This window comes from Salmo trutta, chromosome 21 (genome assembly GCF_901001165.1).
Source record: "Salmo trutta chromosome 21, fSalTru1.1, whole genome shotgun sequence".
Taxonomy (NCBI): Eukaryota; Metazoa; Chordata; class Actinopteri; order Salmoniformes; family Salmonidae; genus Salmo; species Salmo trutta.
This window is the reverse complement of record NC_042977.1, coordinates 24,944,643-25,088,315: the sequence shown is the minus strand read 5'-3', so window position 1 is coordinate 25,088,315 and position 143,673 is coordinate 24,944,643. Positions and strand designations below refer to the sequence as shown.

The 143,673-nt window shown below is 43.2% G+C and overlaps 7 protein-coding genes and 1 long non-coding RNA gene across 13 annotated transcripts; 4 read left to right on the top strand and 4 right to left on the bottom strand.

Annotated features, from left to right (window-relative positions):
- The first annotated feature begins 1,066 nt into the window (after window positions 1–1,066).
- On the top strand, window positions 1,067–1,784 carry LOC115157780 (poly [ADP-ribose] polymerase tankyrase-2-like). The gene is made up of 2 exons (XM_029706210.1): window positions 1,067–1,193; window positions 1,673–1,784. Exons 1-2 carry the CDS (start codon window positions 1,079–1,081, stop codon window positions 1,780–1,782), a joined length of 225 nt encoding a protein of 74 aa, XP_029562070.1. The 5' UTR covers window positions 1,067–1,078; the 3' UTR covers window positions 1,783–1,784.
- Window positions 1,785–24,340: 22,556 nt separating this feature from the next.
- LOC115157779 (uncharacterized) lies at window positions 24,341–24,745 on the top strand. Its single transcript, XR_003868547.1, has 2 exons — window positions 24,341–24,452; window positions 24,623–24,745. It is a non-coding gene; the product is annotated as an uncharacterized LOC115157779 (long non-coding RNA).
- Window positions 24,746–57,028: 32,283 nt separating this feature from the next.
- On the bottom strand, window positions 57,029–62,750 carry LOC115157022 (elongation of very long chain fatty acids protein 4). Of its 3 annotated transcripts, XM_029704879.1 has the most exons (9): window positions 62,393–62,472; window positions 61,626–61,692; window positions 61,307–61,494; window positions 61,041–61,121; window positions 60,870–60,926; window positions 60,556–60,670; window positions 59,716–59,843; window positions 58,956–58,979; window positions 57,278–57,332 (listed from the first exon to the last, which is right to left on the bottom strand). In XM_029704879.1, the coding sequence occupies exons 1-8, from the start codon at window positions 62,459–62,461 to the stop codon at window positions 58,971–58,973; spliced, it is 714 nt and encodes a 237-aa protein (XP_029560739.1). In that variant the 5' UTR covers window positions 62,462–62,472; the 3' UTR covers window positions 57,278–57,332; window positions 58,956–58,970. The 3 variants fall into 3 exon arrangements, with proteins under 3 accessions (XP_029560737.1, XP_029560738.1, XP_029560739.1); XM_029704877.1 differs by lacking the exon at window positions 58,956–58,979 and having other exon boundaries at window positions 57,029–57,332; XM_029704878.1 differs by lacking the exons at window positions 58,956–58,979; window positions 61,626–61,692 and having other exon boundaries at window positions 57,029–57,332; window positions 62,393–62,750.
- Window positions 62,751–63,907: 1,157 nt separating this feature from the next.
- On the bottom strand, window positions 63,908–67,168 carry selenop2 (selenoprotein P2). 2 transcript variants are annotated; one of them, XM_029704876.1, is made up of 5 exons: window positions 67,068–67,168; window positions 66,677–66,919; window positions 66,138–66,350; window positions 65,158–65,269; window positions 63,908–64,866 (listed from the first exon to the last, which is right to left on the bottom strand). In XM_029704876.1, the coding sequence occupies exons 2-5, from the start codon at window positions 66,901–66,903 to the stop codon at window positions 64,570–64,572; spliced, it is 849 nt and encodes a 282-aa protein (XP_029560736.1). In that variant the 5' UTR covers window positions 66,904–66,919; window positions 67,068–67,168; the 3' UTR covers window positions 63,908–64,569. The 2 variants fall into 2 exon arrangements, with proteins under 2 accessions (XP_029560736.1, XP_029560735.1); XM_029704875.1 differs by having other exon boundaries at window positions 67,058–67,156.
- Window positions 67,169–70,997: 3,829 nt separating this feature from the next.
- Window positions 70,998–73,157, bottom strand: LOC115157020 (THAP domain-containing protein 1-like). 2 transcript variants are annotated; one of them, XM_029704874.1, is made up of 4 exons: window positions 72,682–73,157; window positions 72,305–72,458; window positions 71,912–72,084; window positions 70,998–71,684 (listed from the first exon to the last, which is right to left on the bottom strand). In XM_029704874.1, exons 1-4 carry the CDS (start codon window positions 72,829–72,831, stop codon window positions 71,307–71,309), a joined length of 855 nt encoding a protein of 284 aa, XP_029560734.1. In that variant the 5' UTR covers window positions 72,832–73,157; the 3' UTR covers window positions 70,998–71,306. The 2 variants fall into 2 exon arrangements, with proteins under 2 accessions (XP_029560734.1, XP_029560733.1); XM_029704873.1 differs by having other exon boundaries at window positions 71,912–72,087; window positions 72,682–73,156.
- Window positions 73,158–73,387: 230 nt separating this feature from the next.
- On the top strand, window positions 73,388–78,076 carry LOC115157019 (target of EGR1 protein 1-like). Its single transcript, XM_029704872.1, has 7 exons — window positions 73,388–73,818; window positions 73,933–73,973; window positions 75,409–75,505; window positions 75,591–75,749; window positions 75,855–76,114; window positions 76,211–76,373; window positions 77,189–78,076. Exons 1-7 carry the CDS (start codon window positions 73,705–73,707, stop codon window positions 77,939–77,941), a joined length of 1,587 nt encoding a protein of 528 aa, XP_029560732.1. The 5' UTR covers window positions 73,388–73,704; the 3' UTR covers window positions 77,942–78,076.
- A 1,328-nt stretch (window positions 78,077–79,404) lies between these two features.
- On the bottom strand, window positions 79,405–116,239 carry LOC115157018 (dual specificity testis-specific protein kinase 2). 2 transcript variants are annotated; one of them, XM_029704871.1, is made up of 11 exons: window positions 115,693–116,239; window positions 106,563–106,867; window positions 99,756–99,877; window positions 95,375–95,423; window positions 88,063–88,209; window positions 87,555–87,637; window positions 86,830–86,914; window positions 82,692–82,775; window positions 82,432–82,488; window positions 82,108–82,246; window positions 79,405–80,981 (listed from the first exon to the last, which is right to left on the bottom strand). In XM_029704871.1, exons 2-11 carry the CDS (start codon window positions 106,782–106,784, stop codon window positions 80,017–80,019), a joined length of 1,953 nt encoding a protein of 650 aa, XP_029560731.1. In that variant the 5' UTR covers window positions 106,785–106,867; window positions 115,693–116,239; the 3' UTR covers window positions 79,405–80,016. The 2 variants fall into 2 exon arrangements, with proteins under 2 accessions (XP_029560731.1, XP_029560730.1); XM_029704870.1 differs by having other exon boundaries at window positions 82,432–82,518; window positions 115,693–116,236.
- A 720-nt stretch (window positions 116,240–116,959) lies between these two features.
- LOC115157017 (transmembrane protein 53) lies at window positions 116,960–118,640 on the top strand. The gene is made up of 3 exons (XM_029704868.1): window positions 116,960–117,165; window positions 117,410–117,513; window positions 117,624–118,640. The coding sequence occupies exons 1-3, from the start codon at window positions 117,111–117,113 to the stop codon at window positions 118,317–118,319; spliced, it is 855 nt and encodes a 284-aa protein (XP_029560728.1). The 5' UTR covers window positions 116,960–117,110; the 3' UTR covers window positions 118,320–118,640.
- The last annotated feature ends 25,033 nt before the right edge of the window (window positions 118,641–143,673 follow it).

Sequence of the window (143,673 nt, the reverse complement as noted above, 5' to 3'; positions counted from 1 at the left end):
TTGACTATTTTCTACATTGTACAATAATAGTGAATACATCAAAACAATGAAATAATACATATGGAATCATGTAGTAACCCAAAAAAGCATCAAATAAATCAACATTTTATATTTTAGATTCAATTCAATATTAGGAAGGTGTTCCTAATGTTTGGTATACTTAGTGTAAACAGGAATGGACTTTTCAAATTCCTTGATTAGTGTGACAGCTAACGTTGTTAACCACATGCCATTTATCCTACTCCATTTATCCTACTCGCCAGAGCTCCAGAGACTTTGCCTAGCTGACTACAGTGGAGCTGCAGGATGCTGATGTCACCAGACAAAGTTCCCACATCTTTGCTGAGCAGAGAGGATACGTGACGGAAAAACTGTGCAGAAAATCCATGGTAGTACAGCGTAGAATATGTTTCTAAACACTTCTACATTAATGTGGATGCAAACATGAATACGGATAGTCCTGAATTAATCGTGTATAATGATGAGTGAGAAAGTTACAGTTGCACAAATATCATACCCCAAGGACATTCAGTCAGGATTATCCGTAATAATGGTAGCATCCACATTAATGTAGTGTTTAGAAACATATTCTATTCTTATTTACAAAATTATACGATACATACAGTCATTTACAAAATGACTCCAAAATGATACAATACATTATTTACCATTCATTTCTATTGGGAACAAAATAATCTGAAACACAAGCAAAACAAACAGCAAATGCATCCAAAAAGGTTGTGGAGTCACTGGCTTGATATAATCATTGCGTGCTCGGAATATGGGACCACATACTAAACTTTTTACTACTTTAATACACAAGTGAATTTGTCCCAATACTTTGTCACCTAATGTACAAAAACTCCTGTAATTTCTAAGTGGTTCACCTTATATGGATGAGAACCCCCTGAAATGAATACTGTCAGTCTGCACTTTAACCTCATAGTCATTACATCATTTAAAATCCAAAGTGCTGGAGTACAGTGCCAAAACAACAAATGTATCACTGTTCCAATACTTTTGGAGCTCACTGCATCTGTCTGTTTGTATCCCCACCAAGAAAAACTGTGATGGTAACATGTCTTTGGACACGGACATCCAGGACCTGTTGAAAGGAGATGCTGCCCTCCTCGAGCACAGGGCTGATGAAAACATTCAGGTCAAAGGAGGCCTCATCTCCCTGCACATACAGGGTGAGTCACTACAAAGATTACATCAGCCTTTTTACATAGACAATTGTGGCCTATGTAACAGCTTGGATCAGGCTTTAGAAGACATTGTACGTTTATTACATTTAATATATATATATATATTTTAAGTTTTACTCATTTAGCAGATGCTCTTATCCAGAGCAACTTCATACATTTTCATACTGGTCCCCCATGGGAATCAAACCCACAACCCTGGCGTTGCAAGCACCATTCTCTACCAACTGAGCCAATTGAGATGCATTTTTTTGTTTACAAAACCTTACAGAAAACCATACATCACATGGAATAACATCACCCACACTGTGATGAGAGACCTAGTGGCAAATCTAAACAGGTATTAGCGTGGATGTCATTGGTCTTTGGGCAAGTCATAAGGATGTTAAATCATGTCCTCTCTCTCACGCCTCTCCTCTTTTGTCACTCCTCTCCTGTCTCTTCTCTCCTCTATCTCTCCTCTACAGCACATGCCCATTACGCCGTCCTGATCAAGATCAATGGCTGTGGGAACACCACAGACAAGTGGTGGCAAGATGGCGCCGACAGAGATGGTCTCCTCGCTTCGAGTCCTTAGGAAACTATGCAGTATTTATTTTTTTATGTATTATTTCTTACATTGTTACCCCAGAAAATCTTAAGTCTTATTACATACAGCCGGGAAGAACTATTGGATATAAGAGTGACGTCAACTTACCAATATTATGACCAGGAAACAACTTTCCCTAAGCGGATCCTCTGTTTGGACCACCACCCAGGACAATGGAGCTAATCCCAGAAGCCGACCCAAAACAACGGCGCCGCATAAGGGACAGAAGGAGCGGCCTCCTGGTCAGGCTCCGTAGACATGCACATCGCCCACCGCTACCGAGTATACTACTCGCCAACGTCCAGTCTCTTGCCAACAAGGTAGATGAAATTCAAGCAAGAGTTGCCTTCCAAAGACACATCAGAGGTTGTAACATTCTCTGTTTCATGGAAACATGGCTCTCTCTGGATATGTTATCAGAATCGGTTCAGCCACCAGGAGATAAACACCTCTCTGGGAAGAGGAAAGGCGGGGGTGTACTGTATGTTTCATGATTAACGACTCATGGTGTAATCATAACAACATACAGGAACTCAAGTCCTTCTGCTCACCCAACCGAGAATTCCTTACAACCAAATGCCGGCCATATTACCTCCCAAGAGAATTCTCGTCAGTTATCGTCACAGCTGTGTACATTCCCCCTCAAGCAGACACCAAGACGGCCCTCAAGGAACTTCACTGGACTCTATGTAAACTGGAAACCAAATATCCTGAGGCTGCGTTTATTGTAGCTGGGGATTTTAACTAAGCAAATTTGAGAACAAGGCTACCTAAATTCTATATTGATTGCACTACGCGCAGGGGTAATACACTCGATCACTGCTACTCTAACTTCCGCGATGCATACAAAGCCCTCCCCCACCCTCCCTTCGGCAAATCCGACCACGACGCCATCTTGCTCCTACCATCTTATAGGCAGAAACTCAAACAGGACGTACCAGTGACTAGTTCCAGTCAGCCTCAGAGAACAACATTGATCTATATGCTGACTTATAAAGAAGTGCATTGGAGATCTTGTACCCCCTGTGACTATTAAAACCTACCCTAACAAGAAACCATGGATGGATGGTAGCATTCGCGCAAAACTGAAACTGCGAACCACCACATTTAACCATGGAAAGAGGTCTGGGAATATAGCTGAATATTAACAATGTCGTTATTCCCTCCACAAGGCAATAAAACAAGCAAAATGCCGGTACAGGGACAAAGTGCAGTCGCAATTCAACGGCTCAGACACGAGACGTATGTGACAGGGTCTACAGGAAATCACGGACTACAAAAAGAAAATCAGCCACGTCACGGACACCGATGTCACGCTTCCAGACAAACTAAATATCTTCTTTGCCCGCTTTGAGGATAATACAGTGCCACCGTGCACGGCCCGCTAACAAGGACTGCGCCCCCCCCCTCCTTCTCCGTGGCCGATGTGAGTAAAACATTTAAACGTGTTAACCTTCGCAAGGCTGCTGGCCCAGATGGCATCCCTAGCCGCGTCCTCAGAGCATTCGCAGACCAGCTGGCTAGTGTGTTTACGGACATATTCAATCACTCCCTATCCCAGTCTGCTGTCCCCACATGCTTCAAGATGGCCACCATTGCTCCTGTACCAAAGAAGGCAAAGATAACTTAACTAAATGACAACCGCCCCGTAGCACTCACTTCTGTCATCATGAAGTGCTTTGAGAGACTAGTCACGGATCATACCACCTTACCGGCCACCCTAGACCCACTTCAGTTTGCATACTGGCCCAACAGGTCCACAGACGATGCAAACGCCATCACACTGCACACTGCCCTATTCCATCTGGACAAAAATAGTACCTAAGTAAGAATGCTGTTCATTGACTACAGCTCAGCATTCAACACCATAGTACCCTCCAAGCTCATCATCAAGCTGGAGGCCCTGGGTCTCAACCCCGCTCTGTGCAATTGGGTCCTGGACTTTCTGATGGGCCGCCCCCAGGTGGTGAAGGTAGGAAACAACATCTCCACTTCGCTGACCCTCAACACTGGGGCCCCACAAGGGTGCATGCTCAGCCCCCTCCTGTACTCCCTGTTCACCCACGACTGCGTGGCCATGCACACCTCCAACTCAAACATCAAATTTGCAGAAGACACAACCGTAGTGGGCTTGATTACTAACAATGACGAGACAGCCTACAGGAAGGAGGTGAGGGCCCTCAGAGTGTGGTGTCAGGAAAACAACCTCTCACTCAACGTCAACAAAACAAAGGAGATGATCATGGACTTCAGGAAACAGCTGAGGGAGCACCCCCTATCCACATCGAAGGGACAGCAGTGGAGAAGGTGGAAAGTTTTAAGTTCCTCTTTAAGTTCCTCATCACAGACAAACTGAAATGGTCCACCCACACAGATAGTGTGGTGAAGAAGGCGCAACAGCGCCTCTTCAACCTCAGGAGGCTGAAGAAATTTTCACCCAAAACCCTGACAAACTTTACAGACGCAAAATCGAGAGCATCCTGTCGGGCTGTATCACAGCCTGGTACAGCAACTGCACCGCCCTCAACCGCAAGGCTCTCCAGAGGGTGGTGCGGTCTGCACAACGCATTACCGGGGGAAAACTACCTGCCCTCTATAACACCTACAGCACCCGATGTCACAGGAAGGCCAAAAAGATCATCAAGGACAACAACCACCCGAGCCACTGCCTATTCACACCGCTACCATCCAGAAGGCGAGGTCAGTACAGGTGCGTCAAAGCTGGGAGCGAGAGACTGAAAAACAGCTTCTATCTCAATGCAATCAGACTGCTAAACAGCAACCACTAACTCAGAGAGGCTGCTGCTTACATTGAGACCCAATCACTGGCCACTTTAATAAATGCATCACTAGTCACTTTAAACAATTCCACTTTAAATAATGCCACTTTAATAATGTTTACATATCTTACATTACTCATATGATATGTATTTACTGTATTTTAAACCATCTATTGCACCTTGCCTATGCCACTCGGCCATCGCTCATCCATATATTTATATGTACATATTCTTAGTCCCGTATTGATGCTTTGCCTGTTTGATGGTTCATCTGAGGGTGTAGCAGGATTTCTTCTAAGCGTCCAGATTAGTGTATGCGTCTCTGTGTGTGGAGGTAAGGTATTTTTTTCCTCTGGTTGCACATGTGACATGCTGGTAGAAATTAGGTAAAAATGGATTTAAGTTTGCCTGCATTAAAGTCCCTGGCCACTAGGAGAACCGCTTCTGGATGAGCATTTTCTTGTTTGCTTATGGCCTTATACAGCTGGTTAAGTGTGGTCTTAGTGCCAGCATCGGTTTGTGGTGGGAAATAGATGGCTACGAATAATATAGATGAGAACGGTCTTGATAGATAGTGTGGTCTACAGCTTATCATGAGGTAATCTACCTCAGGCGAGCAATACCTCGAGACTTCTTTAATGTTAAACATCGCGCACCAGCTGTTATCGACAAATAGACACACACTCCCGCCCCTTGTCTTACCAGACGTAGCTGCTCTGTCCTGCCGATGCATGGAAAACCCAGCCAGCTCTATATTATCCTTGTCGTCGTTCAGTCACGACTCTGTAAAACATAAGATATGTGACCCGATTCAGGAAACTAGCCATATGTTGCAAGTCACGACTTCACAGGAGAGCCGTTTGAACGTAATTGCATTTTTAAAATCAAAATGCCTTAATAACATGTGCCTTAATAACAAACTTGTATGCCACAGAAAAAGGGAGCAACCTTCCCACTAGCCATGATTGGCTGGGATAATGAGCGGGCTGGACTTGCAGAAAGAGGAGTTTGGATTGGTCTGCCATATTGAATGCTTCTGTCTATTTGAGCTCATCATTCTGTGTTGGTAATCCTGTTGAACACGGCTTTAAAAGGTAAGATAGTCTAGTGTTAGCTAGCAACATTTTCAGATATTACACATTTCTAATTTTGACAGAAGGGGTTTCATTTCAAGCTAAAGTGTACTGTTAGCTAGCTAGCTAGTGTTAGCTGGCTGGCTCCCTATCTGAAGTTATTACTCGTTTCCCAGAGCCATTGCTTTTTTAGTTAGAGCCTAATGTTAGCTAGCTAACATTGCACCTAGTTGGTTAGCTCCCAGCACTGTGGCATTGTTGGCACTTTGTTCATTGTTGTTTAACTAGCTAACATTAGCTGGCTGGTTGTTCGCTAACGTTACATGACGTGTGTGATCTTAACGTTGTTTACCTATCTAGGTTCCTTGTTTACCTAGCTAGCTAGCTATATGTCTTAAGCTAAAGTGTAGTGTTAGCTACCTAGCTAACGTTAGCTGGCTGGCTCCCTAGCGGACATGATTATTAAAGCATAATGAAATTGTTGCCAGCAGAGTTGTTTAGGCTGTTTTCATGTTATCCAGAGGTAAGTGTGCATCAAGTGTGCGCTGCGAGAGCGAAACGAGACGGATGGGGCTAAAGCTTAAGAGGGTGTGAATGATGCTGAATGGGTGTAGACAAAGAAGAGCTCTTCACCAGATACCAAAACATTCAAAGGCGATTTTCTCAAAAGTGAGTTTACAAGTTGATCAACTTACAAAGCAGAATTACTTTCCCATTGTTCCTCAAATGCAGTGTATGATATATTTTTTTGTAGCTCTGTGTCTCTACTTTTATCTAATGTAAGAAACACCATTTCACATTTTGGTACATAAGAGCGAATCCAGGTGGTGAGTCCCATATTACAGTTTTAAATGTCCCATTGGTAGGAACGTCTGAATCATAGATCATCCAGGTAATTTTCCAATGATTGCACGTTGGCCAATAGTACGGATGGTAGTGGAGGTTTACTTACTCTCCTCCAATTTCTCACAAGGCACCCCGAACTCTGCACCCTTTTTCTCCATCTTCTCTTCACACTAATGACAGGGATTTGGGCCTGATCTCGAGAAAGCAGTAAATCCTTCGCGTCGGACTCGTTAAAAGAAATTCTTTGTCCAGTTCGAGGTGAGTAATCACTGTTCTGATGTCCAGAAGCTCTTTTTGGTCATAAGAGACGGTAACAGCAACATAATGTACAAAATAAGTTACAAACAGTGCCGAAAAAAACTAACAAAATAGCACAGTTGGTTAGGAGCCTGTAATTTTATCCTTCGTTAGTTTTAGGTATCAGTCGAATAAATCTCTGGACAATGATGGTCTAGTTTTAGTCAGTCATTTTAGTCACATAATAGTCGCTGCATTTTTTTCTATTAAATAATTCATATTTACCTCCATCTTCCATCATGGGCACATTCAGATAGCCTTGTCCAACTCAGCGTACTATCGCCAAGTATACCTTAACTGTTAGCATTGCTATTGTGGCAGATTGCAACCAATGCCAACCATAATTACCATATAGGCTTTGATTTTCTACTCATAACCGTCAGAAGGGGGTAAATAACACTGACTTCCTTCAAAAGGGAGATAACCTGAGCTTTCCAAATATGCCAGAAGTATTACTGTACTCTTAATATTCAGCAAATATAATTAGTTTTTCCAATTGGAAAAAAGCAACCACAACTTACTTTTGCAGACCGTGAGAGCGGCAAGACAGATAGATAACAGCGCACATAGCTTCTGATGTGATCAAGCAAAAATGGCCTGCCTATATGAAAGCAAATATGATCAAATGCATGGTTGTTTCTAATTGAGGTAAATTAAAATTGAAGTGTCCTGGCTGCGTATCAGTTCAAAAAAGAGACGAGTGACCTCCTGGGAGCTGTGTGTGTTTGCCTGCCAGCTTTGCTTAAGCAGCAGACGCAACTGAAAGACGTTATAGGCCAATGAGAGGATTGCATGAAATATTATGCTAAGCCATGCATGCTTATGATTGGACAAAACAGATGAAAAGGAGATTTCATGTCAAGTTGAATGTCCATTAGTCCCACATGGAATTCTCATCTCGTTACACTTGTCAACTAAAACGAAAAGTAATTTGTAATAGTAATTCTTTTTTTCATCTTGTTATTGTCATTATTTTTCGTCAGGAAAACAAATATGATGCCGCCAGGTGATGTCATCAGTGTCTCCGGATGATGTCATCGGAAACAGTTCTCTCTGATTCAGAGGGGTTGGGTTAAATGCGGAAGACACATTTCAGATGAAGGCATTCAGTTGTACAACTGACTAGGCATCCCCCTTTCCCCTTCCTTTCTTTTACCTTTTTGACTACAAAACATAGAAACCAACCATTTTCACATATGTTGATCTTGGCACGTTGATGAAGATGATACATTTGATGGGTGTGGCAGGTAGCCTAGTGGTTAGAGCATTGGACTAGTAAACAAAAGGTTGCAAGATCAAATCTCTGATCTGACAAGGTACAAATCTGTCGTTCTGCCCCTGAACAAGGCAGTTAACCCACTGTTCTTAGGCCGTCATTGAAAATAAGTATTTGTTCTTAACTGACTTGCCTAGTTAAATGAAAAATGGCAATGTGCACCTTTTAATAATAGCTTTCCAATATAAGTTCTGCATAAACATTCAGAACATTTACATATTTAGTGCAGGCGAGACTTTCGTCACATTCTGTTGGCCACATCTCAATTGTAGCCTAGGAATCCAAAGGGTATCTATACATGAAACACAGGGTTAGGGTCAGACCTGAATAAAAAAAGACATGTCGTTCTAGTGCAACATTATATTTTCAGTAGACTAGTTTTATATATTTTTTGTAATCGAAAAGAATGATCTACGCACATACAAAATTCTGCCAACTCGTATCTGCATGCTGTCCTCACTCGTCTTTATGTCCACAGAACTGCAAGTGACCTTTGACAAATTTTTCCCCTGTGTTGATATTACACATTGTCCAACCCTGTCATTTACAAAACAGGAATACAGTTGAAAGTATCATACAATTGTAAACTTTTTTCTTGACGTTACTTTCAAAAGTTATTGTAAAAAAGGATATAGACATTCCTCTTTTGAAGGGATCCTCCATGTTTGCCACATACTGTAAGTAATAAAATCACCTTCCACAATGGATTAGATTTTTACCTTGGAGGCTGAGAGAAAAGACAAACAATAGCCTGAAATGGATCTTCCTGAGTTCCTCTATTCAGTCTGTATCTCTGAAGCATTACAGATTGAGTGATAGAAATGTGAAGGTCATTTCCAATTGACTCGTCATATTCAGCGTGTACCGTGAATGCAGTCTCACGGTAACACGGGAACATTGCGTTTAAATTTAAATCACGTTGTAACACTGAATTTCCACATTATGGATTGAATGAAGCCCTTAGACTCTTTCAAGCCCCCGTCGACTACAGAGGTTTGCATTGTTTACATTTTTATGTAATTGACACAGTCTACTGGCCAAAATACACTGAACAAAAATATAAAATGGAACAATTTAAAAGTTTTTACTGAGTTACTGTTCAATTGAAATAAATTCATTAGGCCCTAATCTATGGATGTCACATAACTGGGAATACAGATATGCATCTGTTGACTACAGATACCTTAAAAAAAAGTAGGGCCGTCAATCAGAAAACCAGTCAGTATCTGGTGTGAACACCATTTGCCTCATGCAGCACGACACATCTCTTTCACATAGAGTGGATCAGGCTGTTGATTGCGGCCTGTGGAATGTTGTCCCAGTCCTCTTCAATGGCTGTGCGAAGTTGCTGGATATTGGCGGGAACTGGAACGCTCTGTCATACACGTCGATCCAGAGCATCCCTAACATGCTCAATGGGTGATGTGTCTGGTGAGTATGTAGGCCATGGAAGAACTGTGACATTTTAAGCATTATCATGCTGAAACATGAGGTGGTGGCTGCTTGTGAATTGCACGACAATGGACCTCAGAATCTCGTCACGGTATCTCGGTGCTTTCAAATTGCAATTGATAAAATTAAATAGTTTCATTGTCAATAGCTGATGCCTGGCCATACCATAACCCCACCGCCACCATGGGGTACTCTGTTCACAACGTTGACATCATCAAACCGCTCGCCCACACGACGCCATACATGCTGTCTACCATCTGCCCGGTACAGTTGAAACTAGGATTTATCCATGAAGAGCACACTTCTCCAGCGTGCCAGTGGCTATTGTAAGTGAGCATTTTCCCACTGAAGTCGGTTACGATGCCGAACTGCAGTCAGGTCAAGACCCTGGTGAGGACGACGAGCACCCAGATGAGCTTCCCTGAGACATTTTCTGACAGTTTGTGCAGAGATTCTTCAGTTTGCAAACCCACAGTTTCATCAGCTGTCCAGGTGGCCGGTCTCACACCATCCCACTGGTTAAGAACCCGGATGTAAAGGTCCGGGGCTGGCGTGGTTACACGTGGTCTGCGGTTGTGAGGCTGGTTGGACGTACCAAATTCTCTAAAATGAGAAATTAACATGAAATTCTCTGGCAACAGCTCTAGTGGACATTCCTGCAGTCAGCATGCCAATTGCATGCTCCCTCAAAACTTGAAACATCTGTGGCATTGTGTCGTGTGACTGCACATTTTAGAGTGGCCTTTTATTGTCCCCAGCACAAGGTGCACCTGTGTAGTGATCATTCTGTTTAACTCTTGTGTGGTGTTCATGTTTTTGTTATTCACCCAATGTTTGCGGGTCTGATGGACCCACAACATTATTGGGTTTTTAAAACATTACAGCCAACAATTTACGTAAAAATACAAGCATACTTGGACAGCATACTTGGTTAATATTTGCCATTTACCTCTGCTAGATCACATTTATGAATAAAAGTTGTTTTTGATCATTTGTTTTTTTTGATAATGTGAATTTTGTAAACAAAAATCAATTATAATCAAGACATGGGTGGAATAAATCATGTTTATCTTGAACAAATTATAAATGAAACAAGGTTTTCATCACTATTGATGTTTATTGCTTTGAACTGAACAAATTGAAAGGACAAATACAGTACAGTATTTTATGGAAATGATAAATGAGCCCCATTGAACACAAATTAAGGCCGGTCTACACACCACATGAGGGACAGAGTTTTACTGTGTGTGTGTTGCAAATGTATTGTATTTATTGCACTTTATGCATGTGTACTGTGTCACGCCCTGACCAGGTGAACTCGGGGATATTGGGTCAGGGTGTGTCATGTTAGGTATTTTTCCTTGGTTTGTGTTTTGTTTACGTTTTAGCCTTGTGTAGGCTCTAGGTGGGAAATTCTAGGTTGGGTTCTGTCGATTCCCAATCAGAGACAGCTGTCGCTAATTGTCTCTGATTGGGATCACATTTAAGTGCTGTTTTCCCCACGCTGTTTGTGGGGTGTTGTCTCGTTATTTGAGCACGTAACGTATTGGCAGTTTTTCCTTGATTTTTGTGTACATGTTTAATTCTAGTGTGTTGAATAAACATGTATTCGCTCCCAGCTGCGTTTTGGTCCGCTTCCTCGTCACCAGACGCCGAACGTTACAGAACACCCCACCAACAACGGACCAAGCAGCGGAGGAGGGCTGGCAAGGACACGGGAGGCAGCCCCACAATTTTTTTTTTTGGGGGGCACACGGGGAGATTGGCGGAGTCAGGTGGTAGACCTAAGCTAACTCCCCGTGCTTACCGGAAGCAGCGTGGCTCTGGTAAGACACCATGTTATGCTGTGGAGCGCACGGTGTCCCCAGTGCGCGTTCAAAGCCCGCTGCGCTACATACCAGCCCCCCGCAAGTGCTATGCGAGTGCAGGCATCGAGCCAGGGCGGATGGTGCCAGCTCAGCGCGTCTGATCTCCGGTGCGCCTCCTCGGTCCAGGTTATCCTGCGCCGGCGTTGCGCACTGTGTCTCCAGAGCGCTGGGAGGGTCCAGTTCGCCCAATGCCTGCTCTCCGCCCGTGCCGGGCCAAAGTGGGCATTCAGCCTGGAGTGTGGGTAAGGAGTGTCCGTACCAGAACTCCAGTGCTCCCCCACAGCCCGGTTTATCCTGTGCCTCCTCCTCGGACCAGGCCTCCAGTGGGTCTTCCCATCCTGGTCCGTCCTGTGCCACCTCCCAGGACTAGGCCTCCGGTAGGTCTCGCCAGTCAACAGTCGTCGGAGCTGCCCGCCAGTCAACAGTCGTCGGAGCTGCCCGCCAGTCAACAGTCGTCGGAGCTGCCCGCCAGTCAACAGTCGTCGGAGCTGCCCGTCAGTCAACAGTCGTCGGAGCTGCCCGTCAGTCAACAGTCGTCGGAGCTGCCCGCCAGTCAACAGTCGTCGGAGCTGCCCGCCAGTCAACAGTCGCCGGAGTGGCCAGACTGCCCTGAACTGCCGGAGTGGCCAGACTGCCCTGAACTGCCGGAGTGGCCAGACTGCCCTGAACTGCCGGAGTGGCCAGACTGCCCTGAACTGCCGGAGTGGCCAGACTGCCCTGAACTGCCGGAGTGGTCAGACTGCGCTGAACTGCCAGACTGCCCAGACTGTCCCGAGCTGCCAGACTGCCCTCCGGCCCAGCCCGTTCCTGCTCCCCGCACCAGGTTAGTGGTGCGTGTCCACAGTCCTGTCCGGCCCATCCCTGCTCCCCGCACCAAGCCAGTGGTGCGTGTCCCCAGTCCAGTCCGGCCCGTCCCTGCTCCCCGCACCAGGTTAGTGGTGCGTGTCCCCAGTCCTGTCCGGCCCATTCCTGCTCCCCGCACCAAGCCAGTGGTGCGTGTCCACAGTCCTGTCCGGCCCGTCCCTGCTCCCCGCACCAAGTCAGTGGTGCGTGTCCCCAGTCCTGTCCGGCCCATACCTGTTCCCCGCACCAAGCCCACGGTGCATGTCCACAGTCCTGTCCGGCCCGTCCCTGTTCCCCGCACCAAGCCCACGGTGCGTGTCCACAGTCCTGTCCGGCCCGTTCCTGTTCCCCGCACCAAGCCCACGGTGCGTGTCCACAGTCCGGCACGGCCCGTGTCCGGTCCACCGGTGCCCAATCCTGTTCCGGTCGACGGCTCCGCTCCGGAGCCTGAGCATGCCGCTCCACAGTGGTCCAGTCCGGGCCAGAGGGGTAGGGTTAAGGTGAAGGCGGGGGAGAGAACACGCCCGGGGCCAGAGCCTCCACCGAGGGTGAGGCGCCCACCCGGGTCCCCCCCTAATAGACTTAAGTTTGGTGCGCCGGGAGTACGCACCGTTGGGGGGGGGGTTCTGTCACACCCTGACCAGGTGAACTCGGGGATATTGGGTCAGGGTGTGTCATGTTAGGTATTTTTCCTTGGTTTGTGTTTTGTTTACGTTTTAGCCTTGTGTAGGCTCTAGGTGGGAAATTCTAGGTTGGGTTCTGTCGATTCCCAATCAGAGACAGCTGTCGCTAATTGTCTCTGATTGGGATCACATTTAAGTGCTGTTTTCCCCACGCTGTTTGTGGGGTGTTGTCTTGTTATTTGAGCACGTAACGTATTGGCAGTTTTTCCTTGATTTTTGTGTACATGTTTAATTCTAGTGTGTTGAATAAACATGTATTCGCTCCCAGCTGCGTTTTGGTCCGCTTCCTCGTCACCAGACGCCGAACGTTACATACTGTGTCTTCCTGTCCTTCTTGGATCCACACACATCGTAGCGCTTCTTCTTGTTACTATCGGCTGCAATCTAGAATGATAAAAACATTTAGTTCAGGAATTTTACTAAACCTCACTCACTCACATATATACTGTAGCTACAGCAGGCCAAGGTAGGATAGTCAGACACACACACACGCAACAACATCACTCACACTTACTTCCGGTATTGGAGTTGTGGGTTCTGTGGGTCGGGAGGATGGGGCACCAGCATCCTCCTCCTGAATACTCATAACGATGGCTGCAGAAGCTGGAGTCCTTGGGATATGTTGTCTCCTCTGGAATTGAGGTCTTACCAATGCCTTGCTCAGCTCCTCAAGAAAGAGCCGTCTCCTCTGGAGCTTCCCCCTGTTCCAATCTGGGTTCAACCCCAACCAAATGACAAACGCGTTATATGCCGAGATGTCCAAGATGTTGATGAATATCACAAGTGGCCAGTGTAGGGTTCTTCTTTTGTAGCTCTAGTCAGACACCAGCTTCTCTAAATTATCCACCCCTCCTTTTGTGGCATTGTAATCCATTATAATTTTTGTTTTTTGATGTTCCTGGCCACAGATTCCCCCATCCCTCTGCAGCATGCCACGTAGGACACTAGGGACGTGTCGGCCGTAAACACAAACTTAGAGGAATTTTCATACTGTTCCTATCATCGTCAGCTTCCTCTTGGGAAGATCCTGTCCCAGCTTGTGTGAAGTAAAAAAGTTATCGCATGTGATGTTGTGGCCAGGACAACCCGCATCCCTTGGTTCTTCTCAGGGGCTCCTCCATCTTGCTTCACCGTATACACTTGCAAGTTCCACCCATATGATGAAGCAGCATCACAGGCAGCCCAGATCTTGATTCCATATTTTGCGGGTTTAGACGGTATGTACTGCCTGAAGGGGCAGCAACCCCTAAATGGCTTAAGCTGCTCATCAACAGTAACGTTTGGCCCAGGGCTGTAAAACAGGGGAAGGCGGTCCACCCACTTGTACCACACTGACCTGATTGCAGCTAGATTGTCTCTCTGCCGCCGAGCTGGTCTGGTGTCTCGGTTATCGAAGCGGATAATACTGGAAATAATGTGGAAAAGTTATCTGCCAGTTTCTGCATCTCACAGGGATTCTGTGGATTCCCCATTGGATCTGAAAACTCCAGCAAGGTTAAGAACCCCAAAGTATGCATGTAAATGAGTTTGGTCCATCTCCCATCTCTCTCCAAAAACACGCATTCCCTCCAAATTAGTGCAGTCCAGAATGATTTCCTGGATGGTGTCTGGGATGAACAGTTCAAAAGAAGACTTTATGTCCTGCACATGAATAACCGCAATCCGTGTCGGTCCTGGTTGCATCCTTATCACATTGTCAGCCATGCAGGGTGGCTCATTCCTTGGGCAAGAAGACCATTTAATTTCACAATTTTTTTGACATCCATATTTCTCCTCCTGCAGGCTACTGATGAGCTGGTTGCTGACGGGCTGGTCCTGGGGCTGGCTACTGACGGGCTGGTCCTGGGGCTGACTGAGGGTCAATCTCAGCCTCTTCGTCCAACTCACTGTCAGACTCCAGATTGACAGAGACATGATCTTCATATTTGGAAAATTCTTCATCTTCCAAAGTGGAAGACGCTCCTTCCAAACTACTGTAGGTTGTCTCTCTGCAAAAATGATTTCTAAGGCCCTCTGGGCAGAGATTCTTTTTGCCATACTGATTGATTGTGGTAAGGAGCCACACATGCAAAGCTATTTATTTGATGTGTCCCTCCCCCAATTTGCACCTGGCTGGGGTAGTGTGGGAAAATACTGCACTTTTTACGATGTATTGAAATAATGTATTGTAATAACATTGTGAAGATTCCCGCAAGACATTGTGTAGTTTCATACACTAAAAGGGTAAATATAGAGTGCAAGAAAGACAGGAGACAGGCAGACAGGCAGGGAGGCAGACAGGTTCTTGGTGCTATGTTGAAACAGCAGGACCAGGGAGGAGGAAGACAGAGTGAAGGCACACAGCAAACCTTTTTGTTACATTTTTACTTGTTTTCACCTACACACACACACTTTTACACACTTTTATTACCCTCAGGTCCAGTGGACCCGAACAACCACATATGTAATATAAATGTGTAGGGGGATGCACAGTGTGCGCTCAATGAAAATGTGTTATTTTATATGTTCTTCACAGAAAATGAGCCAAGGCCAATGAGTCTCAGGTTGAAAAAATTATTCATTGTATCATTTTTATTTGAGTAAACATTGAAAATGAGGCCTAAACAAAAGCACAACAAACAAGAAAACACTTAGTCAGCACTGTGAAATTGCATTTACATGCAAATACACGCTGACAGTCAGAGAAGGTTATTCCATAGAGCTGGTCTGCATCTGGGGTAACTGCCACAACCAGACAGGGCATTAGCGGTGAGGGGCGACACATGGCATGCTGGCAGCGCCCCTCCTGCTCCCGCCTACCGCCTACCGCCACTGCCTTTACCATGGAGGAGGAGGCTAGGGTCTGGAGGCCTGGGCCCAGATTTACAAAATGTTTGAAATAATATTTTTCTTCTTAACTGCCATTTCTTCCTTAACTATAGACTTATGAAGAAAGTTAAGCAAAGTTGCTATTCCTCAAAGGTTATTGGAAATGTTACTGTGCTATTTCTTATGTTTCTCCTTGATTCTTGAATATAAAGTTCTTAATTCCAAGATAGCTAAACCCTTGTCTTAAACTCTGGGCAGTGAGAGAACAAGCTCATAAAAGCAATTGAACATGTTTAATTCACTCACAAACTTAATCTGAAAGTTTCAGTATTGATTACTTTAACCCCAAGAACATGTTTTCGAAAAAGTAATCTCAGCATGAAATATGCTAACATGATTGCCATTGGTAGCTAGATAACTAGCTAAATTGGTTGCTTAGCAACACAAATCTTCAGAAGATATGTAAGAAGATATTTGAGAAGTTCGTAAAAAATCACTAAATCGTAAGATATTGTTGAGGAATTACGAACTCTCTAATAAACTTCTTTTCTTTTCTTAAGAATCTTAAGAATCTAAGTTTTTGCATAAGAAGTGTCTTGTGAATCTGGGCCCTGGAGGCTGGGCTTGAGAGGTGGCGATAGCTAAAAGGAGGAGAAGTCATAGCCTACGTGTCACGTCCTGACCAGTAAAAGGGGTTATTTGTTATTGTAGTTTGGTCAGGGCGTGGCAGGGGGTGTTTGTTTTGTGTGTTTCGGAGTTTTTGATTTATGTTCTATATTTTCTATTTCTATGTTTATTCTAGTTTTCTATTTCTATGTTGTGTTTTTCAATGACCTCCAATTAGAGGAAGCTGGTTGTCGTTGTCTCTAATTGGAGGCCATATTTAAGTGTGTTCGTTTTTCACTTGGTTTTGTGGGTGGTTGTTTCCAGTATAGTCTGTGCACCTTATTGGACTGTTTTCGTCGTTTGTTTTGTTTAAGTGTTTTTCCTTTAATAAATAAGAAGATGAGCACTTTACCCGCTGCATTTTGGTCCAATCCTCACAACGCCCGTGACACTACGTCAGGTCTCTCCAGCAATCTATTGACCCTTTGAGCTACACCAGGGAAGCTTAACATCATGCACTTGGAAGTGCAGTAAATTAGTTATCCTAAATCATACACAATTCACGAGAGACTCACTAGTACATCCTGCCCCATACACCCCCTCCCCCACCTCTCCCCCTCCCCTGTTAATGGAGAGTAACAGTAGCATGGTTCTGGAGGGGGCTGGAGGGGCTAGAGTTGCCTGGTCCTGTCAATGACCAGTGGTGGGGGGGTTACTGATTGAACACAGTGTTCTGGACCACTGCACCCAATGAAGGTACCCCCCCCTCAGCCCCCCTCAGCCATTTCATATGAGACCATTGTTTGTTGAATATACCACCAGATGGTGTGCACCAGATCGGTGGAGGTATCAATTTGACAAGGCAACCTATGTGGGAGGTAGCGTAGGCCCAGCTAGCAGAATGCAACTGGAGAGTAGTAACACATCCAGAGAAACAGGATAGTAGAGCTGTGTTTTCCTTCCTGGAATTCTATCATTGTTGATTTCAGTATAGGGGATTATTCTCTAAGCTCCCTTATTCAGCCATGCAACCATCCCAGGTATGGGGTGTAATATTAGAGGGCGAGAAGGAGAAAAGGAGATGTGTATAGGGAGAGAGGCAATCCACTGTAGCACAGGGTCACGGCCTCTCATAATCTGCTGCACTCTCACTAATGACTGATAACACGAGTCGACCAAGGTGTGTCAGCCTTCATCGCTCTTTTTAATTAGAGATTGCGTACACTCATTCTGTTTCCCTTGAGCCTGCCTTCTTTTTTCTCTACTCTGCTACACACACCTCGAGTCAGCCAATCACTCAGCAGCATCACTCAGCCTGCTATTCAGCTGAATGAGGACCCTCCCCCATCTCCTCTCATATGGCATGGAGACCACACGAGCTATTAGATCTGTGTTCTCTGTCCCACCACGCAGCATCAGGGCCTCTGTATGGCTCATCCATAGCCCAGGTTGGAACATATGGGATAGGCAATATGAAAGCTTTAGCCGGTAGATAAAAACATACACATTAAGGTAGTGATCTCAGCTATTACTCTTTTCTTCCACAGTTCCACCAGTACCTGAATTGTATAACCCCTGATCTACAAACCAGATGACCTGTCACTGTGTATCCAAATCACTGATTAGGCCTACATTGCATGTGTGTCGGCTATAGCAACACAGCCAAGCCCTCACTACTGCTTACATTCACTGACACACACCCCACTTAATGAAGGGAGCAGAGGAGAGCAGAGCAGGGGGGATATGGATCATTTTATATAACCTTTATCTAACTAGGCAAGTCAGTTAAAAGAACAAATTCTTATTTACAATTCAGCCTACCAGGGAACAGTGGGTTAACTGCCTTGTTCAGGGGCAGAATATCAGATTTTTACCTTGTTAGCTCAGGGATTCAATCCAGCAACCTTTTGGTTACTGGCCCAACGCTCTAACCACTAGGCTACCTGCCAGCATCATTCATGACTGATATGGAAGCCTTTTTTTAAGCTAGTCCCCAGTGGCTTAACATAGGGAATCAGAATATATGGGAGGGTAGTGCATCATAGGGTCAAAACCCAAGTCAACCAGTGGCAGGGGTAGTGCCAGGTCTTAAAGTGAGCCTGTATCATGGTAGTCTCTCCCCATGGTAGGCTCACTTTAAGACCTGGCACTGCTGGCACTGGTTGACTTGAGTTTTGAGTGTTTCTAGTGGTGTGTAATCATTGTCATAAACAAAACTACATTGAAACCTGGCATCCTTTTTTGTGGGTACTATCTTTAAAAAACATCATTGATTGAGACAGAGAGAGAGGCCAGGAGGGCACATTTATGTAGTTCTGAGGGTAGATAATATTGATACAAACCACAATCCCACCACCATGACAGGCTGAGCTAGACAGAGAGACAGAGACCAGAGAGACAGAGGCCTGGCTTTGGCCCAGCTGTTTCATGGCACCATCTTCACGACCTGCTCTCTGTTGAGACTCCTCTGGTAACAAACATAAACCAAGTGCCTGGCTGAAAAATGTAGCTGGGCTTTAACAATAAACAGTCACCTCGGCTGAGAGAGAGGGAGAGAGGTCCACATCCATCAGCTGTGATGAAACAAAGTATTCTGGCACGGTCGAGTCAGAGGACTGTGAATAGGGCTGTAGTGATGAACATGATCACCTCTGACCTACTGAAATGACAACATTACTGAGACATTTGACATTTGTCTGGAGAGGGGAGAGACTAGTGTGTGTTACCATGGTAGTTTTGTCTATGGAGTAATGTAGCTTTGACATTATTTGTGCAAGGCCTTTAGTTAGCTGTTGGGGGTGGAAGAGTTGGAAAGTTCAAATTAGTTGGAATTTGAACTTAGTAGCAATCAGCACTCCTCGAACCTCTGCACTTCTACTGTGCATCATGTGAAACTCACTTTCGAATGATTTAATTAAGTATAACCCATTGCTGTGTAAATAGACTCAATCCATTTTGGGAAGATACGACCAACGATTTGCTGAAAATCACAGGCCTGCTACCTGGAATGAGGGCTGACATTGTCCAAATACCTCATCACATTGTGTTGTGCAGACGCTGGGTAATTTCATGGTACTCAAGATATTAAAGTCAAAATTGTTTTGTTTACAAAACAGAGGATGAAAATGATCATGGCCGCAGTGACCAATCATAGATAATTATGAAAGCTTTTGCTCTTCCATAGTCCATATTAAAACAAGTGGGGAGTCTTTTTTTACACAGAGATTCAGAAGAGGGCTTTTTTTAGCGAGGCAAATTTGGATTTCTCCCCTTAACGTCTTTCACAGTTTGTTTGTTAGTTGGCCAGCCATGCGGAATGCTCAGTAATGACACCACTGTGAGTGGAGACTGCAGGGATGATTAGCTAACTGGAGCACCAGCGACACCACACTCTGCGTGGACAGCTGTGGCATATACAACACACAGAAAGACACACAAAGTCTCCCACTCGCAGACATGCATGCACGTAGAACACCCATGTAACCCTGCTCAAAGAAACTTTACAAAGAAGGTCCTCTGAAGTCACAGGCACTGCTTCCTCTCTCTCTTTCTACACAACTTCCCAAAAGCCAACATCTCACCATCCTTTTCCTCTCCCCCCATTGATTTCTGAAATGGGGGGAAGTGCTTGTCTACATACAGAGTGTAATCGAGCAAATTATTCAGGCACATTTGCAAGGGAGTAATTATTTCTGTGCTTGTCAATAGACAGAGAAATATTTGCACACAAAGTGGCCTCTCTCTCTCTCTCTCTGACAGTGCTGATACACACACTGCACTCCCTGCACTCAATGTTATCTCTGCTACCCACACTGCACTCCCTGTACCCTCTAGACCAGTGGCAAACTTTTTCAGCAGGGACCAAATTCTTTCGGCTGAATTTCTGGGGACCACATTTTTTTTCGCCTTAAAATTAGTACATCAACAAATACATTTCCTCTCTTATCAAAAAGAAAAGAAACCAATAAATACATTTACTCAATAAAATATATTTTTATTATCTTTCTCAAAAACATTTGTATATTGTCCCATACAATAATCTGTACTCTTAATTTTTGGACCCCACTGCAGTTCTCCCACGACCCCACTAGGAGTTGTGACCCCTACTTTGAATACCACTGCTCAAGACCATAACCGCTACACACACGGCAGTGAACTCCCTGCACTGCTTCCCGTCTCTGATGGAGATGAGGGGAGGTTGTTTGCCCTTCGATTTGGGGTAGGAAGAGAGAGCCTTCTTTGCTGCGGTGGGTGACATGTTACTTTGTCTCTACGACAGCGCGTGACACAATGATGTCACCTACCAGATGTACAATAAATTGGCAGGAGGCCATAGCAGGTGCCATTGGGAGCAGCTGTCACTGTAGAGGACACAGGACAAGAAAAATTGGATGCTGTTTGCCAAATAAAGCAACATCAATTCATATGCTGCTAACCCAATAGCAACGACAACGGTTTGTGACAGAGGCGCTGTATTATGTAAAAGTATTCTTTGTATTTGGAGTATTATTCACGGACCTCCCTCTCTCACAGGCACACTGCTTTGGCTTTCAACAACAGCCATGCATAAAAGAAGATAGGTGCTTACAGTCTAAAATGGCTTTCGACAGGCCCACTTGCAATGGGAGACAAAGTAGACGGTAGGTGGGGAGAACATTTCAGTGGGTTCCTCCAAACAATGCTCCAACATAGTGAGTGCTCTTGGTGCAGAGAGCTATTTGAAAGGATTCTCCGTGTAAATCTGGCAATCAAAGGATGATTCAAACTACAACACAAGCACTGGATAACAAGTACTGAGACATTCACCGCTCGATGGGCAGAATAATTGCGTTTCTTTTCAAAATAAGAGTTGTTTCTATACATGTACCTCCTGAGTTTGATGGTAGTTTATCAGCTGCTCCCAATTTTCTTTGTAACCTTTGACATTTTTTGCAATTTAGCAGACACTCTTATCCAAAGCAACACAGTAGTGAGTGCATACATTTTGTAACTTCTTCATACTGGTCCACAGTGGGAATTGAACCCACAACCCTGGTGTTGCAAGTGCCATTCTTTACCAACTGAGCATCACAAGACCCCAACTTGATCCAACTTATACCTATACAGAATCTTCAGACCTGCAAACATCGAAGGGTTAGGGCCAAGACAGAGGCGTAAGGAGCGAATTGGAACCAACTCTATTGGCCTGTGCAGAGTGGAGGGTTGTCAGGAGCAGCCAGGTTGTGATCTACGAGGCTGTGTTGTATTCAGATTGTAGTGCTGTTAGCGAGGAGCTGCCACAATACAATCCATGGGGCTGTGTTCAGACTGTAGTGCTTAGGAGCTGCCACATTGTGATCATATAGGGCTGTATTCAGACTGTAGTGTTAACTAGAAGCTGCCAGGTTGTGATCCATGGTGTTGTCAGCGGGGGAGCTGCATCCTGCTGACAGATGTTACCCATGGATCACAGACCTGTTAGCCTGGCTCTGGGCTCATCCCTCCACGCTGGGCTTGGCTAAGCAGGACTGCTAATATTCCCTTCCTCTCCTCTTCATTTTGATTCTCAGTAGCAGCAATCAGCTCCTATCAATGTCCATGCTCATTCTTAGGCAAACCACAATTACTTTCCTGCTGATTTCATTTCTCATAATTCTTTCTTTTAACTCAAGATGATATTTTGGTTTATATTACTGCATAGATGTATTTTAGATCTTGTGCTAGCAGCTATAGACATGCCCATGGGATGTTGTTGGGGAGGCAGGTAATATGCAGAAACTGCGTGATCTCTCCTACTCATCCTCTATCAGGGTAGAGCACTCTCTCGCTCTACTATTTCTCTCTCTCTCTCTCTGTTCTGCCACTCTCTCTTTTAGCTCTGGGGCCTTTCATGTGCTCTTCACCTTTCTGCTCTTCACCTCTGATTGCATCAAAGGGCTGCTCTACTCTGATTCTCTCTGAGCCTGACCATCACCTGACATCACCTCGTTCAGCCCTGAGAACACAGCTCCCATACCTCATAGCCTCTACCCTATACTGGTTCTCTCTTACAGAGATGACCCCCCCCTCCCCCTGTTCTCTTGTTCTCATTCTTTCATTCATTCTCGGTCCATCTGATCTCTCTTTTCTGTTCTCTTCCAGAGAACAACATCCCTCTCTTATTCTCTTTCTCTATCTCTCTCTCTCCAGCCTCTCACCTTCTATAGCCATGATCACCTGCCTCCGTTCATGTTCCCTTCTCTTAAGTTACCTGTTATATAAGCCCTCAACCTTGTTCTTCTTCTTCTTCTTCTCCAACATTCCACCTTGTCCCTGCCTCCCACCACACAATCTCCAATCCCCTCTCTCTCTCCCAGTGCCTGGCTTCGATACCCTTCTCCGTAGCCCTCCACCCCACATTCCCTCCTGCTGTTGCTCCAGATATTAAAACAAATCAGCCGTGAAATAAGCTCCTTCCTCCATCCTTAGTCTAGCTGTCGGAACTCATTCCTGTCCACATCAGAAACATTTACCCACCCACCTCTCTGGATCACCCTCGTCCCATCTCCCCTCCCTCCCTGGGTGAACTTCCCTAACAGTCTATCCTCCAACAGAGCCCAGTATTTGTGTGCAATGCAGTGCCTTGTAAAAGCCTCACCTTTTTCATTATCTGGAATAATCACTGTGCGTCAGGTACTGTATGTTATTTGTACATCTAACTATACTGCACATTTAGTATAGCTAGACGTTCACTTCACAATCACACAGCTATGAACAAAACATATTTGAACAGAACATCTTGTCTCACCTGGCCTTAAATCCCTAAGAACACATCAATAATTCTAATTAAGAACCTGTCCATCATCAGACTTGGTATTTAGTAGAAACGAGAGGTGCAGAAATAAATCCTGTGTGTTGTGAGCTAGTGTGGAGGGAAAAAGAGGGAGAAAAGAGAGCGTGGTCCTGGAGGGGGATGTATTTTCCGGTGACGGTTGGTTGGATCTGTGTGCACTGGTTAGTACATCCTGGTGTGAATGATTTGTGATGCCAGCAGCGGGTAAATGTCATATTTTGGAGCACGTCCTTGAGATTTGTTACAGCTCAGTGTCCCTCGGGGGATGTACTCCTACACCAAATTTCCATTAAACAAATCCTTTGCGGGGACATCATGGCCTAGCCTGAAGTGTCCGCTCCAATTCTTTTGGATGGGGGAACAACAGCGGCCAGGGGGCTCTGTCTCAGATTGTCCTTTTCCTCTCAGGGAACGGAAAAATACATTGTGTACTATCAGGTTCTATGTACCTTACTATCAGATGTTATCATTCCCTACTGTGGATTTAATGTGGACAGTCAAATGTTACACACTATGATATTATGTTTTTTTTCTTCTCTTTTTTACAGATTTAAGCCAAATTCACAATTTTATGTACAACATCAATTGTTGTGTCTTCAAATAGCAACAATATAATTTCACTCCCACCATTGACCTTTCTTTCTGTCTTTTAAACATAAGTCTTGAAAGGATCCATCCTTCCATCCTTCACTGCCCCCACCTCACTCCAATCCAGATGCATTGACCCTTTATGTAGTAGTCTAATCCTGGATGCCAAACTGCATGTCTTTCAACCTTAGGGGTGTAACAACCACCTTCAAGCACCTCTGTCTAAAGCCATTGTCTGAAACGGCCATATTTAATGAGGGCTTGAGCCATATCACTGCTCTGCTCTCAATGGGTATGCCTGGGGGCGGGATTTGGAAACCATGGTGTAGAAGAATGGGTCTGTTAGCCTCGCAAGCTGCCAGATCTCGCGAGTTTACGTGAATGTTCACAACCACGGAATCAGTCTGGTAATTATGAGGCTATGGCACTGTGTCCCTCCCCATGAACTCTGCCTTCCAGGGGACCCATGGCTGCTCTGGGAATGTGAGGCATGACAGGGGAACAAAGACCTCCACTGTCCCCCAGGAGGAGGCTGGCCACTGGGCTAGAGTTACCAGCCACCCCCTGGCCCTGGTCAACAGTCCCACTGGGCAAATTTATGAGTGTGGACTACAACAAGAGAGCTAAGTGGGGAGCTGTGATGGAGTGAGCGGATGGCCCATGGCCCTGGATGCGAGACACCCGGCTGCTCAGAGGAGAAGGGGTCAAAGGACTCCAGGCAAGCATGGTAATAATAGAGAAAGCCTGGGTCTTACGGAGAAAGCATGGCCAGCTGTGGTGGGGTGGCGGGTGGGAGGGGGTCAAACGATGAAAAATAGGCAAATGGGAGGACAAACATGTTAAGAGAAAACGCTAGAAACAAGATTTGTCTCTCGTCTTTTCTAAATGTGCTTGTAGTGTCCATCCAGGAACGAGTGGCACCTCCAGTCCAGCCTTGAAGAAACAGAGATCACTGATGGAATGAGACCACTGTGCGCAGCAGTACGGGCAAGTAGCAAGAGTGGTGGTTATTGTTGAAAAGAGTAGAGTATAGAATAGTATGAAAGAGATGGAAGAGAACATTCCTACAGCAGCCTGTGGCCAATACCTGAAATACAGTGCTCGGAAAGTATTCAGACCCCTTGACCTTTTCCACATTTTGTTACGTTACAGCCTTTTTCTAAAATGGATTAAATAAAAACATTCTCAACAATTTACACACAGTAGCCCATGATGATTAAGCAAAAACCGTATGTTTTTAAACATTTTTACAAATGTATTAAAGATAAACAGAAATAACTTATTTACATAAGTATTCAGACCCTTTGCTGTGAGACTTGAAATTGAGCTCAGGTGCATCATGTTTCCATTGATCATCCTTGAGATGTTTCTACAACTTGATTGGAGTCCACTTGTGGTAAATTCAATTGATTGGACATGATTTGGTAAAGCACACATCTGTCTACAGTTGAAGTCGGAAGTTTACATACACTTAGGTTGGAGTCATTAAAGCTCGTTTTTCAACCACTCCACAAATTTCTTGTTAACAAACTATAGTTTTGGCAAGTCGGTTAGGACATCTACTTCGTGCATGACACAAGTCATTTTTCCAACAATTGTTTACAGACAGATTATTTCACTTATAATTCACTGTATCACAATTCCAGTGGGTCAGAAGTTTACATACACTAAGTTGACTGTGCCTTTAAACAGCTTGGAAAATTCAAGAAAATGATGTCATGGCTTAAGAAGCTTATGATAGGCTAATTGACATCATTTGAGTCTATTGGAGGTGTACCCGTGGATGTATTTCAAGGCCTACCTTCAAACTCAGCGCCTCTTTTCTTGACATCATGGGAAAATCAAAAGAAATCAGACCTCAGGAAAAAAAATTGTAGACCTCCGCAAGTCTGGTTCATCCTTGGGAGCAATTTCCCAACGCCTGAAGGCACCACGTTCATCTGTACAAACAATAGTACCCAAGTATAAACACCATGCGACCACGCAGCCGTCATACCGCTCAGGAAGGAGACGGGTTCTGTCTCCTAGAGATGAACGAACTTTGATGGGAAAAGTGCAAATCAATCCCAGAACAACAGCAAAGGACCTTGTGAAGATGCTGGAGGAAACCGGTACAAAATTATCTATATCCACAGTAAAAGGAGTCCTATATCAACATAACCTGACCTGAAAGGCCGCTCAGCAAGGAAGAAGCCACTGCTCCAAAACCGCCATAAAAAAGACAGACTACGGTTTGCAACTGCACATGGGGACAAAGATCGTACTTTTTGGAGAAATAGAACTGTTTGGCCATAATGACCATATTATGTTGGGAGGAAAAAGGGGGTGGCTTGCAATCCAAAGAACACCATCCCAACCGTGAACACGGCGGTGGCAGCATCATGTTGTGGGGGTGCTTTGCTGCAGGAGGGACTGGTGCACTTCACAAAATAGATGGCATCATGAGGCAGGAAAATTGTGTGGATACATTGAAGCAACATCTCAAGACATCAGTCAGGAAGTTAAAGCTTGGTCGCAAATGGGTCTTCCAAATGGACAATGACCCCAAACATACTTCCAAAGTTGTGGCAAAATGGCATAAGGACAACAAAAACAACATATTGGAGTGGCCATCACAAGCCCTGACCTCAACCCTATAGCAAATTTGTGGGCAGAACTGAAAAAGCGTGTGCGAGAAAGGAGGCCTACAAACCTGACTCAGTTACACCAGCTCTGTCAGGAGGAATGGGCCAAAATTCACCCAACTTATTGTGGGAAGTTTGTGGAAGGCTACCCGTAACATTTGACCCAAGTTAAAGAATTTAAAGGCAATCAAATACTAATTGAGTGTATGTAAACTTCTGACCCACTGGGAATGTGATGAAATAAATAAAAGCTGAAATAAATAATTCTCTCTTCTATTATTCTGACATTTCACATTCTTAAAATAAAGTGGTGATCCTAGCTGACCTAAGACAGGGAAGTTTTACTGGGATTAAATGTCAGGAATTGTGAAAAACTGAGTTGAAATGTATTTGGCTAAGATGTATGTAAACTTCTGACTTCAACTGTATATAAGGTCCCACAGTTGAATGTGCATGTCAGAGCTAAAACCAAGCCATGAGGTTGAAGGAATTGTCTGTAGAGCGCCGAGATAGGATTTTGTTGAGGCACAGATCTGCGGAAGGCTACCAAAACATTTCTGCAGCATTGAAGGTCCCCAAGAACATACTGCTCTCCATCATTCTTAAATGGAACAAGTTTGGAACCACCAAGACTCTTCCAAGAACTGGCTGCCCGGCCAAACTGAACAGTCGAGGGAGAAGGGCCTTGGTCAGGGAGGTGACCAAGAACCCAATGGTCACACTGACAGAGCTCTAGAGTTCCTCTGTGGAGATGGGAGAACCTTCCAGAAGGACAGCCATCTCTGCAGCACTCCACCAATCAGGCCTTTATGGTAGAGTGGCCAGACGGAAGCCACTCCTCAGGAAAAGGCACATGACAGCTGCTTGGAGTTTGCCAAAAGGCATCTAAAGACTCTCAGACCATGAGAAACAAGATTCTCTGGTCTGATGAAACCAATATTGAACTCTTTGGCCTGATTGCCAAGTGTCACGTCTGGAGGAAACCTGCCACCATCCCTCAGGTTAAGCATGGTGGTGGCAGCATCATGCTGTGAGGGTGTTTTTCACTGGCAGGGACTGGGAGACTAGTCAGGATTGAGGCCAAGATGAACGTACAGAGAGATTCTTGATGAAAACCTGCTCCAGAGCATTCAGGACCTCAGACTGGGGCGAAGGTTCATCTTCCAACAGGACAACGACCCTAAATACACAGCCAAGACAATACAGGATTGGCTTCGGGACAAGTCTCTGAATGTCCTTGAGTGGCCCAGCCAGAGGCCAGACTTAAACCAAATCTAACATCTCTGGAGAGACCTGAAAATAGCTGTGCAGCAACGCTCCCCATCCGACCTGACAGGACTTTAGTGGATCTGCAGAGAAGAATGAGAGAAACTCCCCAAATACAGGTGTGCCAAGCTTGTAGCATCATACCCAAGAATATTTGAGGCTGTAATCGCTGTCAAAGGTGCTTCAACAAAGTTCTGAGTAAAGGGTCTGAATGCGTATGTTAAAACCTGTTGAGGCCAGGGGGCAGGATCTTATCCCGGTATTGGGATTCATTGTCATGTGACCATGGCGGGGAATTCAAAACTGCAAGAGTAATCATTTCAAATAATCAAATAATCAACTATTTTCCTCCATTTGAAAGATATATCTCCTAAATCTAACCACGCTGTCCGATTTTCAGAGGCTTTACGGAGAATTCATAAAGTTAGGTTATGTTAGGAGAGTACATTGACAATAGCTGTGTGTAATGTTTAGTCATTTCAAAGAAGGGCATCAACAGACAGAAAACTAGCTAGAATTATGCACTTACCTTTGACAATCTGCATCAGATGACACTCATAGGACATTATGTTATACAATACATGCATTTTTAGTTCCATCAAGTTCATATTTATATCCAAAAACAGCATTTACAGTCGCGGTGAAATTCAGAATTTTTTTCGGCTCGAATGCTCCCAGTGAATCCAGCATTACAAATCACGGAATTACTATTCGAAAACATTGGTAAATTATAATATTGTCATTCAAAGAATAATATATTATCATCTCGTAATTGCTACCGAATGGCCAGATCTCAAAATAACTTTACTGGGAAATCACATTTTGCAATAAACTGGGTACTATGCTAACAACAGCAAGCTAAGCTATAAGCTAAGCTATACAGTTAGCATTAGCATCATCTAATATCGATAATAACATTCTAAATATCCCCTTACCTTTGATTATCTCCATCAGAAGGCGCTGCCAGCGATCCCAGGTCCAGAACAAATGTGGTTTCTTTTGACAAAGTTCATAATTTATGTCCAAATAGTTAGCGTTCAGTAGGCTCCCACAAAATGAGGTGGGCAGTGTAAAGTCACGCCGAAAAGCTAAAGAAAACCTAGTAAATAATCTATTTACATTTGTTTAAACATGTCAAACGTTGTTTAGCATTAATCTTTTGGTCCATTTTTAACGTGAAACATCAGTAAACATCAGTAATATTTTCACACAACCTATCAAGTGTCTAGAATAAACGATTATGACAAAGACACTCTTCTCAGATTTATGCGCAGGCGCAAAAAATGAAGTGATGACGTGTCAACTTGTAAGCATTCTAATTCGGTCTGTATTCATCACAGATGCGTCAAACAACTTTATAAAGATCGTTGACATCTAGTGGAAGCCTTAGGAGTTGCGAACTGAATCCTTTCTCACTATGGTATCTATAAAACAATGACACTAAATAGTACAGTCACAAAATTCATTTTTTTTTAAATCTATTTTTCACAGGTTTTTGCCTGCAATATGAGTTTTGTTATACTTACAGACACCATTCAAACTGTTTTAGAAAATTCAGAGTGTTTTCTATCCAAACCTGAACAATAATATGCATATTCTAGCTTCTGAGTTGGTGTAGGAGGCAGTTAAAAATGGGCACATATTTTTTTCAAAAATTCTCAATACTGCCCCCTAGATTAAACAGGTTAAATGTGATATTTCAGTTTTTTATCTTTAATAAATTAGCGAACATTTCTAAAAATCCTGTTTTTGCTTTTTAATAATGGCTTATTGTGTGTAGATTGATGAGGGGGGAAATGGTTTAGTCAATTTTAGAATAACGTAACAAAATTTGGAAAAAGTCAAGGGGTCTGAATGCACTGTAGTTTGGTTCCAAGAAAAACATTGTAACATGTATAGCAACTTGTTTACTCGTCATTTCATCATCTACCTCCAACTACTGTCATTCCTTTGGCGCCCATTATGAACAACATGCCTTGTGATCCCCCGCACCTCAGGGCTGCAACGCAGGCAGGGAATGTACATTTGCATAATATCTTTATTAATCAGAAAATTCCTCCTGCCTCCCCGCATTAAATGTCCTGGCATTGAGACAGAGCAGGGGGAGGCAACCTGCCTGGGAAATGAGCGCTCAGACCCGATCGATATGACATCTCATGGCACAACTGTGTCACTCAACCTGGCAACGGCACGAGGCAGAGGAAAATGCTATTGCTGGTAGTTTTAAACAAAGAACCGCTATAATACCTCTGGATAAAGAATAGTACTTAAAGGTAAATTCCACCACTTTTCAACCTCATATTCAACATCTCTAGGACCATACCAGTGTCAACATATGCGAACATCGCGCATTTCTATGATCTGTGGATAAAGAGATAAGAAGAAAGATCCTAAAAAATTGGCTCTGTGATATCACAGGGTAGGATTAAAAGTAAGACGTTTTTAGCCAGAGGGAGGGTATTTTCTTGCTCCCCACATCCCTGTGAATCTCATAGTGTTTGAAAATTACTGTTTTTAAAGTGTTTTAACTTTTGATGGTCATCCAGTAGAACCTTTTAACTTTAGAGTTTTTTCTACAAAACATAGGAATGTGTGGTTTTCACTTATGTAGACGCTGGTATTGTGCTGGAGATAATGAAAATGAGTTTGAAAAGTGATGGAATTGCCCTTTAAATTGAAATGGCTCGTAATCCTTACAACTGCCATACCAAAGGTGCCAGAGGATGGAAGCACGCTTTTGACTGCACCTACAGTATTGCTTATGTACTGCAGTTTAACTGAATCACGGCCGAAAGACAATTCCCATTGACGGACCCACAGAGAAGTCAATTTGAGAACAAAACATCCATTGAATTATTCAAATTATAGTGGCCAATAGTTTTATTTTCATCATCACTTACAGCCAAAGATGTTAACATTTTATATTCATGCCCTGAGGTCATGACGCCAGCTAGCCAGGGAAGTGCTGGTTGGCTTGTTTTGCTGTCCACATGCTCTGACAGAGTTCCCAGAGCATGTTCTCACAATACTGCTGTCTGTCCAGTGTGCACAGAGTGCTAGTGCGCAGGTGGAGTAATCACAATAAGAACGATGGCAGCAACCGCGAAACGGCGTATGCGGACGTGAGTAGATTACGTTGAAAACAAAAGTTGGCCATCTTGGATGCAGTCTAGTTCTTATTATACCTCAATGGCCACACCAGTCAAATACACAGATAGCTAGGTTGTAAGAATACCCTTTTCTAGGCCTACTACTACTACTACTACCACCAACACCACCACTACTAGGACTACTAGTAGTAGTAGCACTACCACCTCTGTTACCTCTCCTTGAAATGTGGAGAAAACAAATATCCCAAAGGAAATTAAGAGATAAAAAACACTCCCAGCGTTGCATATATTTTTTTATTTTTAGAGAAGCCATTTTGGAAAATAAGGTGTTTTGTCTTGTGGGAGGACACCTTTCATATAGGCAGATTGAATGCTGTGCCGGCACAATACATGATTTCCATAGCCTATACAAGTCTTATCTGTGGATTAAGTTGGGATCTGATTCCTTTTCAAAAGAAAAGCATTTCATAATCATAACCCTCGATAATAATTGCCTTCTTTAATGCCAGGAGAAAGGATCATGTAGAGAGAGCGTCACTGCAGTTTTTTGTGACACAAATAAATGGCCACAATGAATACAATTATATATAAGTTAAACTGAGCAAGGACTAATTTCTGACTCCCTTTTTCCCCCAAACCGCTATTTCTGAGACAAGAGAACTTTATGGCAATTACTCGGTTACCATGGTTATTTATGCTCAAAGTGCCAATCACGTCGAAGCTTCATCTGTTCATTATCTAAGCCAGGTTATTTCCTCCAACAGCAGAATGATTTAGCTTTGCACGATTGTAATCACAATTTGGAGCCTGTAGTTCATGGTAATTTGGAACTGTCTCTTTTGGGAGCGTAGATAGACACACTTGCTCATCAGAGAGACTGGGACACAACAGCCTCTGTCTGACATTGTCATCATGGACGCCTATTGCTATCATGGTCACCTACTGTAGCCTTGTGTGATACTATAAAATGATCTGTCTGTCTGTCTGTCTGTCATCTCTGGTGGATCTATTGTAGCTGAGGCAGATGATACAGGGCTGCTGGAATATGGAACCATTTTGGACAGACAAACACAGAGTGGGTGTATTTGGATGTCACTCTTCCTCTACTGATGTCAAGCTGCCAAGATGGAGGAGCAGAGAACCAATCTCGACAGCAGAATAATGCAGTCAATCGGGTTCGCTTGTCTGCAAAGACAATTGGAGATTGCAGGCATATTGCAGCACTCACTGTACACTACAGTCTGCCTTCCCAAATGGGACTTCTGCTTGCTATTTGACAGCCTAATTTCCCAAGCATACAATGATTTGATTGTGTTGATGCGGCTATTGGGAAGTGAACCTTCCCATTAAACTTCAAAACAATATCCACCTTGGAGAGGGCTGCAGTCAGAGCAAATGTGTCCATGTTTTGTCTCCGGGATCATCTTCATCAGTTGGAAGAGCTTTTTCCCAAGGCCTCCCCCTATGCAGCTTTGGTCTGGCAAATTGATTCTTATGATGTTTACCTTTCCCCATCTTATTAATTAACCCATAAATGAGGGATTGCTTGCTTTTAAGTTCCTTTGAGGTGCTGATGGAACCAGCTGGTTAATTAACTTATTGTGCCTTTGGCTGGAAGCCTGGATTAGGGAGATATTGCTGCAGAGGCTGAGAGAAGACAAACGGCTGGTTTGTCTGGCTTGTGGGGAGCCCCTGGTGACATCACCAGTGATCTCACAAGTATTTATTTTAGCAGCGGCGAAAGGGATTGATTTCTGATCACCCAGGCTATTGGCGAGCCAGTGATTCACAGAGATGCATTGACGGTTTAGGTGCAGTGGGATGGACAGACATAAACGTGAAGGAAAGGAAGACAAAGAGAGAGTGGAAAGGCAGGGAAGGTGAGAGTGAAGTCTACACTATACACTTTCAAAAGACATTCTCTCACTCTGTATCTCTCTATTTCTCTTTGTTGGCCAACAGCAAAACACATTCAAAAGGTTTTGATGGAGTGTTCCTCAAGGGGTGGGTGGCTGAGAGAATGACCATGATTGATTGAGCAGAGCTGCAGAGTATGATGATAATTACAGGCTCAACAAAGAGAGAGAGAGAGAGAGAGAGAGAGAGAGAGAGGAGAGAGAGAGAGAGAGAGAGAGAGAGAGAGAGAGAGAGAGAGAGAGAGAGAGAGAGAGAGAGAAAGCGAGAGAGAGAGGGCTGGTATTGTCACACTGACTAGCTTCTGTGTTTATTCGCTTTTCTTCCCAGTTCAGCTCACCCTGAGGGGGAACCAGCACCCCCGCCCTACCCCCTTTCTGCATGCTTAGAAATCTCTGAAATTCTTGAGTCTCTCTGTCTCCCCCTCGCTCTAAGGCTACATCCACTATAGCTCCCAGCCTTGCTGTTGTTGCACAATGTAGAATTTGTGACACTGTAGCAATGAGCTAATACCAGCGGTGGCCCGCCCATTAGGGCATTAGGGGCAGCGCCCCACTTGTGATTGGTCCTTAAAGAAAATATATATATATATATATATATATATATATATATATATATATATATATATATATATATATATATATATATACAGTACCAGTCAAAAGTTTGGACACACCTACTCATTCAAGGGTTTTTATTTATTTGTACTATTTTCTACATTGTAGAATAATGCTGAAGACATCAAAACTATGAAATAACACATATGTAATCATGTAGTAACCAAAAAAGTATGAAACAAATCAAAATATATGTTATATTTTAAATTCTTCAAAGTAGCCACCCTTTGACTTGATGGCAGCTTTGCACACTCTTGGCATTCTCTCAACCAGCTTCATGAGGTAGTCTCCTGGAATGCTTTTTCAACAGTAAAAATATATATATATACAGTACCTTTTGGAAAATGTTCAGACCCCTTCTTTCCACATTTTGTTACATTACAGCCTTATTCTAAAATTTATTAAATAAATACATGAAAAAGTGAAGACAGGTTTTTTGACCCTATGACCCTATGAGACTCGAAATTGAGTTCAGGAGCATCCTGTTTCCATTTATCATCCTTGAGGTTATTCTACAACTTTATTGGAGTCCACCTGTGGTAAGTTCAATTGATTTGGAAAGGCACACACCTGTCTATGTAAGGTCCCACAGTTGTCTATGTAAGCTCCCACATGTAAGGTCCCACAGTCTATGTAAGGTCCCACAGTCAAAGGAATTGTCCGTAGAGCTCCAAGGCAGGATTGTGTCGAGGCACAGATCTGGGGAAGGGTACCAAAACATTTCTACTGCATTGAAGGTCCCCAAGAACATAGTGGCCTCCATTATTCTTAAATGGAAGAATTTTGGAACCATCAAGACTCTTCCTAGAGCTGGCTGCCAAGCCAAACTGAGCAGTTGTGGGCGAAGGGCCTTGGTCAAGGAGGTGACCAAGAACCCAATGGTCACACTGACAGAGCTCTAGAGTTCCTCTGTGGAGATGGGAGAACTTTCCAGAAGGACAACCATCTCTGCAGCGATCCACCAATCAGGCCTTTATGGTGGAGTGGCCAGACGGAAGCCACTCCTCAGGAAAATGCACATGACAGCCCACTTGGAGTTTTCCAAAAGTCACCTAAAGACTCTCAGACCATGAGAAACAAGATTCTCTGGTCTGATGAAACCAAGATTGAACTCGTTGGCCTGATTGTCAAGCGTCACGTTTGGAAGAAACCTGGCACCATCCTTACGGTGAAGCATGGTGGTGGCAACCTCATGCTGTGCGGATGTTTTTCAGCATCAGGGACTGGGAGACTAGTCAGGATTGAGGCAAAGATGAACGGAGCAAAGTACTGCTTCAGAGTGCTCAGGACCTCAGACTTGGGCGAAAGTTCACCTTCCAAAAGGACAACAACCTTAAGCACACAGCCAAGACAATTCAGGAGTTGCTTCAGGACAAGTCTCTGAATGTCCTTGAGTGGCACAGCCAGAGCCCAATCGAACATCTCTGGAGAGACCTGAAAATAGCTGTGCAGCAACGCTCCCATTCCAATGTGACAGAGCTGGAGAGGATCTGCAGAGAAGAATGGGAGAAACTCCCCAAATACAGGTGTGCTAAGCTTGTAACGTCATACCCAAGAAGACTCAAGGCTGTAATCACTGCCAAAGGGTCTAAATGTTTATGTACAGTTGAAGTCGGAAGTTTACATACACCTTAGCCAAATACATTTAAACTCAGTTTTCACAATTCCTGACATTTAATCCTAGTAAAAATCCCCTGTTTTAGGTCAGTTAGGATCACCACTTTATTTTAAGAATGAGAAATGTCAGAATAATAGTTGAGAGAAGGATTTATTTCAGCTTTTATTTCTTTCATCACATTCCCAGTGGGTCAGAAGTTTACATACACTCAATTAGTATTTGGTAGCTTTGCCTTTAAATTGTTTAACTTGGGTCAAACGTTTCGGGTAGCCTTCCACAAGCTTCCCACAATAAGTTGGGTGAATTTTGGCCCATTCCTTCTGACAGAGCTGGTGTAACTGAGTCAGGTTTGTAGGCCTTCTTTCTCGCACACACTTTTTCAGTTCTGCCCACAAATTGTCTATAGGGTTGAGGTCAGGGCTTTGTGATGGCCACTCCAATATGTTGTTTTTGTTGTCCTTATGCCATTTTGCCACAACTTTGGAAGTATGTTTGGGGTCATTGTCCATTTGGAAGACCCATTTGCGACCAAGCTTTAACTTCCTGACTGATGTCTTGAGATGTTGCTTCAATATATCCATACAATTTTCCTGCCTCATGATGCCATCTATTTTGTGAAGTGCACCAGTCCCTCCTGCAGCAAAGCACCCCCACAACATGATGCTGCCACCGCCATGCTTCCAAACATAACGACGGTCATTATGGCCAGACAGTTCTACTTTTGTTTCAGCAGACCAGAGGACATTTCTCCAAAAAGTACAATCTATGTCCCCATGTGCAGTTACAAACCGTAGTCTGTCTTTTTTATGGCGGTTTTGGAGCAATGGCTTCTTCGTTGCAGAGTGGCCTTTCAGGTTATGTCGATATAGGACTCGTTTTACTGTGGACATAGATACTTTTGTACCTATTTCCTCCAGCATCTTCACAAGGTCCTTTGCTGACGTTCTGGGATTGATTTTCACTTTTCGCACCAAAGTGTCATAAAGTTCGTCGTCTGAGGAGGAGAAATCATCGAACCCATATGCAGCGGTTATATTGCTCATCTTCTTTAATTAGAAGGGGGGGAAAAACACTTACACAAAACAACCGACGAAAACAGTCCTGTAAGGTGCTCAGACTATACACGGAAACAACCACCCACAAAACACAAGAGAAAACTAACCCAACTAAATATGGCTCCAATTAGAGGCAACGACAACCAGCTGCCTCTAATTGGAGGTCCTACCAAAACCAACATAGACATAGAAAAACTAGAACATAACCCCCCAAAAAACGAAACACACAAACCAAACACCCCCTGCCACGCCCTGACCAAACTACAATAACAAACAACCCCTTTTACTGGTCAGGACGTGACAGTACCCCCCCCCCCCCCCCAAAGGTGCAGACCCCGGATGCACCGAAACACAAAACCCCCCACAAAAATAACCTCAAACTAAAGGGAGGGAAGGGAGGGTGGCCATTGTCACCAAAGGCTCCCGTGCTACACCCCCCCTTCCCAATCCTCCAACTACGGAGGTGGCTCAGGCTCCGGTTTTATTCCCCATTCTAACCTGCCCACCCCCCTTGAAGGCTCATGGCTGCAGACCACTGCTGAAGGATCTGAGCTGAGGTGCGTCGCTGGAGACCTCGGGCTGAGGTGTGTTGCTGGAGACCTCGGGCTGAGGTGCGTTGCTGGAGACTCAGGGCTGAGGAGCGTCGCTGGAGACTCAGGGCTGAGGAACGTCGCTGCAGGCTCCAGACTGTGGGCCATCTCTGCAGGCTCCGGACTGTGGGCCGTCTCCGCAGCTCTCCAAGGATGTCAGGGACAAGATTGTAGACCTACACAAGGCTGGAATGGGCTACAAGACCATCGCCAAGTAGCTTGGTGAGAAGGTGACAACAGTTGGTGCGATTATTCGCAAATGGAAGAAACACAAAAGAACTGTTAATCTCCCTCGGCCTGGGGCTCCATGCAAGATCTCCCCTTGTGGAGTTGCAATGATCATGAGAACGGTGAGGAATCAGCCCAGAACTACACGGGAGGATCTTGTCAATGATCTCAAGGCAGCTGGGACCATAGTCACCAAGAAAACAATTGGTAACACACTACGCCATGAAGGACTGAAATCCTGCAGTGCCCGCAAGGTCCCTTTGCTCAAGAAAGCACATATACATGCCCGTCGGAAGTTTGCCAATGAACATCTGAATGATTCAGAGGACAACTGGGTGAAAGTGTTGTGGTCAGATGAGACCAAAATGGAGCTCTTTGGCATCAACTCAACTCACAGTGTTTGGAGGAGGAGGAATGCTGCCTAAGACTCCAAGAACACCATCCCCACCGTCAAACATGGAGGCGGAAACATTATGCTTTGGGGGTGTTTTTCTGCTAAGGGGACAGGACAATTTCACCGCATCAAAGGGACGATGGACGGGTATTCCAGCATGACAATGACCCAAAACACAATGACCCTGACCAGCAGAGGGAGCAATTGTATTCGTTTTGGTCAGGACGTGGCAGGTTTTTGTGTGTTAAGTGTTGTGTTGGTGATTGGACTCCCAATTGAAGGCAGGTGTGTTGAGTTGCCTTTGATTGGGAGTCCTATATAGTAGTGTGTGTTTTTCTTTCGGGTTGTGGGTAGTTGTTCTTGCATTGCGTTTTGTGTGCCTGTAAGACTGTTCCTGTCGTCGTGAGTATTGTTTATTGTTGTTGCCTGTGGATGCTTTACTTAAGTTTATTTAAAAACTATGAGTATCCACATTCCCGCTGCGCCTTGGTCCATTTCTGAAGACAGATGTTACATGGCCAAGGCAACAAAGGAGTGGCTCAAGAAGAAGCACATTAAGGTCCTGGAGTGGCCTAGCCAGTCTCCAGACCTTAATCCCAAAGAAAATCTGTGGAGGGAGCTGAAGGTTCGAGTTGCCAAACGTCAGCCTCGAAACCTTAATGACTTGGAGAAGATCTGCAAATAGATGTGTGCAAACCTGGTGGCCAACTACAAGAAACGTCTGACCTCTGTGATTGCCAACAAGGGTTTTACCACCAAGTACTAAGCCATGTTTTGCAGAGGGGTCAAATACTTATTTCCCTCTTTAAAATGCAAATCAATGTATAACATTTTTGACATGCGTCTTTCTGGATTTTTTTGTTGTTATTCTGTCTCTCACTGTTCAAATAAACCTACCATTAAAATTCTAGACTGATAATTTCTTTGTCAGTGGGCAAACGTACAAAATCAGCAGGGGATCAAATACTTTTTTCCCTCACTGTACAGCCCAACAGTATGCTCTCGATGGTGCTCCTGTGGGCCCTTGAGGAAACTACACATTTCTTCAGCATCATTTACATTTTACATTTACATTTACATTTACGTCATTTAGCAGACGCTCTTATCCAGAGCGACTTACAAATTGGTGCATTCACCTTATGATATCCAGTGGAACAACCACTTTACCATAGTACATCTATATCTTTTTTGGGGGGGGTTAGAAGGATTACTTTATCCTATCCCAGGTATTCCTTAAAGAGGTGGGGTTTCAGGTGTCTACGGAAGGTGGTGATTGACTCCGCTGTCCTGGCGTCGTGAGGGAGCTTGTTCCACCATTGGGGTGCCAGAGCAGCGAACAGTTTTGAATGGGCTGAGCGGGAACTGTGCTTCCGCAGAGGTAGGGGGGCCAGCAGGCCAGAGGTGGATGATCAGGCCCTACACCCTTGTTTGGGTGTAGGGCCTGATCAGAGCCTGAAGGTACGGAGGTGCCGTTCCCCTCACAGTGCCGTTCCCCTCACAGCTCCGTAGGCAAGCACCATGGTCTTGTAGCAGATGCAAGCTTCAACTGGAAACCAGTGGAGTGTGCGGAGGAGCGGGGTGACGTGAGAGAACTTGGGAAGGTTGAACACCAGACGGGCTGCGGCGTTCTGGATGAGTTGTAGGGGTTTAATGGCACAGGCAGGGAGCCCCGCCAACAGGGAGTTGCAGTAATCCAGACGGAAGATAACAAGTGCCTGGATTAGGACCTGCACCGCTTCCTGTGTAAGGCAGGGTCGTACTCTGCGAATGTTGTAGAGCATGAACCTACAGGATCGGGTCACCGCCTTGATGTTAGCAGAGAACGACAGGGTGTTGTCCAGGGTCACGCCGAGGCTCTTAGCACTCTGGGAGGAGGACACAATGGAGTTGTCCACCGTGATGGCGAGATCATGGAAAGGGCAGTCCTTCCCCGGGAGGAAGAGCAGCTCCGTCTTGCCGAGGTTCAGCTTGAGGTGGTGATCCATCATCCACACTGATATGTCTGCCAGACATGCAGAGATGCGATTCGCCACCTGGTTATCAGAAGGGGGAAAGGAGAAGATTAATTGGGTGTCGTCTGCGTAGCAATGATAGGAGAGTCCATGTGAGGATATGACAGAGCCAAGTGACTTGGTGTAAAGCGAGAATAGGAGAGGGCCTAGAACTGAGCCCTGGGGGACACCAGTGGTGAGAGCACGTGGTACGGAGGCGGATTCTTGCCACACCACCTGGTAGGAGCGACCTGTCAGGTAGGACGCAATCCAAGAGTGAGCCGCGCCGGAGATACCCAACTCGGAAAGGGTGGAGAGGAGGATCTGATGGTTCACAGTATCAAAGGCAGCAGATAGGTCTAGAAGGATGAGAGCAGAGGAGAGAGAGTTAGCTTTAGCAGTGCGGAGAGCCTCCGTGACACAGAGAAGAGCAGTCTCGGTTGAACGACCAGCCTTGAAACCTGACTGACTTGGATCGAGAAGGTCATTCTGAGAGAGATTGCAGGAAAGCTCGCCAAGGACGGCACGTTCAAGAGTTTTGGAGAGAAAAGAAAGAAGGGATACTGGTCTGTAGTTGTTGACATCGGAGGGATCGAGTGTAGGTTTTTTGAGAAGGGGTGCAACTCTCGCTCTCTTGAAGACGGAAGGGACGTAGCCAGCGGTCAAGGATGAGTTGATGAGCAAGGTGAGGTAAGGGAGAAGGTCTCCGGAAATGGTCTGGAGAAGAGAGGAGGGGATAGGGTCAAGCGGGCAGGTTGTTGGGCGGCCGGCCGTCACAAGACGCAAGATTTCATCTGGAGAGAGAGGGGAGAAAGAGGTCAAAGCATAGGGTAGGGCAATGTGAGCAGGACCAGCGGTGTCGTTTGACTTAACAAACGAGGATCGGATGTCGTCGACTTCTTTTCAAAATCGTTGACGAAGTCATCCGCAGAGAGGGAGGAGGGGGGGGGGGGAGGAGGATTCAGGAGGGAGGAGAAGGTGGCAAAGAGCTTCCTAGGGTTAGAGGCAGATGCTTGGAAGTTAGAGTGGTAGAAAGTGGCTTTAGCAGCAGAAACAGAGGAGGAAAATGTAGAGAGGAGGGAGTGAAAAGATGCCAGGTCCGCAGGGAGGCTAGTTTTCCTCTATTTCCGCTCGGCTGCCCGGAGCCCTGTTCTGTGAGCTCGCAATGAGTCGTCAAGCCACGGAGCAGGAGGGGAGGACCGAGCCGGTCGGGAGGATAGGGGACATAGAGAGTCAAAGGATGCAGAAAGGGAGGAGAGGAGGGTTGAGGAGGCAGAATCAGGAGATTGGTTGGAGAAGGATTGAGCAGAGGGAAGAGATGATAGGATGGAAGAGATCAGAGTAGCAGGAGAGAGAGAGTGAAGGTTGCGACGGCGCAATACCATCTGAGTAGTGGCAGAGTGAGTAGTGTTGGAGGAGAGCGAGAGGGAAAAGGATACAAGGTAGTGATCGGAGACTTGGAGGGGAGTTGCAGTGAGATTAGTAGAAGAACAGCATCTAGTGAAGATGAGGTCAAGCGTATTGCCTGCCTTGTGAGTAAGGGGGGATGGTGAGAGGGTGAGGTCAAAAGAGGAGAGGAGTGGAAAGAAGGAGGCAGAGAGAAATGAGTCAAAGGTAGACGTAGGGAGGTTAAAGTCACCCAGAACTGTGAGGGGTGAGCCATCCTCAGGAAAGGAACTTATCAAGGCGTCAAGCTCATTGATGAACTCTCCAAGGGAACCTGGAGGGCGATAAATGTTAAGGATGTTAAGCTTGAATGGACTAGTGATTGTGACAGCATGGAATTCAAAGGAGGAGATAGACAGATAGGTCAGGGGAGAAAGAGAGAATGTCCACTTGGGAGAGATGAGGATTCCAGTGCCACCACCCCGCTGACCAGATGCTCTCGGGGTATGCGAGAACACGTGGTCAGACGAGGAGAGAGCAGTAGGAGTAGCAGTGTTTTCTCTGGTAATCCATGTTTCCGTCAGCGCCAAGAAGTCGACGGACTGGAGGGTAGCATAAGCTGAGATGAACTCTGCCTTGTTGGCCGCAGACCGGCAGTTCCAGAGGCTGCCGGAGACCTGGAACTCCACATGGGTCGTGCGCGCTGGGACCACCAGGTTAGAGTGGCAGCGGCCACGCGATATGAAGCGTTTGTATGGTCTGTGCAGAGAGGAGAGAACAGGGATAGACCGACACATAGTTGATAGGCTACGCTAATGCAAAGGAGATTGGCATGAAAAATTAACTAAACAACTGGGGAAGCTAGAGAGCAGGGCCTCCCTCACTAACAATTCACTGAAACACTAAAACCTTAAAATATAACTTTTCTAGCTACCCCTAGAAATTAAAATTGATGTAAACTACAGTGGTTCAATGTTTCCATGAATAGGCTCAAACTTTTTACTTGGTACAGTATTCTTCCGTGAAAACCCACCTAGTGCACCGTGTCCTATGACGCCGTAGCTAACCAGCTAACTAGCATGCTAGCATCCTATAACACACGGTTAGCACCAATACTTGGTAACAACAAGCTACCAATGGATCATTCGTGTCCGTGTCTAGTTCACAACGCAGAAGTAATTAAACGTTGGCTAGCTAACACAAAGTCAGTCCTGCTAGCTACACAAGTGGATTACACATCTCAAATTTTCAGAAAGTTAAGCTTACGTTGCAAAAATCTTATTGACTAAAAATATATACAGCTAGCTGGTGGGGTTAGCTAGCTAGCAGTGGGCGCGTTGTAGACTATGTTAGAGAATGTAGCTGGCTAGCTAACCTCGATAGTTACCATGTACTACGCCTTTATCTTGATACAAAGACAACTATGTAGCTAGCTAACATTACACTAGTCAAATCATTCCGTTGTAATGTATAAAGTTTCTACAGTACTGCTAATTGGTATAGTTGGCTAGCTAGCAGTGGCTGTGGTGTTATGGTGTTGGGCGCGAACAAATGATTACAGCAGGCTAGCTAACCTTGTTAGTTCCTCAGAGCTACACCTTTATCCTTGATACAAAGACAGCAGATACCTTTATCTTGATACAAAGACAACTATGTAGATAGCTAACAATACACTAATCAAACCGTTCAAATGTAATGTAATGAAATGTAATATTACCCACGGAGCGAGGTGCCGCACGACCACTCACTCCAGCATCCGGACCACTCACTCCAGCATCCTGAGGTTGAAGAGTCGCTGTTGTGCTTTCTTCACCACAGTGTCCGTGTGGTTTGACCATTTCAGCTCCTCAGGCCTACTACTGTCATGTCATCAGCAAACTTGATGATGGAGTTGGATATGTGTGAGGCCATGCAGTCGTGGGTATACAGGGAGTACAGGAGGGGACTGAGCACACACCCTTGTGGGGCCCCCGTGTTGAGGATCAGTGTCAAGGAGGTAATGTTGCCTACCACCTAGGGGCGGCCCGTCAGGAAGTCCAGGACCCTGTTGCATGGGGAGGAGTTCAGTCCCAGGGCTGTGAGCTTTGTGGTGAGCTTAGAGGGCACTATGATATTGAAAGCCAAGCTGTAGTCAATGAACAGCATCCTCACATATGCATTATTTTTGTCCAGGTGGGTGAGGGCAGTGTGCAGTGCAATGGCGACTGTATCATCCGTGGATCTGTCGGTGTCGGGGAGGGAGAAGGTGATGTGGTCTTTGACTAGCCTCTCGAAGGCACTTCATGACGACAGAAGTGAATGCTACGGGTTGATAATCATTCAGTTCAGTTACTTCCCCTTTCTTGGGCACGGGGATGATAGTGGACATCTTGAGGCAGGTGGGGATAGCGACCTGAGCTAGAGAAAGATTGATCTCCACATGCTCTGATGGCACGGCTAGGGATGTATTTGTATTGCTTAACCATACTATCATCCCTGGACACCTTGCCATACTTGTAAGTAGCATCTCTCTCCTTCAGTTTCTTTACAAGTCTGCCAACAATCCACAGTTTTTGATTAGGCTAAGTTTTGAAAGACACTATAGGTATCACATCATCTATGCATTTCTTTATGAATCCGGTGACTGAGTCGACGTATTCATTGATGTTATTCCCAGGGGCGACCCAAAACATATTCCAGTCCACGTGATAAAAACAGTCTTGGAGCATGAATTCTGATTGGTCGGACCAGCATTGTACAGACCTGACCACCGGAACTTCCCTCTTGAGTCTTTGTTTCTAAGCAGGGAGAAGCAAAATGGAGTGGTAGTCAGATATGCTGAAAGTAGTCTCTTACGCCAGACAGCTTACTTCAATCTCGCACGTGAGACTAGATCTGCTCTATCAGGCAAAGATGGCGCTAAAGTAAAAAGCAAATTGTAATTAACTTGTAAATAAATAATCATAGCAGTCATGGGAGCCTGGGAGCCGATAAACCGGACAACTACATCCAATAAGAGTTGAATGACAGAGGGATACACTAGCTAGAACCTTCTCATCACCTATCTGATAGGAAAACAAAGCATGGCCAATTTTATTGTTTCCCCCGGGTTCACAATGTTCTACTGTAGGTGACCGGACATTATGTTGTGTGGACTAAAACAGCATAAAACCAGGTGTATGACAAAGCATTATCAAATAAACCAGTTATCTACCTTTGATAAGCAGCTTGCTAGCTATAGCTTGCTAGTAGCTTGCAAGCTAGTTAGCTCCCATGCCAATTTCAAGTATTTCTAAAATAATATCTGACTAACTTGGAAATATGAAGTTATTTCAGAATGAAAGTTAACTGGCGAGCGCATCAAGCTTTCTGACATTATGTTAGCTAGCTATCCCCAGTTAGATAATGTGTTTTCACTTCATGCATCTGCATGCTTGTTGCGTTCTCCCTGGTGCCCTTTTGTTCATCTGTTCAAATTAGTGGCAGGATGTGCAGCAGTGGTCATTCTTTTTGACATGCAAAAGTGAAATAGGTGTATTTATGCTGTTTTTCAAATGCACAGATCACTTTATATATCTTCTCAAAGAAACTACCGGTAGTTTGAAAACTTAGCATCATATCGTAACTCCAACCACCTCACGCCCCGGGTCTTCAACCAATTAGCAGCTGCCACTGGCTAATACCACCGTACCATTCCGAAACCCTTCCTGACATTTCTTCTAAGCCCACAGTAATGCATGATGCAGAGATAGACATGTACTGTGTAGGTAGCTTTAAGAAAAACAACAATTTGAGAAGCACTCTAGTTGCAGTTGCACTGAGAAACATGATGGGTTGAGTCCCATATGGCCCTCTATTCACTATGGGGGGAATTCTAACCCGAGCTAAGCATGTGTAAATGAAACATAATTCCCTTTTTAAGCACTTTTATCTCTATGCATATTCTGACATTGAACTTAATTAAGCATGAGAATAGCATGCTATTCATCCGCTATTTGTTTGGGGTAGAGATCCAATGAATTGAAGGCGGAGGTGTGTCTACAGATACGCCGTATTCTGACCTTGATTTAATTCCCTCATAATTCCACCATCTTTACGCGCAATGAAATTAGGATTTTTTTTTTCATATAGAAATGACACCATTCTCCATGCACTGTAATGTACAAATTGATTAGACCTATTGATAAAAGCTAGGTAATATGAGTAACCCATTTAGATAAGGGGATTATAAATATAAATGACAATTGTTTTAAATCTCTAGATTGCTAGAGACAAATGTCAAACCAGTCATATGGCAGCAAACTAAAGCATATCAACCTTTTCCACAAGTTTATGAAATGCTGGCCTTATAACTTGCAGGAATGACATTTGGAGACCCAAGCTATAGGCTTCTGTAGCCATACGCAAATGATAGTATAGTGCCAAACCTACCGAGTTGATTTATGATTTCTAGAAGGTATTAATTATATGCCCAGACTTTTCACTATATTTTTAGCTGATTTGTACCATGTTAAATATTAGCCACTATCAGTAGCTGCCGTCAGTTATACCCACAGACATTTAGAACTTGTCACTTTAGTATTAGTTTCCGTACATCTTGGATCATTCCATTCCATTGTTAGTTTACCTTTCTTTCCTCTGCGTTCGTGTAGTTGTTCCTGAGGATCGCTAGTGACAGTGGATCATATTAGGCTAACCAATTGTAAGTTGTCCAATAATTTGGGACATGAAGCCTATTTGAATAATTATGGAACACAGAGCACACATAGAAGTTTAAACCTGGAGCCTGGCGCACAGTCCACAGCAACTGGATCGTTGTCATCACAGTTCCATGGTTAGTGAGTAATACTAGGGTAGATTTATAGGACTACTGTTCAACCCCCATTGAACATTTTTTTCACCTTCCAATATTTCATAGATTGAACAATTGAAAATGCAACTTTCAGGATGAATCAAACCCCTGCATTTTTGATTCACCAATATATTTGATGTGCTAAGGCTCTCCAAACCTGTTTTTTATTATTCATAAATACTTTCCTAACCCTAAATAATATACAAGATCAGAGTATTTTCTTATCCACCAATTGGTGCTGAAAAGGAGACTAATATGTGACGTGTATTTAGGGATCTTTCTTTTATTGATTGCTAATAGTCTGAACCGTTTTCTCCATAGTCAGTCGAGAAAATTCTAATTAAAGGTATACCATATTTAAAAGGATGGCTTTAGATGAATGTACTGAACCCTATTGAATGAAAACTCAAAAAGAACATTTGTTGGCCAGCAAGAGCCAAAGTTTTCATCGGCTGAATTACATTTATTCAGCCCATGCAAGGGAACAGTAAGTCTGAATAACAACTACTGAGAAGTGCTTAAATAAAAATGCATAAAAAAGGAATAGATTTCCTAAGTCTGAATCAGGCCCTATGTGTGTGACTTTTGACCAGAGCCCTGTGGGGAGTAGCATTCCATTTGGGATGAAGACACAGAAGGAGGCTTGTGCTGTGAAGCTCCATTAATGTACTTTTCCTCTGAGTAGGGATTGTTATTAATGGCTTAGGCCAGACCTCCATCCCTCCTCCTCCCCCATGAAGAAGCCTGGTGGCTCTTGTGTCCTGGATGGCTCGACTGGTTTCTAGTGGGGATGTGAAGTAGCCTAATATGTCACGCCCTGATCTGTTTCACCTGTCCTTGTGATTGTCTCCACCCCCTCCAGGTGTAGCTTATTTTCCCCAGTGTATTTATCCCTGTGTTTCCTGTCTCTCTCTGCCAGTTTGTCTTGTATGTTTCCAAGTCATCCAGTGTTTTTCCTGTTCTCCTGCTTTTTGCATTCTCCTTTTTCTAGTCCTCCCAGTTTTGACCCTTGCCTGTTTCTGGACTTTGTACCCTTCTGCCTGCCTTGACCACAAGCCTGTCTGCCACTCTGTACCTCCTGGACTCTGATCTGGTTTTGACCTTTTTCCCTGTCCGCGACCATTCTCTTGCCTACCCCTTTGGATTATTAAACATTGTAAGACTCCAACCATCTGCCTCCTGTGTCTGCATTTGGGTCTCGCCTTGTGCCTTGATATAATGGTCAATGCAGCAGAGCAGTACTACCGCACAGAGAGGACAAATGAGGAGACCAAGACCGTTCAACAACAAAAAATCATATATTTTATTTATTGTTGTTGCATTTCGTTAAACGGTGTATACCATGTGTATCCTGTACATCAGACAAATCAACTTGAACTTGAACAAAACACATGGCAGATGCTCTCTTCTCCTGTCTTGTTTTGAGTGGAAGGAGGGGATGGTGGTTAGAGCCATCATCTAATCAGCCTGCTACCCGGCCCCATACACTTTCCCCATTAAGCCTCTCATGTGGAAAAGATAGGGTAGGGAAAGAGAGATTCTTAAGACAGATACTTTTTTTGTTTTGCGAGAGCATCATAAAAAGGTATTTGCCGGAGAAATTAACAAGAGCCCTTGATATGCAGATCAGTGCCCATTAATCAAATAAATTAGATTAGGATTCCAAATGAGATGAAGAAAGGCTTCATTATCTTGGTTGAGTGTCATGTTTAATAACGTGGAACGGCTGTGTAATTCACTGGAGGAGTGGGCTGAGGAGAAGACATAGCGGGTCCTTGGCGCAGTTATTTTAAGCGCTAGGTGACCCAGGGAGCAGGAGAACAGGGGGCTGGGGCGAGCAGGGGGCCAGGGGGAACCGCTCAGCAGACAGTGGAGGGAGAGGGGGGAAGAGAATCAAAAGAATACGCTCCTACGGGAGCCAGGCGACCATGTGTGGTGCCTTTGATGTTAAAGTGTCTTGGCGTATTGTGGGGAGCGGGGTCTCTACAATGCATGAATAATGGTTTGTATAAATGTTGCCACTGCAATGCACTGGTGCACTCATGCACCAGCAAACTCTGCTGCCATCTCTCTGTGTTGTTCTGGTCCGGGTAAGGACCGGGTAATACACACAAACAAAGATAAACATTAGCACCCAGGCAAATGTTATAGAACAGACTAGAGCTTCATATTAAATAGCCCCCCATATATGAACAAAATGTGAAATGTAACTGTAAATACTGTGCTGTTGCTGGGGCATCTCAAAATGTATTTGACAAACTTCTTACCTCTAGTAAAAAAAACTGAAGTCACTGATGACTACAGGGCTGTACTCTCCCACTCCTTGGTACTCGGGAGCCTGCGAAATTATGCTGGCATTAATATTTAATATTACAAGGAAAAGGAGAGAAACAAATGTGCCGGGTCCTTTGTCTTTCTTGTCAACTGAAATATGCTTGGAAAATCATTTTGAAATGGAAGACATGGGAAATACAGCTCTGTAACTTGGCGTTGTGGCTCTGAATAATGCAGAGAAGGCCAGCCGGACCCGAGGTGGGGTGGTGAGAAGGTAGGCAAAGGGGGCCAGTTTAACACAGAAAATCTGCCAACCAATCAACCGGAGAGGCCAACCGAACACTCACTGTTTATTCATGATAAAATATGTAACAACCTTTGGAATGGGTTGACATGACTGAGCATCAAGGGCAAATTTGCAAAAGGTCATGTGTAAGTGCAAGTAGGAACTTACAGCCAGGTTCTCATTTACATTACATTTACATTTACGTCATTTAGCAGACGCTCTTATCCAGAGGGACTTACAAATTGGTGCATTCACCTTATGACATCCAGTGGAACAAGCACTTTACAATAGAACATCTATATCTTTTTGGGGGGGAGGGTAGGGGGGTGGGCTAGAAGGATTACTTTATCCTATCCCAGGTATTCCTTAAAGAGGTGGGGTTTCAGCTGTCTCCGGAAGGTGGTGATTGACTCCGTTGTCCTGGTGTCGTGAGGAAGCTTGTTCCGCCAGAGCAGCGAACAGTTTTGACTGGGCTGAGCGGGAACTGTGCTTCCGCAGAGGTAGGGGGACCAGCAGGCCAGAGGTGGATGAACGCAGTGCCCTTGTTTGGGTGTAGGGACTGATCAGAGCCTGAAGGTACGGAGGTGCCGTTCCCCTCACAGCTCCGTAGGCAAGCATCATGGTCTTGTAGCAGATGCGAGCTTCAACTGGAAGCCAGTGGAGTGTGCGGAGGAGCGGGGTGACGTGAGAGAACTTGGGAAGGTTGAACACCAGACGGGCTGCGGCGTTCTGGATGAGTTGTAGGGGTTTAATGGCACAGGCAGGGAGCCCCGCCAACAGCGAGTTGCAGCAATCCAGACGGGAGATGACAAGTGCCTGGATTAGGACCTGCGCCGCTTCCTGTATAAGGCAGGGTCGTACTCTGCGAATGTTGTAGAGCATGAACCTACAGGATCGGGTCACCGCCTTGATGTTAGCAGAGAACAACGGGGTGTTGTCCAGGGTCACGCCAAGGCTCTTAGCACTCTGGGAGGAGGACACAATGGAGTTGTCAACCGTGATGGCGAGATCATGGAATGGGCAGTCCTTCCCCGGGAGGAAGAGCAGCTCCGTCTTGCCGAGGTTCAGCTTGAGGTGGTGATCCGTCATCCACACTGATATGTCTGCCAGAAATGCAGAGATGCGAGTCTCCACCTGGTTATCAGAAGGGGGAAAGGAGAAGATTAATTGTGTGTTGTCTGCGTAGCAATGATAGGAGAGAACATGTGAGGATATGACAGAGCCAAGTGACTTTGGTGTAAAGCGAGAATAGGAGAGGGCCTAGAACTGAGCCCTGGGGGACACCAGTGGTGAGTGCACGTGGTGCGGAGACGGATTCTCGCCACGCCACCTGGTAGGAGCGACCTGTCAGGTAGGACGCAATCCAAGAGTGAGCCACGCCGGAGATGCCCAACTTGGAGAGGGTGGAGAGGAGGATCTGATGGTTCACAGTATCAAAGGCAGCAGATAGGTCTAGAAGGATGAGAGCAGAGGAGAGAGAGTTATCTTTAGCAGTGCGGAGAGCCTCCCTGACACAGAGAAGAGCAGTCTCAGTTGAATGACCAGTCTTGAAACCTGACTGATTTGGATCAAGAAGGTCATTCTGAGAGAGATAGCAAGAGAGCTGGCCAAGGACGGCACGCTCAAGAGTTTTGGAGAGAAAAGAAAGAAGGGATACTGGTCTGTAGTTGTTGACATCGGAGGGATCAAGTGTAGGTTTTTTCAGAAGGGGTGCAACTCTTGCTCTCTTGAAGATGGAAAGGACGTAGCCAGCGGTCAAGGATGAGTTGATGAGCGAGGTGAGGTAAGGGAGAAGGTCTCTGGAAATGGTCTGGAGAAGAGAGGAGGGGATAGGGTCAAGCGGGCAGGTTGTTGGGCGGCTGGCCGTCACAAGTCGCAAGATTTCATCTGGAGAGAGAGGGGAGAAAGAGGTCAAAGCATAGGGTAGGGCAATGTGAGCAGGACCAGCGGTGTCGTTTGACTTAACAAATGAGGATCGGATGTCGTCAACCTTCTTTTCGAAATGGTTGACGAAGTCATCCGCAGAGAGGGGGGGGGAGGAAGGGGGAGGAAGATTCAGGAGGGAGGAGAAGGTGGCAAAGAGCTTCCTAGGGTTAGAGGCAGATGCTTGGAATTTAGAGTGGTAGAAAGTGGCTTTAGCAGCAGAAACAGAGGAAGAAAATGTAGAGAGGAGGGAGTGAAAAGATGCCAGGTCCGCAGGGAGGCTAGTTTTCCTCCATTTCCGCTCGGCTGCCCGGAGCCCTGTTCTGTGAGCTCGCAATGAGTCGTCAAGCCACGGAGCAGGAGGGGAGGACCGAGCCGGCCGGGAGGATAGGGGACATAGAGAGTCAAAGGATGCAGAAAGGGAGGAGAGGAGGGTTGAGGAGGCAGAATCATGAGATTGGTGGGAGAAGGATTGAGCAGAGGGAAGAGATGATAGGATGGAAGAGGAGAGAGTAGCAGGAGAGAGAGAGCGAAGGTTGCGACGGCGCAATACCATCTGAGTAGGGGCAGAGTGAGTAGTGTTGGAGGAGAGCGAGAGGGAAAAGGATACAAGGTAGTGGTCGGAGACATGGAGGGGAGTTGCAGTGAGAAAAAGAACAGCATCTAGTAAAGATGAGGTCAAGCGTATTGCCTGCCTTGTGAGTAGGGGGGGACGGTGAGAGGGTGAGGTCAAAAGAGGAGAGGAGTGGAAAGAAGGAGGCAGAGAGAAATGAGTCAAAGGTAGATGTAGGGAGGTTAAAGTCACCCAGAACTGTGAGGGGTGAGCCATCCTCAGGAAAGGAACTTATCAAGGCGTCAAGCTCATTGATGAACTCTCCCAGGGAACCTGGAGGGCGATAAATGATAAGGATGTTAAGCTTGAATGGGCTAGTGACTGTGACAGCATGGAATTCAAAGGAGAAGATAGACAGATGGGTCAGGGGAGAAAGAGAGAATGTCCACTTGGGAGAGATGAGGATTCCAGTGCCACCACCCCGCTGACCAGATGCTCTCGGGGTATGCGAGAACACGTGGTCAGACGAGGAGAGAGCAGTAGGAGTAGCAATGTTTTCTGTGGTAATCCACGTCAGCGCCAAGAAGTCGAGGGACTGGAGGGTAGCATAGGCTGAGATGAACTCTGCCTTGTTGGCCACAGACCGGCAGTTCCAGAGGCTGCCGGAGACCTGGAACTCCAAGTGGGTCGTGCGCGCTGGGACCACCAGGTTAGAGTGGCAGCTGCCACACGGTGTGAAGCGTTTGTATGGCCTGTGCAGAGAGGAGAGAACAGGGATAGACAGACACATAGTTGACAGGCTACAGGAGAGGCTACGCTAATGCAAAGGCGATTGGAATGAAAATGAACTAAACAACTGGGAAGCGAGAGAGCAGGGCCTCCTTCACTAACCATTCACTGAAACACTCAAATATAACTTTTCCAAATTCCACTTTAGTAATTTTAATTGATGTAAACTACAGTGGTTCAATGTTTCCAGGAATAGGATCAAACTTACTTTATTCAGCTAGATAACTTGGTACAGTATTCTTCCGTGAAACCCACCCAGTGCACCGTATCCTATGACGCCGTAGCTAACTAGCATGCTAGCATCCAATAACACACGGTTAGCACCAATACTTGGTTACAACAAACTACCAATGGATCATTCGTGTACATCAATGAAATCCTTATATCTATTCTTAATATAACTTTATACACATTACTGAGTAATCAACTGATAATTTGATGGTTAAATGGTTACTGGATAGTGGAAATATAAGGGCTTATTTCAGACATCCAATCAAAACTAATGTTTTCTCAGATCTATCACACATAAGAGGGACAGTGATCCCGCTGGAGACTCTGTGTGATTCCACTGAAAATGAAGTGAAGGTCACAGCTCCCACACACTTAGTGCTCTAAAGATGTCATGTAAAGCTATCAAGCCTTCAGACTGACCTTGCAAGGAGATTTATTTTACCTTTGTTTAACTAGGCAAGTCAGTTAAGAACAAATTCTTATTTTCAATGATGGCCTAGGAACAGTGGGTTAACTGCCTTGTTCAGGGGCAGAACGACAGATTTGTACCTTGTCAGCTCAGGGTTTGAACTTGCCACTTGGTTACTAGCCCAACACTCTAACCACTAGGCTACCCTGCCGCCCCAAATAGTACACAGAGATAGTATTCCCCTGAGAATATGTTGTAAAAGAACGATTTGATGTACAATGATATGGGTGAGTTTATAGGACTAGTTTATAAGCAGGTATAGACCACTAGTCCAATTCCACTGAGCTTGGTATGGCCTCTGATCTCACTAGAGGGCAGTGACGCGATACATTTGAGGAATATTTTAACCAAATAAAGTGTTAATATCAAGTAGGGCTCACAGTGTCTGTGGTATGAGGCTCTGCATCACAGTTGGTGTGTCAGTAAACCACAAAGTAGCTGTGTCCATTTTATGATGATTTTCTAAGTCTACAGGGTACATAAGGGCCCACTTTAAGAACTGTGAGTGTGTGTGTGTGTGTGTGTGTGTGTGTGTGTGTGTGTGTGTGTGTGTGTGTGTGTTTGCTATGTCTGTGTGTGTGTGTCTGTATATGTGTGGGAGTGTATGTGACAGGTGGGCTGTCTGCACATTGGAATTGAACCTGACAGCACAGCTGCTGATTACAATTTGAACATAGAGGGAGGCCAGGCAGTGTGCTGCATTACAGCACTACTGATAAAGGTCAAGTCATCTCTATATGAGACCAGAGAGCTAGAGAACATCAGTCACAGACTAACCATCCATTCAGCGTAGGCTAGATTCCTATTCAAACCAGATATTAGGTCGCTGGAGACTGATGGTGGCTGAAGGTTATTAGTCTCACTCTTCTATGAGGGTTCTACAAAAGGTAAACAATGCTAGACTAGGAGCCTTTGTAGCCATTTTGTATTTTTCATCAGACACCCATAAAAGGTACAGCCTGGCAGCTACACAGTGTATTAACACAAATGTTGATAAGGTTTTCATGTTTCCTGATGAAAGTGGCCGTTCTTACCAGATTAATTAATCTGCACTCAGAAAAAAAGGTGCTATCTAGAACCTAAAAGGGTTCGTCAGCTGTCCCCATAGGAGAACCATATGAAGAACCATTTTTGGTTCCAGGTAGAACCCTTTTGAGTTCCATGTAGAACCCTTTCCACAGAGGGTCCTACATGGAACCTAAAATGGTTGTACCTGGAAACAAAAAACTGGGGACATTTTGTTGGTCCCCACAAGTCAAATGCTATTTCTAAGGGGTTTAGGGATAGATAGAATTAGAGGGTTAAGATAGAATTAGAGTTAGGGTTAAGGTTAGGTTATGGGGTTAGGGTTAGGTTTAGGAAAAATAGGATTTTAAATGTTTATAAATTGAGTGTCACCACAAGGTTAGTTAAACAAGACTGTGTGTGTGTGTGTGTGTGTGTGTGTGTGTGTGTGTGTGTGTGTGTGTGTGTGTGTGTGTGTGAGCGTGCGAGCGAGCGAGCGTGCGAGCGAGCGAGCGTGCGAGTGAGTGAGTGTGTGTGTGTGAGCGAGCGAGCGAGCGAGTGTGTGTGTGTGTGTGTGTGTGTGTAGGGATATCCACACACGTTAGGCCGCTTCCATTAGGAACCAAATGATTAACTCTTGTTTCAACAAAACAATTTCCCATCCTTTCCTTCCATGTCTGTATAAACCTCTTCAGAACTCTCATACATACCTTACGCCCTGTACTGACCCCTTTACGAGTGCTAGCTGGTTGACTGGCTGAAACAAGAGGCTGAAATGAAAGCACTAGCTGAGATTGCTCACCCTCTTGTTAACCCTCTTTGTCTGAAACCAGTCGCTCACCTCAAGCACCATCAACAGCCGCTCGTTCCCCAGCCCCTCTCACTGACTCTGTGATTACCGACTGGCCCGGCTAAGGAGTGCTCACCCCCACTTTAAGAGATTACAAATTACAGTGTACAGACAAGGTGTTACTTGCTGTTACTGGGGAGACTACCAAACTAACTTATAAGTGCCTCTACATTATCACTTTCTCTTGTTATCAGTGGATGTGTTTTTTTCCCTTCTCGCTGCCATAAGTGGTGTACCTTTGTTGATCTGTGAGTCATTTTTAGAAGATAATGTTGCCATGTCTAGATGTGAGAGGGACTTGTGAACATGACTTCTCATCTTGATTAGAGTTGAAGCTTTTAGACTGTACAACTAACATATCTTTTTTCATGTGGAAGCGTGGGTATGGGTGTTTGTCAGTATACCTAGAACAGCATAGAGTAGCTGAGGACTGGACACAAGTGATTCAAATGACCCCTTGCTCAATCCCAAACCATTTGGCACCAGCCACTGAAGGTAAGATGGATCCCTTAATATCAGCCACAACCACGACATGCTAAACTAAAGAATGGAAGAAACAGAGGGGAGTTAGGGGAGAGATTCTCATTCCCTCCAACCTCTCTCTCACCACAAATTAATGTGCTTTCATCCACTTTCAATTCCCCTTATCAAACGGCAGCAACAGAGGAAGCCTCCGATACTTAAAGTGACAGCGGCATTAAAGGATGGCCTTCATCTCCTGTCTCACGGGGAAAGTGACATTTAACTACACACCCAGGAACATATCACTTGTTTATTGCACAAGACAGTCAGTGGATGAACGTTGAGGAGGGGAGGCCCCTGCTGTAAATCACTGTGGCTGTAGACCACTGCATTCTCCCAGACGAGTCACATTAAAAGACAAGTTTCAAGAAGATATCTTGTCAGATATTATGTGACAGGCTTAGAGAGCCAAGGAGAAGTGTCAGCTGTGTCAAACTTTGATTAAAATGAGAGTGGTGGAAAATACTGGCTATCATTTATTTATCTGGCATTTGTGTGAACACAACATACAGACATGAAAATGTGCTCTTAGGAGTAAGGAGACTCAAGGGTTTGTTTTCATACACATCAACACAGGCATGTGGTGTTGGATGGCTGGGATTGAAGACTGACAGCAATATATTGCTGGGAGAGGACACATGCCCCCAGAGCAATACTGCAAGCTGATTCCAGTGACAAATATGTCCAAATGTGCATCTGGCAATAAGCTGTGGGGTATGAGATGTGACATTCATACTTGCGAGGAAAACAGTGGTCATCTCGCCAGCAGGATATGGTCTGTAACTCTACACAGCTGTATCTACACTATTAGAAAAAAGGGTTCCAAAAGGGTTCTTTGGCTGTCCCCATAGGAGAAACCTTTTTGGTTCCTGGTAGAACCCTTTGGGTTCCAGGTAGTACCCCCTTGTGTTCCATGTAGAACCCTCTGTGGAAAGGGTTCTACATGGAACACAAAAAGGATTCTACATGGAACCAAAAAGGGTACTCCTATGGGGACAGCCAAAGAACCCTTTTAAGTCCTAGATAGCACCTTTTTTTGTCTTTTATTTTGATTTAGCCGTTATTTTACCAGGTAAGTTGACTGAGAACACATTCTCATTTATAGCAATAACCTGTGGAATAGTTACAGGGGAGATGATTGAGCCAATTGCAAACTGGGGATGATTAGGTGACCGTATGAGGGACAGATTGGGAATTTAGCCAGGACACCAGGGTTGACACCCCTACTCTTATGATAAGTGCCATGGGATCTTTAGTGACCACAGAGAGTCAGGACACCTGTTTAACATCCCGTCGGGAAGACGGCACCCTACACAGGGCAATGTCCCCAATCACTGCCCTGGGGCATTGGGATATTATTTTTGTCCAGAGGAAAGAGTGCCCCTTCTACTTGCCCTCCAACACCACTTCCAGCAGCATCTGGTCTCCCATCTAAGGACCAATCATGACCAACCCTGCTTAGCTTCAGAAGCAAGCCAGCAGTGGAATGCAGGGTGGTATGCTGCTGGCTAAGAGTGTACCAGAGACATTTCAAACCGGCTACTTTACGTGGGGCCACAAAGCCCCTCTGTCCTTGGTCATGACACGAGTCACAAAGACGTCACAGTGCCTGCATGACTGAACTCTTAGTGATTGTTGTTGAACTGCTTTTTTAAAAGACAGCTGTCATGCAATTCAACACAACAGACTGAGCACATGCACTGCAAGACAAGCTACGTCATTTTCCAGAACCCATGAATAGCAAGAATTACACACCCAGGATGGGAAACTACAACAGTCAGTCACTGGTGACACTATACGGACAGACACTAATTGTCACTCGACTTTAAGGACTTTCAAAGAAGGAAGGGAAACAGGCTTATCAGTTTCAATAATGAAATTAGGCTTTACTGTTCACAAGTGATAAAGTAGTGACATAAGATGGAAACCCCCTCAGAGTTATACTCACTTGAATGGTTCAAATAGACATTGGAAACAGGATCAGCTAAAGGCGTCTGTAGGCTTCCCATCCGAAGCAGTTTTGTGACGTTTTTGTTAGTTTTGTTCTTTAGCGAGGGTTTTTTGGCTGTTCATAAGAACCCAAAACATTCTTGAGGCAAGCAGTATTTCGGTAGCTGAAGTCTACGCCTCATTGGTCAACAGTAGGGATTCTTCAAGTGTTTGTTGTCATTCACAACGATAGACGATTTGTTTTCATGCAAAAAATAGTTCACTTGAGAAATATTGCACCAAACATCTTAGCGACTTCTAAATGAAAAACTTGTAAGTGAATGACAGATTTTTTGAGTTATTTTAGATTAATTCTGACTATTTTGAGGAAGTGTATACTGGGTACGGCATCTCAAGGTGGACAAACAGTGCTATTGCAACTTTTTTTTTTCAAGCAAAAGTCTTCTAAGGGAGTATGCGAGCACACTTGTTCGGTTCACCTAGTTGAGTTATTGGGACTCACAGAACAGAGTCAGAGAGGGAGAGTAGGAGGGGCACAGGGTGCGGTTTTAGACTGCCAGCTGACTTGCGATTGGCTAACCTCTCAGCCAATGACTCCGAAGACAAATGAAGTGTCACAGAGAGAGATTAGATAAATAAGTGGAGTGAAGAGCAGGAGGCCTGCTCAGGTTTATTTCAATTTGGCAGAGTCGCCAGAGCGTGGCTGGGACTTCATCCCTAATGACCTAAGGGGGGATGGGAGGGAATGGGAGAGGGCTAGCTCTCTCTGAGTGTGTGTTACCCTAATGGTTGGAGGGGAGGCTGAAACAGAAACAAACAGAGGCTTATGTCCAGCGGATAGAGACCTGCTTTACTTAAACATGATGGGTCAATAAATAGGTCAATAAATAGGTCAATAAATATTTGAAAAACCTACATGATCAATTTAATAAAATAAGTAACAATTGCCTCTACATCCGTGTCTCATGCCTGTTTGCTCTTCTTGGTGAGGTAGCTCTGATAGTAGAAGTTTCTGAAGAGTACGATGAGGCTGAGGGAGTAGACAAACACCACCGTGTTCATGGAGTCTGGGAAGTCGCAGTCAGTGAACAGGTTGTAGCTGGTGTGGATGGTCACTATGAAGAACTGGAGCTGGGGTCACAGAGGGTCAACATAACCAGTGTCAATAAGAAGAAAGCTCAGTTGTGGGCTTCTAGTGTGACCACATTGAAAGTACACAGTTGTAGAGCCCATAAAAAGAGTTTACATATTCAGCACAGATGCAGCTTCATACAGTACATGCAGTATGATCCTGTTGTCTTCACACAACAGTTATTAGTGGGGGTCTTAGAGTAAGGCTTCAGGGTTAATAAGGTCAGTGATGATCTAATGTTCATTGTGTCCCAGACCTAACTATGTTAACAAGGCTTCCATTGACCACTCAGATCAACCACAAGTTAATAAGCTAGCATCCTGACATGACACTGAAGGTTAAAGCTAGAATCCTTAATTGCTACATCTATTTTTGTACTTAAATTAATGATATACACCCATTGATTCTTGAAGAATATAACGTATACATTCCCCATGAGCTTAGTTCAACTGTCATACCCCATCAGAACCCAAAATATAAGCTTGTTAAACTCCAATGTTTGTTGACAAAGTAAATGTAAACAAACACTCTATAGCCCTGAAACATGGCTAAAACTATCATTTTGATATCATGGATGGTCAGTCTTTGCATACATAGCTCTTGCTTTGAATTTGAGAGTGGTTCCTGTTCCTGTTCTCCAGGCCCATCCCTGAACTTTTTACCAAAACACAGGTGGGAAGACAGCTTTGTTATTGTTTCAATAAAGGATTCCAGCTGATAATGCCAAATGTAGATTTCTGCCGAAATAGACATACCCAAACAAACTTATTTTTCATGCGATGGCCATAAACAATAACTAGTTAATTGTTGCATAGTTCTAGAAAGGTCTGGTTGAACATAGTTATACATTGCTGAAGTGTACTTACTTTCGAGGACACAAGCTCAAGTAAATATGACAAATATTATACAATTATACAGTACCAGTCATTCCAGGGTTTTTCTTTATTTTTATTCTTTTCTACATAATAATAGTGAAGACATCAAAACTGAAATAACACATATGGAATCATGCAGTAATCAAAAAAGTCTTAAAGAAATGAAAATATATTTTTATATTTGACATTCTTCAAAGTAGCCACCCTTTGCCTTGATGACAGCTTTGCACACTCTTGGCATTCTCTCAACCAGCTTCATGAGGTAGTCACCTGGAATGCATTTCAATTAAAAGGTGTTCCTTGTTAAAAGTTAATTTGTGGAATTTCTTTCCTTCTTAATGCGTTTGAACCAATCATTCGTGTTGTAACAAGGTCGGGGTGGTATACAGAAGATAGCCCTATTTGGTAAAAGACCAAGTCCATATTATGGCAAGAACAGATGAACTAAGCAAAGAGAAACGGCAGTCCATCATTACTTTAAGACATGAAGGTCAGTCGCAAAAACCATCAAGCAGCCAACAAGTGCTCAGCATATGTGGGAACTCCTTCAAGACTGTTGGAAAAGGATTCCTGGTGAAGCTGGTTGAGAGAATGCCAAGAGCGTACAAAGCAAAGGGTGGCAACTTTGAAGAATCTAAAATCTAAAATGTATTTTCATTTGGTACTGTATATTCAACAAAAGTGGAATAGCGCTTGAAATGACTGAAATGATTTCTAAATAAAAAAATAAAATTAGAAAGAACTTACTATGAGATTTAATATTCATTTTAACTGTAAAATAAATATGATCATATTTAGTGACAGTACAAATTTGGCCCCATTTCATGTAACTGAAGACAGAGCATTTTCTGTCAAGCCTCCTCTGAGCAACGCCATTCGAATGTCTGCAGACTCGTTACAACTTCAGCTTTACACACAAAGTGATATAGTCCCTCTGTGACCAAAAGAAAGTGGTCGTGTTTCAATTCTATGAAATGATTTACAATGTTTTCATGTTGAGAGTTCTAAATCCGACTGTGAATATCACCGTGAGATGAAACCACGATAGCTGAAATCGCTAGACTCTCCCCTTTAATATGCTGTCTCAGATGCTCAGAGGGAGAGCAAATCTATTATTTGTCTGGATAAGCCAGAAAATGTGACACGTCACTTCCCTTTGCTAATGTGGGGTATGAAAACGTATACTTCAAGTCAGGTCTGCTGACCGAGTGGTAGTGGAGAGCAGACGGATGGGGCTTTCTGCCAATATAAGGCACTGGACCCTGTGAAGTTCACATAGTGCTTTGTATACCAACATGTCAGTCAGAACCGGCCCAGAACCGGTAAGATAGAGGACTTAACATTAAAGGGGTTTTAAAGCACTTTGAGGTTCTTAGGGTAAAATCCCCTACAGGATATAAAGTAAATGTACATTTGTATTATCTAGACTCTAGTGAATGTACTGTATGGGTACCATTTTGGAGGCCATACTATAGCAGAGGCTCTGAATCAAGGCCACTCTACTCACCAGCTGCAGGGAGGTGAGGTAACGCTTCCACCACAGATACTGCTGCATGTGAGGCCCCAGCGCTGCCAGCCCATAGTATAGATACATCACCACGTGCACCAATGAGTTGATAAGGCCTATAAGGAAAGCTGGAGGGAGGAGAACACACAATACACTGAGAATGGGCGATTAATTCAGTGATATGTTTACAGCATTTCTTAATTTATTACAAGTTCAGATGTTTATAACTGGTTTCTAAAGCTGGGTTCTTTAATTGAATAACAAGGTCTTGATTCGTCCTTTATTTTATCTCAAGGCGTAATTATCTATCTGCCCATCTTAGTACATGCAATGTGAAAATAAATAGCCAGGCTGTGTTGACTATCTTTAAACCAAAAGGAGGGCAAATGCTGCACTAAGATGCTTTGCCAGCTGTTTTCTACCAACTCACCGCCATTTTAAACAAATTATACAGCATCTTAGTGCCAAAACTTCTCTTAATCCTGGCCGTTCTGTTCCTAGCTGGTCTATTTTGATCACTGCTTTGACCACTGCAAATGTCCTTTTCAAATAGCAGGGGTGTGGAACAGTTCCAAGGACACTGTAGGCATCACGGCATGTGTTCCAGATTCATTGAAATGTCAGGTGCATTTCAACGTGTGGGTGTGTGTACTGTCTGTCTAATACAGAACAAGTCCTGTATGAATAGCCTAGTCATTATTTCAACCAAGACTGAGCAGGAAGCAGACACAAGAAATAGATTGTGCAGTGCCATACTGTTACGTATAGGGCAGAATTGTCTGGGTCTAACACCGGGTAAATGAATCACCGTCTTGTCTGTAGTAATGTGGCAACCCTTACACTGGCCTCCTGCCACATATTTGACCCCAGCCCACCAGTTGAAGATCATGGTGCCGTGGTGGTAGACATGCAGGAACGTCAGCTGACTGTTCTTCTTCCTCAGGATGAAGAAAAGCTGGAAGAGACGTGTCATATTTCATTTATTTATCAAACGTGACAGACATACAAGAATATGACAAGAAACACAATTAGCTACAGTCACATGGACAGAAGACAGCACATTAAAGATGTCTTGATAGAAGACATGTAATAAGAGCACACTTACACCGTTTTTGCTTCAACCTGGGATAGTAGAATCCCTGAAGTGTACTTACAGTATCACTGAGCTCGATGACTTTGGAGAAGTAGAACCACCAGCAGACCTTGGCCATCTGTTCAGAACACATAGAAGATACATTTCAGCAGTAGGTTAAGATTAGAAATAATTTACATATAGTATATGTACACTAAGGCAATTGCAAAGCATTGCAGTGGATATGAGTTACCCGCATTGCCAGTGGGCTGGTGTTGTAGTCCACAGGCTGACATAATATACTATAGTTTGCCAACCAGGATGACGCTGTGAACTGAGGAGAGAGTAAAATGCATTAAAATACTATATGCTTACAGGTAGAGAAATAGCTACTCATCATCACTTATTTACACATACACTATACAACAAGGGTATAAATAGGTACTGTAATGTGTACAATAGATCCAAAGCACATCCAATATGAGTAAAATAGCTACAAGTTATCCATGCTTTCCACACCTCATAGAACATGTAGGCAGACAGGCAGACCATAGCAAAGTTGTAAATGATGAGCACAGGCTTGAGGTTGACTGGCTGTCTCTGAGCCATCAGCTTGGGGACCACCCATATGAGGAGCAGGTAGCACAGGAAGATGCAAGTGATTGGCACAGGTGAGTACACCAGCAACCAGCTGTCGGTTCTTTTGTCTGAAAGCACGCAGAGACAGCATTACTATAGGATAGGAAAATGGATAGGTGAAGCAATGATTTACGTATGTTGGTCTTGTACTGGTAACTTCAGTGAGCACGGTCTGGTTTTAGAAGCTGGGCACAGTTACCTCCATTATCTAACACCCCTTGGTAGAACAGTTGGATTTTCTGCCATGTTGTGGCCATCCCTAAACGCTGCAAAAATGCATTATATGATGAGTTAAATGCATTTTATCACTTTACATTATATAAAGTAAATATTCACTCTGATGAAGCTATCCAAATAGTTGGTGTGAATTATTTGCTCCTAGAAGTTTACATTTTCTAACTCATAATGTAGATTTCAGAAGGATGTCTATGCAAGCGACAGTACTGCCACCTAACGTCAGATTGGTAAATTATGAAAAGGGTCACAATTGGAAAACACGCACAGAAATACTGTATCTGAGACGTTTTGTTGATAGGCTACTCAAATCAGTCGGCCAGCCGGATAAGCTGAAGTAGGTTTAGCTTCTTGCTTCAGGAGGATTTAGAAAATCCCTTACACAACGACACAGCATATTGAACCTCGGATAACCTCTTTTGTATTTTAACTCTCTGTCGCCTACAAGTTACACTTTTATGATTTTTTTCTCTCTGACAGAGGTGTGTATGGCTCTTTATGAAATAAAATAACAAGGTGTTGGCATGAATAGTGGTGATGATGATAATGGTGATGATAAAATGATGAAGGTATTTCCCTTGGTTATACCACTACAGTCTAGACTTGAGGGACATTCATTTTAGAAATTACAAAATAACTATTTAGGCTAGGCCTAACTGATTTTGTCATATGAAAGTCATTTATAATAGGCTGTAATTGTCTATATTCAGGTGCGAGATTAACAGAACTTACTTCGTAGGCTGCACTCATCGACCGGAATGCACAAATTGCAGATCTGATGGTCGCAAACCATCTAGCCATGGTTGAATTTGTCCGCCATCCAGCGCAGCATTCTCTCTGAGTGTTGATGGCGATATGAGTGAGCTGAATTGTCGTTTACCATCAGCCCCCGCGGCAATGAGGTAATCCACCTGCTGTGCATGGTATTTTAGCCTATAGCCGAGCACAAGGCAATCTATTTCATGCCTTGCCCACTTGTGAGATGCTATTTAACTTGAATAAATGTATGGTTTAAAAGAATAGTGAATAGATATAGGCCTAGGCCCAAACACAAACAGTAACATTGACCTATTATTTGTTAGGAAATAGCCTATGAGTTTACATAAAGGTGAAACAATATTGACGCTCAGTGCTTGATTTAGACAGGAGCTCACCAGTACTCCGGCACCTCAAATGTTCTAATGCTTGAGCTCCTGTTCTTCATAGAATCATTTGCTCAAAAGTATTGTGGAGCTCCTGCACCTAAATATAAACAGTACCGGCACCTATTTCAGTCCAAGTCAAACACCTAATGACACTGAGATGTAGCCCTCCTGCTCATTAACAATGTATGGCTCACAGGTCAGTAGGAGCAAGGTAAGACTCATTCAACTAATTCAGCTCACCAACCGCTTCTCTGGCACATCAGTGATAGAGCAACAGAGTTGTTCATCAGCTCAGTGACAGACTAGATCCATCTTCTCAAACTGCATTACGAATTCCCTACTTTATGAAACTCTTATTATTTCTACTTTTTAAGTTTTGCTGATGATGTATTCATATTCGGTTTTCTCCCTGTATCCATTGACAGTAACTCCAGACCAGTGGTGTAAAGTACTTAAGTAAAAATACTTGAAAGTACTACTTAAGTCGGTTTTTTTGGTACTGTATGTGTACTTTACTTTACTATTTATATTTTTGACAACTTTTACTTCACCACATTCCTAAATAAAATGATGTACTTTCTACTCCATACATTTTCCCTGACAGCCAAAAGTACACATTTTGAATGCTTAGCAGGAGAGGAAAATGGTCCAATTCACACACTTATCAAGAGAACATTCCTGGTCATCCTTACTGCCTCTGATCTGACGGACCCACTAAACATATGTTTGTTTGTAAATTATGTCTGAGTGTTGGAGCGTGCCCCTGGCTATCCGTAACTTAAAATTTTTTGAAAATGGTGCCGTCTGGTTTGCTTAATACAAGGAATTTGAAATTATTTATACTTTTACTTTTACTTTTGGTACATAAGTATACTTTAGCAATTACATTTACTTTTGATACTTAAGTATTTTTAAAACCAAATACGTTTAGACTTTTACTCAAGTTGTATTTTACTGGGTGACTTTCACTTGAGCTATTTCCTATTAAGGTATCTTTACTTTTACTCAAGTATGACAGTTGGATACTTTTCCCACCACTGCTCCAGACAAGCAAAATAAATCTACCCTGCCGCACCCTTTATGAACATAGAAACACAACATATTCAAATTATTTTGATTACATTCATACAACAACATAATCATACTTTTAATTGTGAATTCAGATTCGTTATATAGAACATAGTAGGCTTAGGCTACCTGCTTGTGAATAACCAGTATCTAACCATGGAACAACCAGCAACCTGGAATGTAAATCTTATGTCGGAGTCCGGAATATATATATATATATATATATACTACCGTTCAAAAGTTTGGGGTCACTTAGAAATGTCCTTGTTTTCCATGAAAACATACATGAAATGAGTTGCGAAATGAATAGGAAATATAGTCAAGACGTTGACAAGTATACCCTGAAGTCCAGCACACTGCCCTGCATGGGTTCGGTGACTGTCAGTCCAACTTTCCTTAGCACAGCATCTGTCTACAGACACCTCCGTAAGGTTTGACCTGCAGACTTCATAAACTGCAGAGGAGAGCAGGACCTGTCACCAGACCACATGTAGGGAAGACATACTGTATTTCAAGGGCCTAAATAATTCCAGTTTACTGTACAGGTTTGCCTTATCAGACACATTTGACAGATACAGACAAAATCAAATTGAATTCATACAAAACTATTCATCGGACGGTCAAGTCACTGACACAAGCCACCACCACCACCATGCTAAATAACAATTACTCGTCTCAGAAACGACACAGACAATATTAATTGGAGTCCTGTTTATCTGCGTCTGACCCATGATTGCGGTGGTGCTGATGATGATGATGGTGGTGGGGGTACTGATGATGCTGGTGAGGTATGTGTGACATGTTACCACCGCCCTCAGACGACATCTGGCGTCCATCACTTGGAACTGGGTTGCTGACGGTATCGACATCAATAGACCTCACTGTATCAACCACTGTGCTGTCTGTCTCGTTAACACGCATCTCTGAACTGCTCAGTGTCTCGTTTCTCTGGGAGCTGTTCCACCCTGCTGAGGAGGTTGTGTTGGAGTCCACCTGTAGAAGAGTAGAACAAACTAAAGTTAACAAAATAGGTACAAGCTAAAAATACACCTAGGATGTCCGCAGAGAGATCTCTATTATTTGGTTTACTAATCAGAACCTTTATTACGCTACAAGACCATATCATAGAGAGAGAATTACTAGAAAGAGAAGAGTCTGTGGGGTTTTCCTGTTCTAGTAATTGTATTTCTATGGAGCACTTCTGCAGACACTAGTGTTTTCAATTGAGGAGCCAAACTGAAATGAAATGTCTGCATTTCCCTTAAGAATAGTGCTTTCACTTACGGTGCAGTTGCCACAGATGTCCTTGTGGTAGGTGGCTCTGACGGCTGCCTCTATGTAGGGGTAGTGGAGGAAGCTGTAGGGCAGGACTATGTGGAACGTCAGTCTCCCACATCTGTCAGAGAGAGGAGGGGATAGGAGAGATACATTACATGGCCACACCAATGAGGTGTCACACCAGTTCTAAAGATCTCTGTAGATAGAAAATGTCTCAATAAAACCTGATAGATACTTCATACCATTAAAGTCAAAGAGCAGTGGTAAGCTTTAGATTAGGGCTGACGGGTTTCCTTCAATCAATACAAGCCCATTCCTTATTCATGAGAGATGTATCATTTTGAGAAACAACATGACAGTGTTTTGGCCCTCTTTGATGGCTCTTACCTGTCATATTGAAGTGAAGAAGTAATTCAGTTACTGTTGGAGGACAATGGAAGTTGATAAAATGACTTATTTATTGTTTAAGACCCAGTGTATTCAAAAACGCAATTTTGGAATAATAGAGTGAAATTGTGAAAGTGATGATAATGCCCTGTTAGTGTAAGAGCTGTTTAAAAAGACAGACTGAAATTTCAGCATGTTTTGGTGGGATGGTGTTTAGGTCTGTAAATTAGTTAATAGACCAATAAGAAAGAGAGTTCCAAACCTCTGCCAATTACAGTTCGTTTTCAGTTTAACCCTCCCCACTCAAGACCACTCCCAGACAGTCCTAGCAAAATTCTTGCTGGAAAAATGTATCTTTGCTAAGAAGCTATTTTTTCAAAAAGTGAACATTTTAATAGAAAACAATCACCATGAGGTAGGCCTACTTAATTATTACCCAGAAATCATTTGATATTGAGAAAAAAACTGCTGCATTGGACCTTTAAGTAAAAACAGGGCATTTCAGCTCTTATCATGGTTCATCAGGGTTTTTGCGCCTCAATTTCTGCACCTTGGTTGGAAAGCGAGGTAATAGCGGCAGTGTTACCTTCCCTTATTACCTGTCATATACCAGGAAGTCGTCCTTGTCTCCGTCCAAGGCCTCCCAGACGTCGTCCTGTAGCGGGGCCTGTTGGTAGACAGGGATGCCCGGGGGGGCCCTCCTCTTCAGCTCCCAGTACATGGCTCTGGACTGGGCCTCCCTCTCGTTCACGATGAGGAACGACACGTCTGTCAGGTTGCTGTGGAGCAGCTTGTCACGCAGGCCTCCTAGTCTACTCAGCAGCAACAGGACAATGGCAGATCAGTCATGACGAGGTGCCACTTGATTGCCACTAGATGGCGGTATTTACTAATTTCCCATTCTTTCATAATTCAGATCATTTCTCTCTACTGTTTGGGAAGGCTGCTCTCAATAAATCTGAACTGGATCACCAGCAGCATTACATCAACAACTTTACATACATTTGTTTGTAAATACATTATTATTACATCTTAATGATTTCTATACCAAATCTTTAAACAGTGGTATAATAACAGTATGTTGCAGAAGGTCTACAGTAATGTTATACAAGACAGATTCTGAAGACTTCTCTCTTACTTGGAGGCCTGTGTGCGGCAGAAGTGTCAGCTTGCTTTCAGCAGAGCCAGAACAACTACATTTCCCAGCAGCTCCTTCATGGGGGCCCCATGGCCCTTGATCTCCCAGTGCGGTGCAGCCTTGCAGATCTTGGAAGCATCATTGTCCCCTTCTACTAACAGAGGCGATGCGCATAGGAGCCCTGGCAGAGCAGCACACAGCCACAGAGTCAAGAGACCCTGCATCATGTCCTCCAAACCTCACCTAAAAAGAGTTCCAAGAGAGAGGCCGATGTCAAAAGTTCACTTTCAGATGTGATGGTTATTACAACTCTTCGTACGTATCACTATAGTCTCTGCTACATACAGTATGCAAAATATGGACTACTGAATGACATAATACCTGGACTGACCTCTGTCCTCGTTGAGCCTCTCTTCTGCTTCACACAACTAAGCAATACAATGTTACGCTGCTGTTTTTAAGCCCTTATCTCAGGTAAGCACTACCCCCAAAAACAAACAGAGTAAGCCACTGTGTTTACTTTAGGGTAAGAGGGTTGTGAAACCCAACACTAACCTGTCAATTCCAGATATGTTTTCTTCTCTATGAGGCTACATTTTTGGATGATGTAATTCATGGTCAGGAAAATTCTTGAAATGGTATTGTATTCTAATAAATGTTATAGGCACCAGATCCAAGGCACTGAATTCCATGCTGATTCCATGCTGATTCCATGCTGATTCCTCATTGTGGAGTATATATATACAATCAGTTTGATAATGTTGTTTTTGAAGATATACACAACCCTTTTCGTTCTATAGTTTTCATGTTTTGGCATTATTTGTCAGCCATCACACAGTATATGAGCATGGAATGAGCATGGAATGAGCATGGAATGAGCATGGAATGAGCATGGAATGCCATGTTCATTCCATGCTGATTCCATGCTCACGCCATGCTGGAATGCCATGCTGATTCCATGCTCACTCCATGCTGATTCCATGCTCACTCCATGCTGGAATGCCATGCTCATTCCATGCTGATTCCATGCTGATTCCATGCTCACTCCATGCTGGAATGCCATGCTGATTCCATGCTCACTCCATGCTGATTCCATGCTCACTCCATGCTGGAATGCCATGCTGATTCCATGCTCACTCCATGCTGATTCCATGCTGATTCCATGCTCACTCCATGCTGGAATGCCATGCTCATTCCATGCTCATATACTGTGTGTGATGGCTGACAAATAATGCCAAAACAGGAAAACTATAGAATGAAAAGGGTTGTGCAAATCTTCAAAAACAACATTATCAAACATTGTATATATACTCCACAATGAGGAATCATTGATCACAATTTAGCAAGGTTTACCAAAAAGTGGGTCAGGGGTCCAACTGTGTGGGAGTAGAATAAATGCGTGACATACAAACACGTCTACAAGTAACATGTATGATTCTGATTCTGAGAACTCCAAATAACTTCAGCACCAATGGTATTTTCATATTTGGAGTAACAAAAATCAGAAACATCTTTTCTACCCCTCTTTTGGCTCTCAGAATTTTGGAAAAACACTGCAATTGATTTTGACCACATAAACAGCAATGCTCTTTCTACCCTGAATGATTAGGTCAAAGTACAGTACAGGCTAAAAGTAAATCTACAGGGTGATGGGCATGGCTTTTCAAAGGTCACAACATTCCAGAGGAGCGCTATAGATATTAATACTAATCCAAATATAATAAATATGTGAACAGAATAGTTCCTGTTTGATGAATCAGTTTCATAGTATCTATACTGAACAAAAATATGAATGCAACATGCAGTTACTGAGTTACAGTTCATACAAGGAAATCAGTCAATTTAAATAAATTCATTAGGCCCTAATCTATGGATTTCACATAACTGGACAGGGGCTCAGCCATGGGTGGGCCTGGGAGGGCATAGGCCCACCCACTTAGGAGCCAACCAATCAGATGGAGTTTTACCCCACAAAAGGGCTTCATTAGACAGAACTACTCAGTTTCATCAGCTGTCCGGGTGGCTGGTCTCAGATGATCCCGCAGGTGAAGAAGCCGTATGTGGCATCCTGGGCTGGCGTGGTTACACGTGATCTGCGGTTGTGAGGCCGGTTGGACGTACTGTCAAATTCTCTAAAACGACGTTGGAGGCAGCTTACGGTAGAGAAATGAACATTCAATTCTCTGGCAGCAGCTCTGGTGGACATTCCTGCAGTCAGCATGCCAATTGGATGCTCCCTCAAAACTTGAGACATCTGTGGCATTGTGTTGTGTGACAAAACTGCACATTTTAGAGCGGCCTTTTATTGTCCCCAGCGCAAGGTGCACCTGTGTAATGATCATGCTGTTTAATCAGCTTCTTGATGTCACACATGTCAGGTGGATGGATTATCTGGGCAAAGGAGAAATGCTCAATAACACGGATCTAAACAAATTTGTGCACATAATTTGAGAGGAAGCTTTTTGTGCGTATGGAAAATTTCTGGGATCTTTAATTTCAGTTCATGAAACATGGGACCAACACTTTGCATGTTGCGTTTATATTTTTGTTCAGTATAGTACTATGAGTAAGGTATGGTCTCCTTTGCAAAACAATGTTTCACACTGTTGATAAAAGTGAACACTTCAACATCACAAAAAACAAAAGCCACATAGGCAGCCTACTTGATAGTAGTGATGGGGGTAAAAGAAATAAAATCAAGCTACATATTGGTATATTTTTTTGACGATGTATCATTTTGACAATATCTAAATATTATATTTCCCCTGGTTGACTGTACCTGCACCAAAACTCTATTTCTTCTTCATAGCTTGTTCTCAGTCTTCTTTTTAAATAGGGAGCCAATTTGTTTTAAGCACTTTATTTCCATGACTGATCAAAACTTGTTTTCTCAAGGCTCTTTCTTGTCCCTTTGCAGAAGACATATGAGCAATATGTTTGGAACGCTTGACTAAGAGTTGAGGAGACTGACTGCATCGCTTCTTTTTATAAGAAACATTGATGTGTTAAAAATCCCAAATTGTTTGCAAAGTCAACTTACAGACAGCTCTGACACACACACTTACCCCACCAGACATGCCACCAGAGGTCTTTTCACAGTCCCCAAATCCAGAACAAACTCAAGAGAGCGTACAGTATTATATAGAGCCATTATTGCATGGAGCTCCGTTCCATCTCATATTGCTCAAATAAACAGCAAATCTAAAAAAAACTGATAAAGCAACACCTGTTTGACCTAGATAGTTTGTGTGTATGTATTGATATGTAGGCTACGTATGCCTTTTTTTTTAAACTGATGTAGTTCTGTCCTTGTCTATTAATGTTCTGTATTATGTCACGTTTCATGTTTTGTGTTGACCCCAGGAAGAGTATCTGCTGTAACATCTAAGGGGATCCTAATAAAATACCAAACATCGAATCGCAATAGATATCGTATCGGCACCAAAGTATTGTGATAATATTGTATCATGAGGTCCCTGGCAATTCCCAGCCCTACTTGATAGATTTCTTTATTCTTCTACAGTACCATTGTTTTGATCAGGGTACTGTATACTCTCCTGCCTCTTTAGTGAGTTTTCTACAAACCTCCTCCCACCCAGAGGTTCTGCTTGCTGGCTAATATCTCATTAGTGATTAACACAAGAGGCCTCAGGTTATTCAGCCTAAGTTCAGGGGGCACAGCCAGTATACAATGCAGCTAACACAGTTCTCCAAAAGCTCTATACTGCATTGCAGTTTCCAAATGCAGCTAAACTGATTCCCATTACAAAATACAACGAATCCTCCAATTTGTCCACTTAACATAAGTGACAATGAAGGGCAACTAAAAACTCTGCAAACAGGGGTTAAAATTCTGCTCTTCCTTTGCATTTCTCAAACATTCACAGCTGAAGAAAACAGGTGTACAGCAAATGATTTAGCGTAGCTTCTGAATTATGACCTCACATTGAGCACAGAAAGGTGGTTTGAAATTGCAGCTTCAAAGCTTAAAGGAGCAATCAGTAGTTGCTACATCCATTTTTGGACTTTATTCTTGAAGAATATAACTTATAAATGCCTCATGAACTTAGTTCAACTGTCGTACCCCATTAGAACTCCAAATATATGCTTGTTTTACTCCAATGTTTGTAGACAAAGAAAATGTAACAAACACTATATAGCCTCAAAACATTGTTAAAACTATAATTTTGATATCATGGATGGTCAATCCTTGCATCCATAGGTCTATGAAATTGAGTGATTCAATTTCTCCAGCCCCATTCCTCAGCTTTTTACTGATTCAGGTGTGGGGAGGACGCTTTGTTATTGTTTCTACTGCCGATTGCCGCTTTAAAGGCAGATGACTGCTGCTCTTTATTGTTTTGAAGGAGCTTATGTTTCATTCCCAAAATAAACACCAAATTCTTTAGCATGAGTAAACCATTCTAAAAAAACACTTATGTGAAACCAAGTCCAGAAGCAAGAACGCTTTAACACTATCTCTCATGTGCAAATGCTTCCACATTTTCTTCACCGCATAGGCCTACTAGCTGTCGTCACTCTTTGCTATATTGTCCTGTCATTTTGCGTTGCATTCTTCAAAATGAAACACATATTTAAACAAATTGATCAAAATTCTCTCTTTCATGAGTCATGACATCACTCCAATGAAAGCCTCCTCATTGTCCCCATCTCCCTCTGGACTGTCACATGTAGATATGATTCCTAGACCAAGCTCTGCAAGCTCATCACAGCCCATGGCTGTCGTCACCATGATTTTTTCCTCCAGGCGGTTGCATAAAGTTCTATAAGAGGGCAAAGGGTAGCCTAACTCCCGAAGGAATTCGTAACCCTTGGCACCGACTGCACATCGGATTTTACGAGCCTTCAGCACTGTCTCATGGGACCACACAGCTCTCCGGGAACGCTTGGTCAGGGTCAGGGCACGGATCTGGTCTTCATACAGAAATGTCTGGAGGCCCCTCTCTATTCTGTCCAGTTTGAACATCCTCTTCTTCATTTCCTCAGCCTGCACACAAGTTAACATGTTGAGGAGGTGTTATCTTTTCCAAGATTCTCAAAAAAAGTTTGGTTCTTCTGTGAGAAAATTCTAATGACTGAAAGCGTAATGGGTCCATTGTATAATTTCACATAACAATAATAATTTACACTGAAAAGATTTGACTAGAGAAAGATATTTTAGGAAATATGAGGCAATAGTTTGAAATAGTTGGGAAAAGGGAGCAACCAACACACCTCTTTCTGAAGTCTGGCAGTGTGTTGCATTTCTTGTTCCAGCAGGGTTTTGTAAGGTTGACAATGGGTGCAGGGGCGTTCCTCTGCCTTGTGGAGTTCATCAGCATCTTCCTCCATGCCCAGAGTTGGTTGCCGCCGTGCATAGCCATGATCCCCCACATTCAGATCTCTCTCTACTAGGTATACAGCGAACATTAACAACACATCTGAATCACTCACTTCATCCACTGTTACAATCAGGAACTAACAGTTTTAAAAAGTTGTGTTAGCACAACTGGACCAACATTTGCAATAGTCCTACGAGTCTTCGAAAATAGTAGGCTATCTGATAATGTGTCAATATCTATTTTGACAGATGTTGTGATTTTGAGAAATAAAGAAAAAAGTAGTTACCTGGCTCTGGTTTGAAAGGTAGCACTATCTGTGGGGTGATTGGATAAGGTGGATTTTGCACACTGAAAAGAGTAGGGATAGCATTTGGTTTCAGCTTCTTTCCCCCTGCTGGCGACCTGGCTATTTCTTCAAACTGACTCAGCTCAAAATGGTCCTGCAAGAAGACATAGCTGTAGGATTAGCTGGCTAAATATCGATGTATTTTCTCTTGGTGCATTATATATGGCACTAAATAAATGAAGTTATTATATCCAAAGTGTAGACAAACATGTCAACATGTTTTGTTCTAATTTGGAGTTGGGAATTGTTGACTGGTGGACCAAACTAGCTAACGTTAGCTAGCCAGTAAGGTTAACATTAGTCACCCATAAACTTGCCTGGCACAGTCTGGAATGTGGAGTTGGTACAAAATTACGCCGGCAGTTTACAAGCCATTTATTCTTGCGTATAGGCTCTTTTGGAAAACGAAATAGTTGTTTCCCAATGGTTGTTGAGTTTGAGCAATTTGGAGCGGAACACCCACCCATACCTATCGAGCTAACAAGTCAAAACTGCTGAATGCAGCTAGCTAGCAAGCGAACTATAGCCCCAGTTACTTGCATTCCAATCAAACAACAGAGCTAGCTTGTAGCTAGCGAAGGCTACCAGAACTTTACACTTGTTCTCATAGGAAACAAAACAAAATAGAACATGGTTGAAACATGCGCTCACATAAGATATTGTATCATCCCAAAGGTTCACAAAAGTATTAAGCGATGTTAGCGTGCCAAATAATATGAAATTGCAAAGTAAATAATTTCCGACTTTGTTTGAGCCAAAATGGCGCACTTGTCCTCAACGGTCATTTGATAACGTCACGGGTTTGAGCTGCCCATGTGACTGCATGTTTCAAATATTTCTTCAAGAGAACTATAAAGTATCGTTCATTAAAATTCGATTTATGCAGACTAGCAGCATATACAATATATATTTAGTCAACATCGTCCCCATATTGAAAGGATGGTTATAGGATGGTTAAAACGAATGTTTTACATTTTGAATTGGAAAACTTTGTCCACTCCTACTGGGGTCCTTTATGTGTTGTTGGTGTACAATCTGTAAGGACCAATTCAGACCACGTTGGTTGGATGTTTACAGCTGCGCTTCATTCTTGCCAAGAATTTGGGTCTTCCTCCCTGAAAACTATTGTTTGGAAACGAATCAATGCAATCCGACAAACGAAGAATAACGTATAGTAGTGAACTGGAAGCTTTCACTGGACAACCGAAAACCTCCTGCAATGAGCTCCCTGACCATTCAATAAGTCTAGTCACTCCCAGTGTTCACTTAGCTAACACTAGCTAGCTAGTTTACACTGAGTTGAACATTTTGATTGTGTTCCAAATATTAACTAGTTAGCTATGACATCCTCCATGGTAGTCCCTGTTATTGATGTGCAAAATGATAATTTCAAAGAACTGTGGCCTGCTATGGTCCTTGCAATCAAGACTGCCTCCTTCATTGCACTGGATACAGTAAGTGTTACAGCGAGCTTTGCAGACAAACAGCTGTGGGTACATTGATGGTTTACGTCTTTATGTAGGCCCATTGACACGAATGTCATATAATGTCTGCATGTTTTGTTTCAGGAATTGAGTGGGCTTGGAAGCAGAAAAGCTTTGCTGGCAGAGTGAGTATGGTTGATTCTTGGGTTTTCTTCATTATTTAATGTAGCTAATGGGGTAAATCCATTTGAATTCAGCCACTTTTTGACAGAACCCCTTTTGATTTGAACGAAACCTCCCATGCATTTTGCCAATTGTAGAAGTTTTTAGAAAGCGACTCTGGACCAGAGTGCCAACACATTCAAGAGATAAAGGTGCTCAAAGTTGACCCATTTTGCATATCCCACCATACCATGAGACATCCATCTTTTCAATAGGCTGAGATTTATATAATTTAAAAGCTTATACACAGGGTTGTCAAACTATTTTCTATAAGTATTTTTAAATAAAAATTAAGTATTTTATTTTATTGTTAACTTCAATTCTATTTACAAAAAACATGTACATTCCTATATTTTCTTCATATTTGCATATGTTGTAGCTTATACCCTATTTTACATCATTTAAGGTTTCCCTGTAGCTCAGTTGGTAGAGCATGGTGTTTGCAACGCCAGGGTTGTGGGTTCGATTCCCACAGGGGGCCAGCACAGATTTTTTTTTTTCATGAAACGTATGAAATGTATGCATTCACTATAAGCCGCTCTGGATAAGAGCGTCTGCTAAATGACAAAAAATGTAAATGTAAAATGTTTTTGTTGTGCCCGCTATGGTTCAGACACAGGGTGGGTGTCATGTTGTGGCTGATAAATGTACTAAAATGGGAATCACATGTAAACTTTAAAATGGTACTACAAAGATGGAGGTCCATGCATCAGAGAATGTTGACTTGAATGGGCATATCTGTTCCTTTACATTATACTGTTAAACCTCCATAGGAAACCCTTTGAAATATAGATCATAGAAAAGACAATATGATTTAAGTTGATTTTCGACAGTGGGTGGACTGGCGGTGATCTTTGTTGTACTAATTAATGTTCAAATTTCAATTCAATTTACATTTCAATGGTGTACCAGCTAAATTGCAGGGGTCTGAAGGGATAGGTCCATTCTATGAAATCTATTTCTAGGATTGAAATGACAGCCACCCTGTATTCAAGACATGCTGTCTCAACCGATGGCGGGCACAACACAAAAACTTCAGATGTGAAATAGGGTCTAAACATATGCAAATATAACAACATCTGATACTATTTTGATTAAATGATCAAACTCAATTGTTTATCTTTTCCGGTGATGAAGAAAGACATGGATGTCTCATGGTATGGTGGGGTATGCAAAATGGGTCAACTTTGACCACTATCTCCTGAATGTTTTGTCATTCAGGTCCAAAAATGCACTTTCTGACCACTTCTTCCACGGGCAAACATGTATGGAAAGTTTTGTTTAAATCTAAAGGGATGCTGTCAAAAAGGGATTTAATTCAATTGGGTTTACTCAATGTACTTTCACTATGCTATCTCAATCTCAAGTTTTACATTAGATCTCTGTTTTCATTTTAAGATGCATAGAGGACCGTTACAAAGCCATATGCAATGCAGCTCGCACACGCTCCATTCTCTCCCTTGGGTTTGCTTGTTTTAAGAAACTTGAAAACAAGGTAAATGTATCCTTTGCGCATTCTGACATTCAGAAAGCTCAACATAAAATGTTACATATTGTTTTGACGTATTATCTCTTTCCAGGATGATGATACGTACCTTGTTCAGGTGTACAACCTGACGTTGCTCTGCAGTGAGGAGTATGTAATTGAACCACAATCTGTGCAGTTCCTGGTGCAACATGGATTTGACTTCAACAAACAATATGCTGAAGGTGTCCCTTATATCAAGGGCAATGACAAGGTGAGATCAAGATTTTGTTGTGATCTGTCATAGATCCTGGACTATTCCTTATTTTTACCTTTAAGTGGTGAATGATCCAGAGTTCTGTTCCTTTCCTGTATCCAGGGAGGGGATTCCCATGGAATAAACATGCGGATGCTGTTTGTTGAACTCCTGCGTGCTCGCAAGCCATTGGTTCTACACAATGGCTTGATCGACATGGTGTTCCTGTATCAGTGCTTCTATGCCCACCTGCCAGATAAACTTGGCACTTTCACTGCTGACCTGTCCCAGATGTTCCCAGCTGGGATATATGACACCAAGTACGCCACAGAATATGAGCTACGCTTTGCTGCCTCTTACCTGGAGTATGCCTACAAGAAATGGTTAGTGAACTAAACACTAAATATGACACATCTACCCATACTACTACACATTCAAGGAAGTAGTTACAGGATTTTTGGTGCTCTTTTTTTCCACAGTAAATTGGACAACAGCAAGTCTCTTGAGGTTGTTGGTAATGGACGCCATCTGTTCCTGGAGTTCTGCAAATACTCAGGCCACCTGTCCAGCTATGTGGACTTCAGGCCCTGCCTGGCCGGGTCTAGCCTCGAGGGACCGCTGAATGTCTGCCAGCGTTTCTCTGTAAGTACATCACTTCTTAAACTTGTAGGCAGCCCCAGATTCTGTTTTAAAGGATCCCTAAAATGTGTGCCATAATGATCAGCACTGGGGCACTTCATGGACTCTGTTATGCAATAACTAGTGTATAACCAAGCTATTTTTCTAATGATAATAAACTGAATCTGAACAATGCAGTGTCTTGACCCTGCATTATGACCCTGTTACACTTCAGCTGACACGTGAAGTGGGGTAATTATCATAAGTATTTTATATATACCTCACACGCAACTCGTAATAAGACTAAGCAATTAACCCATTCAACAAATTATCTGCCTACATAAGATAACTAGCAATATGCAAGAGACTATGTAAACCTTGTGCAACCAAGTATTATGCATTTAGCCGACTAAGATCAAGGAATGGTAATGAGGAGCGAATATCAAAGCAAGTATTATTTAATAACTTGAATGGGTTCACATACAAGGCAAAGCCTAAAAGTTACAAAGCATTATTCTAAGCATGTTGAGTGAGATAGAGGTGCACCATGGCTCATGGGAGAGAGTGTAGGTATCGCAGCACATCAGTTCAGGAACAAAAAAGTGGAAGACCCTTTTATAAGCATCTGAGTTGTTTTGATTCAAAAGTTAACCTCCAATCAGATATCAGACCTGTAAAGACAACAGAACCTCTGCTTCTCAGGTGTGACAGTGGGGGTTGGCAAGATAAGCGAATGCTTGCATACAGTTGATAAGAAGAGTCACTTCAGGGGCTGTGCTGCCCTACACAAATAAGTCCAATTTCTCTTTTGTTAACGTATAACATTCTGTATTTTGCAGGCTTACGGTTGGTGCCCCAATGGGTCACAGTGTCCCTTGTCACATGACACTGACCTCATCATCCAGCATGATGAAAAAAACAAGGTGGAAAAGAAAAAGAAACGGAAGAGGAAAAGAAAAACCTCTTCTCAGGGGAATGTGGACTTTGAAGGTGCCTCCGAGAAGAAGCAGGCCCATATGGAGCTGAAGGATGGAGAGCAGGGCCCGGACCAGGTGATCTCTGACACAGACAGCAAACCTCCCCCTGTCACAGAGCAGGTAGATGGGACTCCGGTACAGGGGTCAGAGAGCAGTGAGAAAATGATGACGGAGAAGGTAGAGGAAGGCAACGGAGTCGCAGAGCCACAGGCTGTGTCTGCAGATGAAGAAATGAAGACTGACCAAGAAAAGGTGGAAGGCAATGGTGTGTCAGAGCCACAGCCTCTGGCCACATCTGATGCAACAAAGAAAGAAAAGTCCAAGAGGAAGAAGCTGGAAGGAGGTTCCCACCGGGCAGGGTTCGATGCATTCATGACCGGCTACATCTTCTCCTATGCTGCCACTCTGACAGAGAGAGTAGGTAAGCCACCGTGTTCAGAGTCCTGGCTCCCTGAGTGCCTGAACAAAGTCTACCTCAGTGGCAAGTCTGTCCCGATGCATATTGTCAAGAGCACCTTCTCCAAGTCCTCCAAGGCTCACATTCACAAGATGGACATTGTGTGGGGAAAAAGCTTTTCTAGCAGTGTGGCTAGCAAAGCAGAGGGAACTATATAACCATTCAATGGAACCAAATGTATTCCTGGTTTATAATGAAGCCTTTTTAGTTAGACATGCTTTGTTGCACATTTTAATGTTTGTTGATACAGTATTATGTTTCAATAAAAGGCTTTTCCTTGGTTATACAACAAACATGGTAATTTGTGTCTTAAACATCTTGATGTGAGGTTTGGCAGGAAAAGTGAGCTGATTTCAGGCCTCAGCCTGTAGTGCACTCGGTATGACCATGTTCATAGGATCACACTGAAATAAGCATAAGAAGCTAAAGTTAGCCATTTATTTTAAAAACGATTGCGGATATATGTTCTTTATCAACGTTAAAAAAAGTACAATTTAATTCTAAGCTCTTCAGCTTTGCCTGAAAGAGCTTGTTACGTGTTCATACATCAGCCAAGACGGAGGAAAATACAAAGGATAGTTCCACACCATGACATACACACGCCGCAGACAAACAGTAAGACCTAAAAAGGAATATTGATTTTTACATCAAAATAGATCCTCTATGTAAAATTATCCTGATGCAGTTTACATTTATTGCATAGAAATTTAGTGATAAAGTTTACTAAAATGTTTTCCTTTCAAGTGCAATTTCCTATTAAAATGGTTAGACAGGAATATTTCAGTAGACCAAAACATGTGCCAAGGGAGTAGTGAACCAAAGTGTGTGAGTGATCCATCCATGCCAACTAGTGTGTGAGTGATCCATCCATGCCAACTAGTGTGTGTGTGAGTGATGCATCCATGCCAACTAGTGCTCCTTGCACAGCTTATACCCAACAGAGTTTTCGACTTAAGGCCCACCTCACCATAAGTGTGATCACACATTCAAGCCACACCTAATTCCACAAGTTTTCAACATATTCATAGAACTATAATTTTTCATGATGGAGGACGGACATAAAATAACCCCTCCCCCCTCAATTTGTCTGGGCATGGACTCTACAAGGTGTCGAAAGCGTTCCACAGGGATGCTGGCCCATGTTGACTCCAATGCTTCCCACAGTTGTGTCAAGTTGGCTGGATGTCCTTTGGGTGGTGGACCATTCTTGATACACACGGGAAACTGTTGAGCGTGAAAAATCCAGCGGCGTTGCAGTTCTTGACACTCAAACTGGTACACCTGGCACTTACTACCATTCCCCGTTCAAAGGCACTTAAATCTTTTGTCTTGCCCATTCACCCTCTGAATGGCACACATACACAATCCATGTCTCAATTGTCTCAAGGTTTAAAAATCCTTCTTTAACTTGTCTCTCCTTCATCTACACTGAAGTGGATTTAACAGGTGACATCAATAAGGGATCATAGCTTTCAACTGGTCAGTCTGTCATGGAAACAGCAGTTGTTCCTAATGTTTTGTACACTCAGGTTATACCAAACGCTTAAATCATAGAAATGTTAAAAAGGTACGTACAAATGATTTCCAGTGCACGTGGGCGTGCACATTTACACAAACTGTATTTGGTTTTAACGCAAATTTAAGAGCAGTTTATTTTTAGTCTCCATGAGAGACCTCTGTAGTCTGGTGAACCACACTCATTTACTAGCCTTGATATGTTCTGGATCTGGCTTGGTCTCTCCTTTCTGGCAGGCTCCATTGTCTAGTACAGAAATACCACGAATCAAGATGATGCAGGGGTGGGGGTCTCAATGTTGGAAAGGCAGTGAGTATGCTGTTTTTCATTCAGAATTCAACCCTTTCTCCCTGGTAAGAGTGTTAGAAGTGTTACTTTAATATCATATGCATCTACTCTCCTACATTTCCACATGGGGCAGAAGATAAACACAATACCATTGAATATCAAGGAGAAGGCAGTGATTTAAAACCAGCATACACACAGAACCTCAAGGAATTATGAGACCCCTGGTTTAGGGGTGCCTTTTTAAGAAATAAAATACATGTTTTTCAGTATATTAAATAGAAATCTTTTAAAAATAAAGAGATTATCTGCAGAGCATTGATCATCATCATCATCATCATCACACGTCATCATTCCTATCTGAGGAGTGTCTCTCTCTAGGTTAAAAACGAGTTCACACAAGGCTCCCTTTCTCCTTGACCTGTTTAAGGCCTAGATGATGTCACACTTAGAGGGCAGTTCTGTGGAGGCGTGTGGGGCCGTACATGGCACCAGTACGATGGGATTCAGATGGTCTTGGTTTGTGGCTGGGCTGATGGTGACAGTTGGACAGGGAGTGCTCTGCTGCTGCATGCCCTCCTGGTCTTCAGCCTCCATCTCCTCAGACACAGACACCACATCCCCACTGTCCATCACTGGGCCTCCATTCTGGGCCTGCATGGGGCAGCAGACATGTTTGTCCTTGACGTTGTCCTCCTCTGGACTCCCTTGGCTGCTAGAGCAGTCCATAGCCTCTGTACGGTCACTGGGCATGGGAGAGAGAGACCCGCTCTCATCTACTCTGTTCTCCTCCTCTATTGTTTCTTTCCCCCCACAGTATGGAGGGATCTCCATCACAGCATAATTCCTGGCCCAGGCACTGAGCACCTTCTGTCGGACCTCTTGGCCCAGCTGGGCCGGGTCACACTTGGAGACGGTGGCAGAAAGGGGGCAGGAGGTAGGGGGGCAGCAGCCGCCCAAGAGGGCCAGCTGGGGGGAGGCGGGCAGAGAGCGGCACTGTCTGCCAGTAAACCAGGTCTCCTGCCACATACCCGGGTGGATGTGGGCTCCAGAGTGGGTCTGTGTCCCAGAGGAGAACACATTGTCCTGGGGAGAGTGCAGGTCGAACATCAGGGAGAACACAGACTTGCTGGGCACGTCAAAGAACTTGATCTTGCCTCCGCACAGGTCCTCGCGGGCATTGAAGGGGTTGATCTTGCGGGCCCCTGGCACAGCCCTAGGGCCCGGGTTGTAGTAGGGGTCGTGGACATTGACCTTTCGGCTGGGCTTGCGGGAGAAGATGTCTGACTGGCTGCGGGACAGCCAGATGTTGCGGCGAGGACGAGGTGACTTGGGAGAGATCTTATCATCCTGCAGACCCAACGGGTTCAACCTCTTAATCCCCTGGACCTTGTCACCTGGACAGAGAGAGAGATGCAGACAGAGACACAGAGAAAGAGTGAGACCGACAGAGAGCGAGACAAGTCAAATCTCTACTACACACATGATTGTTTTGAAGTGTTAGTTCCCAATGTAGCCACCAGGGGGCAATATATGCAAAGATATAAAGTACAGGCATAAAAATAAACGAGGCACAGTCAAATTCTTACATTGAAGTAAATGGCATAGGTCAAAACATTATGGGAAATACATGCAAATAATTAAGATATAAAGTAGAAATACTAAAGTGGACTGGGGCCTCAGAACGCAGAAGGTAAACAAACAGTGAAGAGGGAATGACTGGCCAAGGAATGAAAGCCAGCTAAACAAAAACAAAAGCCATGCCCTAACATTCCAAATGGCCCCTGAACCAAATTAGAATTGAAATAGGATCTGAGAAAATACAAATGATTTACAACCTACTCAAAGGATACATGGTGGTTTCCACCTAACAACAAATAACCATACTGTATCTTATTCTTTGCTTCACAAAATCAGGTTATTGCGAAACACTCGAGGTTAGAGGTTTACGTCATACTAAACTGTAAGGCAACTTGAACCTGCAAGCAGACACTGTGCATCATAAAAGTAGAGGAAAGGACTGAGGGGACAGGGCTTGGGAGGGAAAGGACATCCCTGGCTTGCAACTGGACCTATTTAGAGTAGACCTGGGGTACATCCCAAATGGCACCCTATTCCTTACATAGTGTGGGTTGTGGTCAAAGGTATTACACTACAAAAGGGAATAGGGTGCCATTTGGGAGGCAGAACAGATTCTTCCTGGTTCCAAGAAACCATTGGTCTGCACCGTGCAGCTATTACATGGAAACTGGGTGTCAAGTGGTGCAGGACTGCGGGCTAACATGGCAGGCAAGCTTTTATTGCCTGTAGAAATGTACATTGAAGGGAAATGGATTGCTGAGGGGCATCTTTACACAGTTTGTTTTAGGGAGTTTGTTAGGTGGTGATGTTCATGGCTTTGATCATGCATACGTTATGCTATCCTCATAAAATGATGTTTTGATCATGCTATTCCATAAAACAGTTCCACTGCCATGGCAGTCAGGCTTCTGAAGGGGTTAGATAGGAGCTTGGAGGCATCACCTTTAGGGATGGTTTTCTTATCGTTGTCTCCACTGAGGGGGATCCTCTCTCGTTCAGACTCCTCGGCCTTCAGCCGACACAGGATCTCCTCCAGCCTCTTTACCAGCTCAGGGAACGAGGGTCGCAGCTTGGGGTCCATCTGGAGAAAGTGGACATGGTGAAGAGTGGGGGGGAAAGGGAGGGAGATACAGCAACCAGATCAAACAAGATCAGGGGTACTGCTAAATCAGATTGTGTTTCTAGTTTCTATCCCACACAAGAAAATAAAGATTTTGGAAGCTGTTTTGTGTTTTGGGAAAACGGAGAGATTGAGGGCCCACTCACGTTGCAGCAGTTGAAGGCCAGCTGCAGGAAGTCAGGAGGACAGTCTCCTACCATGTGCTGGAAGGCATGATAATCCAGGCCAAAGTTCTATATATATATATATATATATATATATATATATATATATATAGATATATAGACATATAGGAGAGAGAGATATCAGGCAGGAAATTCATTTCAACTAAATCCCAGATATGAGTCTTATGTAATGTGATGTATCAAGGGGATGAGGAGGACTGAGGAAATGGAGCAATACTCACTTCAGTGCGAGGAAGGTAATCGGGGTCGGCCTGTATTCGGGCAATAATCTCACAGAGGACAATACCGTAGGAGAACACATCCGCCTGGAAACGGAAGAAAACAGAAAGACAGACGTTTGAGATGAGTTCTTAGCTTGAGGGGTTGATGTGTATCAGACCAGTAGTCCTGTCCAGTCCTGTCAAGAGTAGAGGTCAAGGGTTAGAGATCAGGGACCTACCTTAAGGCTCCATGGATTGATGAGGAATTGAAAAACTGTATGGTTGAAAGAGATGGGGCAAAAGGAGTGGCTAATAAGTCTGGCTGTACATCTGAATGGCTTACTTACTGCAAATGTATGTGAGTAAACTCAACAAAAAGAATAAGAATCTTTATTAGAAGCCAAGATCAATGACATAAAGAATGATGGAAAAAAACCTTGAGTACTTTAAATTAAATTATGGGCAAAGACAAATTCAACTCCATCTATCATCGAATCAGATGGCTTATTTATCAAAACCATTTGATGTTGCCAATTATTTTAATGATTATTTAATTGGCAAAGTGGGCAAACTTAGGCAGGAAATGCCCACGACAAACAGTGAGCAATTATATTAATGTTTAAAAAAACAAATAATGAAAGAAAAGCAGTGCAAGTTTGAATTTTGTAAATTTAGTGTGGGAGGTGGGAAAATGATTGTTAACGATAAAAAATGACAAACCTCCTGGCATTGACAACTTAGATGGAAAGCTACTGAGGATGGTAGCTGACTCTATAGCCACTCCTACCTGTCATATCTTTAATCTGAGCCTAGAGGAACCTCTTTGTCCTCAGGCCTGGAGGGAAGCTAAAGTAATTCCGCTACCCAAGAGTGGTAAAGCGGCCTTTACTGGTTCTAACAGTAGACCTATCAGCTTGCTGCCAGCTCTTAGCAAACTGCTGAAAAAAATTTGTGTTTGACCAAATACAATGCTATTTGTCTGTAACAAATTAACAACAGACTTTCAGCATGCTTATAGAGAAGGGCACTCAACATGTACTGCACTGACACAAATGACTGATGATTGGTTGAAATACATTGATAATAAGAAGATTGTGGGAGCTGTACTGTTAGATTTCAGTGCAGCGTTTGATATTATTGACCATAACCTGTTGTTGAAAAAACTTAAGTGCTATGGCTTTTCAACCTCTGCCATATCATGGATTCAGAGCCATCTATTTAATAGAACTCAAAGGGTTTTCTTTAATGGAAGCATCTCAAATCAAAGTTTGTCACGTGCGCCAAATACAACAGGTGTAGGTTGACCTTACAGTGAAATGCTTACTTACAGGCTCTAACCAATAGTGCAAAAAAGGTATTAGGTGAACAATAGGTAAGTAAAGAAATACAACAACAGTAAAAATACATGCTATATACAGTAGCGAGGCTACATACAGTAGCGAGGCTACATACAGACACCGGTTAGTCAGGCTGATTGAGGTAGTATTAAACATGTAGATATGGTTAAAGTGACTATGCATATATGATGAACAGAGAGCAGCAATAGCGTAAAAGAGGGGTTGGCGGATGGTGGGTGGCAGGACACAATGCAGATAGCCCGGTTAGCCAATGTGCGGGAGCACTGGTTGGTCGGCCCAATTGAGGTAGTATGTACATAAATGTATAGTTAAAGTGACTATGCATATATGATAAACAGAGAGTAGCAGTAGCTTAAAAAGAGGGGTTGGGGGGGAACACAATGCAAATAGTCCGGGTAGCCATTTGATTACCTGTTCAGGAGTCTTATGGCTTGGGGGTAAAAACTGTTGAGAAGCCTTTTTGTCTTAGACTTGGCACTCCGGTACTGCTTGCCATGCGGTAGTAGAGAGAACAGTCTATGACTGGGGTGGCTGGGGTCTTTGACAATTTTTAGGGCCTTCCTCTGACACCGCCTGGTATAGAGGTCCTAGATGGCAGGCAGGTTAGCCCCAGTGATGTACTGGGCCGTACGCACTACCCTCTGTAGTGCCTTGCGGTCAGAGGCCGAGCAATTGCCATACCAGGCAGTGATGCAACCAGTCAGGATGCTCTCGATGTTGCAGCTGTAGAACCTTTTGAGAATCTCAGGACCCATGCCAAATCTTTTTAATTTCTTGATGGGGAATAGGCTTTGTCGTGCCCTCTTCACGACTGTCTTGGTGTGTTTGGACCATTCTAGTTTGTTGTTGATGTGGACACCAAGGAACTTGAAGCTCTCAACCTGCTCCTGTCGATGAGAATGGGGGCGTGCTCAGTCCTCCTTTTGCTGTAGTCCACAATCATCTTAGTCTTGGTTACGTTGAGGGATAGGTTGTTATTCTGGCACCACCCGGCCAGGTCTCTGACCTCCTCCCTATAGGCTGTCTCGTCGTTGTTGGTGATCAGGCCTACCACTGTTGTGTCGTCTGCAAACTTAATGATTGTGTTGGAGTTGTGGGTGAACAGGGAGTACAGGAGGGGACTGAGCACGCACCCCTGGGGAGCTCCAGTGTTGAGGATAAGCGTGGTAGATGTGTTGCTACCTACCCTCACCACCTGGGGACGGCCCGTTAGGAAGTCCAGGATCTAGTTACAGAGGGAGGTGTTTAGTCCCAGGATCCTTAGCTTAGTGATGAGCTTTGAGGGTTCTATGGTGTTGAACGCTGAGCTGTAGTCAATGAATAGCATTCTCATGTAAGTGTTACTTTTGTCCAGGTGGGAAAGGGCAGTGTGAAGTGCAATAGAGATTGCATCATCTGTGGATCTGTTTGGGCGGTATGCAAATTGGAGTGGGTCTAGGGTTTCTGGGATAATGGTGTTGATGTGAGCCATGACCAGCCTTTCAAAGCACTTCATGGCTACGGACATGAGTGCTACGGGTCTGTAGTCATTTAGGTAGGTTGCCTTTGTGTTCTTGGGCACAGGGACTATGGTGGTCTGCTTGAAACATGTTGGTATTACAGACTCAATCAGGGACATGTTGAAAATGTCAGTGAAGACACCTGCCAGTTGGTCATCTCTAACGTCAAACATGTAAAGTGTGGTTTACCGCAGGGCAGCTTTCTAGGCCCTCTACTCTTTTCTATTTTTACCAATGACCTGCCACTGGCATTAAACAAAGCATGTGTGTCCATGTATGCTGATGATTCAACCATATATGCATAAGCAACCACAGCTAATGAAGTCACTGAAAGCATTACAAAGAGTTGCAGTCTGTTTTGGAATGGGTGACCAGTAATAAACTGGTCGTGAACATCTAAAACTAAGAGCATTGTATTTGGTACAAATCATTCCTTAAGTGCTAGACCTCAGCTGAATCTGGTAATGAATGGTGTGGCTGTTGAACAAGTTGAGGAGACTAAATTACTTGGCGTTACCTTAGATTGTAAACTGTCATGGTCAAAACATATAGATTCAATATTTGCAACGATGGGAAGAGGTCTAGCTGTAATAAAGAGATGCTCTGCTTTTTTGACACCACACTCCAAAAAGCAAGTTCTGCAGGCTCTAGTTTTGTCTAATCTTGATTATTGTCCAGTCGTGTGGTCGAGTGCTGCAAGGAAAGACCTAGTTAAGCTGCAGCTGGTCCAGAACAGAGCGGCACGTTTTGATCTTAATTGTAATCAGAGGGCTAATACTAATACTATGCATGCCAGTCTCTCTTGGCTAAGAGTTGAGGAGAGACTGACTGCATGACTTTTTATAAGAAACAATGTGTTGAAAATACCAAATTGTTTGCATAGTCAACTTACAGCTAGCTCTGACACACACACTTACCCCACCAGACATGCCACCAGAGGTCTTTTCACAGTCCCCAAATCCAGAACAAATTCAAGAAAGCATACAGTATTATAAAGAGCCCTTATTGCATGGAACTTCCATCTCATATTGCTCAAATTAACAGCAAACCTGGTTTCAAAAAACAGATAAAGCAACACCTCGCAGCACAACGCCTCTCCCATATTTGACCTAGATAGTTTGTGTGAATGCATTGATATGTAGTGCCTTTTAAAAAATTGATGTAGTTCTGTCCTTGAGCTGTTCTTGTTAATGATGTTCTGCATTATGTCATTCTGTATTGTTTCATGTTCTGTGTGGACCCCAGGAAGAGTAGCTGCTGCTTTTGCAACAGCTAATGGGGATCTTAATAAAATACCAATACCTTCTCATTGTAGGGTTCATCTCGCAGCACCTCAGGGGCCATCCAGAAAGGAGAGCCCACCACAGCCAGTTTCTCCCCCTCACCACTGCAGGCACAACACAAGTACAAGAAGATAAACAGACTGGAGGTTACAACACTTTTGGGTGAGGGAATAATGCAATTCATTACAGTAGATCGGGGCGGCAGGCGGCCTAGTGGTTAGAGCATTGGACTAGTAAGCGAAAGGTTGCAAGATCGAATCCCCGAGTTAACAAGGTAAACATCTGCTGTTCTGCCCCTGAACAAGGCAGTTAACCCACTGTTCCTAGGCAGTCATTGAAAACAAGAATTTGTTCTTAACTGACTTGCCTAGATAAATAAATGGTAAAAAAAAATTTAAAAAAAATTGTTAATTATTTTTTAATTCTCTTTGTTTTGAAAGCAGGTCGATTCTTCGTCAGATTAATATGTAATAATGAAGTCATAGCCTGGCGATAGAGAGAGAGAGAGAGAGAGTGAGAGAGAGAGCGAGAGAGAGAGGCCTTCTTAACCTGCTCTGGTATTATTAGCCTAGCGCACCAGTTTATTCCAAAACAGTACTTCTTGTTCCTGCCTAATCAAATGGCCCTCCCCTACTGGCACTTGTCCATCCCTGTACCTCCCAGCCCCACATCCATTTACTACATTGTGTTTGTATAGCACTGGCCCCTGTTTAATATATAACCGTTACCGTGGAAATGACTTACTCATAGTTGGGAATCTTCTCAGCGAGACCAAAGTCTCCGACCACTGCAGTGTAGCAGTTCTCATCTGACTTGATCAGGCAGTTCTGAGGACAAACAGTGAGCACAAATTCCATTATGAGCTTCTAAAATGACTGACATTTATGGAGGAAAAGGGAAAGTTTCAGTGAATGGTCAATCAGTCATACTTGAACTGAATCACAAATGAACTTGATGTACTGCATGTTGGTCGATTAGATTCAACTCAAGAGGTTTACGCCCTGCATGAGTCAAAGCACCACGTGGCTCAGTTTCAAGCCGCAATACAAGAAACCGATACAGCCAGAGAATCACAATAACGTCAAGTACTATTGCATGGAAACCAGGTCCCAATTCCTATGGTTTGAAGAAAATACACTGGAACACACGTTACTGTATATAAATGCTGACTAGATCTATTATCTCGGTTTCAGAAAGGAAACACAGTGCACCACATTTCGGACGCATCCATTGACAGTCAACTGCCACCCACTTTGGAGGTGAGGTCCCGGTGGAAGATGCCTTTGGAGTGCAGGTAGCCCAGGCCATTGGCGATCTCGCAGGCCAGCTTGATCCTGGCTGCCCAGCTCAGAGGCTTGTTGCTGTCCAACAGCTGCTCCAGGTTCCCACCGTTGATGTACTGCAGAAAGGTTGAGAGAGGGGGAAAACAACACAACAATTTAGGAAGGTTTCAAATGAAAGTTCAGGAGAAAGTTGTCCTCCGTCACAGGCTTTCACCTTGATGTGAGCCAAAGCTGGGTAGGAAAAAGTACACATTATCAGTAAAATGTACACTACTGAATTCAATGACTATATCCTGTACATACTCTACATGAGGTACTGAGATATGAAGTAATGTTCTGTACGGACATGGTTACAGCATCCTGTTGGTCATTTGTGGCTATGCCCCGCCCCATTCAGGAAGACAGGTCAAAGAAGTCAAATTGACTTACTCTGAGCGCTCTAAACATAGCATCAATCTAACGCCAAGCACAGCTGAGGACAATGACAGTCAAACGGACAGGACTGCCTGCTTGCAGAAAAAGCTAAGTGAATTGGAAATCCACTCAGTAGTTTTAAAAGTAGCTCTGTCGGCTCTAAAATCGGGAGAGGCTTGGCTGTCCCACACAGAACTATCCTAACCTATATCATGTAGTGTAGAATGATTAATCCATCCACAAAACAAAAATGTGGAAAATAACTACAGAGAGAAATTAAAGTAGACACGGGTAACGAAAAGAGAGACTGGGATCCCTTGACTGACCAGACTTCTCTGGGCCTCCCTTGTTATTCTAGACTGGTGTGTTTTAGGTTTCTTGGCAAACTGTCAATTAATTCATTGAGGACTTCTAGAAAAGAGAATATTAGTCAAAACGCGTCTGTCTTCTCCCAGTTGGAACTGTAAATAAACGACGTATGTGAACAAAGACTAAACTCCCTTAGCCTATACCTTTAACAGCTTAACCTTTCAATGGAATTTAACCCGCCCAAAGCGGAGGATACAGCATCACTCACATTTAACTTGTGCTGCAGTCTTCTACCTTTGTTCAGGTAGAATGTTTGAAGTAGGCCTAATAATAAGTAAACCTAGAAACACACCAACTCAAGTTTGTGTGCGTGTCATTTGGTCTTACACACTGAAAGGCCACTACGCTGTAATGCTCTCTCCCCTCTGTCTGTCTGGTCTCTCCCCCTGCCCTGCAGACCATTCCAAAACCAATCCCAGACGCAGGAGAGGATTATAGCTTGTTTGCCTTACAAATTCCTCTGTAACCCCCCGCATCTGTAGTCTGCCAGCCTAGCGCTCCACTAGGAGCCTCCACTTCACAGGGGTAAAGCCCAGACAAATCCTGCTGCCAGTCGGTCAGTGCGGACATGATCCACTCCATGCACCCTGTAGGTTGAGGCGACAGTCTCCAGATCGGATGAATGAGCCAAGGACAAAAGTTAGGCATACAAGTAAGGTTACAAGGCCACAACAACTCACCTCCACCCAAAACCCTGACAAGGTAACCTGGAGAAGGGAAGGCCATTAACACATGATCACAGAGAGCAAGAATAGTGGACTGAAGTATACTGCTCAAAAAAATAAAGGGAACATTTAAACAACACAATGTAACTCCAAGTCAATCACACTTCTGTGAAATCAAACTATCCACTTAGGAAGCAACACTGATTGACAATACATTTCCCATGCTGTTGTGCAAATGGAATAGACAACAGGTGGAAATTATAGGCAATTAGCAAGACACCCTCAATAAAGGAGTGGTTCTGCAGGTGGTGACTACAGACCACTTCTCAGTTCCTAAGCTTCCTGGCTGATGTTTTGGTCACTTTTGAATGCTGGCGGTGCTTTCACTCTAGTGGTAGCATGAGACGGAGTCTACAACCCACACAAGTGGCTCAGGTAGTGCAGCTCATCCAGGATGGCACATCAATGCGAGCTGTGGCAAGAAGGTTTGCTGTGTCTGTCAGCGTAGTGTACAGAGCATGGAGGCGCTACCAGGAGATAGGCCAGTAAATCAGGAGACGTGGAGGAGGCCGTAGGAGGGCAACAACCCAGCAGCAGGACCGCTACCTCCGCCTTTGTGCAAGGAGGAGCAGGAGGAGCACTGCCAGAGCCCTGCAAAATGACCTCCAGCAGGCCACAAATGTGCATGTGTCTGCTCAAACGGTCAAAAACAGACTCCATGAGGGTGGTATGAGGGCCCGACGTCCACAGGTGGGGGTTGTGCTTACAGCCCAACACCGTGCAGGACGTTTGGCATTTGCCAGAGAACACCAAGATTGGCAAATTCGCCACTGTCGCCCTGTGCTCTTCACAGATGAAAGCAGGTTCACACTGAGCACATGTGACAGACATGACAGAGTCTGGAGACGCCGTGGAGAACGTTCTGCTGCCTGCAACATCCTCCAGCATGACCGGTTTGGCAGTGGGTCAGTCATGGTGTGGGGTGGCATTTCTTTGGGGGGCCGCACAGCCCTCCATGTGCTCGCCAGAGGTAGCCTGACTGCCATTAGGTACCGAGATGAGATCCTCAGACCCCTTGTGAGACCATATGCTGGTGCGGTTGGCCCTGGGTTCCTCCTAATGCAAGACAATGCTAGACCTCATGTGGCTGGAGTGTGTCAGCAGTTCCTGCAAGAGGAAGGCATTGATGCTATGGACTGGCCCGCCCGTTCCCCAGACCTGAATCCAATTGAGCACATCTGGGACATCTTGTCTCGCTCCATCCACCAACGCCACGTTGCACCACAGACTGTCCAGGAGTTGGCGGATGCTTTAGTCCAGGTCTGGGAGGAGATCCCTCAGGAGACCATCCACCACCTCATCAGGAGCATGCCCAGGCATTGTAGGGAGGTCATACAGGCACGTGGAGGCCACACACACTACTGAGCCTCATTTTGACTTGTTTTAAGGACATTACATCAAAGTTGGATCAGCCTGTAGTGTGGTTTTCCACTTTAATTTTGAGTGTGACTCCAAATCCAGACCTCCATGGGTTGATAAATTGGATTTCCATTGATTATTTGTGTGATTTTGTTGTCAGCATATTCAACTATGTAAACAAAAAAGTATTTAATAAGATTATTTCCTTCATTCAGATCTAGGATGTGTTATTTTAGTGTTTCCTTTATTTTTTTGAGCAGTGTATAAAAGGGCAGAACCCAGGCAGTGAAAATGTGAATAACTAAACAGGATATGTTGATGGAGAAACAAATCTAGCAATGTTTTCCACAAGCGCCGGCTGTCGGCTAAACGGACGATAACAGAGACATTGTCAGCTGGCTACTTTTCCCCCACTTCATTAACTAGGCTTCTTTTCATTTAAACGTTTAAATTGGCTAGTCAGAAAAGTCTGTATAGCCTTTTTCCACTAGAATGAACAATATGCATCTTGTAGTGATCTATTAATAGCACAGGCCCCTGTCAGTCACAGCCAGCGATGACAGGCGCCTTGTCAGTCACAAAGCCAAACTTCTGGTTTGCCAGTCTGCCGTCTGACCTGCCGCTCGGTACCGGTGTTATTTTTTGTGCGCTGTGGTTGGCTGCGGTACCATTTATTTTCCCGGAGGAGGGAGAGCATGATGCTTCTTCGTCGTCGTCTCCTGTGAGTGAATTTACATGTCCCATGAAATGTAAGTGGTAACGATGAGTTGGAATCCACGTAATTATTGTTTTATGGCACATTCACTTACATTTTATTTTGCGTGTTTAGCCAGCCACTGAGTCGGTGGTCATATAGGCTATTTACTGTTATTTGACTGGAAGACCAAACAGCTTGTGTTGAGTAGTTTATAAAAGGTGTCAAACTGACTGAATAAAGTCAAATCTCCTATATCCAGCTTTTATATTCATGAATCATACAACGTAGTTATATGTCCATGGCATCAGGACAAGTAAACCAAAGATCTTGTTTGTATTTTCGTAGGAGTCGAAGCCCACGTCGAGACCTGCCAGTGACCGCTAAAGCGACTCGTCAGTGTAGCCCCATACAGTCACTGGTGTAGCCTAGTGATTGGTTGTTTGCGAACGGACGTTCAATCGTACAGTAACTGAATGCCCGGATGCCTTTTTGCTTGCTTTATATAGCAAGCCATTGCCAAGTGACTGAACCATTTTAGTGAACTGGCCACTGAGTGTATAATGGTGTGTAGACAGTATGGACTGTATATGAATAGAAAAGGTGTGTACAGCAGTAGTTATATAGGATGAGCCATAACTAGAATATAGTTTATACATATAAAGTGGGTAAAACAGTATATAAACATGATTAAAGTGACCAGTGTTCAGTGACTCTATGTACATAGGGCAGTAGTCTCTAAGGGGCAGGGTAGAGTACCGGGTGGTAGCTGGCTAGTAACAGTGATTGAGGTTCAGGGCAGGGTACTGGGCGGCTACATTTTACATTACATTTTAGTAATTTAGCCGACGCTCTTATCCAGAGCGGCTTACAGTAGTGAATGCATACATTTCATACATTTTTTCCCCCCGTACTGGTCCCCCATGGGAATCGAACCCACAACCCTGACGTTGCAAACACCATGCTCTACCAACTGAGCCACACGTGGTGGTGACTATTTAACAGTCTGATGGCCTGGAGACAGAAGCTGTTTATCAGGTCTCAGCTTTGATGCACCTGTACGGTCTCTCCTCCTTCTAGATGGATGAAAAGGCCGTGGCTCGGGTGGCTGGGGTCTTTGATGATCTTCTTGGACTTCCTGTGACACCGGGTGCTGTAGATTTCCTGGAAGAAAGGCAGTGTGCCCCTGGTGATGTGTTGGGCTGACCGTACCACCCTCTGGAGAACCCTGTAGTTGTGGGCGGTGCAGTTGTCGTACCAGGCGGTAATACAGCCCGACAGAAGTTTGTGAGGGTCTTTAGGGGCCAAGCCACATTTCTTTAGTCTCCTGAGGTTGAAGAGGTGCTGTCGGTGTGGAGGGACCATTTCAGGTCCTCCGTGATGTCAATGCTGAGGAACTTGAAGCTTTTGACCCTCTCCACTGTGCTCCCTCTGCTGTTGACGTTGAGGGAGAGGATATTTTCCTAGCACCACTCCCAGGGCTATCGCCATGGCTATCACCTACTCCCTATAGGCTGTCTCATCATTGTTGGTAATCAGGCCTACCACTGTTTTGTCGTCAGCAAAGTTGATGATTGAGTTTGTTCTGTGTAGAAAAGCCCATGTTTAAACCTGTTTCATTGTTCAATCATACCTGTCAGTCTATTCATGGGCGCCTGACTTTGTATAAAAGCGGAGGTACACAAAATCAGAAAATGTTTGCATATTTTTTTTTTTCTTAAATAGATTCCCTATTGAGAATCAATGTTACTTGACAGAACACAACCTTTTTTCTTAGATTTTAAATCACAATAAACTAAATTGAAAGGGTAGACTAGACTACTTTTTCTGTCTAGTTTAGTAACCTACTGCCTTCCATCAATGTCTCACCAACAGTGATTGATTGACAGGTCTGAAACCCTACCAACTCTGCCTCAAACATCCCACCCACAGTGATTGATTGACAGGCCAAACTGTTAATGGGATTGATCATCCATAATACCCTAATTGTCCATAGCAGCAGAGACACTAAAATACATAATTTTAACAAACATTGTGGCAATTCATATCTTGCAGTAAAACTAAACATGACTTGAATCTCAAGAGAAGACCGGTTTAATGTTAAAAAAGGTCATCTTACTTAGAAAATAGTAGCCTAGGCCTGGACAATATCCAAAACAACTAACATACATAAAACACTGTTCTAGGCAGGTGTAACTCTTAGAAATCATTAACTGATACACTTAGCTGAAGACAAGGCTTTCCCCGAGCCTTCCTGAATTAAAGCTAAGAAAGCCAGAAAGGAAATGGGAATTAATTGTTTCTTGTGACCACTGCGAGCAGCTTCAAATAATGGTCTAATACCCCAGTGGCTCATGGATTACCCAGATTATAATGCTCCTAATCGGACTTTGCCTAATGTGTAAACTAGGTCTGTCAGGCAGTGGGAAGCAGAGCAGAGGTTAGTGTGCCAACCCGACGGGCCCTGGCAGGGCCAGCGGAGTCCAAGGGAGTTTTGATCGGAGGAGCAGGGCTTTACAAGGAGCACGTGCTTCTAAATTGAAAAATGTAGGGGCACACAAAGAAATTTAGGAACACAATGAAAAATATGAGGTAATAAAGCTAGAATCCTTCATTTTTCTAGGCGCACTGGTCCTCCTAAATTAAAATTCTAGGTCACCCAGCAAAATATTTAGGCACATATGGAAGTAAAATGGCCGCACTGTAGAGCCCTGATGAGTGATTGTATCTCTAAGCCTGTGGCTGCACGGTAACTTGACTCTTCATTTCCTACCATGGAGACCCGTCAGGCCCGTTGCTTAGGTCAGGACCCAGCCAGAGCTGGTAGCTAGTTTTGTTTATGCAGCAGTAGCAGCAAAACATGACCCCATGATGACGTGTTTTCAGTATTCACAGCCTGGCTTGAGGCTGCTGACACCACAGCCCCAGGAGACTGGTGTGTGAGAAGTTTCCCCTCTCTCCCAGTCTTCATCTCCATGGATCCACATATTTGATAACTTCCTGCTATCATTCGCTTCACACAAGTGCTTGGGCTCAGATGGGGCAGTTAGTCGTAAAGCTAATCGCCTTACTAATCGATGCTTATCATTAGCACAAGGTTATCTATTTGGATTACATGGACACGCACACGCCGACTCAGTCACACAGATAGGTTAAAAATAAGTCAAGCTTGAAAACAGAACCCTTAGCCCTAATGGAACCCATCCCCTGGCTTTTCCTTGAGAACATCAACACAGCTTTATTTGCTCACATGTAAACTATGCAGGGAAACACAAGGTTCTTTCAATTACAGGTTGCTGTCCTTCTAGGCGATGCGGCACTGTTTAGTGTTCACCTGAAGAAAAACCCTTGATAGAACATTCACAATACTTTTTCATTTATAATCATGGCTATGAGGTCACCTTTCAGTGGGTTATACTTATCTGAGACTATCTGAACAAACGGACTATACTGCAACAGGACTCAATGAGACACTATTGAGTACAATGACAGTATTAGCTACATTACAAGTAAAAAGCATTTAGGCCTATACTGATGCTAGAGAACCCATCATGTTTCTGGAATCACATTCCATCCGAGTGGATGGAAAAACAGAATAAGAAGACAGTGTCCCAACTTCCCAACCTGAAACATGACAGCAAGCGGCATGGTCATGTTTCTGAGGTGTAGGCCATCTATACAAGGCTCTAAGTCACAAAGAAGAACAGTGGTTCCTCTTACCTCAGTCAGAGCATGGAGCTGGCCTTCCTGAACACACACACCCATGAACCTAGAGAAAGACAAAGACGTCAGTCAGTTATTGTTTCTATGTATAATGAACATTTCATGAGCTAAAAAAAAAAAAAAAAAAAAAAAAAAAGCCAGACATTTTCCATACGCACAAAAAGCTTATTTCTGTCAAATTGTGCACACAAATATGTTTACATCCCTGTTAGTGAGCATTTCTCCTTTGCCATGATAATCCATCCACCTGACAGGTGTGGCATATCAAGAAGCTGAATAAACAGCATGATCATTACACAGGTGCACCTTGTGCTGGGGACAATAACAAGGCCACTAAAATGTGCAGTTGTCACACAATACAATGTCCACCAGAGCTGTTGACAGAGAATTGAATATTAATCTCTCTACCATAAGCTGCCTCCATTGTTTTAGAGAATTTGGCAGGACATCCAACCGGCTTCACAACCGCAGACCACATGTAACCACGCCAGCCCAGGACCTCCACTTCCGGCTTGTTCACCTGCGGGATCGGCTGAGACCAGCCTCCCGGACAGCTAATGAAACTGACAATTATTTCAGTCTTTAACTTCTACGGGATCGGTGTGTCCCCCACGGGACGGTTGAGCTAACGTGCGCTAATGTTAGCATAACGTTGTAAGTAACAAGAACATTTCCCAGGACATAGACATGTCTTATATGGGCAGAAAGCTTAAATTCTTGTTAATGTAACAGCACTGTCCAATTTACAAAGATAAAATGTAGCATAGTTTTGTTTGATAAAATACATTTTATATTCAAATGTAGGAACTGGGTTCCACAGTTTGAACCCCCTTGGCTGCACCCCTGCCCAGTCATGTGAAATCCATATATTGGGGCCTAATGAATTTATTTAAAATTGACTAATTTCCTTATATGAACTATAACTCAGTAACATCATTGAAATTGTTGCATTTATATTTTTGTTCAGTACATTTACCACAAAATACCATGAGAGAGACATGTGGTGGATGCATATTTATGGATCTCCTGTTATGCTCATCTCATGTTGACATGACAAAGCTAAGCTATGGGGGTCTAGAGTTTAAGATTTGAGTGGATCTATATGTAGTGCAAAAAAGTAATTATCTGGCCCAAGGACGACAGCATAGTCCTTTCGAGAGCAAAATGACAAAGCACTTGGTGGTTAAATACTTCTGCACTGGAAGAAAAGACCCAACAAGAGCGGTGCAAACAAGAAAGTCATTTTCTAGGGGGAAACAAGGCTCACTCTTGACCCACATTCCATCTCTTTTTCTCCCTCTTTTTCTGAGCCACTGCTTCCAAATCTTAACAGGCAGGAGTCACAGTCAAGGCAGTCTGTTTTTGTAAATGACAAACTGGCTGTATGAATATCCTAACACACGAGCCAGGCTGTACGCACAGCGAGTGTTGGCGCCCATGAGTTAAGACCCAATAAACGCGAGACAGAACTTTGTGGGTTCTTCGAAGGGTTTCTCAGACAAAGAACCACTCAGAATTCTCTTGTCAGCCAACCACCACAGAACTAACTGCAACAAAGCTGTGATTGTAACACAGCACACACAGACCATCTCTTTCCTACCCACCACCTACAGCAGAATGTGAGCTCTGTAGTGTATCATGCAAAGCCTCGGTCAGCCTAATCCATTTGAGGATAGGAAATTCAGATTGTCCATGACAACATAAAACATTGTCATACAATAATAAATCCAAAAACTATTTGTTCTATCGTGATGGGTTTGGTCAAATATGTATGTGTGGCCATTTTACAGGCTCCCAACTTAATACGAAAATAAATGGCTTTGGTGAGAAGAAAGTGAAAAGGGAAAGGTTGTTCCTCATAAGGGAATTCATTTAAATGAAATTCAAACTCAGGATGTTGTTCCAGAAAATCCATTGTTAAATACTGTGGAACAGCGGAGATTAAGGTCACACCCCATAAGTAAAATGTATGCACGCATTACTGTAAGTCGCTTTGGATAAAAGAGTCTGCTAAATGGCATATATTTAAGCAATAAGGCATGAGGGGGTGTGGTATATGGCCAATATACCACGGCTAAGGGCTGTTCTTATGTGCAACGCAACACAGTGTCTGGATACAGCCCTTAGCCATGGTATATTGGCCATATACCACAAACCCCCAAGGTGCCCTATTGCTATTATAAAAGTGATTACAAACATAATTAGAACAGTAAAAATAAATGTTTTGTCATACCTGTGGTATACGTTCTGATATACCACAGCTTTCAGCCAATCAGCATTCAGGGCTCAAACCATCCAGTTTATAATATTATTTATACACTGCTCAAAAAAATAAAGGGAACACTTAAACAACACAATGTAACTCCAAGTCAATCACACTTCTGTGAAATCAAACTGTCCACTTAGGAAGCAACACTGATTGACAATAAATTTCACATGCTGTTGTGCAAATGGAATAGACAACAGGTGGAATTTATAGGCAATTAGCAAGACACCCCCAATAAAGGAGTGGTTCTGCAGGTGGGGACCACAGACCACTTCTCAGTTCCTATGCTTCCTGGCTGATGTTTTGGTCACTTTTGAATGCTGGCGGTGCTTTCACTCTAGTGGTAGCATGAGACGGAGTCTACAACCCACACAAGTGGCTCAGGTAGTGCAGCTCATCCAGGATGGCACATCAATGCGAGCTGTGGCAAGAAGGTTTGCTGTGTCTGTCAGCGTAGTGTCCAGAGCATGGAGGCGCTACCAGGAGACAGGCCAGTACATCAGGAGACGTGGAGGAGGCCGTAGGAGGGCAACAACCCAGCAGCAGGACCGCTACCTCCGCCTTTGTGCAAGGAGGAGCAGGAGGAGCACTGCCAGAGCCCTACAAAATGACCTCCAGCAGGCCACAAATGTGCATGTGTCTGCTCAAACGGTCAGAAACAGACTCCATGAGGGTGGTATGAGGGCCCGACGTCCACAGGTGGGGGTTGTGCTTACAGCCCAACACCGTGCAGGACGTTTGGCATTTGCCAGAGAACACCAAAATTGGCAAATTCGCCACTGGCGCCCTGTGCTCTTCAGATGAAAGCAGGTTCACACTGAGCACATGTGACAGACGTGACAGAGTCTGGAGACGCCGTGGAGAACGTTCTGCTGCCTGCAACATCCTCCAGCATGACCGGTTTGGCGGTGGGTCAGTCATGGTGTGGGGTGGCATTTCTTTGGGGGGCCACACAGCCCTCCATGTGCTCGCCAGAGGTAGCCTGACTGCCATTAGATACCGAGATGAGATCCTCAGACCCCTTGTGAGACCATATGCTGGTGCGGTTGGCCCTGGGTTCCTCCTAATGCAAGACAATGCTAGACCTCATGTGGCTGGAGTGTGTCAGCAGTTCCTGCAAGAGGAAGGCATTGATGCTATGGACTGGCCCGCCCGTTCCCCAGACCTGAATCCAATTGAGCACATCTGGGACATCATGTTTCGCTCCATCCACCAATGCCACATTGCACCACAGACTGTCCAGGAGTTGGCGGATGCTTTAGTCCAGGTCTGGGAGGAGATCCCTCAGGAGACCATCCGCCACCTCATCAGGAGCATGCCCAGGCGTTGTAGGGAGGTCATACAGGCAAGTGGAGGCCACACACACTACTGAGCCTCATTTTGATTTGTTTTAAGGACATTACATCAAAGTTGGATCAGCCTGTAGTGTGGTTTTCTACTTTAATTTTGAGTGTGACTCCAAATCCAGACCTCCATGGGTTGATAAATTGGATTTCCATTGATTATTTGTGTGATTTTGTTGTCAGCACATTCAACTATGTAAAGAAAAAAGTATTTCATAAGATTATTTCTTTCATTCAGTTCTAGGATGTGTTGTTTAAGTGTTCCCTTTATTTTTTTGAGCAGTATATATTACCCCACTGATTCCATTACCAAGGGGAGGCTAATGTCATTTTAACAGAAAGCTACAGATCAAAGTATCTTTCAAAGATGAAGGATTCAGAAATGACTGATACTGAGTCACTTTCTAGAAAAAAAAGGGATTAGGTTATTAGTCAGTAAGAAAATGACGCCATTTCTGAATATGGCACCATAACTAAACTTTTCTAGCCCTGTACCAACTGTCCATATTGTTGTACTAATAAAGCTGAAGTCATTTTTTGAATAGCCCCTTGAGATTAGGTTATTAAAAGCTGGGATAATTTAAATCAGTAACTGACCAAGAATTAAAAATAATTGTATAATATCGCCGAAGGCATTTTATTTCTATGTTTCTCCAAAAAGACAGATTGATATTCAAACCATACAAAATATTGAGGATGGTGGCGTGCCAAAAAAAAATCAGCTGTCCAAAATGTAGTGGAAGACAGGTGTTTGTTTCCTGGAGGTCACCTGAGGATATTGGGATGGGACAGTCTGTTCATCAGTTGGACTTCTCTCAGCATGTTGGCTCGGTTACTGCTCAGTTTGTTCATCTTCAGAGCCATCACCTGGCCCGACACTCTGTGGCGTACCTGCAACGAACACAACAATCCGGTCATTTAGGCATTATCGGTACGCTTCTCTTTAACACTACCGTTCCCTTATCATGGGGACACTTTTCTCTAAACATTATCGTTATTCCAAGATCATGGAGAACGGTTCTCTCTATTTCTGCAGCAAAATGAATGTCATTCCACATCCAGCACCATAACAACGGGGAATCAACCTAGTCTATTTCTCCTGTGAATTAAGTCAGTCACTGGCCTTCCTTGCAGCATTAACTCCAATGTGATCAAAGAGGAGTGGCTGCCGGTCATCCCCACAGTGGTGCACTAGAAAGAATACTGAGCCGAGGCCAAGAATATGAATGTTGTGATATGTAACCTAGGTGTTAGCCTATCACAACTACCTAAAATGTAACCCTTTTCTTTGGCAGAGAAGGCAGAATACTTTTCTAACTACAACAATACAAACATAAAACTATTTCCCAACGATCAGATTGATTTGCTTCCTCAAAGCCATAACAACCACAGGAAGTTATGAGTCAGGGTGAGAAAAATAAGCTGTATCTGCTACTGCTCACTTCCTCCAGATGAAATATTAAGACACTGAAACCAGTGAATAAGAAGATATTAAGTCTCAACTCAGGTCGGTCTGCGAGTACAGTAACAGATACAATGCATATCTGGTTATATAGCTAGTTTACAGGTTACATTTGTTGGAGAGCGGAGATAAAAGGAAGTTTGAGGTACAGAAAAGGGAAGCAGACCAAGCTAGGCTTCTATAACACTTGGATGAGTATCCAGTTCATAGTGCTTCTTTAGCCACTCTTGATGTTCAAGTACAAAGGTGTAGCTAGTCTTGCTCTTCCCTGTAGGAGAGGAGCAGGCAGCAGATGGCCTCCTCTAGACCACCTCCCCCACTCCCATCCTCTGCCCACCAAGAGAGAGAGAGTGCAGCCTGGCTCAAACAAAGACCCATAATGTTGCCCCAGCAAGACCCTGCACCTCCAATCTGTTCTATCAATCCAGCTAGCCTCCACAATACCTAGCCCTGTAGACAGGACACACAGTCGAAGACAAACAGATAATTCCATTTTATTTCATGTAGATCCATTGTCCCCTTGCTTAGACAAATATGGAACTCTCATTAAACAGGAAATATTTGTGTCCGTTAAGCATTTAGAGAAGCAAGTATGAAGCAACGAGGGTAAATATCGCAAGTGAGAAGCAATGAGGGTAAATATTGTTGTACTAATAAAGCTGAAGTCATCATTTTGACTTGAGAGGAAACAGCTGCAATATAACAATATCATGGCCCCAAGGATTAAACAGCACCTTTTAAAACATGGTTGAGCATGTGTTTGTGAATAAAGGAAGCTTTTTCTTTAGGGTTTGTTCAACAAGGACCATTTGTAAAGGCAGAAGGCCCCAGTCATGTTCAGGTTGGATGGGCATTCCCTCCCTAAAATACATGGTGTGATGACATCCCCTCAGGCAGACTGGGGCAGGACCCTACACGCTGCCCTTCCCCCACCAAGTCAGCACTGGGTCCTTTGAATCCAATGAGCAGTGATTGAGTAGTTCTAAGGCAGACCACTGTGGCCATGCTCTGAAGCAGCCATTAGATTACTGTGCGTCACAGCTGCAGACATAGCAACACTTCTATTCCTTTCTGTAATTAGGCTAGTTTCCTGTTTGATCTAAGAACTCATCCGAATTCTATTTCCATTCCATCTGTACGCATGACTCATACATACAGATGGAAAGGAAATAGTATGACTAAGATAGGAGGCATGAGATAGAAAGTGCTGACATTATTGATGTTGTCACAACCACTACAATATAGAATACCCTGACTCCGACTTTTCAGTAGGTGAAGCTGAAGTCTATAGCCTGTAACTAATAGAAAATCCCTCTTTGAAAGTAAAAGTAACTTTCATGAGCGCTGACGCTGGTTGGAGGAAATTACAATGTGGGTTACACCAAAATTGAAAGTAGCTAACATGACCTCAAAATGCCAGTAAAAGAATTGAACATCTAACCTCAACAGCAATACCTGTTGAAGCACCAACCCTGTCAGGCTGTTAGTGTAATGGACGATATAGCACTTAGACAGCCATTGTAGCCTAACGTCTAGTCGCCATCATGAACCTCTTCAGCCCTTCTATATTTTCATGTCGTAACCAGAGCGACGTGGAAATAAAAGGGCTTCTCGCACGTGCCAAATGAGTCGATTGTGAGAGAATAGGCTAGATCAATGTAATAAGGAGCGGCCACAGTATCTGTGTGCTAGAGGTGTTCACGGATCCATCTGTACCCGAATACCTGAGACCCAATCCAGAATTCTAAATAATGTCACGGGTTTGGGTTGGATCTGATTGTTACGGGTATGTGTCATTTTAACTGACTTATCCGGAAGGGCCTGTACATATCAGAACGCGACTGCTGTGCGCGCGCGAGGGAGAAATTGGATAATTTATGCTGCTGCTCTTGATTTCCATGAAAGTGGAGAGTGGCGCGTGTAGCTTGTTGTTGTTGGCCAATCATAAGTCATCAAAGCGACAATAGGCTACAGTCAGAGCCTCTGTGCGTTTCAAAAGAGATATGCAATAGTGAAGACATCAAAAATAGGAAGAAAACATTTTTAAATCACGTAGCAACCAAAAAAAGTGTTAAATCAAAATATCTTTGAGATTCCACAAAGTAGCCACCCTTTGCCTTGATGACAGCTTTGCACACTCTTGGCATTCTCTCAACCACCTTCATGAGGTAGTCACCTGGAATGCATTTCAAATAACAGGTGTGCCTTGTTAAAAGTTAATTTGTGGAATTTTTCTTAATGCGTTTGAGCCAATAAGTTGTGTTGTGAGAAGGTAGGGGTGGTATACAGAAGACAGCCCTATTTGGGAAAAGACCAAGTCCATATTATGGCAAGAACAGCTCAAATAAGCAAAGAGAAATGACAGTCCATCATTACTTTAAGACATGAAGGTCAGTCAATACGGAACATTTCAAGAACTTTGAAAGTTTCTTAAAGTGCAGTCGCAATAACCATCAAGCTCTGATGAAACTGGCTCTCATGAGGACTGCCACAGGAAAGACCCAGAATTACCTCTGCTGCAGAGGATAAAGTTCATTAGAGTTAACTGCACCTCAGATTGCAGCCCAAATAAATTATTCAGAGTTCAAGTAACAGACATCTCAACATCAACTGTTCAGAGAAGACTGCGTGAATCAGGCCTTCATGGTCGAATTACTACAAAGAAACCACTACGAAAGGACACCAATAAGAAGACGAGACTTGCTTGGGCCAAGACACATGAGCAATGGACATTAGACCAGTGGAAATCTGTCCTATGGTCTGATGAGTCCAAATTTGAGATTTTTGGTTCCAACCACTGTGTCTTTGTGAGACGCAGAGTAGGTGAATGGATGATCTCCGCATGGGTCGTTCCCACCGTGAAGCATAGAGGAGGAGATGTGATGGTGTGGGGGTGCTTTGCTGGTGACATTGTCAGTGATTTATTTAGAATTCAAGCTACACTTAACCAGCATGGCTACCACAGCATTCTGCAGCGATATGCCATCCCATCTGGTTTGCGCTTAGTGGGACTATTATTTCTCTCTCAACAGGACAATGACCCAACACACCTCCAGGCTGTGTACGGGCTACTTGACCACAGAGAGTGATGGAGTGCTGCTTTAGATGACCTGGCCTCCACAATCACCCGACCTCAACCCAATTGAGATGGCTTAGGACGAGTTGGACCGCAGAGTGAAGGAAAAGCAGCCAACAAGTGCTCAGCATATGTGGGAACTCCTTCAAGACTGTTGGAAAAGCATTCCAGGTGAAGCTGGTTGAGAGAATGCCAAGAATGTGCAAAGCTGTCATCAAGGCAAAGGGTGGCTACTTTGAGGAATCTAAAATACATTTTGATTTGTGAAACACTTTTGGTTACTACATGATTCCATGTGTTATTTCATAGTTGTGATGTCTTCACTATTATTCTACAATGTAGAAAATAGTAAAACGGACGATTTTCTGTGGAATATCTACATAGGCGTACAGAGGCCCATTATCAGCAACCATCACTCCTGTAGTCCAATGGCACGTTGTGTTAGCTAATCCAAGTTGATCGTTTTAAAAAGGCTAATTGATCATCAGAAAACCTTTTTGCAATTATGTTAGCACAGCTAAAAACGGTTGTCCTAATTAATGAAGCAACAAAACTGGCCTTCTTTAGACTAGTTGAGTATCTGGAGCATCAGCATTTGTGGGTTCGATTACAGACTCAAAATGGCCAGAAACAAAGACCTTTCTTCTGAAACTCGTCAATCTATTCTTGTTCTGAGAAATGAAGGCTATTCCATGCGAGAAATTGCTAAGAAAATGATATCTCGTACAACACTGTACTACTCCCTTCACAGAACAGCGCAAGCTGGCTCTAACTAGAATAGAAAGAGTAGTGGGAGGCCCCAGTGCACAACTGAGCAAGAGGACAAGTACATAAGAGAGTGCCTATTTTGAGAAACAGACGCCTCACAAGTCCTCAACTGGCAGCTTCATTAAATAGTACCCGCAAAACACCAGTCTCAACATCAACAGTGAAGAGGCAACTCGGGGATGCTGGCCTTCTACTAGGCAGCGCTACAAAGAAAAAGCCATATTTCAGACTGGCCAATAAAAATAAAAGATGAATATGGGCAAAAGAACACAGACACTGAACAGAGGAACTCTGCCTAGAAGGCCTGCATCTCGGAGTCGCCTCTTCACTGTTGACGTTGAGACTGGTGTTTTGCTGGTACTATTTAATGAAACTGTCAGCTTAATTTCTCTTATCCGTATTTTTTAAAACTGCACTGTCGGTTAGGGCCTCGTGAGTATGCATTTCACTGTAAGGTCTACACCGGTTGTATTCGGCGCATGTGACCAATAAAATTTGATGCTCCAGATACTCAACAAGTCTAAAAGGCGGCCAGTTTTATTGCTTCTTTAAATCAACACAACAGTTTTCAGCTGTGCTAACATAATTGCAAAAGGGTTTTCTAATGATCAATTTGCCTGTTAAAATTATAAACTTGGACTAGCTAACACAACGTGCCATTGGAACACAGGAGTGATGGTTACTGATAATGGGCCTCCCAACTATTCGTTGGGCGCGTCATGAAATGGGATTCCATGGCCGAGCAGCCGCACACAAGCCTAAGATCGCAATGCCAGGCATCGGCTGGAGTGGTCTAAAGCTTGCCGCCATTGGACTCTGGAGCAGTGGAAACGCGTTCTCTGAAGTGATGAATCACGCTTCACCATCTGGCAGTCCGACGGATTAATCTGGGTTTGGCGGTTGCCAGGAGAATGCTACCTGCCCGAATGCATAGTGCCAACTGTGAAGTTTGGTGGAGGAGGAACAATGGTCTAGGGCTGTTTTTCATGGTTCGGGCTAGGCCCCTTAGTTCCAGTGAAGGGAAATCTTAACACTACAGCATACAATGACATTCTAGAGTAGACGATTCTGTGCTTCCAACTTTATGGCAACAGATTGGGGGAGGCCCTTTCCTGTTTCAGCATGACAATGCCTGCGTGCACAAAGCGAGGTCCATACAGAAATTGTTAATCGAGATCGGTGTGGAAGAACCTGACTGGCCTGCACAGAGCCCTGACCTCAACCCCATCGAATACCTTTAGGATGAATTGGTACACCAACTGTGAGCCAGGCCTAATCTCGCAACATCAGTGCCCGACCTAACTAATGCTCGTGGCTGGATGGAAGCAAGTCCCCGCAGCAATATTCCAACATCTAGTGGAAATCCTTCCCAGAAGAGTAGAGGCTGTTATAGCAGCAAAGGGGGGGGGGGGGGGGGGGGGGGGGGCAACTCCATATTAATACCCATGATTTAAAATGACAGAATTAAAAGTTAAAGGAGAACGATAGGCTACAACGACTAAGCGCCAACAGACAGAGTACTACTTAATATTCTGAACGGACTTGTTATTTGTAACTGTAGAATGAGAAGGTGCTTGCAATTTTAAAAAACATTTAAAAAAAATGCTCTGCAGCCTCAATTAGCCTAGCTAGCTAACATTAGTTAGCTTAACTAGCTTCTCCCAGTTTGATGCAGTCAAGACAGGTACTACGTAATCATATTTGATGATAAACAACTTCGCTATGGTAGCTATTAGTCTACTATGGTAGCTATTAGTCTACAATAGTGATAGGGGCGGCAGGTAGCCTAGTTGTTAGAGCGTTGGCCAGTAACCGAAAGGTTGCTAGATCGAATCCCCGAGCTGACAAGGTAAAAATCTGTTGTTCTGCCCCTGAACAAGACAGTTAACCCACTGTTCCTAGGCCGTCATTGTAAAAAATAATTTGTTCTTAACTGACTTGCCTAGTTAAATAAAGGTTAAACAAAAATAATTGTCTTCTTGGTTGGTTGCTGTCTCGTCACTCGCTCAATGTATTAGCTAACTGTATTCTGCACCACACACTGAGGTTTAATAATAGAATGAGGGCTGAGACATCATCACAACTCAGGGTGAGATATGTTTCTAAGTAATCCTGGTGATGACATACCATAGCTTTTCTGCTAGCCTAGCCTAAACCATATGTTGATATGAATGAATAAGCGGTCCTCCCACAATGTACTATTTACCTACCAGTACCACCTACCTACCATAAAACTCTTGCATTTCTGGTCAATCATAACATAAACCCACCTTGTAGACCTCTGAGAAGAAGCCGGAGCCAATCCACTCGCAGATGAAGTCATCAAGGCGCGTCAGGCAGGAGAAGGCACTGATGAGGGCGCGGTAGGACGAGGGGCACACTCTTCCCACCTGAGACGGGGCCCATTCCCCTCCACCATCCAGGTCATCGAGACGGTCTGGCCTCATGGAGGGGAAGCCGGCAATGGAGTTGCGCTTGTTCCGATCCATCATTCTCTCTTCACTGGTAACTCTGTGGGGGACTCCTCGATGAAGGTTTCACATTTTCGATAACTGCTTGGCAACCCTTTACAGCCCTAAGAGGAAGGAAACACCAAAATCCATTCTCAGCAGGCAGACTGAGAAAATTGTGTGTTTTGGTGCCAGCTAATAATATTTGTACTTTCCTGTAGTTTAGAATGTACAGTACAAGCTTATGGTTCACAGGTCACAAATAAGGAGCCAGAAAACACCAATAGTTTCCAAATATGGTGTTTTATGCACCCCTGAAGCATAATAAATCAGTGTGTGTTTTTAATCCCCATTCCGTTCATTTAAACAGAACACAGTTGTGTTGTCATGAGGGGGATAATGAGCCTAATCTATTTTATCACATTCCTGTCATTTCCTCCAACTTTTTTCAAATACTAAGACAAAAGCATTACTTCACACAAGGTCAATCTACTTAGACACATATGACAGGGGTCCTAACCCGCCTCTGGTCTGACAAGCCTACAAATAATGGCTCTAATAGGGATGGATTGTCCAATTATATGAGATTAAGCCAAGATAAAGCCAAAGTCGAAGACTGGGATCCAAAACGAACAAGGGAGCATGAACAGGAACACAAGGAGACATAATAACCCTATAGTAATGACCATAGGAAGCAGTCCTTTGATTTAAATGATGACTGAGTGAGGGAGAGGATGACCTTTCACATGGCACTAGTACTTTGAAGCATCCAGCACTTGTTAAGGACCCCTGATTTCCCCAGCATGCACAGGTCTATTGAGCTTACTCGATGGGCTGGTTGTAACTAGGTGATGTCTCTGGATTCATCTGCTGTCCTCCCCTTTCCTTGAGTTATTGACTAGAGAGAAGCTATTAAAAACTCTGGGAGAAGAATGCTATTCTTAATTCAACCTCTTGTGCGATTCCCATTCCTCATCCAATCCCAAATGAAAACAACTGAAATCAAATCATCCAAATTTACTGGATTAGTTCTGGAATCTTTTTGCTGCTCCAGCCGTACCCTTAAAAAGAATGTTATCCTCCTCCATTACTAAAGGCATTTTTTGCCATTTTGCAAGTGTATGACAATGATCAGACTCAGTCTGCCAAGAATGTTTAAAGCTGCTGTTTTAGTAAATCTGCTTTTCAGAAGCAGAACGAATGTATAACATATGAGGGCTGTTTTTCATTTCAATTGCTGCTAGGCCTAGACGTCTGGGTTCACAAGAACAAGTCATAAAAAAGTCACTAAAATTATAAATTATTATTTCCCTTCATTCAAAGCAGAAACACTCAACAGTGTCATATCAATCCTCCCACAGCAATAATGCAGATAGTGTATTCATGACTTCTCCAGTCTGAACCCTTACTTCCCTCACTCCCTCCCTAGGATCTCAGCAGTAACCTACATTTTGTACAGTGCCTTTAGAATGTCTTCACACCCCTGGACTTTTTGCACATTTTGTGGTGTTACAGCTTGAATTTGAAATGGATGACATTTAGATTTGTCACTGGCCTATACACAATACCCCATAATGTCAAAGTGGAATTGTATTGTTTTGAGAGAAAAAAAAGAAGTAAAATGAAAAGCTGAAATGACTTGAGTTAATAAGTATTCAACCCCTTTGTTATGGTAAGCCTAAAGTTCAGGAGTAAAAATGTGCTTAACAAGTCACATAAGTGTTTAACATTATTTTTGAATGACTACCTCGTCCCTGTACCCCACATACAATTATCTTTCTGTAAGGTCACTCAGTCGAGCAGTGAATTTCAAAAAAACAGATTCAACCACAAAGACCAAGGAGATTTTCCAATGCCTCGCAAAGAATGGCACCTATTGGTAGATGGGTAAAAAAATGACATTGAATATCCCTTTGAGCATGGGGAAGTCATTAATTACACTTTGGATGGTGTATCAAAACACCCAGTCACTACAAAGATACAGGCGTCCTTCCGAACTCAGTTGAAGGAGAGGAACGAAAAGGCTCAGGGATTTCACCATGAGGCCAATGATGTAACAGTTAGAGTTCAGTTCAGTGGCTGTGAAAGGAGAAAACAGGATGGATCAACGACGTTGTAGTTACTCCACAATACTAACCTAATTGATGGAGTGAAAAGAAGGAATCCCGTTCGAATAAAAAATATTCCAAAACATGCATCCTGTTTGCAACAAGGCACTAAAGTAATACTGCAAAAAATGTGGCAAAGCAATTAACATTTTGTATTCAGGACAAAAAAATAGTTTGGGGCAAATCCAATACAACACATTACTGAATACAACTCTCCATATTTTCAAGCACAATGGTGGCTGCATCATGTTATGGGAATGCTTGTAATCGTTAAGGACTGGGGAATTTTTTAAGGACTGAATTCACCTTTCAGCAGGATAATAACCTAAACCACAAAGCTAAATATACACTGGAGTTACTTACCAAAAAGACAATGAATGTTCCTGTGTGGCAGAGTTACAGTTTTGACTTAATCATTTTCAGATCTTGCTGTAGATTTATCTAGCAATGATCAACAACCAATTTGAGAGAGCTTGAAGAATTTTGAAAATAATAAAATGGGCAAATGTTGCACAATCCAGGTGTGGAAAGGTCTTAGAGACTTACCCAGCAAAATGAATAGTTGTAGTCGCTGCCAAAGGTGCTTTTACAAAGAATTGATTCAGGGGTGTGAATACTTAGGTAAATGAGATTTCTGTATTTAATTGAATACATTTGCAAAAATGTCTAAAGACATTTTCACTTTGTCATTATGGGGTATTGAGTGTAGATGAGTGAGATTTTTTCTCTCAATTGAATCCATTTTGAATTCAAGCTGTAACACATTGTGGAATAAGTAAAAGGGTATAAATTCTTTGAAGGCTTGTGTGGACATAATGCATGCTTCCAAAGTGATAAATCAGTCTCAATGATAGTGAACTGGAGGAAGTAGAGGAATTTTACAGTGGGCCACTAATGACAAAATTACAGATGAAGGGCAATTCCACGGTAACGGATTTAAGCTTTGAATCAGTTTTTCAATGTAAAATGTATGCCAAACAAAAACCATTCATTTCAAAGTTTAACAAATCATACAACTCCATGCACAAGGACTACATAATGATTTACACTGAAAAAAATATATATACAAAAACTAATTTTGTGGATGAACGGTGTAGTGTGGTCACGATACCAGTATCACAATACTAGGAAGAAAGGAAGTAAAATATCGCAGTGGTCCTTTGTAACTCAGTTGGTGGAGCATGGCGCTTGTAACGACAGGATAGTGGGTTTGATTCCCGGGACCATCCACATGTAACATGTATGCACGCATGATTGGATGAAAGTGTCTGCTAAATGGCATTTATTATCGCAATACTGGTATCGTGATAACACTAGAACTGTGCAGATGCAAACTTTGGTAATGAAATTAGGTAACATCTCCCTTTTATTGAGAAGGGTCCAGCTGCAACCTCTCAGAGCAGTCATCCCTCAGGGTCTCTGATGTCACCTACTGATATGTCATCGCTCAATGCACCTCTCAGGAAAAGTGGGGGAGTCGAAAGGAATCATATGGAGAAGTGGGGGTTTTGAAAGGTACCACTCAAGACATGGTTTGGGTTATCGGACGTCAGTCATGGTCTGCAGAGTTGAGAGTAAAAAATTTCAGTTATGCAAAAATATATATCTATTCACTCACTGTGAGCTGTGTCTTTGAACGTTACCTACCGGTAGCAATGTATGTAAGGTTAAGTATATTGTAAATGCTAGCTAACGTTAGCTACCTTAAATCATTTAAAAAAATGTAAGTTATTATTGAATATTTGAAATAACAATCATTGAAATATCAAGTCATGGCGGTTCTAGTAATTACAGAATTCCAGCGCTCCTACTGTTAAAAGACTGTTTGAAACCCCCACTTCTCCTTATATGGTTCCTTTCGAACACCCCCACTTTTATTGAGAGATGCACTGAGCGATGACATATCAGTAGGTGGAAGCATAGAGACCCTGTGGATGACTGCCCTGAGAGATGGTCGCAGCTGGACCCTACTGCTTTTACGCAACCACATTTTACAAAATCTCTTAAATATTTGCTACGAATTAAGATTAAAATACGTTACATCACCAAAAGTATGTGGACACCCCATTCAAATGAGTGGATTCGGCTATTTCAACCACATTTCGCCAACAGGTGTATAAAATAAAGTACACAGCCACGCAATCTCCAAAGAACTTGACTGGCCTGCACAAAGCCCTGACCTCAAAACCATCAAACACCTTTAGGATGAATTGGTACGCCAACTGTGAGCCAGACCTGATCACCCAACATCAGTGTCCGTCCTCACTAATGCTTGTGGCTTAATGGAAGCAAGTCCACACAGCAATGTTCCAACATCTAGTGGAAAGCCTTCCCAGAAGAGTGGAGGCTGTAATAGTAGCAAAAGGGGGGGGACCAACTCCATATTAAAGCCCATGATTTTGGAATGAGATATTCGACGAGCAGGTGTCCACATACTTTTGGCCATGTAGTGTACGTCTGCAGAAAGAATGGGATGCCAGCTATGACCTTGAGTTTAAAAATAAATATATATATTTTGGTTATTGAACTACAGTAAGTGAAGTGGATTTACACCCAGTAACAGAATTACATCATGTTTACCTGATCTATACTACACAGATATGCATAATTATGGATATGAATGTCATTCTCCTCATGTTTCACAAGTTTGGACATCACAGCACAGTAGAGTACAGTGCAGTACAATACAGCAGAGCAGAGTTCAGTACAGTATATTTCAGTACAATATACTGTACTCTACTACTGCATTGTACTGTACTCTGCTTTACTGACTGTACTCTACTGTGCTATCCAAACTTGTGAAACATACTTCTATAATAGGGTCAGATTTGGTCCAGTACGTCTGTGGACGCTAACGTCAAGGCCAGGGTGGACCGAACAAATTTCAACTACATTTCAACATCCATGGACATCTGGTTCTCAGTGGGTGAGGATGCTGGTTACAGTAAATGGAAAGAGAGGAGGCTCATGGGTAGGTGTCAGTAAGAGCTGTGAGAGTTGACATTAACTGGAAAGAGGGAGGTAGAGGGAAGGGTTGTCCAGACTCAGACTGTGTGCGGTGAATCTTATAGTTTGACCACCAGACAATAGAAAGACAAAGAAAACAGTTATGAGCTGAACATCACAGTATGCCAGCAGAAGGGAGGACGGTAGCAGGTGACCCAACTGTGGTTTGTGACTATGATTTCCCATTGTAGCCAATTCAGTTGCAGTAATTCCGTTACTGATGTTTTGGTAATTCTGTTACCAATTTGTTTTAAATCACTTAATAATTCATAAACAAAATTGATATCAGTAAAATCACTAACTAAATTGTCAGGTCTACCATTACTTGTTACTTCTGTGAACATGTATTATCCTCCCTCCACATCAGGGAGCGAAATGATTAATGATCTTAAAGATGTGTGTGCTTTTGGTAATGGAATTACAAGGCACAAGACAAAATATATATATATATATATATATATATATATATATACTTTTTTTAACTTAAAGGTAAACAATTTCTCCTATTCAGACCCCTCAACTTCTTCCACATTTTGTTACGTTACAACTTCATTAAAAACATTTTTTTTTTTAAACATCCTCAATCTACACACAATACCCCATAATGACAAAGCAAAAACAGGTTTAGATTTCTTTGCTAATTTGTAAAAAAAATAATAATAAAAAAAAAGACACTAATATCACATTTACATAAGTATTCAGACCCTTTACTCAGTACTTTGTTGAAGCACCTTTGGCAGCGATTACAGCCTCAAGTCTTCTTGGGTATGACGCGACAAGCTTGGCACACCTGTATTTGGGGAGTTTCTCACATTCTTCTCTGCAGATCCTCTCAAGCTCTGTCAGGTTGGATGGGGAGTGTTGCTGCACAGTTATTTTCAGGTCTCTCCAGAGATGTTCGATCAGTTTCAAGTCCGGGCCACAAAGACATTCAGAGACTTGTCCTGAACCCACTCGTGCGTTGTCTTGGCTTTGTGCTTAGGGTCATTGTCCTGTTGGAAGGTGAACCTTTGCCCCAATCTGAGGTCCTGAACAGGTTTTCTTCAAGGATCTCTCTGTACTTTGCTCAGTTCATCTTTCCCTCGATCCTGACTAGTCTCCCAGTCCCTACCGCTGAAAAACATCCCCATAGCAGGATGCTGCCACCACCATGCTTCACGGTAAGGATAGTGGCAGATTGTCTCCAGACATGACGCTTGGCATTCAGGCCAAATAGTTCAATCTTGGTTTCATCAGACCAGAGACCCAAGTGGGCTGTAATGTGCCTTTTACTGAGGAGTGGCTTCTGTCCGGCCACTCTACCATAAAGACCTGATTGGCGTAGTGCTGCAGAGATGGTTGTCCTTCTGGAAAGTTCACCCATCTCCACAGAGGAACTCTAGAGCTCTGTCAGAGTGACAATCGGGTTCTTTGTCACCTCTCCCCCGATTGCTCAGTTTGGACAGGGGGCCAGCTCTAGGAAGAGTCTTGGTGGTTCCAAACTTCTTCCATTTAAGAATGATGGAGGCCGCTGTGTTCATGGGGACCTTCAATGCTGTAGAAATGTTTTGGTACCCTTCCCCAGATCTGTGCCTCAAAACAATCCTGCCTTGGAGCTTTACGGACTTTTCCTTTGACCTCATGGCTTGGTTTTTGCTCTGACATGCACCGTCAACTATGGGACCTTATATAGACAAGTGTGTGTCATTCCAAAGCACTTCCAATCAATTGAATTTACCACAGGTGGACTCCAATCAAGTTGTAGAAACATCTCAATGATTATCAATGGAAACAGGATGCACCTGAGCTCAATTTTGAGTCTCATATCAAAGGGTCTGAATACTTATGTAAATAAGATAAACATTTCTAAAACCCTGTTTTCGCTTTGTCATTATGGGGTATTGTGTGTAGATTGATTAGTATTATATTTTTTATTCATTTTACAGTAAGGCTGTAACGTAACAAAATGTGGAAAAAAGGAAGGGGTCTGAATACTTTCCGAACGCATTGGAAGTGTTGATATTAGTGGGCAGGGGACTCTATGTCAACATTGTGTTTTGATGAATACCTTTTCAGACTCTTTCTGGTAGATTCTTGCTAAAACCCCCTTTTCATCTGTTAATCCAGAAATCAAAGCCTTTACTTGTTCTTCATTTTTTTTATGGAAAATGGTTGAAAAATATCTTTATGCCTTCATTTCCAAAAAATAAAGACTAAGCTTCCATTTGAAACCCAATTTGCTATATGGTCCTATGAACGTCACGTTTGTGCTCATGGGTCATTTTCGATGGAAATGCCCATGGGACATCAGGGCTTGACTTGCCCGGGAGGTTTTGAAAACCCTCCTGGCCAGTTGCTCATCCCTTTCAGCGGCCCGCTTGGACAAAATATTGTAATAATGCCTCTTTTTTTTTTTTAATCTAGGCTATACAACTGATTAAAAAAACTGATTAATTCCTGAAGCTGTTAGCTCGTCATGCCGATGATTTATCACACGAGCGCCGCACAAATATAGCCTAATTTGAGATTGCAGCAACTCGATAGGACACCAACAGCGGTAGGAAAGATGTTCCAAGTTATGATATATACAAGTAAATGCTAAGGCAATAATCAAGAATGGGTATGCAAACCAGCTATAAAAAATTCAGTCTTATTTAGAAGTTCTACTGCTCAAAATAATTATTCTGTGATTTCATTTCTGATAAATGTTTGTGAGATGTAGCCGCTTTCATTTGTTCCGGGTGTTGCGCTAGTCTGTTGCGGTAAAACATGCATTATTCTCTAAGTGTTAATACAGATGTTTTTTTATATTGGCTATTACAACAATTAGGCATAAAATGTAGTTCCATGAAAATAACAATGAAATGCATGAAAAAGTATTTGAAAGAACTTGAATTTGTATGCTACTTGCTCAGCCCAAATGAAAGAAAATAACCTGCAATTGAAATTATGCGCGCATCATTTGCTTCCCTGACAGATCCTGACCCGGGACAGTATTTTGTTAATTTTATTTGGCCCAGTATCTTTCGGTTGGCACTTGTCCGGTGTGCCATTGGCATCTTTACCTGAATGTCAAGCTCTGAACATCCCTGTGATCGCCTGACACCAAGTATTTGTGCTCTATCCAGCTGTTCAAATGTGCTACAATAAAATATGTTTATTGTTAAATCGCCAACAGGAGGGTCATCTGGTTATGATGAAACGCAAGATCAAGAATCCCTATGAAAAAGAGGGATGATCAGAGAGTGTTTGAGGGTAGAACATTTAGTTAGGTTTCTATTCTGTTGTGAAATAGTCAATGGATTCTATTCACTAAAATGTATTTTTTATTACCACTATCAGAGCCCAGTCAGTTGTAAATGATGGGTATCCGAGGCAGCAACAGCATACCTGACATTCCTGAGATGTTAAATAATGACCCAGTCTTGTTCATAGGGGAGGGCCCAGTTTCTTCTGATCTGATAACATCTGTTTATAACCTACAATATGAGCTCGGATACAATTTGTTAATCAAATACCTGGCCAGCATTATCTGAACACTTGCCGTTTGATTAGTTCAGTGCAATACTCCAATATAAACAATGAGTTACTGCATTAGCTACAATGTTGAAACTATTTAAGTAACTTTGTTGTTACTGGTAGCTACTACTTGCAACAAATGTTGGTCTGTTTACCCCACGCGTTTCACTTTCCGTGATAACATTAGTTAGCTTATTTTAGCCTGCTAAGCTAGCTGGCCAACTAGCTCACGTTAACGTTAGTTACTAAACGGACACATACTGAGTGGCAGGCTTCATCCGCTAACGTTACCTAGCTAGCAAACGTCGCATGCTGGCAGAGCTAGCCAGAGTTCTTACCTTGTCGTTTGTCATGAAGATGATGAGATGTTGGACTCTTCAACAACAACTTGATGAAATGACAGGCCAAACTCAGTTACTTCCATCTCATTGCAAAGTTTGCAGGCTAGTCGGTCTACTCACCATGCACGGGCTAGTAGCGGCAAGCTGGCTAACTTGCTTGTAGTTAGCGGGTCTCGCTAACGTTAGTTTAGTTTGTCAACAAGAGAAGAGAAGCTAGTTAACGGTAGCCACTCCACTTTGCTAACAAACGAGAAGTTACGCAGCCAACGCCGAAGTAACTAACTACACGAATTATAGCTGCCCTCAAATCGAAATGTAAACTCGCAGTACAACTTATGTGGCATTTATTTTCTCATTAAAACACAATCGCAGTGGTTAAAGACATTTCAGTCGTTTGACAGCTCTGCTACGCAGTGTTGACTTGCTCCCCTAAGAGCCAACTTATGCTTGATCCGAAAATGTGTTCGGAGGCCATATGGATGATGTGACGCAATTTTGCGGAGCACCCAGAGACACGCAGAGGCACGTATTGAGCTCTGTGCCGCATCTCTGTGCGCATCTTAAATGGTTTAACAATGTGGAGGGCTCCGCATTGACATGATTGGTTGACGGTAGGTGAAGGCGGGAGGTCCTGTATAAACATAAACTCACTTTCTTGACAACTTCCTTCACAACAGCTCTGCGCTGCGCTGCTCTGCGAAGCGCAAGACATATGAATGGCCATATCACCGTAATGCTGCACGGTCAATGCAGACAGCAGATTGACCATGTTCCGCCTTTAACACTCCCACTAAACTGCGTTCCCGTTTTTCACGTCCAGATTGACAGCTGAGGCTTCCATTCAGGGACAAGAATGCGACACACTAATGTTTTTGTTTTTGATGGGGTGTGTGTAATGTACAATATTTGACTGTGTTAACTTGAATATTGATGGTAGTTTGAACGTATATAATCATTTCACCAGCTGTGAATACGAATTTCCCTCTACTCTGCATGGACTCTAGAAGTCTACAGTTATTTCACATTTCACACTACAACAACACTCGTCACATAATGTGGTACAGGGTACACCTCTAAATATATTTTGTTCTAAATAAATATATTACAAAATTGTTATTCCACAGATTGCATAATGTTGTCAAATAATTCCCATGTTATTCTGAGTGAAATATTCGATTCGTTATCTACTGTAGCTTGAAAACTCAAATATGGACATTGGCCGTCATCTCGTGGAGGAACATGGAACTGAATGTATAGCGAAGGGAAAACGAACCAATCAGAAACAATGAACGAACAACTCTTGACTTCCGTAGCGACTAGCGAACCTGCGAAAACGTTGAGGTTCAGCGCATCAGCCAAATGAATCGTATAGCAAAAGGGCTCATTGTTCTATCTGTAATATAATCGGCTACAGAATGGAAGATGATGGCATGGACTATAACATTGTGTTTCCAGATGCATTGATCTCGGGTGAGCACTTTATCTAGTCTTGCTTAGGCTAGCTAACAACACTAATCTAGCTAACGTTAGCTGTCAGACAGACCCATGAGCTATTTAGACAACGTTAACGTGGGCACTGGCAGGCTTGTCCATAATTCAATTATAGCTGAATTGGACTAACTCAAAGACTGCTTGCTAGCTAGCTAAATTCGTTTTCCTGGTTATGCAGTTAGTTTACTAAACATATAACTGATTTGTTTTTTTCTCCTTTTAGAAAGACACTGGCATGGAACAAAGGAACCAGTTGTCATACTGCTGGGATGGGCTGGTTGCAGAGACAAACATCTTGCCAAGTACAGCTCCATTTATAACGAACAGGTTGGCGTAAAAACTATTATTGTGGTGGTGAATGTCTCCTGTCATTTTAATAAATGATTATTCTACTTCATTATTCATCTGTGACTTACCTTTCCCCCTCTTTGCTCCAGGGTTGTGTCACAATTTGCTATACTGCGCCCTTGAAGACAGTATTCGTCTCTGAATCATTTGGCTACAAGGAGCTGAGTAATACTGCCCACAAACTACTTGAGATACTCTATGATTACGAGGTTGAAAACAGCCCTATATTTTTCCACGTGTTCAGCAACGGGGGATTCATGCTGTACCGCTACATTGTTGAGCTCTTGCACAGTCATAAACAGTTCAGCACCCTATGTATAGTTGGGACTGTGGTGGACAGTGCCCCAGGCAGTGGAAATGTGAGGGGGGCATTACGGGCTCTTACAGCCACTCTGGGACCCAAAATCAATGTGATGTTGAGGTGTGTGCTCTTGGCACTGTTTGCTGTAACTGTTTTCCTGCTTAGGGTGGTTCTGTACCCCATAACCAAGTACATCCACAAGAACCACTATGATGCCATCCGGGAGCGCCCTCCTACCTGGCCCCAGCTGTACCTGTACTCCAGAGCTGATCGAGTGATTCGGTACAGTGATGTTGAGCTCATGGTCAAGACTCTAAAGGAGAAAGGGGTGTCTGTGGAAAGTTTTGACTTCAAAACCCCTGCCCACGTGAGCCATTTCCGTGACTTTCCAGAGGAGTACTCCAAGAGATGCCTGGATTTCCTGACCAACTGCATGAAGGATTCAACAGCGCAAATAAAAAAGCGACACTTGATCCAGCATTGAAAGCACACTACTTTAATGTTTCTCAAAAGTCTATGGCACTTATGTTTTTGTGATTCTACTGTAATGTTACACATGTATAAATCTGTACTTGGAAATCTTATTTCAAATGCTTAAGTTTTAAGAGTTGAAGGCAATTTAAGCAAAATTAGACAGGTGATAACCAAAGTGCCAGTGCTGTGAATTTTGATTGGTACTATTTGTGAATCTTTAATCCAGTGGTTGATATTTCAAAAGAATGTGATTGACTAAGAATGTATGTACTTACTAAACAAATGTTTAACTATTGTGCCTTCTATAAATTAAAGAAGCGTTATGTCAACATTTGCATTTCTTTTGGTCTACTTGTTTGAAAATGCGGAACCTTAGATTACTTTGGAAGATTAACTATTACAGTTTGCGATGTCCATTACATGAATTAAGTTTCTTGTGAAATTATAGGGTTGAACACATGATTACAATTCAATAACATTTCGCAGTTGTAGTAAAGCAGTGCAGCATTCTTATTGCCTATACTGTAAATATTGCATCACACAAAAGGTAGATACAATTTTTTATTCTTTCTGATGTGATGATCTGTATGATGCTGCGATTGGGGAAGGACCCCTTCCACTCAACCTAGCACTGCAGATTGTGCATGGCTACCTTTGGCCTTGTCTAAACTCAGCCTTTGCCTCGCCAGACATCAGTGATAGTATGAAGAGCAGTGCTCTAAGTTGGTCAGGTAGAGATGATTATTGAATAATTCTGAATGTCAAATTTGACATTTTGGAGAGAGTCATGGGCATTTGTCTCTACAGAAAGCTCACCCTGGCACTTCATACATAATTTATATCCACTCAAAGGAGAAGGGAATAGTTGACACATCTGCAGACACAGATGAACAAAGCTTATTGGAGTACATACTAGATTATTTTTGTTAGTTGGGTGGCTGCATGGCTCACATTGCCAAATGGTTGTTTTGGGAATGTTTTCCAGAGATGCAGACTCTTCCTGCTGATCTGATTTAAACCTAACTGCCTCCCTGACTTTAAGAGATGAAGAGCAAACATGAATAACCATTTGGATGGTTTGCCCAATTAATGAAAGTCTGAATAGCAATATAAGAAAAGACAGGAAATAATGAATTACTGAGGTGATTTGTGGATAAACTATTGGCCTACGTTGTGACAATACAGACTCATACATTTACATTTTAGTCATTTAGCAGACGCTCTTATCCAGAGCGACTTACAGTAGTGAATGCATACATTTCATATATATTTTTTCCCGTACTGGTCCCCCGTGGGAATCGAACCCACAACCTTGGCGTTGCAAACACCATGCTCTACCAACTGAGCCACACGGGACAAATTTGTCATACACACTAAAAGCAAGGATGTGCCAAATACACAAACATGAAAAGGAGTGTGTGTGGTCTGTGTTCTTTATCTTCTTTGTGGATGTTTATTTTCTTTAGCTTGTATGACCTGAATATGTCTGCCTTATGGAGGGATTTATTCTAATGAAATCTAAAATCTTCGATTAAGTGTTTTGGTTCAAATGGTTTTGTCTCTAGCATTCATCAGCTGATGCTAATGGGGTTAAAACTTCTTCAGGATCGGTGGGTCCCCTGTGGGACGGTTGAGCTAACGTAGGCTAATGCGATTAGCATGAGGTTGTAAGTAACAAGAAAATATCCCAGGACATAGACATATCTGATATTGGCAGAAAGCTAAAATTATTGTTAATCTAACTGCACTGTCCAATTTACAGTAGCTATTAAAGTGAAATAATACCCTTCTATTGTTTGAGGAGAGTGCACAGTTTCGAACATGAAAGTTATTAATAAACAAATTAGGCACATTTGGGCAGACATTTTGAACAGAAAGGCAATGGTTCATTGGATCAGCATGAAATGTTGCACATACACTGCTGCCATCTAGTGGCCAAAATCTAAATTGCACCTGGGCTGGAATAATACCTTATGGCCTTTCTCTTGCATTTCAAAGATGATGGTACAAAAAAATACAAAAAAAAACGTTTTTTTTTTCTTTGTATTATGTTTCACCAGATCTAATGTGTTATATTCTCCTACATTCCTTTCACATTTCCACAAACTTCAAAGTGTTTCCTTCAAATGGTACCAATAAGTATGCATTCCTTGCTTCAGGTCCTGAGCTACAGGCAGTTAGATTTGGGTATGTCATTTTAGGCGAAAATTTAAAAAAAGGGGCCGATCCTGTATCAAAAGTAAAAGTATAAATATTTTCAATTTCCTTATATAAAGCAAAACAGGTGGCACCATTTTCTTGTATTTTAAATGTACGGATAGCCAGGGGCAATAATTTACAAAGGAAGCATGTGTTTAGTGAGTCCGCCAGATCAGAGGCAGTAGGGATGTTTCTGTCCTGCTATGCTAACCATTGAAAACGTAGCGAGTACCTTTGTGTGTCAGTCAAAATGTATGGAGTGAAAAGTATAGAATTTTCTTTAGGAATGTAGTGAAGTAAAAGTAAAAGCAGTCAAAATATAAATAGTAAAGTAAAGCACAGATACCCCAGAAAACTACTTAAGTAGTACGTTCAAGTATTTTTACTTAAGTACTTTACACCACTGAATCTAGGTACAGTAGGTACACATCATGTGATGTGTGTTATGACAGCGAAGAGACCGCTGCTCATTGGTTGAACAGGGCCCCTGCATGCCTAACATTTCTGCAGTGGGCTAGCAACGGGAAGATGGAGGAAGTGGATGCTGAGTTCGAATTAAGCACATCGAGTGAATTTGGTGATGACGAATGTTCTTAATGGACAACAGTAGTATTGAAAACTGGAACAAAAAGGAAATTGTCTAAAATTGGAGTGGAGAATACATGTATGAATGATAATGAATTGTTTCTTGTTGGGATGCGTTTGTTGAGTAAGGATGCATATGCAGGAAACCTGTTTAAGGTGTAGAAAATGGTGAAGTATGCACTTGGAAAAGTGGAGTCTGTCAGAGTGACCAGGAGTGGTCTTATTTTGATTAATTGTATTTATGAAAAGCAAAGGAAGATTGCAGTGGACCTCAAAAGAATCTGGACAACATAAGTTTTGATCTTCGGAGTAGAGCACCCGTCAAAGGAGTCATTTCAGGGGTGACGACATATGTTCAGGTTGAATACCCGAAGAAAATTCCTGGTGTGGTTGGTGCCCGGCGTCTGATCTACTGGGTGAATGGAGAAAAATAAGAAAGTCTGTCAGTCCTGTTGTTTTATGATAAAGAGCAAATACCTAGATATGTGAAGCTTGGTTATGTAAGAGCTTTCGTCCCCAAACCACTGGAGTGTAAGAATGTAAACGATTGGGCCATGTTTCAAGTGTGTGCAGACGAACAGAGTATACTGAAGAATGGTAAGTAGAAGGACGACGGTGTTGCAATTGTGGTGGGGATCATGATCCTGAGTTCCTGGAGTGCTCTGTAAGGGTGAAGGAAATTGAGGAGCTAAAAGTTAGAGTGGTCAATCGAATGTCCTATGCAGAGGCGATCATTTTTGGGGGAGAATATAAGTGACCCTAGTGAAGATAATGGTAGTGGATACACCAGAGCCTGTAATAAATGTTTGCTGCCAGACAAAAAATACCCTGTGTGTTTTAAAAAAGGTATTGTTGAGTTCATTGCCACAGTTATAAACTGCAGAGCACAAGTCTCAAAGAAGTTGAAGAAACTGGACATTATTGTTTTTGGGGCTTAAGGATCTTACATCAGAAGGGGTACTGTCACCAAAAGACTCTTCTTCTTCTTCTTCTTCTATGATATAATGGAATTTCGCAAACCAAAGTTAACGGTGCATGCCACCACCTACTGTGCTGGAGTGTGTGGTAATCACAGTTTACAACATTTCTAAATCCTCCTACGTAACTGAGTACTTCTGAGAAAATAAAAAAGAAACCTATTAACTTCTACTAGACCCTCCCCCATCCCCCAAATCCCTTCCACCCCCCCCCAACCCTGTCCAACCACAATGATCATACACTTCAATTTTTCCCTCTCCTCTACATACTTACAACAATATAACGACACATGCTCCACCGTTTCATTGACCATACACTCCAGACAAACCATTCACGTGCATGCCAACCAGACGTAATGACGAGTTCAATGTATAATGTCCTAAGTGCAATCGGGCAAACACCACCTCTCCTTCCTAATCTGACCTTTGAATCTTAGTCCACTGACCTTCCTTTGGAGGGCATTTAAATACCGGCCCTTGGGCTCAGAGTCCCATCTCTTCTGCCACACATCTATCAAAATGGCTCTGATCTTACATTTGGTCTCACCTCTACACAGTGGAACATTACTATCAATTATATCTTGTTTCAAAGCTCTTTTAGCTAACTGGTCTATAATGTGTCACGGCTCCTCCTCTGCGGTGCAGGGGCGGTTCCTCCTGCAGGCAGAGGAGGGTTGTTAGTGATTGGAGCTGGTGTGATTGGAGCCACCTGGGCTCAGGGTATTTAACAAACTGCTCCACTAACCTCTCTCTTGCTTCGCTTGCTCTCTCTTTCCCTGCTCCTCCAGGTATGATCCTGTTTTGTTTGTTTGTTCCTTTGTAGATGTATTTAGTTTCCACTCAGTCATGTTTACACACATATTCACACATCCATGCACCCTACATACACCCTACATTATGACATTTCCACACCTCATTCCTTTTCCTTTGTTTAGAGTTAATAATTTTGTTTTATAATAAATAACTTTTTGAATTGGCCTATACCGGTTGTTGATGTCCTCTCAATTTTTCCAACAGGCTATGAGCCGGCCTGTGACAAATGTCATTCCCTTCCACACCTGAATGTGCTTGGACCCAGCAGAAGTTCTGTCCTTGGATCCATCTGTGAAAAGCGGTAATAAAGCATAACTTCTACAAATGTAATTATCAACCAGTTTCCCTATATCACTGACTTCTAGTGGGTCAATGCGAGACTAAACATCTCTGATGTTTTGGTCCTGTAGGTACCACGTTGTAGCAGTGTGAAGCACACCCGTGCACATGCATTGGTCACCGCCTTTCAAGGGTGTTGCATTCTGGGGAATAAAAATTGTCTGACTTGTGCCTAGTCGACTGTAGGAATGTTAAAAAAATAATGTGATCAAAGGTCAAGAAGTTTTGACTGCAGTCAACTGCAAGTTTCTGCAATTGCTCTTCACCAACTTCATCCTGCAGCCATCGCCTGCATTGTGAGAGGCTCTATTGTCAACCAATCATATGGTTGTTCTTGTTTGACCCACACAAATGTGACCAAAGACATGACTGAAACAGGAACCAATTTGTTGTGATTCATGTGTACAGTGGATATATACAAATACATTTGATATTTGAGGCTCTCTCAGTAACTGATTGTACAACGTGTACACACCTAATATTATGATTTCAGTTTGTGAGTATGTGATATGGGGGTTAGATACAGGTAACTGCCAAAATAATGGAAACACTTGAGTAAATGAGGGATAAAAAGTGTATTGAAAGCAGGTGCTTCCACACAGGTGTGGTTCATGAGTTAATTTATTAATTAACATCCGTTCATGCTTAGGGTCATGTTTAAAAATGCTGGGCAGGACATTATTGTCCACCATGGCTATGCCCCCATAGGATGACAATACCCCCATCCACAGGGCTTGAGTTGTCACCGACTGGTTTGATGAGCATGAAAATGATGTAAACCATATTCCATGGCTGTCTCAGTCACCAGATCTCAACCCAATTTAACATTTATGAGAGATTCTGGAGTGGCGCCTCAGACAGCTTTTCTTGTGGAAGAATGGTGGGGCATCCCTCCAAAAGAGGTTCAGACACTTGCAGAATCTATGCTAAGGTGCATTGAAGCTGTTCTGGCTCGTGGTGGCCCAACGCCCTATTAAGACACTTTGTTGGTGTTTACTTTATTTTGGTAGCTACATGTACATATTTATTTCAACATTATAAAAACACAACTTAGATTTGTATTTAATTTCACCTTTATTTATACAGTTAAGTCAATTATGAACAAATTCTTATTTAGAATGATGACCTGCCATGTTGATGTGAGCCTTGCTGTTAGAAAACCAGTGTCCGACTTTTGGCTGTCGCAGATGCACCTCCCCCTATTTCACTCCTCGACTTTCATCTACAGTCGGTTGCTTTAGCCTTACCACTCAGATACGTCCAATATCTGCGGTGCTGCTCGTAGCAACGTCAACTTGCTGAATCTACCTGTACATGATAAAGTCAATCTCAATGTGACCCGTCAGATTCAGAATCTTGAAAACCCTATTAGAAAGAAAAGCTTGAAAACCACTTTTCAAATTGGCCCCCCAAAAAACTAAAACCTGACCTGGGGGGCTCTGATGTTCCGGAACGAAAAGATTATCACCTTTATAATAAAGTTTGCATGCATTAGCATCACTTTTGCGTACTGGCATAGAGTAGAGGTGTGCACACATAGGTAAAAAGGTTTTTAGCCTATGGTCCGGGCAAATTTGGGCTTTTTATAAACGTATTTCATGCAATTCTACGGCCTTTTAGATGACTGGAGACTTTAGAAGCATTTTTTTAAATACCTCACAAATAATGGAAATGACAGGCAGTTTGACACTGACACACTGAGAATCTGAGATCAATTAAAAAATGACCTAGTCTTGAATCCATCAATAGCCTAGACCTACAGTAGGTGTGTGTGGAGACACATATTGTACAATATGAGGAGGAAATTATAGTGTAAAAAAAGCTTTCCAGTTTCACTGACTCACCCAATGATGCGCAGCTCACTCACCTGCAACGGCTGATGCCCTTGTGTCAAAAAACCTCTGTCTTTTTTACTGTGGAAAACAATGCTGTTCACTCAATAGGCCTATTTGGAAGTTGATAACATATTTGGTAGTCTACAGGCAGATTCGTTTTCTCTTTTCAGCAGGAGCCATTTGCTTTCCAATCTGTGTTTTCCCGCGATTATATTTGAAATATTGGCCTGTTTTGGCTGCATGCTGTTTGTTCACTGACCGATTTGCCGTGTGTGCCCAACTGTAAGGATGCCTTGTGATCGGGCTACACAGAATCGACAGCTAGGCTATTTAAAAATTTTTTTTTAAGTTATTGATCCTCTGTGGCTAAATTACAGGCCTACTCCTGGTGTAGTCTTCTGAATTATTTCCTTTATTTCTGAACAGACATATATAACTTTGGTAAATCTATTTACATTTTTCAGGGGTGCTGAATCTTCTCGCGGCTATGATTCTATTTAAGCAATAAGGCCCGAGGGGGTGTGGTATATGGCCAATATACCACGGCTAAGAGCTTTCTTATCCGCAACGCAGAGTGCCTGGACACAGCCTTTAGCCGTGGTATATTGGCCACATACCACAAACCCCCAAGGTGCCTTATTGCTATTATAAGCTGGTTACCAATGTAATTAGAGCAGTAAAATGTTATATTTTGTCAGCCAATCAGCATTCAGGGCTCGAACCACCCAGTTTATTAAAGGAAATAAATGATGAAGTGAAATGCTGGAGAGATGAGAGTTGCAGGCTCATGTCTATCAGAGCAGAGCGAGAAAGGGAATGTCATTCTAGTTCTGTGAGAGATACAGGCGAGCACCTCTATCTCACCACCGCAATGGCCACGTGTTGGTCTATAGGCTACAATGTTGCGCAAACCATAAGCCCGGGCCGGCACGACTCAAATACATTTTTTGAATATCAGGCATCTTCCATAGTTCCTGCCCTTGGGATAGAAAGAACATTGCTTACTAACTTCAACCTTCTGCAGAGGCAATAAAGGCAGCAGTATCACTCCATAGGCAACAAAACCAGTGTATAACTCTTCCAATGCAGCGCAGTTCTAATCATACCTTCTCCGCACATCTGCCATAGTTTCTGCCCTTGGAGTAGCAATCTCTGCGTACATCTCCCACACACCAGGACCAATATGTGAGCACCGCTCCAGATCAGAGTTCTAGAGCAACATCCAGCTTGGATTGCATGGGGTAGGCACTGATGTCTGACTCTGCTTCTCCCTCACAAAACCTTCTCCATAATAATAATATCTATTGAGGAAAGTGTTTTATAATATCTGAGTCGTTCCACCAATTGAATACCTTTTTGGGTAGTGCAACTTGGTATTTCACCAAATTTTAACATTCTGTCGTAGAGGTTACATAGTAATCTTACAAGATTACAAGACTACAATTTAATAAAAAAATATGTTTTTCCATCTCAAGAGGTTAAATACAAAAAAGGGTTGACTCTAACAGGGTTGACTGTAAAGGGGGAACAGAAGCTTGTTGTGTGCAACAGGGAGGGGCAATTGAATGCAAATTTGAAAAAAAGAAAATCTAGCCTGTCTACCTATTGGTAAAAGGGTTGACATGTTATGCTCGACCCGCTCAGTTTTCCACCAGAAAATGAACAAAGAGTAGAACCAGCTCACCTGCTTTTACACTAGAAGTTCAATGTTTCTTTTGACAAAAAAAAAAAAAAGCAATAGTTTCACCATATTAAAATGAGAGTTCAGTTCATGTAACAGTGTTGACCTTGTAATGAGGGACAGATGTAAATAAATCCCATGAAATAAATAGTAATAATCTTAACTGAGGTTAAGTGGGTTCAAATCTTCCTAGAAATCACAGAGGGTGCACTGAGGGACGTTAGCAAGTCTTTATTCATATATAAAATCAGATGTATTGAATTTTACATGAGGTCTATATTAAAGATAGAATCCACAGTAGGGGAAATAGAGCCATTGTCCGTCCCACTGCCATTGTTATTGTTGACGAAGTGGAGGTGAGCGTCGTGCAACGTGGTGTTCTATCGCTCGTGCAATGATGTCTGAGGGTAAAAACTGTGTTTGTTGATACAATAACATCTTTGTTGTTGTTATATTGCAAAACGGACGAGACAGTCTCACCATTAAGGATTCCAACTTCAAAGGAAACTTCATTTAATATAACAGGCTTTTAAAATTCAATATTGGTGCACATGACAGTCATGTGACAGTATTTACATATACTTGTGGAGATACTCAAAGGGTGTCCTGGCCTGTGGAATAGAGAGAGTGTATTGCGGGCGAATCTGCCTGACACTTGTCCTCTGTAGGCAGGTAACCAGTCTCTGAAGGAGGACTTGAACAGGGAGACTGCAAAGTACAGGCACAGTGAGGGCAGTGAAAATAAGAGGAAGTAACAAGCTGTAAGTGTCACGATCCTCGTCTTCTGACGATATGTTGAAGTCACTGTCAGAGAAAGTGGACCAATACGCAGCGGGTTGCGTGCTCATCATCTTAATTTATTAAATAAATGTGAAAACAAAGAACGACTAGTGACAGTTTCACAGGCTATACATTCCCTAGCAGTGCGAACTACAACTACCCACGAAACACAAAGACAAACACACCCTACTATATAGGACTCCCAATCAAAGGCAACTCAACACACCTGCCTTCAATTGAGAGTCCAACCCCAATCAACTATACATAGAAACACAGACAAAGACCAGTGACAAACCCCATAAACATACATCAACTACCCTCTGCCACGTCCTGACCAAACTACAATAACCAAATATACTCTATACTGGTCAGGACGTGACAGTAAGTGTGCACACACAGTAGTAAAATGTCAATGTGTATTAACAGAAATGCTGAGAAATTGACTGGTGAAGCAAGAGTGGGCAGATTTACATCTAACAGCTAACACAAGCAAAGATCTTTAGCGATTTGCCCGGCTCTCACCCAACCTAGGGCTCTATTCAATCCGTATCGCGGAAATTCAGAGTTACAGAGATGTTGTGGTAGAATTGGGAATTGGGTAACTTCTCAAGGGTTATGTTATTGCTCTGTGTTAGACTGTGATGTTATGCATTTCATAGACTCCTGTTATCACTGCACCCTAACAAAATGCCATTGCCTGTGTAAAATAACTGTTGTGTAACAATATGATTATATTATCACCTCCCACTATATAAGGAACGTGTAACCATTTACTCTTCAAGCTCCTTCCCTGACTGCGATCAGAGACGGATCTACCTGCCAGCTGCTCGTATGCATTAAAGATGTTTATATTATACAATTAAACAGTCTCTGCTTTAATCTTTGGATCTAATTATCAACATTTGGTGTCGTAACACAGATGAGAGCGACTTAACTTTTTGACCCGTTTCACTCAGCTTGGACCCAGACATCCCTCTGGCCACAATTAAGAAGGTAAGAGGGACTGTTTGTTTTCCAGCCAAGCCTTACTGGTGAAAGATCTCTTGCCCTCTTCATCCACAAAATGTTAGGGTTCAATATTTTTCTATAATAATGAATCTGGCCAGTTAACATTGATCAATGGGAGCACAGGGGTGTCTCTAATAGTAAGGATTGGTTTTCCTTCAATCATGTGAAAATACTGTTGGATCAGTATTTAAATAGGGATTGGTTTCTCTACACTTGCAGGTGAAGACTGTTGAATCAGTGTAAATACTGTTGGATCAGTGTAAAATACTGTTGGACACAGACACAGGTGTTCAAACTGTAGAACCCAGTTTATTTTTTTAACCATTATTTAACTAGGCAAGTCAGTTAAGAACAAATTCTTATTTACAATGACGGCCTACCAAAAGGCCTCCTGCGGGGACGGGATTGGATTCTCTACACTGTTGTATCAGTATGAGTACTGTTGGGTAAGTATGAGTACTGTTGGGTCAGTATGAATACTGCTGTGTCAGTATGTGTCACAAGTGTTGCCGTGTTGAATGGACCAAACTGCAGACAGAATGTGGATACTCATCTTTTTAATAGATACGAGCAAAGCATCCACAAGAAAAACAATCAACAATAACTACAAATGACAGGCTAACAGGCTACGTACAAACAAAAGACTAGCAGGGTTTGTGGGTGGTTGTGCTAACACAAGTGACAAACATACTCCTAAATATATGACTCCCAATCAGGAACAACGATCCCCAGCTGTTCCTGATCAGGAGTCACAAGACTAGCACATACAGACTTCTTCTGCCACGTCCTGACCAAAATACTACACCACTACTCCCTCTGCTGGTCAGGACGTGACAGTACCCCCCCTAAAGGTGCAGACCTCGGAATGCACCTTAAAAGAAAACACAAAAATCCACAATACCACAACAAAATATAGGGAGGGTGGCTGCCGTCAACGACGGCACTGTGCTACACCCTCCCTCCCCAACCCACCTATCCTGGAGGTGGCTCTGGTTCCGGCCTCCTGCCCTCCAGGTTATAGGCAGACTCATTGGGGTCCGGGTCGTAGACAGACTCAAGTTGTTGTGGCTCGTGGGCAGGTTCCCTCATTTCCATGCTATAGGCAGACTCATTTACAACAGTTAGTCAATTTCAGTTCCGAGTCGCAGGCAGACTCCCTCCGGTTCCGGGTCGCAGGCAGTCTCCCTCGGTTCCGGACTAGACACTGGTGCTGGATACTCTGGACTGCACACTGGTGCCGGATACTCTGGACTGCACACTGGTGCCGGATACTCTGGACTGCACACTGGTGCCGGGCTCTCGAGGCTGGGCTGACGCACTGGAAGCCTGATGCGTAGTACTGGATGTGCCAGTCTGGGGACACGCACCTCAGGGCTAGTGCTGGGAGCGGGAACAGGCCGAGTCGGACTGGGTTGACGCACTGGAAGCCTGATGCGTGGTGCTGGTACTGGAGGTATCAGCCTGGGAACACGCACCTCAGGGCTAGTGCGAGGAGTAGGAACAGGCTGTACTGGACTCGACTGACTCATTGGAAGCTTGATGCGTGGTGTGGATACTGGACGTGCCAGACTGGGGTTTCGCACTTCCGGGTCAGCACGAGAGACAGGAACTGGAAACACCGGGCCATGGAGGTGCACAGGCGGTCTTGATCTCACCTCCTGCACAACCCGTCCTGGCTGGATGGAACTAGTAGCCCTGTACGAGCGGAGTGCTGGTACAGGGCGAACTGGGCTGTGCAGGGGCCTGATGGTTGCCGTGCGTAGAGCGGGAGTAGGGTAGCCTGGTCCTAGGAGGTGTACTGGCGACCAGACGTGCTGCGCAGGCATCCTCCTACCAGGCTGGATGCCCACTCTAGCACGGCATCTGCGAGGGGCTGGAATAACTTGCACCGGACTGTGCGTACGTTGGGCGAGATTGTGCGCACTTCAGCAAAACACGGCGCCCTCCACTCCATACGCTTCTCCATATAAACACGGGGAGCTGGCTTAGGGCTCACCCTTGGCCCAGCCAAACTACCCGTGTGCCCACCCCCAAAAAATTATTGGGGGGTGCCTCTCGTGCTCTACCTTCCTCCCAGGCAGGTTGTCACAGTGGTCCAGTAATTGTTCCCATGTCCAGTCAATCCTAGACTCCAATACCTCCAGCGACCAGGATGCCATCTCCTCCCGAGCGCGCTGCTTCCTATAGTCCAGACCGAATTCCCTTGACTCCTTTCTCCGCTGCTTGGTCCTTTTGTGGTGGGTGGTTCTGTCACAAGTGTTGCCGTGTTGAATGGATCAAACTGCAGACGGAATGTGGATACTCATCTTTTTAATAGATACGAGCAAAGCATCCACAGGAAAAACAATCAACAATAACTACAAATAACAGGCTACGTACAAACAAAAGACTAAATATATGACTCCCAATCAGGAACAACGATCCCCAGCTGTTCCTGATCAGGAGTCACAAGACTAACACATACAGACTTCTTCTGCCACGTCCTGACCAAAATACTACACCACTACTCCCTCTGCTGGTTAGGACGTGACAGTACATTTACATTTACATTTAAGTCATTTAGCAGACGCTCTTATCCAGAGCGACTTACAAATTGGTGCATTCACCTTATGATATCCAGTGGAACAACCACTTTACAATAGTACGTCTAAATATGAATACTGTTGGGTCAGTATGAATACTGTTGGGTCAGTATGAATACTGTTGGGTCAGTATGAATACTGTTGGGTCAGTATAAATACTGCTGTGTCAGTATGAATACTGTTGTATCAGTGTGAATACTGTTGTGTCAGTGTGAATACTGTTGGGTCAGTGTGAATACTGTTGGGTCAGTGTGAATACTGTTGGGTCAGTGTGAATACTGTTGGGTTAGTGCATTCGGAAAGTATTTAGACCATTTACTTTTTCCAAATGTTGTTACATTACAACCTTATTATAAAATGTATTAAATTAAGGTTTTTCCTAATCAATCTACACACAATACACCATAAGGACAAAGAAAAAAATGTTTTTTAGAAAAACAGAAATACCTCATTTACGTAAGTATTCAGAGCCTTTGCTATGAGACTCGAAATTGAGCTCAGGTGCATCCTGTTTCCATTGATCATCCTTGAGATGTTTCTACAACTTTATTGGAGTCCACCTGTGGTAAATTCAATTGATTGGACATGATTTGGAAAGGCACACAGTAAAACAAATCGTAGCCTACTATAGGAAACAAAATGGCACTATTCCAGCCACTATCTTCCTTTGAGCTAGTTTCCATTAATACGAGTCTATTGATGCATCCTCATAAAAATGTCAGTTTTAGCTGGAGATACATTCTTTGTTGTTGCATGGGCTGCATCTCAATCCACCACATCCGCCTATCAAATCAAATGTTATTGATCACATACACATATTAGCAGACGTTATTGCGGGTGGTGTGAAATGCTTGTGTTCCAACAGTGCAGTAGTATTTACCAATACACAACAATACATACAAATCTAAAATTAAAAGAATGGAATTAAGAAATATATAAATATTAGGACAAGCAATGTCGGAGTGGCATTGACTAAAATAGAATACAGTTTATAAATATGAGTTGAGTAAAGCAGTATATAACACTATTAACGTGCCTAGTATTCCATTATTAAAGTGGCGTGTGATTCCATGTCTATGTATATACGGCAGCAGCCTCTAAGGTACAGGGTTGAGTAACCAGGTGATAGCCGGCTAGTGATGGCTATTTAACAGTCTAATGGCCTTGAGATAGAAGCTCTTTTCAGTCTCTTGGTCCCAGCTTTGATGTATCTATGTAGGCCTTCTGCATCTGCTGTAGAAGGTGGCTGAGCTACAGTGGTGTTTGTCAGACCATGAGACATCCTGAAAATCGGTCTTCTCATGAAAACATCCGTGAGCGTCCAAACGGTTTGGCCTACAAATTAATATAACCACTCTATGAAAGATGAGATTTTCATGAACAGATTTTCGCAGTTTTGCTACATCCCCCACAAGTGTCATGGGACTCCTCTGAAGGTAACCCTGAACTGGTAGAAAGAAGAAAAAAATGAATGGAAGTATGGAGGTAGTTTTGTGCCAACAAATAAAAGAGTGTTAAATATGTGTCCCAAAAAACTTTTGAGCTTTATTATATATCCTAGATATAGGACAGACACTTCAACGTCTTATTCCTTATGATACATTTTTTGACTGTCTGTTTTGCCATTTATGAATCCATCATTCAATGCGTTTCTATGGGCAATAGTAGTAAAGGCCAAAATCAAAGTCAAATAGAATGTTTTGGGACAGAACACCTGCAGCTAGGGTAGGATTCTAGGCTAACCTGGGCTGGCTCCTCTCTTCCAAGATAGTCAGGAACAGTTTGAGGTGGAGGGGGCTGTGGATCCATTATCCTGGCAGCACTTGTTGAAGGGTGGGTAGGCTTAACACGTGGAGCTAGCTGCTGGGCTTGGCATCACTAGCCGGCTACCACCTGGTTACTCAACCCTGCACCTTAGAGGCTGCTGCCCTATATACATAGACATGGAATCACATGGGCTTGCTGCTGCTGCTCATCGCTCTCCTTCTCCCTTTGGCCTTGTTTGGGTACTTTGGCGAAGCCAATTTCTGATCGAGATTATTGAAGTAAGCATATTGTTAGCTTAGCACAATTACTGGAAGTCTCCCACAGTAGCCAGCTCCTCTCAAAACATGGAAAAAGACATTCTAACTACTCCAAAGCTGGGTGGGGTGGTTAGTCATTTATAGTCTTACAAGGCTATACATAGTAATCTAGATTGTATATATTTGTTTATTTGACTGATAATCATAAGAAACAAGATTTTATCCAATTTGTCATTCACTGTGCCGTTGGCGTATAGACATCACAACATTATATCTGTTTCATTATGGCGTCTGTAAGCGTGCCATTGAGACAGATGCAACGTTGCGATCTGCTGGCTACTGTACCAGGAGACTTCCAACAATTGTGCTAAGCTAACAATATGCTAACTCCAATCATCTCCAAACTGCACGCAGATAAATAAAAATGCTATTTATGAGTTCATTTGAATCTGGGTAAGTAGAAAAACAACCTAAATCTCGCAGAATCCCAAATAGTGTTATTTGACGTGTCTTTTTTGACACGCAAAAGACACAAACGGCGTTCCATGAATTTGCTAGCTAACACAAGCTGACTCCTGACCTTCTTCTGCTTCAAAAAGTCCCGCGGTTGATGACGTTTCCCATTTCAACCAATCTATTGTCTCTATTTAAAAAACACATTTTAGTGCCAACTTAATTAACCCGTTTATACACCTATTTTGTTTTAGATTGCTTTTATTTATTACTACAGCAAAACATACTGTGGTTATTCCAATGTTAGGACATAGCATTCAAACCAATTATACTAGAAATGCAGGACATTCCAGTGTGCATTTATACAAATGTATTTCAGAACTTGTTCTTGCTCTTAAGTCTGGTCAATGTTCAATCACAAAGTGTCTGAATGTGATCCCCGGTATAGGCCTGCATCTCAATCTTTAACAGATAAAAAAGCAAAGGTATGGTCATGCTAGAGTTGTTTTGGGGGGTTGGTCAAGTCAATGCCCCATCTGGTCCTCCATTATTTAAAAACAGAACAGGTAGGGTCTGTTCAATCAAACTAGTTGCTGGATTAACAGAGTAAATCCAACAAAGGGTTGTGCAGACAGCCCAGTATATCAATGGGGCCTAGCTCCCGACCATCCAGGACCTCTATATCAGGCGGTTTGAAAGGAAAGCCCGGAAAAAAATAGTTGAAGACTCCAACCAGCCAAGCCATAGACGGTTCTCTCTGCTTCCGCACGGAAAGCGATACTGGTGCATTAAGTCTGCCGGCAACAGGCTCCTGAGCAGCTTCTATCCCCATGCCATAAGACTACTACTGTAAATACACCGAATAAAAATATAAACGCAACATGAAACAGTTTATAAGATTTTACTGAGTTACAGTTCATATAAGAAAATCAGTCAATTCAAATAAATTCATTTGGCCCTAATCTATGGATTCCATATGACTGGGAATATAGATATGCATCTGTTGGTCACAGATACCTTAAAAAAGTAGGGACGTGGGTCAGAAAACCAGTCCGTATCTGTTGGGACCACCATTTGCTTCATGCAGCGCGACACATCTCCTTTGCATAGAGTTGTTCAGGCTGTTGATTGTGGCTTGTGGAATATTGTCCCACTCCTCTTCAATGGCTGCGCGAAGTTGCTGGATATTGGCGGGAACTGGAACATGCTGTACACATCGATGCAGAGCATCCCAAACAGGCTCAATGGGTGACATGTCTGGTGAGTATGCAGGCCATGGAAGAACTGGGACATTTTCAGCTTCCAGGAATTGTGTACAGATCGTTGCGACATGGGGCTGTGCACTATCATGCTGAAATATGATGGCGGCGGAAGAATGGCATGACAATGGACCTCAGGATCTCGTCACGGTATGTCTGTGCATTCAAATTGCCGTCAATAAAATGCAATTGTGTTTGTAGCTTATGCCTGCCCATACCAAACCCCACCGCCACAATGGGGCACTCTGTTCACAATGTTGACATCAGCAAACCGCTCAACCACACGACGCCATACATGCTGTCTGCCATCTGCCCGGTACAGTTGAAAGGATTCAGTGGTCATTGAAGGTGAGCATTTGCCCACTGAAGTTGATTGCGACGCCGAACTGCAGTCAGGTCAAGACCCTGGTGAGGACCACGAGCACGCAGATGAGCTTCCCTGAGATGGTTTCTGACAGTTTGTGCAGGAATTCTTCGGTTGTGTAAACCCACAGTTTCATCAGCTGTCCAGGTGGCTAGTCTCAGACGATCATGCAGGTGAAGAAACCAGACATGTAGGAACATTTCTGGGATATTTTATTTCAGGTCATGAAACATGGGACCAACACTTTACATAATGCTTTTATATTTTCGTTCAGTGTAGCTAACAGCATGGCTACAGGGTTGACCCTTGTACAGTCGTGACCAAAAGTTTTGAGAATGACACAAATATTAATTTCCACAAAGTTTGCTGCTTCAGTGTCTTTAGATATTTTTGTCAGATGTTACTATGGAATACTGAAGTATGATTACAAGCATTTCATAAGTGTCAAAGGCTTTTATTGACAATTACATGAAGTTGATGCAAAGAGTCAATATTTGCAGTGTTGACCCTTCTTTTTCAAGACCTCTGCAATCCACCCTGGCATGCTGTCAATGAACTTCTGGGCCACATCCTGACTGATGGCAGCCCATTCTTGCATAATCAATGCTTGGAGTTTGTCAGAATTTGTGGGTTTTTGTTTGTCCACCCGCCTCTTGAGGATTGACAAGTTCTCAATGGGATTATGATCTGAGGAGTTTCCTGGCCATGGACCCAAAATATCGATGTTTTGTTCCCCGAGCCACTTAGATATCACTTTTTTCTTATGGCAAGGTGCTCCATCATGCTGGAAAAGGCATTGTTCGTCACCAAACTGTTCCTGGATGGTTGGGAGAAGTTGCTCTCGGAGGATGTGTTGGTACCATTCTTTATTCATGGCTGTGTTCTTAGGCAAAATTGTGTGTGAGCCCACTCCCTTGGCTGAGAAGCAACCCCACACATGAATAGTCTCAGGATGCTTTACTGTTGGCATGACTCAGGACTGATGGGAGCACTCACCTTGGCTTCTCCGGACAAGCTTTTTTCCGGATGCCCCAAACAATCGGAAAGGGGATTCATCAGAGAAAATGACTTTACCCCAGTCCTCCTCCAAAAGTCTTCACCTCACTGTGCGTGCAGATGCACTCACACCTGCCTGCTGCCATTCCTAAGCAAGCTCTGTACTGGTGGTGCCCCGATCCCGCAGCTGAATCAACTTTAGGAGACGGTCCTGGCGCTTGCTGGACTTTCTTGGGTGCCCTGAAGCCTTCTTCACAACAACTGAACCGCTCTCCTTGAAGTTCTTGATGATCCAATAAATGGTTGATTTAGGTGCAATCTTACTGGCAGCAATATCCTTGCCTGTGAAGCCTTTTTTGTGCAAAGCAATGATGACGGCACGTGTTTCCTTGCATGTAACCATGACTGACAGAGGAACAACAATGATTCCAAGCACCACCCTCCTTTTGAAGCTTCCAGTCTGTTATTCGAACTCAATCAGCATGACAGAGTGATCTCCAGCCTTGTCCTCGTCAACACTCACACGTGTTAACGAGAGAATCACTGACATGATGTCAGCTGGTCCTTTTGTGGCAGGGCTGAAATGCAGTGGAAATGTTTTTGGGGGATTCAGTTCATTTGCATGGCAAAGAGGGACTTGCAATTAATTGCAATTCATCAGATCACTCTTCATAACATTCTGGAGTATATGCAAATTGCCATCATACAAACTGAGGCAGCAGACTTTGTGAAAATTAATATTTGTGTCATTCTCAAAACCTTTGGCCACAACTGTATTAGATTTTTGCACTGTCTCTATGCACAACATGCACTCACATTTATAGTGACTCTACACACACGCACACACACTCACATACAATCATAATTTACACAACTACTACTCTGTTTATCATATATCCTGATGCCTAGTCACCTTACCAATATACATATCTATCTCTATCACTCCAGCATTCCTGCACATTGTAAATATGTTATTGGAACTGACCCTGTATATAGCTTCTTACTTTCTTGAATTCTTGTTATTTCTTATTTTTATTTCTTGTGTGTTTTTGTTATATGTTATGTTATTTTTAGTGCTACATTGATATTGATTACTGCATTGTTGGGTTTGGAGCGTTCAAGATGAAAAACCTGCTCTTTGTGATTATAGGGTATTGTGTGTAGATTGATGAGGGAAAAAAACAATTCAATAAATTTTAGAATAAGGCTGTAATGTAACAAAATGTGGAAAAGTCAAGGGGTCTGAATACTTTCCGAATGCACTGTAGAAAGTTTAGTGTCTGAATCTCACCCTCTCACTACTGGTCTCCCCTAGGTCTCAGGTCCCCTTTGGTCTTCTCTGTAAACAAAGTCACAAATTGGTTCTGTCACATCCTCATCGCTCTTATCACTGTTATGCTAACGCAATTCAACTATTTTTGTCCCACCGCACTTGTAACGTTTCATTTTTTGTTTGAGTCCACCTCCCAGGCTGCGAAGAACTTCAGTGTGACCTTGAACGACAACCTGTTGTAGAGTTCAGAAATGAACAAATTGTACTATGATGCAGACAGCTGCTGTTGTAAGCTGATGCCTGACCTGGGTGAGTGTTCAAATATTTTAGGCAGAATGCTCCCCTCCTTACCCTTGCTATAATCCCCACCTCTGTGTTGACAGTTTTGGAGTGGCCTGCTAATGGCACTCATCTATTTTGTTCCCACCTCCCCTATCACATTTGATCGCTGTGTGTCTGGCAGGCTTCTCTGCTTGGATGTTGGTCCACCATCTCAAGCTCATACTCTACAAGATGCCACTTCTAATCCTTCCTTGGGAAGGCCTGTCAGCTCCAAGACCTCTCCATTACCATTGACAACTCCACGATTCAGAGATGGCTGCTGCTGCAACGTACACTGATTCCTGACCTGGGCAAATGTTAGCACAATTTAGGCATAATGCTCCCCACCTTACCCTTGCTCCAATCTCCACCTCTGTGTTGGCAGTTCTGGAGTGGCTGGGGCCGACACAGAGACTACTATTGCTACCTGGCTCCTACCGGGTAACATGGAAAGGGTCAGTGACCACACCTTACCCCCTCACTACTTATGTCCACACCTGACTTAGCACTTCACTACTTGCGTCCACAGGACTCAGTACTGGGTCCCCTTTGGTTCTGTCTGTACAACAAGTCACTTAGTTCTGTCACATCCTCACATGGTCTTATCAGGTTTCAGGTAAGGCCCAAGTGCAGATTGTGTTGAAGTAACAATGTTTATTGCAACAACATGGGCAGGCAAATGACAGGTCAAGGCAGGCAGGGGTGTCGATAATCCAGAGGAGTGGGGCCAAGGTACAGGACGCAAGGCAGGCAGGCTCAGAGTCAGGACAGGCAAGGGTCAAAACCAAGAGGACGAGAAAAACAGAGACTGGGGAAAAGCAGGAGCTGAGACAAAACGCTGGTTGACTTGAACAAACAAGACGAACTGGCAACAGACAAACAGAGAACACAGGTATAAGTACCCAGGGGATAATGGGGAAGATGGGTGACACCTGGAGGGGGTGGAGACAAGCACAAGGACAGGTGAAATAGATCAGGGTGTGACAGGTCTTTCTTAACACTGTTATTCTGATGGCGCTCAACTCTTTTCTCCCAACCCCACCTGTATGATCTGTCAGTGTCCGGCAGACCTCCTCACTTCCATGTTGGCCCACCACCTCAACCTCTACATAAAGACAACACCGCTATTCCTTCTTTGGGAAGTCCTACCCGCTCCAAGACCTCTCCACCACTGTTGGCAACTCTCTTGTGTCCACCTCCCAGACTGGGATGTTTTGACCTTAGACAACACCCTGTTGTGGAGTTGTGAGGTAGGCCTTTGTGATGTATGTTCAGGGAGGAGGCAGACAAGGATGGTCAGGTGCAATTTCTCAGAATGGGCTTTTATTAACAGTTGAGGAATAAGTTGGTGAAACTGTACAAAATATATTATAATAACAACAACAACAATAACAACAAACAGGATGATGACACTATGGGACAATATCTGGCATTCCAACCACAAACTATACTACGTTTTTCTTCTTCTTTGCAATCAATAATCTAAATATCGAAAAACATTGTTGCAATACAAATAGTCTTTCCAAAAAGGTTTTGATAATAGTGACTTGTTTTACTTTTCTATAATCATTTCTAGAATTATTAATGCACAGAGATTTGATTAGAGAGGTTGGAGGTTGGAGCATTCCGGTTTTTTTTTTACCCCTGGTCTGATTGGCTAAACGCGATACTCAACATACTATCTTGCTCAGTCTGTAATTTTCTTATATACTGTCACAGTCCCGTAACAATCTTGTCCTTTTGAAAATCTCCCCCATTCCGTCCCATTTTGTACAACACAGAATTGATCCTGTAATCCACCAGTTGTGCTACTGTATTTATTTATTTATTTACATTGTTTTACTCAACATAAGACTGTTAAAATGTGAACATTAAGTCTAAAAAGGTAAAAGTACCCTCTTTAAAAATGTGCTCTCGCCCCTATTATCATTTAAAACAAAAGAACATTGGTTCTATTCACCAGTAGGCCAATTATGTGGTCTCCTCACCATATCTCCATTTTGTCTGAGTGTGCATCCAGATCCATTATTATTTACTGTAACAGGCCCTAGTGTTGGCAGAATTACATTTTCTAGTAAACGTTTTGATTACCCTAATAACTTGTAATCACTTTTTTTTGGGGGGGGGGACAAAATAGCTGTAAAAACATCGTAAAACAAATTGCCAGTCTTCATAGGCTTTCTCCCACAACAAGGTCCTGATCCCTGAAGTGTAAAAAATACCTCCCCAAAATGTCTGGATTCTTTTCATAAACTCATCCAATATCAATCCAATGAGCTATTCAATCTGCTTTCTAACAGGTCTATAGTGACTATAATGGCACTATTGTTGTGAGTCAAACGCTTGAAAACTCTAGGCAGATCCATGTGTTCACATAGGCCTACTGTAGTTGAGCTGTATTGTGACCACAGTAACATGCCTATGCCTGTGGAGGGCAGCATTTACTCATTATTTTCAACAACCTATTGTTATCAGTAAGTTCAGCATCTCATCACAATATACTGTATACGTACACACGCAATGTTTTTCTTCAAATGTTGTTATGCACTGTACCCTTTCTCATTGCTCTTGAAATATAGAAGGTGTAATTGCTCACATTTTACTGTGTATTTTCCAGTATATTATTTACACAATTTTACCATTCAATGGCCTTCAAATAACCGCAATGCCAAACACTTTATTATAGGATATACTTTCATTGGTGTACCAGTAGTAGGGCTGTGTAACTGACAGTAGAAGCTCTAAGGAGGTTGCTCTGATCTGAAAATGCACTGAAATTGCCCTAAAAGTTAATGAAGTCTCTCGACACGATGAGGGAAAATTGTAGTGAGGAGGGGTCAATGGGCCTCTTTAGCCTCCTCTTCCATAGAAAATGGTAACTGTCAAGCTCCTTACATTAGAGGACGCTCAGCGTTCGTACAGCAAGCAAGGCAAGCACTAAGATGAATGGTGTTAAGTGGTAGCATTTGGTAATTGAGCAATATTTTCTCCGTTTAATCTGATAGTCTCATATATGTCTCGAGCATCTTGAGTCTTGCTCTTCAGGGGGCAGTGCCTGCCTAACAACATGAGATTGGATGATGTGAATCAATGCTGGTCACAGGAGCTAATGGATTTCCAAAGTTTTCTGTAGGCATCAGTCAGTATAATGTCCCTTAAGTAAATGGCTGTCTTAAATATGGATGGATGTGTGACCAGTATACTGCCTGGTGTGTAGACCATCAACCTTGTACAGTAGCACCAACCCTACAAGAGAGAATGATCTCTCTTTCACTAGGCTGCTTTTGCTCTGAGTTTAATGTCAGGCTATGTGTTTGATTTAAGCTGAGGGCTTTTGAGGTGGAACACTGTATTTTGATTTATTACATTTTGCAGGCAATAGGCCAATGTATTATCCAAGTACTGCTATTAACCGAGTTTAGATAGAATCGCTCACATCTCTCACTATGCACACACTGGTTGAATGAACTTTGTTGAACCAGCGTGGACTAGACATTGAGTTGACGTCTGTGCCCAGTTGGCTGTCTGCTCTCCTCAGATGATGTGCGCGGATATGATGTGGCATAACTATCCTTATGACATTTAGATGTATTATTGAACTAATTTAAGTTCACTGAATTTTATTCACATTCAACATTCAGTATGTTATATGTGTTGTAATTCTGACCAAATCAATTACAGTAAAAGAATGCAAATAGCAAAGTGTTTTATATAGTTGAATAAAGGTTAAATAAAAAAATAACAAAAAATAATAATAATAAAGGTAGTATAAAACTGGTCCTCTACCCACCTTTAGGGCCAGCCTCCCTATTCATCCCACTACATGATATTTATATTTAAAAAGTGGCTCAGTCGTAAAGGTTTAATGTGAACAGATATGTCTGGTCATCTTGTTCCTTTTGTATCTGGCTGTCTAAGCTCGTAGGCATTTGTTTTCCATCCTTGACTGTCTGGAGTCAGGAAACACGCCAGACAGCATCCCAGTTTTGTCTTTCCGTCTCTACTGCCCTCACACTACTCTGGCACAGAACACTGGCGTTTACTGAAAACACACTCAGGGTTGTTCCTACTTCCTGGTCCTACCCTTTCCTCAGCACCTGTTTTGGCTGACTGACTTGTGATCAAGTTGAGCAGGGAGCCACAAACCAGTCCCCTCTTCACTAATGAGCAAAGTGTCCTGTGGAACATGCTGGGGGTGACAGCACGACACCCACCCTCTCTGTTTCAAAGCCAGGAAGCTATAGGGACCAAAGTCAGCGCTGCTTAGAGACACTTAAAAATGTTTCACTGGTGCTTGGATTGAAGAATGAAAAGAGAGAGTGTGTGTGGGGGTTTGAGCTGGACTAGACATGGAACCAACTGTCATCATCAGAATCCCCGTCTCCCATCCACCCTTCAGGGAAATAAAGAAAGAGACAGACACGGAAGCCCTCAGCGTGTGCACAGCACCTCTCAGCACACAGGGCGAGCAGCAGCCAGTGCGGCCTGTTCAAAAGTGACTCTGCTGCTTCACAGATGCCCTTCAACAGAACACCTACAGCTCAGCTGTGTGCTGCCGGCACATTTGACAAGATGCAGGCTCTCTAGTTAAAGCACTGTCAAATTAAATGTACAAAACAAACTGTGTGTCAGCTAGGCATCGCCGGTGTGATGGCAGTGACGGTGTACTGGGCTGTGTGTGTGTGTGTGCTCTTGCTTATGTGTGTGTTTGTGTTTAATTTGGCTCGGAGGGGGAGCGAGGCACACAGGGAGTGGCAGTGGGGAAGGGTGTCTAATGAGGGGGAGAGCAGTGCCTGTGTCTGACAGGCCACCACTGTGGGACTCTCAAAAGCCACGAGCCAGACACATACAGGACCAGGCACAAGCTAGCAGCCTTTTGATACTGTCTCGCACCTTGTCGTCAAGCCTCCTGTCGACATGAACTGTCTTTGTGTGTTTTTGTTTATTCCAAGAAACCTCGAGGTTATAGGTTTTATACGGTTTAAAATACAGGGGCACAAAATACAGTTATCCTTGTTAAATGATTTCGATAATTATCAATGGTGAGTAATTAACCTCTATTTTGTACAGTATGTATACAATCTGGGGTACTTGTTTCCTTATGTGAATTTCATGCAGTTTCATAGAGTATTTGTAGGTTATAAAATAAATGTATCATCTCCCCCTTTTAAGTTTATTTTAATAGTCAGCTTAAAGGTTAAAGGTCCAATGCAGCCATTTTTATCTCAATATCAAATAATTTCTGGGGAACAATTAATTACCTTACTGTGATTATTCTCAATTAAGATGTTCCAAAAAGAAACAAAAATAGCTTCTTAGCAAAGAACAATTTCTCAATGAAGAATTTTGCTAGGACAGTCTGGGAGTGGTCTGAGTGGGGAAAGGAAAACTGAAAACCAGCTGTTATTGGTAGAGGTTTGGAACTCTCTTATTAGTCTAAATAATTTACCACCTGGTGATGTCACCAGGCAGGCCAAAACTTTATCCCTCCAAAACAGGCTGAAATTTCAAGTGGAGTTTTGAAATAGCTCTTACACTAAAAAGGATATTCCCACTGAGTTTCCACACCATTTCAACCCCCCAAAATCTATGTGACGATGTTGAATCAACATGGGAAACCGATTGGATTTGCAAAAAGTCATCAACAAAAGGGCATTTCATATTTTTTCGCCCAAATTTTAACCAAAAATGTTGTTGGTGATTTCGAGTTGAATTCTTGTTAGTTGACAACTCAACCAAATATAAATCAAAACTACACGTTGAACTGAAGTCTGTGCCCAGTGGGTTATCATTATTTTCATAATTTCACAGTATCATTCCAAACTCATAGTTTGGAAATGATATATATACAGTACCAGTCAAAAGTTTGGACACA

What these genes read in the sequence shown, in the direction of transcription:
- LOC115157780 (XM_029706210.1), top strand. Translation starts at nt 1,079, where the DNA reads ATGTCTTTGGACACGGACATCCAGGACCTGTTGAAAGGAGATGCTGCC. An exon ending in CATCTCCCTGCACATACAGG is followed by an intron (nt 1,194 to 1,672) that starts GTGAGTCACTAC and finishes TCTCCTCTACAG; the next exon opens with CACATGCCCATTACGCCGTC.
- LOC115157017 (XM_029704868.1), top strand. Translation starts at nt 117,111, where the DNA reads ATGGAAGATGATGGCATGGACTATAACATTGTGTTTCCAGATGCATTG. An exon ending in TCCAGATGCATTGATCTCGG is followed by an intron (nt 117,166 to 117,409) that starts GTGAGCACTTTA and finishes TTCTCCTTTTAG; the next exon opens with AAAGACACTGGCATGGAACA. An exon ending in GCTCCATTTATAACGAACAG is followed by an intron (nt 117,514 to 117,623) that starts GTTGGCGTAAAA and finishes TCTTTGCTCCAG; the next exon opens with GGTTGTGTCACAATTTGCTA.
- LOC115157022 (XM_029704877.1), bottom strand. Translation starts at nt 62,461, where the DNA reads ATGGCTAGATGGTTTGCGACCATCAGATCTGCAATTTGTGCATTCCGG. An exon ending in AGGGGTGTTAGATAATGGAG is followed by an intron (nt 61,495 to 61,625) that starts GTAACTGTGCCC and finishes GCGTGCTTTCAG; the next exon opens with ACAAAAGAACCGACAGCTGG. An exon ending in CCAGCCCACTGGCAATGCGG is followed by an intron (nt 60,927 to 61,040) that starts GTAACTCATATC and finishes TGTTCTGAACAG; the next exon opens with ATGGCCAAGGTCTGCTGGTG.
- LOC115157020 (XM_029704873.1), bottom strand. Translation starts at nt 72,831, where the DNA reads ATGGGTGGGTGTTCCGCTCCAAATTGCTCAAACTCAACAACCATTGGG. An exon ending in ACCTTTCAAACCAGAGCCAG is followed by an intron (nt 72,088 to 72,304) that starts GTAACTACTTTT and finishes CTGTATACCTAG; the next exon opens with TAGAGAGAGATCTGAATGTG. An exon ending in CTGCCAGACTTCAGAAAGAG is followed by an intron (nt 71,685 to 71,911) that starts GTGTGTTGGTTG and finishes ACTTGTGTGCAG; the next exon opens with GCTGAGGAAATGAAGAAGAG.
- LOC115157019 (XM_029704872.1), top strand. Translation starts at nt 73,705, where the DNA reads ATGACATCCTCCATGGTAGTCCCTGTTATTGATGTGCAAAATGATAAT. An exon ending in CCTTCATTGCACTGGATACA is followed by an intron (nt 73,819 to 73,932) that starts GTAAGTGTTACA and finishes GTTTTGTTTCAG; the next exon opens with GAATTGAGTGGGCTTGGAAG. An exon ending in ATATCAAGGGCAATGACAAG is followed by an intron (nt 75,750 to 75,854) that starts GTGAGATCAAGA and finishes TCCTGTATCCAG; the next exon opens with GGAGGGGATTCCCATGGAAT.
- LOC115157018 (XM_029704870.1), bottom strand. Translation starts at nt 106,784, where the DNA reads ATGATGGATCGGAACAAGCGCAACTCCATTGCCGGCTTCCCCTCCATG. An exon ending in ACCGGGACCTCACCTCCAAA is followed by an intron (nt 87,638 to 88,062) that starts GTGGGTGGCAGT and finishes GTTTGTCCTCAG; the next exon opens with AACTGCCTGATCAAGTCAGA. An exon ending in GAGAAGATTCCCAACTATGA is followed by an intron (nt 86,915 to 87,554) that starts GTAAGTCATTTC and finishes TTGTGCCTGCAG; the next exon opens with TGGTGAGGGGGAGAAACTGG.